We start from the raw sequence: 120,275 nt of genomic DNA, 5'->3' as shown, positions 1-120,275 counted from the left end.
CGGGACTTCACCACTTATTTTTTCCAAATTCATATGTTGTGAGCGGAAGTTGCCTTAAAAAGTCACATTTTAGGGAACATGCATCTTATACAAAAGAACCAGTATTAATTTCAACTCTACAACACATGAAAAAAAAACAAAACAGACAACAGCCCCAAGTTCACCAAGTTTCTCATATAAGCCACATCACATTTCACAGTATCTAAAACAATGGAAATTATTTGCCAGAGAGGTATTTTCTTCCAAGGATTTAAATAACAACAAAAAAAATTCACCTAATCTCAAACTAAGAAAAAGAGAGCCTTAGTTGATATAATTCCCAAACATCTAATGCATATTCGTAGCTAAAGCAGAGATTTTCAGAAGACTGGATCAAAGGTGGGTCTCCAGACCACATGAATGTGAGAAACATTAAGCTGAGGAGATGTGAATTGGTCCAGAACAGAAATCACAGAGTTAGAATTGCACAGTGCAGCTGGCACTGTGGTCAAAAGTTTCCTCAAGGTCTTCTAGTTAGTGACATATTACACCTTCGCTCTTTCAACCTGGAATTATATTACTGGGTCCTGGAACAAGAAGCAGGAACATGGGAACCATGTGCTTTTTTGGTAGCTGCCACTGAACAAGTGAGACTAGTAGAGTCAGTAAAGGAGCTTCCAAAACACCCCAGGTGTATTTCATCTGCAGAAATGGGCCTGTGGTGGAGTTTAAGAGTAACCACTTAGAGATGAGAGAGTTGATTTACCTGGAAGGCAGGAAAAAAGTGGAGAAAGATTAAACAGATTCCAGTTGTCCTCTCCAGTTGTCCTTTGGTCAGCACTGTCCCTGGAATTCCCTGTGCCCCATCCTGGAGACACAGTCACAAAGTAAGGGCAAGCATGCTCTACATCAGCTGTATCTCTAACTACCAAAGATCTTGCTAGCTGCCTTACTTGCAAACAGATTTCTTTGGCACTTTCTCTGTCTCCGAGGAACAAAAGTCCTCATTTTTGCTCCAATTCACTGGCCCTTCAGTGCCATTCTGCCCTGCAAGCAAGAGATGGAACTTGTACTTGAAAAGGAATGGGAGGTAAAGAAGCATTTTCAAATTACTTATGATCTAAAAACTTTTTAGGGTATTAACAAGGAAAATAGGACAGGCTGGAATAACTCTGAATCCCCTTTACTCTTTTCATTGGTTTACTTTCCTATTAATATCAGATATGAGGTCTGTTCAGGAAAAACACATGCGTAAGTGGGACTCAATAAAAATGGTTAGGTCTCATTCCTCCAACAGCTAGGATGAAACACTTGAGAGATCACAAGAGCAGTCAGTCAAAAGACCTGAGAAAAGATAAATAATAAGACTTCAATAGTATTAATTAGAATTCCAGACCAAATGCAGGGTAATAACAGTAAAAAATGAGAACATGGTTTAACAGTATAGGGATTGCAGTTGACAGATTCTCACAGTTTTGATATGTATTACAGAACATCAGTGATTAACCACTGCTTACTCAATAAGAAAAGTTGAAAATATGGCCTAACTGAATTTTTGAACAAGCCTCCACACTTACTGAAAAAGACAACAAGACATCAATAGGCCTATTAAACACCATCTTTTTAAGAACAAAGTTACTCAGTGCATGGTGAAAGTATAGCTACCCTGCAACACCCTGTGAATGACAACCACTGATTTGTATACAGGGATAGTATAAATATACTTTTTATGTTAAACTAAATGGAAAAACACAAAGAAAATTATAGCTCAAGATAAGCCACACAGTAGCAATTCTTAACTGATTGCTAAGGAACAATACTCAAAATATTTGGTTAGAAAATAGCACCTGATTCAGTCAACCTGCAAAACTACTTTGACAAGAAGAGACCAAACTCCTGAATGCATGAGGTCAAAAGGATTACAACAATTAAAAAAACCAACCTCTCTCCTCCTTGGGGGACTTGTTCACAGGAATGAGATATAGGACAGTTCAGTGAGCACAAACTTTGGTAAGGAGGGTGACTGGTTTGAGTAGTCCACCCTTCCCCCTTTACCCACTTTCCCTCAGAGCTGCAGCACAGCCATTCACAGTCCTTTTTGTCCCCTCAGTCAGCAGGCCCCTAGGAGAGCACTGGCCACTGTGCCCACTTCACAGCACAGTCCCACAAGCACACCATAGAGCCACAACTGGCAGTGGGGACACAACACCTCAAACCTGTTCATGCCAGCGTCTCAACAGATTGTACCTTACTAGCCAGAAGGAACAAGATAGCATGCCTGGAGAAACTACCTCCACCTGAGCTATCATGAAGAGAGTATATAATGTTATTTTTATAGTCACTTCACAGAATACAAAATTGTGAGGTAGAAGTTTGCCATCAAAAAATTGCTTGATGGCATGATTTGTACCTTGCAAGACGCTAACTGAATTCCCCCTTCCTCTCAGCATTAATTTTTGCATTCAGAAGTTATTATTGTATAATCCAGTTCCAAAATTTAAGATTTTTCCTAATTAGCATACTTCTAAAGACCTCGGCACAGCAAAGGCTACCTCCTGTTGCTTTACTGTATTGAATACATGGTGATCAGCATTATGAAGTATGAGATCTCAAATTAAAAGCCACATGGAAGTTACTTTTCTAGTAAGAAAAGGAACTTCAAGAAATTTCAGATATGCAACACTTGAGCTTCTAGTGCAGCTGCACAGTACCATAAGCTGAAGAGCATGTTCAAGAAACTGAAACACATTCTTGACTCCTTTTGCCTAAGTTTTCACTGGAACAGTAGTTTGTGAGTTCTAAAAATATGTATGACAACAGCTAAGCAATATACTCACTGTAATTACTGATGTCTTAAAAGGCTTTGGAGGGGTTGTTTATTGCTTTTTTTTTTCTTTAAGATAAATAATTGTGCTAAAGTATCATTGTAAGCCAGAGCCACAAGCTATTAAAAGGAAACAGGAGGTTACACACCACATCCCCTAGTACTAAAACTTCTTTGTTCCTTAAGAATGACTTTAATACTTAGCCTTCTAGGTAAACTGGAGCTATGTCACTTTGTGTCAGACACTTCAAGAGATACTAATGAAAATGCCCTCGGCCCCCATAATCCTCTGTGGCTGATTAGGTACAGTAGAAGAAGTTGTTTCATTAATTTGAAGGCCATTAGCTTGAGCCCTCATATTGACCTGAAAGCAATGTTTTATTCATATTGTAGTGTTGTAGTCAAAACTCCAGAAATAATTGAAAGGACAAGCCTCAAACCTTAGACCTTTGATTTATGAAGCTGGATACGCAGTTAATTATTGCACGATGAAAAAAGTCCTGATATATTACTATTGCCATGTCCATGTGAAAAGCTGATGGGTAATCAAATATATATCAATAAATATGTCTTCAATTCCACAAACATTCCAATTATTTACACAGATCACAGTGAAAAACCTTCCTTCTAAATTAAAAAAAATATATATAGACATTAGGTTAAATTCAGGTTCCATTAGACTTTGGGGGCAAAAGTCCAAAGTTCAGTAGTTTCAGCTAAGATTCATCAGCAGTCAGTGAACAGCTACCCATAGCTATTCAAATGAACCACAAGATGCCTGGATCTACTACAGGAACAAAAAAGAGTATTTTTCAAATAAAACCTATGCCTGACTTTAGAAATTAGGTTTCTAGTTTTTCTAGATATAAGCTGGAACTCATTGTAGTCAACAGTCAGTTCTTTCAGTCAACCTTCCAAATAATCAGTCCCCTGAATTTTTATTAGCTGTTGTTTGAGTGGTGTTCAAGGTTTGATACCTTTTGAGTGTAATGAAATGATTCAACGGGAAGTGCAAAGGCACACACATATCAATGGTGACATTCTCAAAAAAAAGTTGTTAAAAATCTGTCATCATCCAACAGGCAGATAGTGATATTAAGAAATACTGAAGTAAAGATTAGTGAATAGAAAGTCTGCTGATCAATGTTTACCTTTTCCAGCAGAAGTATCTCTCTCTCTCTCTTTATATGCAGCAATCAAAGAAATGTAGTGAAAATTCCAGACAAAGATTTACACCCTCTGTAGTCAAAATGGGCATCCCATACCATCCCTGTAGTATGATTTGGTCATAACTGTTCCTTTATGAACCTCATTGCCAATAGTCACTGTGGATTCCATCTTGCTTGGGCCTTGACGAGTCTCATGAGTGTGACAATACATTATCTTTAGATGAGCTTTTTCATATTTTAAATCAACTCAGATAAGTGAGCTTCAATGAAACTTACAGAATACATTCAAAATATGTGAAACTCTTCTCACGTTTTACTGTCATTCAACTTTTCCATGTCATCAGACTACAACTGCTTCAAATACTGAAGCACTGACTACAATCAGCAGAGATTCAAATAATATACAGTGTTAGTGTCAGCACTCTTCCATTTCTGCACCAAAGTCTTTTTGATAAAAGAGAATATTAAACCCGAATTTTACTCTTAGAGCTACAGCACCAAGAACCATTTACTGTTCTCTTAATGGACGTCATGGTCTTCCCTTTATTTCTGTTGCTATACTTGCACTTACCCCAGTATGGATCACATATTCTTCTACATTGCTGTTTCTTTTTCCTTCCTTCACAGTATATTCTGTTCTTCCTAATATTTCATTGCAGGCATTAATCTGCTTCTTTAAAGATTAAATTACAAGAGACAGCAAAGAGGAATGCAAGCAAAACCAATATAATCAATATATGCAGAAGTCCTTACTACTCCACTTACAAGCAAAACAATTGCTTTTTATGTAAACAGACATATTGATCAAGTTGCAGTAGGAGATACAAGGTCAGATTCACAACTATGAAACTGCTGATTTGAACTAACCTACCAGTATAAGAAAAACCATACAAACTGAATATGGTTTAAGATCACCAGAGCAAATCTTCAGCACACAACTAGAGTACATATCAGAAAGAGATGAAGGTACAACACTATAACCCCTATATTTTCCTACTTCACAGGGATCCCTGGAAATTATGTGTGAGATAGAGCATTTCATTGACTACTTACTATGACTGTAATGTTTAAATCCCCATAAACCAGTATTAGGAAAGGACAAAAGGTACTTTAAAGACACCTGTCATTATCTCACGCTCATCCTGAGTTAAACAGTGAAAGACTACGGACTTGTGGGCAGTTTTCCATTTTAGTTTGACCTTAAGGTTTTACCAGTATAAGGTTATATTAGAAGAAAGCTATTCAAAATATCATTCTCTCTGGGATTCAGCTAAGGGCTAGAATAAAAGAATAAAGGATTTTCCATATTCTGGAATACCAAAGAGAACCATTATTATTTTTGAGAATATAAAAGATGTCACAGATGACTGATTTTCACAGGGACACAATTGCACTCCATGCCCTCAATCCTGTGCTGCAGGAGGTGCCTTTTTTTTCCCCCATAGCAAAAGGTAGTTTCTCCTGGGTCACATTTCCAAAACAATGCTAAGGAATCTATCATCCCTGCTGATGTTTCACTGTTTCTAAATATAGAAGGCATAAGGCTATTTCAAGTAAAGTTTTTCATTAAAACATACCATCTAGGAGCCTAATCATATTTTTACAATGTTCCATCCAATTAACTCTTCATTCTAATTGAATTTTTGTGTGCCACTATCCAGTGAGCATGTAAAGTTATTCTTGTAATTGTTTTTATTACTAAGACCTGAATAATAACTGCACTGGAAGCCAGAAATTCCAGTATTTTTATGTAGTCTAGATATTAATTTAAACTTTGATTTTTATGTATGGACATGCACAGATTCTAAATACAAACTTTAAAAGTTATCTCTCTATGCGGGAAACACAGTAATACATTAACTGATGCTTGCAACCTACTTACACAGATTTATGATAAAACCATTCCACTATCATAGCAATTGCTACCTAGCTAAGTTCCATCTATTGTTTTCAAAATTTCAAAAGCCAGTAATACATTTTAAAGAACTATTAGTGATATCTAAAAACCAGATAAGCATCTGTAGGGTAGGGAAACTCAGTTCACACACTAAGATTTAATTCTGGTACCAAATCACTAATAGAGAACTAGGTTACAAGATACAAGATGACTGGTATGATTTACAGGGACTATGGGAATTGAAAACCCTTCAGCCCTTCCTTCCTCTTGCTACCTCTCTTCCATGGCATTCCCCTCCCAACTACTGAGCAGGGCTCAACTGTAAGCAGCTCTTAAAATGTGCTTTATGGCTACAGACAACCCAGGAACACAACTGTATTTCATGCAGTTTAACTGAAAATATCTTCATTGGGTTTGATTCATTGTGTATTTGTAAAGAACAAGAGCAGACAAGTAAGATGTTGGTTCAGAATACAAGTTCAATTATACCAGTAAATTTTACAGAAAAGAGCATAGAACTAATCCAGTGATTTGGAGAGAAGAGTAAGGAAGAAGAAAAAAATGTGGGTGCATCTTCCAGTGTCTCCAACACAACCTACTCTCCCAGATACGGTCAGTCCGAATGTGCTATATATAGCACAGAGACTCCCATGTCAGATTCCCAAACAGAAGTTTTGCCCTTGATTTAAACACCTACAGGAATAATGCATTTGATAGATTTTTGATACATTGCTGGCACACATGATTGCAGAATCAATCAGTTGACAGTAGGTATTGAGCCTTCTGTACAAAAAATATTTTTAGGGACATGCAACTCATTGCTCATTTTAGAATCCAGTCACAGAACAGAGAGGCCAAAAATAAAGGCAAATTTCTATAAGCAATTTGAATACACTAAATATTGGTTTAGTGGGTTTACCCTAAAAGATAATAAAATATTCCCTCTTAGTTTTAATGCCATTTTGACCTTTATGTCTGCATTCCCCTATCTGCCAAACAAAGCAGAGATCATAACTCCTGTCACTTGTTTTCTTAAACTAAAATAATAAAACACCCCCATCATTAGTGAGGAGGATTAGAGGTAAAGTTTTCCAGAGAACATTATAATTTACATTTTCAGACTACTTAAGTTTGCAAGTCTAATAATCTGTAGAATTCAGTTTAGGTTTATTTAAACTATCTGGAAGAATTCTCTCAGATTCTGGTTTGCAGCTCTTTTAGTATTTGATTTACACAATTTTCCACAGAGGATGGATGACAAAAAGGAATCAACAGTCTTTTCTATCAACTCAAATGCAACATCAAAAAAGAGCTTAGTTTCACACACACATTTGCCAAAATGAGCCCTATTTTCTTTAAATTTGCATTTGTTTTGTGACATGTTAGAAGCAGACTCAAATTCTGCAGCTAGAGTCTGCTCCTTTCCTCAGAAAATTTCTTCAGGTGAAAAAGTGGGAGATGGTTGGAAGGAAGCCTGGTTCTTTTAATCTTATCTAAGCAGTCCTGGAAGGAGTTGCAGCTGAAGATAAGGGACGTCGAGCCACATGCCTTTTTTCCCTTAAGACTTTGTATTGTATATGGGGAATGATCCCATTTCTGTAACACCAATTTTAAGCTACTTCAATTCCAGCACATCTTTACAGGAGATGTTCCTGATATGCACAAATAGGAAGAGAACCAGGCATAGTCATAACATTTAACTGTGACAGTAAAATTAAGGCTACCATCTACTGCCACTGCAACGCCATGTAAAAAAAAAATAAAAGCCATGCTTTCTCTTTGAAGTGACCTTTACTCGTGCTGCCCCTCGTTAAAAGAGTTTAAGGGGAGGAGGTGAAATTTTTCTTCATCTCTGAGGTGACATTTAACAGACCTGGGAAACAGACATTAGCTGTGCTGGACTGCTCAGGAAGGGCTATGGCATGAGTGACTTCTAAAAGCAAATAAAATAGTGATGCATTCAGTACATTTAACATCTCATTCTTTGACAAAGGACTTCTTCCTTCTTGACTTTATCTTCTTCTTGATAGTAACTGTTACTAACAGGGCTGGGACGGACCAACTACTTGACACAGTGAAGACTGTAGCAAAGAAACACAATACTCAAAGAATGCTATTTCAAAATCCTTGTAAACTACAAATTCCTCCTGCTTGCATTTGACAGAGTAACTCTGAACCATGCACAGCATGCTTCATAATATACAACGATCAGAACCAGGAGCAAGCACTTACACTTCAGGCAACATCACTTTTTTTCCCCAAAAATTATTTTAAACTCCTTCCACCAGAACTCCATATATTTAGAGTGGGGTAAGAAGTTCAACTCCAGGCTAGAGTTCTCAAGAGGTTCTCAAGCCAAAAACACAAAAAGGTCTAAGATCCACTGTTTTGCACCACAGCACAAGTAACAGGCAGGTTGTTCATGTAAGTGGTTGCTGCTTTGTCTAGGTCAGGCTCCATGAGCATGCAGAAAAAAAAAGTATTGCTGTTTGCTAACCTTACTGCATCATCCATCATCTCCCATTTCCCAGTTACAGCTTAGAACCATCATCCCAGGACTCAGCAACCTCTACAGGTATGTGGTAGTTGTTATACGACTCATGGAAGTGAGATTTGAACCATATTTTGAGCAGTCCTGTCCCTCAGCCCGCCCAGCATCTCTAATGTCTACAAACCACTGTGAAACAATTAAAGATGCTCCACATAAAAAAATCACTAATAATATAAAATAAATGTCTTCAGTTGACATGTCCACATAAAAAACTGCCTAGAACAAAAAAAAAATGCAATGAAGATGCTTCCGGGTTGTGCTCACAGGTAATAGATGTTTCAATGTTCTCATATTCAGCTAGCATGTATTTGAAGTTCTCAGCTCAACATGCCGTTTCAAGAATATAATAAATACAAAACTAAGAAGTTTCTTAACTTTAACTTTTTGAAATGAAAGAACATTCTTTCCCAGTTATGACACCTTCATCAGCACTACCACCTCACTCTTGAAAAGCAGTTTTATCAGGGAAAAAAAGATTTTCTGAAAATGTGAGCAATAAATGCAGTTAATTAAAGAAGCGGAGAAGGAGGAGTTAAGCTACCTTTGGATCCAGAAAAAGACAGAAAAGATGAGCTTGTGATTTGCTCACGTTGGAAAGCTTCTTAAATGAATTTTGTTTAACTAGTATTCTATCTTTACACATTCCTTTGAATTTGATTATTCTTTTCTGAAGGTCTTTGTACTCTGAAATGATCCAAAACAGAATTCATTTTAACCATGAAAATATTACAGAATATTAATAGTCACTAACAGAGCATAGAAAAACTAATTTACTACTATTTGATGCTCTCTAAGTAATGTTTTTACTTCCCCTTTCCATCAGGTGAAGATATGGTTAACATAATGAAATGCAGTACAGCCTTAGACATTTACTGTGTATGCAGTATCCAAAGTTCAGTTAAAAATACCTTTGTAAAGAGAGTGTAGAAATCTATTGTTCAAAAACCCACTTTATTTTCCACACTGCAGAAAAACTGAAGATTTTCAAGAGGTTTTCAGAAAAGGTCTGTCATATGACAGTAACTCTAAAAAGGTCTAAGATCTTATAAAAAGAAGAAGTACATGCAAAGGGCACCCATATTCTAAGCAGACAAGGACACCTAACAAACTCTCTCTCTCAGTCGTTCCAATAGGCGAGGCTATTCATACAAGAGATCTTTTTCGTTTCCCCTTTTGCTCTACTTCAAGGACACCTCTGGCAGCCCATACCACATTACAGGCCAGGTAGGAGGATAAATCAGCTATTTCCATCTCGACATTTCTGATCCATAGGTAATGCCCAATGCCCAAATAGACCATTCAAAAGAAAAAGAAAACTACAAAAACACCTACCATATTACATGTTTTGGTCTCTTTTTGAACCAAAGTGGCTATAGTGATAGCACTGTTACTCCTACATAACATCAATTTCCTGAGGTTTTAAAAGAAGCTGTTAGCTGTAGTACTGATATTAATAGCCTTGCTCTATCAGTCATCTCTCAGCAAACCTCCGCAGCTCTGCAGCAATGACCGCGCAACCTCCATACTTGAGTCAAGGCTGACACCCCGTGGACATACCTTGTAACTGATTTTTTTTTCCCCAACTGATTTTCTAAGAACTGAGATGCCACACTGAGATTCTACTCCAGACCTCTGCAAGACCCTTCTGAAAAACATCTGAAAAGATTCAATTGTTCAGGAACATATATAAGACAAAAATAAATCAGCTGAAAACTCACATTATGTATAAAATTACTTGTTTTCTTAAAAACCTCTGACAAGTCAGATGTTTTGTAGCACTACACACAAGCATTTAACAAATTAAGAATCCTGGAAGCTTTAAAAAATTTAGACAATCTAGTCCTACCTCTCTAATAGTTACAGTTAATAGATGATAATACCAGAAGTAGAGTAGAAAGACACTTTGATATTAAAGCTCTGTGGTAGGTAAACTACTTCAGAAATGGACATCTATTTTCTGTATTTCCACATAATCCTGTTTACAAGGATTACAAACTGTAAGTATGGTATTAGATTCAAGTATTAGTGATTATTTAGAAACTGAAGTATTAATACACACTTCTAGCCATTAACTTTCAATCTAACACCAAGGGAAATAATTTTTTGTGGAAGTAGAATACACAATACATGTAAAATGACCCCCATACATTTTAAAAATAACACTATGTCTCTTGCTTCATTTATTTCAAAAGCATCAATACTATGACAAGTCGATTTTGATTGGGGGAGTATCACTAAATTTAACCGAGAGATAAGTAAGTCAGGCACATGTTGGTGAAATACTGCAAAACAGAAAAGTTCACATTATTCTTCCTCAAAGACATCAGCTATTATGATTTTGTCCATGCATGGTTCCTAAAGGAACCAATATTTGTCTTCACTACAAAAACATGTTATACTGCACTGAATGTGTCACATCACTGTTGTGAATACTTAAAGACACAGCCTCCTTCCCTCAGCTTCATGCTGCAGACTGTATCCCCTCACTCCTGCAGAGTATTTTATGGCTATGTCAGATGCTTAAGCAATTTTGTAAGTCAGCTGCAGTAGGAACCAAGTCTGTACTTCAGAAAGCCACTAGCCATTTTGTCCTTCACACTATTTATTGTCTCCTGTCCTGGGGAAGTATTCCTCTCAGGTTAAATGGACTTCGGCCTTTCGAGTTCAGGAAACCTTTACAGGAGATGCCAATAAGAACCAAGCTGGTAGCCCTGAGAAGAGGAGTTTACTGGTTGTACGCAGAGGTGCTGCAGCAGTTTCAGCTCTGTGTACCAGCTCAGTAACAACTGGCAATCAAATGCTGCCATTGAAAAGCTGCAGGTGCCAAGCCCTGGCATGGAGCTGGCGAGGCAAGGCCAACACAGCCCGCACTGACAGGGCAAGTACCCCCCTCGGGCCTGCCTGCTCACTTTGCTTGGGAGGTCTACTGCGATTCAGCCGCCACCAAGCGTCATTTTATCACCCACCTATCTTAAAGCACCTTCTTAACCACCTTCTGTAATGCCTCTACTCAAGTCCTGCAAGAGTTGGATACAAAATCTGGTACTAAGCTTAAAGACATTTTTTAAGGCAAAAAAGCAAAATTCAGCAGAGACTTGGTGCTCCACATATTTAAGAATAAAGATGATTAAACACTGCCTACTGCCATCAGTTGTATCTGTGCAATGACATTCAATAATAATTGCATACCTTTAAGCTTTTAACTCACCAAGCCATATTACAGAATCCTGCAGCTAATGTGTGCCTACACATAAAAATGTATGTATGCACTGTGCTACAGGAACACCAAAAGGAAAGAGCTGTTTGAACACCATAAAAATTAATAGATAGAGTTCCTCCTAACATGACTCCACAAAAATGCTGTTCATGTTTGTTACGGGTTCGGGAGGATGCCCACACACAGAAAACTCAAGACAAAGTTAGAATTGCAAAGCAAGTCAATTTTATTAGTTGCATTAGCAATAAATACACACCAACCCCTGGATGTTGGAGAAGCCACCGAGCAGGAGAAGGAGGTAGAGCATGGTTCCTGAGCGGGAGGGGCAGGACAGCAGCAGTCCTTCAGGGTGTCTCCTGGATGAAAATGGCGTGCATCATGTCGTCCTTCCCCTCCACCCCAGGACCACACTTTATATCTCCTCCTCAGGAGTGGCCAGTTTCAACATCATCTCGTGCAGGGCCAACGCACAAGATGAGGTCACATCGGCCCATGATCACACCTCCATGCCAACAGCGGCTCTACTATGTATTGTTTCTCCTTTCCGAGGATGAATCCAGGTGACCGATACATATTTTCATTTCTAGAAGTTAGTCCCACTAACTAACAATAAAGTCCTCTTCTGCATTATCTTGTCAATGTGCACAGCTGTGGACCAAATATGTCAGGCCTCAGACCCGTCTCCTATCCCTGACACGACATTCTACAAGTTTTCATTTAGACATCATAGAATAGTTTGCATTGGAAGGGACCTTTAAAAGTCACCTAGTCCAACCCCCTGCAATGCACAGGGACGTCTTCAACCAGATCAGGTTGCTCAAAGCTTCATCCAACCTGACCTTGAATGTTTCCACAGATGATACATCTACCACCTCTCTGAACAACCTGTTCAAGTGTTTTATCATCCTCATTGTAAAGAACATCTTCCATATATGTAATCTACCCTCTTTCAGTCTAAAACCATTACCCCTTGTCCTATTCCAACAGGCCCTGCTAAAAATTCTGTGCCCATCTTTCTCATAGGCCCTCTTCAAATACTGAAAGGCCATAATGAAATCTCCCTTGAGCCTGCTCTTCTCCAGGCCAAACAACCTCAACTCTCTCAGCCTTTAAACATATGCTTACACATACCTTTTTTAAAACCTCTGAATGAGGTAGAGTTTTACTAGTTTATGAGCATGAAGACCTGCCCCTGACTACACTAGCACAGCATTTAACCACAAGCAAATGCTATGTGATAGGGCTGATATTTCACTGAGGGCTCACCGAGGGGTTTGTGAAGAGCTACAAATACCCACTGACATCGAGATGCCTACCAGCATTCATGCCAAGCTGTAAATAATGGCACCAATTCTGTCAGGAGCAGCTTTGACCAGCTGCATCCCCAGGGCAGGGGGAACAGGGAGTCCCAGATGGGATAGCAGACCTGGGCCTCTCCTCCCATTGCCCACAGCAAGGGAGACAGGCTGGGAGCAGCCCCTTGCCCAGGGTATCAGGCACCAGTACGGGACAGGACAGTATGGGACACCAGTATACCCAGACAGGGCTGTGGTAGAGCCAATGATCTGCTCTTGCACCACTAGGGGTAAGGCTGATGGCCTCAGTTTGAGATGAAACAGAGCCCTCAGGTGCCAGGGGTATGGGTGGGGGTGTCAGCTGAGGCTGGTCAGGATCATTAAAGGTTCAGAGAGCTAGTTTACAAGCACAATTACTGCTCTGAGCTCATGCATATTACAAACAGTTTAAAAATAGGTCAAAAGATAAAATTCTAACATTTATGCAAGTTTAGAGTTACATTGACAACAGTAGCTGTAAGATAAATGCGTGCCTCTTTACAGCACTATAAGTAATTGCCTCTCTGAAAAACAAAATCTATTCCCAGCATGACAAGGATCACAACTTTAGAACTGTATAGAACATGCGTTTTCCTACTAAATCTCTGTCATTTGCTAAATACGGTGTATGTACTACATACAGCAACATGCTTTAACTAGCTGATTATATTTCCAGCAGAGTTATTCCTCTTAAAATTATTAGAAAATATCTTCTCAAAATGTGCTAGGTGAGATTCATGCATTTGCTATTTATTGTACCTTCCTTAAAAATGTATGTGCTTCCACTCATTAAAAACGTAATTACTGTATTTTTAAAAAAGTTTTGTATTGTTAACTACAGTTATCAACATGAAAATCAGGCAGGTGGAAGAAAATAATTATGCAAGGTGTACTGTACAATCAGAACCAACTGACGTTGTGTAACAACAAATTTAAAATAATTACTTGTCAAATACATTTTCATTGGCACCAACATAGCAAATCAAATTAAATCTTCAAGAAATAATTAATTTTAAAAGTATTCTTGATCTAGTTAAATGTTCAATAGCATCAAATGTTAAATCAAATATTTAGTATGTTAAAACTGTAGCTGTACTATTTTATTAGCATGCTTTCATTCTCTTGTTAGGCTAAATGCTACAAATACTTTTGAAAATAACTTACTTATGTATAGATATGTTAACACACTTAGACTGTAAGATGGAAAATATCTCTCGGTGAGGGAAACTGAAAATGAAAAAAGAACTATTAGAATAAAAGTAGAAATAAGCAAATACCTTAAAAACTAAACAAAAGCTTTGATACTGATTGATATTGCATGCAGATTATGAGTATTCGCTTACCACCAAAATGCTCAGAGTGAGTTTTTGGCTGCATTGTCTCGAGATAAAATAGGAAAGTACTGAAGACAGCCTCCTCCCTTTTATGCCTTGTTAGAGTTTTTTCTTGCCGCACCTCCTGAAAAACATTGCAGAAGAGCAGTATTAAAAAAGAGGGAAATGGAGAGCCACACTCATACCAGCTGCAAAAGAAAAAGACGTGTTTACTACTCCAGTCTCAAAGAATCATTAAAATCTGTTGGGAACTACACAAAGAGTAAGTCCTTGCCATCAAAGCCTTAGCTTACAGCATTTTCTGTGACAGTGGGTTTAGATGAAAACAGTTGATTTGCTTTGATCAGCTCTTTCAGACTACATGCTCAAGATTTGTATCAAAAAGCAAAGACAAAATTCTAATTTTGCTGGAATCAATAGTTCTGCAACTACCTTCAGGTACACCAAGGTTCCAATATTATTTTTTATAAGGCTATGCTATTAGACAATAATTTTTCATATAGAACAATCAGGAGATGTTGCAGAACGTAAGTCCATATTAAAAAAAAATTTAAACTGTACCTCAAAAGTTGACAAACAGAAGTCAATTTGTCAAGACTACTTAACCATACTTAACTGACTGCTCAGTTGAATCCTGAGCTGTCAAATTCACTAAACACATTTTGCAGTCACAAGGTGAAATAGTGAAATACAGGTTTTCATTTTTTCTTTCTTGAGATACAATCCTCAGTAAAGTTCTGATTTTTTTGAATTTTCTTGTTCAATTCTTTAATTATTTGAACTTTTGAACTGTTTTTCCCAAAATTCACATATGTGATACAACTTATGGGACTGTGAACCACATTCTTTACATCATATAACATTGCTCTTTAGTATCAGGATTCAAAATATTGTAAATGGTGTGCTTTCATTATTTTACAAGTTCAAGTCAGGTAGGTTTTTGTTTCTTCTGGGCACTTAGGTCATGTACTGACACGTATAGTATAATGAAGTAAATCCTCTCGAAATACCATCACACCATGATGCAGCCAGGTTAAATGGTCAAGACTATCTTGAGGCCATGAAACACCAGAAGTTTGTGTGAAATGAGTGTATTTTTAACAGTCCACAGCAGACTTGATATGTGAATTATTCACACTGAGGTGGTAAAAAATGCAAACATACTTCAGGAGCATCCTGTCAAGCTCTTTGGGACCAAAAAAATTACCATCAGAGCAGAGGAAAATTGAAGGCATGGTCTGTCTGCTTCTTGCTGCTCCCAAAACTGGCTTCCCTGGTGGTTCAGTATTCCTTTAGCATATAGAAATATTCAGATGGTGTTTTGCCAGATATGCTGGCTGATGAATACTCCATATCCAGTGATGTTTCAGGCTTGTAGGACAGCTGAATGGCTAGTCATGACTCTATCACATTCTAGTGACATGATATCATGCTAGAGACATTAGTTACTCCATCTTAAGAGAAATTACTCAAGGCTTCTCAATTAGGTATTGAATTTTGTTAAACAGTGGATGAAGGGATCACAGTTGAGCCAGACCAGGCACAAGAGTTTGTGTAAAGGGGGTACCCATACACAGATGGGAGGGACAGATGAAGAAGAGAGCTCTGGGAAAGAAGTTTGGAACTGTCAGGCTTGCTGCTACTTTTGCCCATTAGGAAGAAATAGTGAGAGCTGTTGCTGACACAAGAGGTCATGCTACACCACAGCAAGTGGCATCTAAGCCCCAGTTCTTCACTCAGTGTCCCTTCAAAGTAGTGCCCTTGCAGCCTCATCTCATGTAGCTCTGAAGCTGTCACCACTTATGCAATGGTAATGCCACCAACAAAGGCGTATAAATATCACTTATTTTTCCTTTCCTAAAAGTGCTTAAATGCACTCAACTGCAAAAAGATCTTGCAGGTCTTTCTTCATGATGCCTTTCCTCATGGTTCTAAAATGATAAGGAATTCCCTTTGATTGAGTATAACCAATTTAGATGTGATTTTAAATAGCTCTCATACACCCCTTTATTCTTTGAAAAAAAGTATTAGACCTCGTTTTAAAGATTTGAAATACTGAGATCAGACAGCTGAGAACTCTTGGATTTCAAACAGTGATGGAAAAAATCCAAAGATCTGAATATGCAGCTCTATCTGTGATCTCAGCTTCAGTTAGTGCAATCATAACATAGCCTTATATTCATGTCGGTCTTTGACTCCTGCAAAGATTATCAGTCGTAGTGTTGGAAGCATATATGAGGTAGGATCGCTGGGCCCAACTTAGTCAACTAAGTACAGAAGTCTGTAGTGTCATCTCCCAGAGATGTAAAAGATAATTAAATATGTTTACATATTAGTGGAATGGAAATGCAATTAACTGTGTGCTGACACATCCAATGTCTAGATTCCTTAAGAAAAATACAATACTTTTTTACTCCTCGACAAAAAAATTGAATTTCAGCAGTAAATTTGTAACACTTAAATGACAACATGAATGTTGCTAGGCATAGGTTTTAAGGCATTTATTTTATTTTAAAAATATATACAGTATAATGCCATTAAAATATTAAATAAGCACTTAGGAAAGCTTTTGGTAAATGAGGCAACAATTGCTGTTAATTTTCATTTTTAAGAGTTATCTCGGATGTATCAGGGCATACATATTTTACATTGGTATCATTCAGGTTTTGATAAGCTGTCACTATCAGAATAGTGCAGGTATTTAGACTATCACAAGTTCAGAAGACTGCAAGTCTAGAAGTGTACTGTGTTATGTCACAAACCTGGAATTCTGGACAGAATAACACCATGCATCCCACGCAAACAGGCATAAAAATGTGGAGGCCTCACTAAGCTTTTAAAGTTGCACCTGGCCAAGAAAAAAAAGCAAAAAATTTGTCCTGAAGGTAAACATTATTCATCAATAAAAGGAAATAGCCTGAAGCTAGGAACTTGCTACTAAATATGCAAGCAGAATAGTTACTTTATTAAGAGAATATTTGCCAGCTATGTTTTGAGGTAGGAATTAGCAGTGAAAACAAAAGAATGGCAATGTTTTGCTTATGGGAGGCATACAATCCCAACCATAAATAACATGTTTTTTCTTGCTAAAATTAGATTTTTTTCTCAGTAAGATTTAGGGGCTATGGGAGATTTATTATACCTATTTCGGTTAAACACCATATTATTTGTGTTCCTAAGTGGCAAGGTATTGCCTTTTCATTCCTTGCCTTAATCAAAATCTGAATATGACAGTCTAAGCACAGAAAAATCAAAGCGGCTGAAGAGAAATAAACATCAATTCTTTCCAGCCCTGAAAGAAGATTCTTTCTTAGCTGTCACTCTGGAACAAATAGTTGTAGCTGAGTTAGTTTCAGCTCAGGTATGGATAAGCAGCCATACAATATGTAGAGTTGCATTCAGCCACTCTAGTTCACCAGTTTTGGACTAATTACTGGCAAATACAGAAAATAGAAAACAGGGTTGGAACCATAGCAAATGGCTTCAGCATCCAGCTGCATTGCCCTACCAGTCTCTCCCACCTATCTAAACTGGAGCCAAAGCTGCATCCTTTCCCTACAATCTCCTCAGCTGCCTTGGCTGTTCCTGTGATAAGTGGGCTGAGCTGGTGGACACTGAAGATGGAAAGGAGAACAGCAGTTAGCATTGGGTCCTCTTTGTGTGCCTGTCAGTGGAAAATGATGAGTCCACAGGAAAAGAAAAAAGGTATTTCTGTGAAAAAGAGCTACTTGTTTAATATGTTAATTTGGAATGCAAAGTTTTCTGAGGATATTTGAAGAATTAGGTGGCAAGCTGCAATCACTGGTAAAAGAGACAGCCTTCAGGATCCTCAGCCACCCACCTTAGATTTTGAAGGCATCATACTGTGTGTCAGTCATTGTTCTCTGTTACAGTCTTTGAAAGGATATGTGTCACAGACAAACCTGCAGAAACTGAAACTGGCTTTTAGAATGGCCTGCCTTTTTTGACCACCTCATGCCAGAGAGTTTCACCAGGAACTGAAATTTCAGTTGGCCATTACAAGTCCATGAGACAGTAAATAGCTCTCGAGTTCAGCAGTTAACAGTAATCCCTCATTATGAGGAGATTCTTTCAGGTTTGAAAGGGATCCTACAGACATCAACTGCTAAGATGATGTTGACAACATGATGCCCAGTACAAAAAGCTTCCTTGTCAAGCATGAGAGATGTGCAAAAGTATGAGGGTAAAGCGAGTGTGGTAGCAATGGGAAAAGAGAGTGAACACAGCTGGGCTGATGTTTAGGGAAGTGTGTTGGGGTAAGAACAGCCCTCTTTCATACATGTCCAGGTTAAGGATGAGGATTTATGTGTGTAAACGGCTGTGGGGGTCTAAACCCAGAATGCCTATGCATAGCCTCGGGGGCAGGAGAGGAGTGGCTGGGTGCGGAGAAGGGGGAGCCAGGATTGCTGTTCTTTGCCCTTCTCCTTTCTGCTGGCCCCTCCTGACATATGACACCGATTCTCACAAGAGCTTGCGGCCCGAATTCTCCCTCCTTTCCCCACAGAGCACCCATCACAGGGAGGGCAACGCAACGGCCAGCGAGTCCAGAGCAGCCTCCTGCATCTCTGCACAGCCTTTTGCTTAGGAGCATTGAGGTAAGGACCCCCTGCTCTCTCCCTGTCTGTGGGCACAGGAATTCCCACCCCAAACTATCAGGAGCCAAGAAACCCTGCAGACAAGGCTGTGTTAGGGAATTTTGTGATCCAGATGGCTTATGCTCAGTCCTGGGAGGTTCATTCTTGCCACCAAACTGTCCTTTTGGTATGCACTGTAGCTACCTGGGGAGAGTTTGCAGGGAGATGGCAATGAAACCGAAGTGCAGCGGGACTGATTTATCAGACCCTGAGCAGCCTGTGAGCTGCTCTGGGTGTGTCTGTGAGCCCAGAACAAATAGTTCTGATCACTTCAGAAAGAAAAAGTCCTATCAGTAGGTAGCTTTTGAGCCTAGGCTCAGCACTCTGAGCCCACTTCCCCAGGACTGCACAGCAGGTACATTCATGCCTTGACAGCACCCTCAGGCCATGACTTCCTCTGTAGGACTGTTGAGGACCGGGGATTCCGATAGCAAGGAGAAATGTGCATGACCGCCAGTTCTTCAGTAAACAGAACAGGGAAAAACTGAGGTTTGCCTCAGTACCTCCTTCTGTCCATGTCAGCTCTGGGAAAAGCAGGTTTAGGAAAAAACACCTCGGTGAATTACTCTTGGGGTTCAGTGCATCCACACAGGTACAGCCACGGCTAAGGTTTCGGAGAGCTACTGGTTGTACAAACACTACCACACAGTGAGAGAGAACTGAAGTGTGGTTGTAAAGCGTCTGTCTCCAGTTTGTCACATGCTAGAACTATATGCACTATGCTTGAAAATCATTCCAGTATGTCTCTGTTTATTATTTATTATGTGGTTTTGAGAATATTTTACCCAAAGAAAGCAAAATCAGCTTGTTTTTAGGGACTATAGTTTAAAGTACAGACTGCTAAGCAACCTGTTGAAGCAAAACTGAATAATGTTTCATTGTCTTCGCACTGCTGTGCTTCTATATTTGTGTTGTTTAGGAAACAAACATAAGATGTTCCTCAGATACTGGTGGCTTTTGTGGATACTTGAACACCATGAGTTTTTAGCAGAAAATCTCAGGGAAGAAAAGAGATATGGATTGAGGAGATCAAAACCTAAACACATTCTGTCAAATACTGTAGAAGAATATCCCAGCCCAAGTGATCAAGGTGAATATTGTAATTTTAAAACAGGTGGGATTTAAAACATCCTGATTTTTTTGGATTCTGGACTATATGGTTAACTTGCCTTCTAAGATGCTTATAATCAGCCAGGTTTACCTCATCATACATTTGCACATGCTTTATTTTTGCACTTTTATCTCTTTACTCCCATCTTTTCCATCCCTTTTTGTGTATTTCAGAAAAGGAAACAGCATCTGTATTTTTTTATGATATGGCTGAGAGCCTCTTATTGTCACAAAAAGAATAGCTCATATAACTGAATTTTCATAGAAGTAATGTCATCAGTAGTTCAGAAAATTAATACTCTACAGATCCTGCTTTTGGAAATCTTTATGCTGCCGGATGTGAGTGGCAGTACTAGGGACAAAATCCAGCTCTGTCAAATCACATTCCAGTGTCTTGTTCAGTAAGCCTCATTTTCTTGTACATGACTTCCACCTGTGCTGGTAGGATATACAGTGAAATACCAGGCAAGATGACAGAGTGAAATTAAAAAAACACGACAACATTTCTCATTTCTTACTACATGACATCAACACACCTTCAGTTTTTTCTTCCTTTGCGCATCTGTTCTGGAGCAAATTCCTCAGCCTCTATCCCTTCTATCTTCAGGAAGGACTCACACTTGTGACCACAGATTTTTTCAAAAGTTTCCATTATTCCAATCCCACTCTTGAATACTAAAATGCATGTAAGGGTAGAATGAGATTTAGGATGAAGTCACTCCACTCACCTACACACCTGTTTATTCTAGATGAAGACTGCATTCTCGAAATTGCTTTTTTACTGGACAGCTCTGAAAGTGCTAAGGACTATAATCATGAACAGCAGAAGAAATTTGTACTGCAAACAGTAGACAGAATGAAAAGTCTGCAGCTTAGTTCTGGACGTACCCTTCGCTGGAGGATGGCCTTACTTCAGTACAGCAGCACTGTTTTCATAGAGCAAACTTTCCACGACTGGAAAGGTCCTGAAGCATTCAAATCCCACATTGCTCCCATCACCCACATAGGTCATGGCACCTACACAACTTATGCTATAACTAATCTTACACAGCTCTACATGACTGAAGGGACTTGGGGTAGTGTAAAAGTAGCCGTGCTTTTCACTGATGGAGTGGATCATCCAAGAAACCCAGATATTTTTGCAGCCACAGCTGATGCTAAACACCAAGGAATTGTATTTTTCACAATGGGAATGACCAGAGTGGCTGAGGAGGTTAGCAATGCTGCCAAGCTCCGGCGCCTGGCCAGTGTCCCAGCATCCAGGTTCGTTTTCAACCTCCAGGAGAAAGAAACTGTGGAGAAGGTTCTCAAGGAAATGGTATGTATGAGAAAGAATTTGAAATATGTAAATCTTTTCTTATTTCAAATATTTTGAAAATATATTTCTTCAACATACCATTGAAGAAAGTTGTACTTTTCATACGCTAAAGTGACCCAATTATTAATGAGATCACTGTGCCAAAATACAGGTTTCCTTTCTCTTCCCCCCATTCAGATCTTGTCATCCAACATATTTGATGCTGCAAACTGAATTAAATATTATTTTTATCTTTGTTTTTCCTCCTAAGAAAGGAATTTCAAATCTCCTTTCTTAAAAAAAATGATTTTTTTTTTTTTAGATCCTAGTGCTTTTTCTGTAGAAAGCAGGAAAGTGAAGTTGCCTTTTGTATCAGAAAAAGATGCAGCTCTTGCCGAAGTGAAAATAAATTTGCAGACCATGGAGATAGCTCAATTTAGATAAAATCTGAACTTGGTGATAGACATCTTTAAATTTCCATGGAAAATATATCACATAATCAAGAGTAGATACATAAATTGAGCTTAAAATTTTGTTTGGATGCCTTTCTTCTCTATTTAAACCTTATCTAGAAAAAACGTTCCCTGCCAAGTATGGAGAAGAGAGCAATACTCTAGCCTATAACCCTGGTGACACAAGCTGTGGATGGAGTCCTTATCTGAGCATGCACAGAGATATAAACTAGAATTATGAATAACAACCAGGAGACTTCTGCAGTGAAATGGACACCAAAGTGATCTCATACAGGCCTGGAACGTGCACCTATGTTGGCTTTCCTGTTTTCCTGTCCTTCACTTTGACAGCCTGCTACTTTGCGTTGGTTTCCCTGAACAGCACCCCTCCCGTCTTCTCTGCTACTATCCTTCTTCCTATGTCACAGTAACCACCTCTCAAGTGACAAAACACACTTTATTTTACCAGTTCCAAACAGGCAGGCATCCTCAGGTGCCTTCTTTTGATAACATGGCTGCTGTTTGGTTTAAATAATGGCTTTGTCATAATTATACATGCATATATGAGAATTTTAGAGATCTGTATTGCATTGCTGCTCATCAACACATTTATGTCCTCTCAAGAGACTACATTCGTTGCGGAAAGAGGGAGGAATGCAGTGTATGTGGGTGTCTCAGCTCCAGAGAACTCTGAAAAATAACAGCTAAATCAAAGATGATAACTTTATGTGATCACTGTCAAAGTCAAATCTTTTCTGAGGTATTCTTACTGTTCTCATTTTGTGTGCTCCTAACAGTACGAATAGGAGAGCTTCTGATTTTCCAAGTGTAGAACACTTATTCTTCACTCCTACTAGAGAGCTGCTGTTATTCAGCAGTTTGTAAACAATGGAGTTTGTGGGTGCATTGTTCCTATATATCTAGCTAACCTGTTTACCATTTAATTTGATTAATGTAATTTTAGCAAATTATGGCTGGACAAGAAGAGTCAGTGATTTCAGTCAACAATCTATAACAAGAATTGTAAATATTTGAATTATTTTTTAGAACAGAGAGATTGCTCAGAAATTAAAATTTAATTAATGTTAGTCAATATATTAACGGTATAATTTAATTAGCTAGTTGTTGAATCTATTTATTTTCACATAATTCAGTGTCATTTTTGTACAGTTGAATTAAGACTTTAAGTTTCTAATGTTGTTTTCAATATCTGTCTTTTACAGAAAGACCTGTCTGAGGAAGAGGTAAATATTTTAAGGGGTTTTTTTCCTGTGCAGAGCTACTGCTTAATATAGATATTTACAATTATATGGAAACATAATTCAGGAAAACTGATAGCTCAGTAAGTTGGTTAAATTCTGAGTCTAGTGGGATTGTGTTTAAGTTAAACATGTTTTTGAATTTGCAGGATAGAGCTTTAATTTGCTATCCTAATGTAATTTACTAATCTATTTACTAATTAGTAATTTATTAATTTACTAACTACTAATGTAATTTGCTAACCTCTGTATTTTCAAAAAATTTCAATAAATAAAAAGAAACAATCTGTGAGTATTCAGGTTAGCAAGAATTTGCTGATACATCTTGACGTGTCCTCTAACAGACTCAGTGGAAAAGAATACATGGTGCAGAGCTGAAGACAGGGCAGTTCTAACCCTTAATCCTCTTCCTGTGTGAGAGGGTTTAAGAAAGGGTAAGAGCTCAAAGCTTCACCACTGTGTTTTTCCAGTTTGTCCACACTGTGTCACCCTGACTGCAGGCATTGATAGGTCTGGCTGGCATTTTGTGGGGAGTAAAGTTAGTTTTCCTTTTAAGGATGTTAGTGCCATTTAAGTACAGTTATCTCAGACAAAATGTTCTCATAAGCAGCTCAAGCACACTGCTAAATATTATGAGTGTTCACAAAACTTTGAAACATTTTGTTTTTCACTCATTCCCAATGACATGTTGATTTTTCTCCATCAATATAGAAGTAGTAAGACATTCAATGTTAGCCCTGGAAAACATATTGTTACTAATAGGGATATTCAGATAAGAATGATATTTAAACCCTTCACTTCTAGACATCTTCAAGATGAGCGGAGGTTTAATAAATAACTAAACCAAAAATAAAAATTACATTCCTTATCCCTCTTTCAAAAATAACTCCAGTATCTGCAATAACTCCGTATTTACATAATGATCTTAAAGTTTCAAAAAGATCTTAAAAATCACATAAATACATACCATAATGATATTTGACTGGGACATTTGAATGGTAGAAATGACGGAAGAGAAAGAAAGATTATGAAGTGTTATAATTAATTGCATTAACTAAATAAAAGTACATATCCACACATATTTTGTTTATAGATCAACCTAGAGCTAAACTGTAATGAAGTTAAGTAGAAAAAGGATGTAAGATGCTTTTTTACCCCATCTTCTTGGCTATCTCTACAGTGCCTAGTAATGAAAACAAATATATAATGACAGACACAGCATACACATAAACTGACCTTGTGAAGAGTTTGGAGGTAAAGCCATTATCAAGATGATTGAAATTTCAGGAGTAGGAATGATATAAATTTTTGGATGGAATGTAGAGGCCATGTTCTGGATGAGTGGTAAATTGATATTTAAAAGATTCCTGTAAAACATGTAAATATAATTTCTGGTCATTACTGGTGTATTCAAACTAGCCATACAGTAGCTTAAAGGAAATGTCTGTGTGTTTTCTATCTCTTCCATTAAAATGTGCTGATTTGTATTATTTTCATTCAAAGTGTCCCCAGGTTGACACATGTAACTGTAAGAAGGGTGAAAGAGGTCTTCCTGGTCCTGCTGTAAGTAGCTGTCATTTCTCAAATAACTGATATACAGTATAACTTAAAATGTAATTCATTGTTGAAATTTTTAAAAGAAATTATTTGAGCCCAAATCCTGAGAAAACAGAAGTTCAAGGTTCAATACATACTCCTCCATAGTTACATTGCATGGAGATGCCACAGCAGCAGGAAGTGCATGGGGAGACCTGACAATGCCATGAGACACTTCCTGTGTGTGAACAGACAGAAGGGAGAACAGCGTGGTGTGGTGAGGCTCTCCTTTTAGCCACAGCAGTATAAAAGGCAGAAAGAAACAACTTTCTTGTTGCAATCAGACAAGGCCAGCTGGATCTAACTAGCCTCAAATCAAACATTAATATCCAAAAAGCTCTCTGAAAGCAAGAGTGAGAGCAAAGCACTGAAGCATTAAGAACAACTGAGACAAGAATAAAATGGACTGGACTTCTTTCAGAATAGTCTTACAAATAGAACCCCTTAGCAAATCTAGGGGGTTGCTTCATACAAGGCTTGGTGATCTGCAGGGCTTACATTTCAAAAAGAATGGAATGATCGGGTATTATATCCCTGACATTGAACTAAAGCACTACAGTACCTTATACCCCTGGATCAAGGTGAAGGGACAGTGTCAGAGTTTGAAAGAGACCCTAGATTTGCCCATCCTCATCCTCTTGATTTTGACCTGAATATCCTACACATACATAAACAGAAAGACACACTGGGTTTATGCTGCACAGTACAATGCACTTTAATTGAAAATGTACCCTCTACTGTACGTTTGTATTGGTTAATATTTGCTGTCTTTACTTGGAAAGTACAGGTATTTCTTACACAGAAGCATACACCCCAAAGAGTTCAGAAGAAAACAAAACACCCACTTAGCAAGCTGAGTAGTTATGAAAACAGCTGATCGCCTCTTTTCTTCAGAGGAGAACTGAACAATTTTTGTTTATAACAAAGACAAAAGAGAAAAATGACCGCCTATTGAGTTGGTTCTGCTGTTCCCAGATATTCAATTTCAATGTTATAGTAAATGCAGAGATTTTGAAAAATAAATGTATAGGAAGCAAATATCCTAAGTATGAGAAAAATACCATATATATTGTAAATATTGTAAAACAAAATTATTTTTACTAACATATATAATAAGAATTGTATTTTGTTGTTTCCAGGGTAAAAAGGGTCGCACTGGGGATGATGGAGCTCCAGGCCTGAAAGGAGCAAAGGTGATTGGTTTTTCAGATTTAGAAGAAAGATCTGTCTTGTCCTTATTTCACTGATCTTGATGTTGAATTATTCATAGGGGGACCCAGGTCTTAATGGAATCCCAGGACGAGACGGAATAGAGGTAAAAAAATAATTTTTTTCCCCCTTCTTCTCCAGTGAGCAGTGTTCCTTTAAGGTAAAAGAGCACCTTTTTTTTTTTTCATTGTTATAAGAGCAACTTTCAGTTCTGGCTTACCATCTAATGATTCAGTAACATAAGAAGAATTGAAAACATTCTCATTGCTTAATGAAAAGGAATAATTCCTTCTTATATGTGTGATCGAGAAAATACTCTCTAAAAATACATAGTACCTCCAAAACATTGAAGTGCTCTGATATGATAATCTTAGAATATTACAGAAATTGACAATCTGCCTGCATCAGTCTGGGTTCATTTAAATTTGACAAATAAAGGACCCAGTTTATAATAGCAGTGAAAAATTTGAATGAAATACGTATAGAAAGTAAGCATAGGACCAGTCTCTTAGTGCTTAATTCTGAATTCATTCACATATGAATCACTCTACTTTATGCTTTCTTATTTATTCAGTACATCCTTTTTAACTAGTGACCTTTTCTTGCTTTCTTATTTTGCATGTTTTTCACTAAGATGGAAATACGAACTCTAATTGATCTGCTTTCACATCATCAAAATCCCAGTCTAAAATGATAGGTTCATAAAATTTATTCACTCATACAACAGCATCTGCCATGACTAGAAGGCAGAGTATTTTGAATCATATTGCCATATTTATCAGAGTCATCTTTTCTATTTGAAATGCTATTTTTCTGAAGAGAGTAGAATGTTAATGAAGGCAACACTCATGTTCCTACTTTTGGGTTATATATTGTCACAACCTGCTTTGCTTTTTTGTTTTCCCAGGGGAAATCTGGATATAAAGGAGAGAAGGTACTTCTTTTAGTCAGAATTGATGCCTACAATTTTGATGTTATTTATTACATATAGCGTCATATTTCTTTTAAATACTAGTAATAAACAGTAACATCAGCTTAGCATCTGCTGCACAAGCTGTAATAGAAGATGTGACTGTTCCTCAATGAACTTGCAGCACAATTGCTATAATATGTCATGAATAGAATAATATTTAGGTTTTCAACTAAAGCACCCAGAAAATAAGGATGATATGCCAATATAACTCATAAATATTTATTCCTATTCCTTACTAGGGTGAAAGAGGTGAATGTGGAATCCCAGGAATAAAAGGAGACAGAGTAAGTAGCCACAAAATTGTCAAGCTTCCAGCAAACACAATTAAAACACAAAAAAGAAACAATTTCCTGAATAACAATGATGATGATAGATTTAAGGCATATATTAGTTCTAAGGCTGAGGGAAATTGACAGCTGACAGTTTTAAAATATGTAGTGAGCAAGGACACCATTTTTACTAAATTTCTGAGCTCTTTCTACATTTTTATATGATTCCTCTTATGGCCAAAGGCTGAGCTTGTTTAAAACAATGGTAAAACTCTACAGAGGCAGAAGGCTTGAAATAGTAAGCAAAGGGAATGAGACAGAAAAATGAAATCAAGGTTTCTAACTCCAGTCTTTAAGATTTGGTGCAAAATTGCTGTAAATATTTCGAATAGAGCAAGTAGAATTTAATCTTGGATTACTGGTCCTTGATAATGAACTCTGTTCATCATTATGCTGTATTTTGATTACCAGTCCATTAAAAAATATTTATGTAATACTTCCTGGCTGCTGAGCTTCTCTTAAATTTAGTTTTTATTTTAATGTAAAGATATCTAAATAAGACACCTTAGTAAAAAGTTCCCTCCAAATGGTTTTGGCAAAATCTAAATATACAGAAACAAATCATTTTTTTCACTTATTTTTCAGGGCCCTGAAGGTCCAGCAGGCCTCAGAGGAGTAAGAGGGATACAGGTAAAAGAAAAAAAAATAGCAAAACCAACTATGAAAACAACAATTTGTGGTTCCCTGTGATTCAAAGATCCGAAATAATATCATACCACAACCAACATGGAGTCTTTGAGTTTCTGAGTTCAAGGCACTCAAAATCTATCTTCTTTAACAGCAAAATTAACAAGAATTTGGAGAAGCAGTCTAGACAAGTCATCTTTATAATTCATTTGGTCTCAAAGACCACAGTAAATACAGTTCCATAAAAACCAAAATCACTCATTTCTCTTTCAGTGTCTTAACTATTTAATTATCTCAAGAAGTACATGGAAATTCTTTAGTCTCTCATCATTCCAATACTCTCAGACTGAAGGCCAAGAAGCTTTGCCCATCATAGATGTTTCAGTTGATCTTGACTGTAGATTACCTTTGATTTTATTCAAATAAAGGAAGAGCCAAATTCTCTCCCCAAATACCAGAACTAGCTCCAACTGAGTTGAATAACTGAATCTATACATGCATCACAAAGCAAAGCTTCAGTTCTGGAATGTTTGAAACTCTTATTTTCATGCAGACTTCAGCAAATTATAGATTGTTTTTCAAGCCACCGTTGTTACAAAAGCTTGAAAAATCTCATGGAAACCACTCCTGTTTTAATAGGGTCCGCAAGGACAATCTGGAGATCAAGGGCCTGAAGGCCTGCAAGGATCAAAGGTAAGAATTACTTTATTTCTTCTCTTTATTAATGTTAAAAGGTATTAATATAGCCAGACAACAATAATGATTTTATCCTTTTTTTCTATACCCTTCTTGTAGTGGATGAAGTTTAATGTGGCACAGATAGCAAATTGTGTACTTTTTGTAATCTACAAGGTTCTTAAGAAAGATGTTACTTTGATCTTTGTACCAAATTTAGGTCCAAATCACACTCCCATCTTTATTAATGAACAGTTAAAATATGGTAGTGTCACAGAATACTACTTAGCATTGCATGTTTTCAGTTTTCAATTTAAAACTTTTTTCCCATAAGTGCCAAACAGGAATTCTGTTTGGCATCTCAAATCAAGTCTTCTCTTGAAACTGAACATTCTCAAGAAGAATTCTATAGCTCAAAAGGAATATTGTCGTGAAGAAGAACTTGAAAATAAGTGTATAAAGGACATTATTTGTTATCTCTCTTGATATCTTCTTTGCACCATATTTAGGGCACCTGCTGGGCAACAGTGGTACACAGAACAGTTGGGTGTCAAAACTTTCATATCCTACATGATATGAAACATTTTTCCTTTTGTTTAATCTGTTATCTTTGTACAAGATAAATAATTATACGGGACTTTTGAAGCATTGAAAGGATGAACAGATGAAGTACTGTGTAAGACAATTCCAGTGGGCTGAAATTCAGGATACACTAAAAATTAATCTACAACATAAATTAAACTGATTTTCCTAGACACCAATTTATAAGCAGAGTTGTTTCCTTTTCATTCTTTGAAAGGGTGAAAGAGGTCTCCCTGGGCCACCTGGCTTGCCTGGAGACACTGGAATAGGACTGCCAGGCCCAAAGGTACAAAAATATCATAATCTGTACTGCATGTATTGTAGGATCAGGACCAAGACAGCTGAGATAATAGACTTGCTGATTCACGAGAAACTTCAAGAGTGTAAATGCTGGTTTTGTGGTGCTGGAAAAGTATTTTGCATGTTTATCAAAACTATTTGCAAACAACTGCAAACAAAAAGTACATTTTAAGTATATACTTAAAAGGATTTTTTTACAGTAGTTGTTATGCTTGGCATAAACTCAATCCAAGCAGAGTATGGCTAAGTAAAAACACATTCATAGTCTTAAACAAAAATTAATCTGTGCAAAACAGGCTTGTTGGTTTAGATGACTGGCATAAAGAGAACAGAAACTCTGTGATAGAAATACTTATTGCCCTTGGGAAAGGGCAATAAGTGATACATGACCGATCATATGAAGGGAATAATTAATCATTTAGACTCAAGATTGTCTTCTCTTAAAAGCAGAATTGAGGCTGTCCACTAAAGCTATGAAACTGCACCAGTTCAATGCCTGTTGGGCCTTGTGTGGTGTAGGACTCTGAGGACAGTCAGATTTTCTTTGCTGTTCCTGTATTCTCCTACATCTAATATTTCAAGCACAGAATGTCTGATGAGTTGTTATATGCTGCACACATAAAAATACCTAAATCAGGCATATTCAAAGTACATCTTTGTTTGAAGGGTGACATCGGTTTGACAGGAAGACCGGGCCCTGTTGGCCCACCTGGAGTTGGTGAGCCAGGACTTACGGTATGTCCGTTCTTTTATTTGGTGAAAGCAGGACAGAAAGGAAAAATTCTCCATGCTTCCCTGTAAAAATGTGTGCTAAATGATACCACCTCTTTTCTTTCTTCTATTTCTCACTCTTATACATATTACGTTGTGTGACTCTCATTTCCCTCAATAAACTGGAAATGTTTCCAATTTCTTAACTTTTCTAATTATCATATCTCCAAAACAGGTATGAAAATATAACATCTGATTCAAAAACCACATAAATATCTAAATAAATCTATCCTCTGACAGATTTGATAGAGTCAAATCCCTATGTGGTGACTTTGAAGTTGACTGCTTTTCAGTATCACTAGAACATTAACATCAGCATGGCTTTGAGGAGGAGACTTTCAGAATTTATAATAGATTTGGCTCTGGAGTCTCTTCCTTCTCTTCCTTCCCTTCCTCTTCCTGGCAGTTCTAAACTCAACCTCTTTGTGGTAATTCAGAAAATCAGCATGTCAATTTTATGGTCCTTTTTATTCTAAATATCAGGCAGCACCTTTTACTGAGCTATTTAAAATAGAGCAGACTTAAATTAATTTCTCTTCACCTGGATGAAAGAGTTTTAGTGCAATCACAAGGGAAATTTTGTTCTGTTTTTTCACAAGTACCTCTTCCCCATTGACAAGGCAAGATTTCTAATAAACATTTCATGAGAGGTGCTCCCATGAAAAAGAGAAAGATCGTTTGGTTGGGGAACTGACTGATTTCAAACCTGCTTGAAAATACACTACTGGAGAGGAGTGAGTTCTTGCTGAAGTGCCCAAAGAAAAGAGCATTGCAAATAAGGCTGGTCATGACAGTCAGTCCAAGTGGGGCAGTAATGTTTCCGAAGTCTTCAATAACACTATAGAGCAAAGACCCTCTTTGTGGGGGAAAAGGTGCATGGGATGTGAATCTTTGCTAGCCACAAAAGTACTGCTATAACAAGAGATTCTAATTTTTTAAAAATATACTAAATATGTTTCTTTAGTTTATTTTAAACTTTATTTGCTTCAAAAGAGGTTCCTTTTAATGGCTTCATAGAGTGTTAATATCTTTACCTAAGAACTAGGAATAATTCTAAAGCTCTGCAGAAGGAGAAGCATATTTAGGCTATGCAGAGCCAAATCTACCAGCATTCTGTAACGTATGTGTAACCTCAAGCAATAAATCAGAGAAAAAACCCCAAGAAACAGATGTGAGAAAACACTGTGAAGCAGGTTCAATATGCACAGGTTTTGAACATGCATTTTTTATATTATTTGCCCCTTGTGCTTGTATTAGATCTGCTTTCAAAAAGAGAAGGGCATGCTATTACTCTGCCAATTACAGTCAAATCTCTCTCCGGCTGTGTCTCTTTCAGCATTACTCTGTGTGGGCTTTAATCTGTTTCCCTGTCTCTCGTAATTATACTGATACATTAATAAGGATTAGCAAGAATTTGTAAAACAGAAGTTTAGGGAGTGAAGATTTCAAAAATGTAAGGAACAGAAGTGTCGCTATATAATCTGTGATTCCTTGGTAACCAGAAGGGTACTGTTACTGCTGCAGGCCAGAATGCTCATCACTTACTCACTGGGATTGCTGTGTTACTGTTTTATTTGCAACTGATTATAACTACAGAAACATCTGAAGACATGCTTATAACAGATGATGACATAGAACACACTGCTGTTTGTCTGAGTGATTAACACATATTCTAGGTTACTTTAAACTCATGTTAACAGGGGCCTCAAGGACCACAAGGCATTCAAGGAGAAAGAGGTTCGCCAGGAGAAGGGCTTCCAGGAGCAAAGGTATGGCAGTCAAAGGGTTCTAAGACCAGAGCAGCACCATTAAATGAGTGCATGCCAAAACAAGTCCATAGAATGCACAGGAATCTGAGAAAGTACCTCGTAAATTAATATGACAATTTGCCATCAAACAATCCAATATATTTCCATGGAATTCATTTGGTCCAAACATGACTTGTAGGCACGGCTAGCCTTTGGGGCCTGTAAAGCCAATATTTAAGACACCTGATGCTTCAATTGTGGGATCTGAGCCTGGAATGAATTTCAGCTATGATTTTAAAACAGCCTCAAGCATTTGACTTTAAATAAAATACTATTAAATGGTTCCTAGATGAAAAATTTAGCATTTTGTTGTTGGGTTTTTTTCTAAATCCTTGTATAGAGAGATCTTTGCTGTCACTAAAGACAGGCTTCTAAGCTTCTTACATACCTCAGCCACTGGCTTATGCATTTTAGCAGAAGACTGAATTCAGTTTGTGGGAAAGGAAAGCTGCTGTTACTAATTTGCAGATCCAGTGGAAATAATGACAGTAGTAGTTGTACCGACACAGCTGGACTCACTAGAAGATTCTATAGCTGTCCACTGGAAACCAGTTCCTAGGCTGAGTTGTCACTTTGGCCTTTGGTTACAATAACAAAGTGACACAGCTTGTACATGAACTAAATAAGCAACTAAACAGTTTGCTCATTTTTATGCAAGCACCAATTCTGCTTGAGAAAACAATAAAAAATTGTTTTGCAGATGCAGAGCCCAACTGCCCCTTTACTAAAAATCTTAGGATTCCTGCTAAACACAGTACTGTTGTCAGCTAGGTTGAAATTTAATTGCTGCTAGCAACATAATATCTTCAAACATCCAGTGTGTATTTTATGATGATGACTTATATAAATTATTTAACCTCATTGTTGATGGATTGTATTTGCTTAGCAGATCTCATGAATGAAAACTAAGAAAAATACAATTTGAAGCAAATGCATTTCAAAATTGCTCCATTGCCACTGAAACACCAATTCATGTGGGAAGAAACACTACAACTAATAACTAAAACACAGCAACAAGGCACAGTGGGAACAAGTACAGATGAATGCATAATCTAACCAAAACTATTAAACAATTGAGATGGATAGACAGAATAAAATAATCGAAGTGAAATACTGTCAGCATTATTGGAACTCTTCATTCTATAAAAAATGTACTACTTTTTACTGCCAAGTCTGACCTGGAGCCAAGAATGTATCAAGAGAGTCCATATGTATCTCTGATCCTGCTTATGGCTGCCAAGCATGTCAGCTCTCTGGTTGTAAACATATTTTAAACAGGCAATTTGTTAATCTAAGCAAATTTTACAGTTGCTTTCTTCACAACTTTTTACTACAAGCTCACAGTTTAGTAAAAAGGATAATGAAGGCAGATGTTCTAAAGCATCAAGAGTAAAGAATGTTATTTTAAACAGATCCTCGTAATGTATTTCTGTCAAAGTTAAAATGATGGAATTGGTTACTAAGGATAGAGAACATCTGTCTGGGGCGTAATTTTATTGTCTTGGGTGATTCTTTGACAATTTATACAAGCTGCCATCTGCCTCTACAGGTTTTATTAAGAGAAGTACAGGAAAGCACAATATTTGTACCTTTATTAGTAACTGGCACTTCCCCCAAGACCACTGTTTTGTAAATGAACATTTAGAAAGACAATGACATTTACAAATAAACTTCTACACCAATACAGTCAACCTGGTCTTCACTCTGGTGAAATTCTTAGTGGGACCTAGATCCTCATTACCACTCTTCAATGAGATTAACCCACACTTTTATGAGATTAACCCATGAGAAAAATAAGCAGAATTCCGTTTTTAGTTAGTCTCAATACTCAGCCCTGCAGCCATTTAAATCAGTTGTGGTTTTGCCATTGATTCGAGAAGCAGCAGAATAGGACCATAAGTAATTGAGGTGGGCAGAAAGATAAAAAGAAGCTTGTTCAGCTCTTTCATCAGCAATTTCAAATTGCAGAGCAAACTCTTTTGAAAAGATAATCTTTTTGGTATCCTGGAACACAGATCCAGGAGCTGTTTTCTGGTTCTTCTCATTTTGGTTTTCATGACAGAGCAAACACTGTCTCTAGCTACTTCAGAGAGAACAGCTGTGTGTTTCCACAGCTACCAACTCATTATTTTTCTATGTAGGGAGACCGTGGCTATGATGGACCAAAAGGCCCTCGTGGACTTCCAGGCATCAGCATAAAAGGTGAAAAGGTGAGCAATAAATACACTAGGGGATTAATGGAGTGCAAATAAATCTAACACAGGGAATACAGGGTTGATACTGACTACAGAAGGTGTAATGAGGCAAGGAACCCATAAAAGACCTGAATAATGTGGTATTTAGCTGAGATTTATGCCCAATAAATTCTCCCAACCCATTTTAACATCTCCTCATGTTAAAATAGGAGACGTTAGAAAAAGCATCTGATTCTGTGTGAAGGTTAAGGTTTAGAAAAGGAAAAAGAAACTAGCAGTTGTTTGCAACTGAACCAGTAGGGAATAAATGCATGCGTGAAAGGTAAAAGATCAGATCCCCAGCTTCACTGACTTCAAGAGATGTTAAGTCAACATGTGCTAGCATGGGAGTTGTCCCACATTGTTTCTGTATCTTTATACAACTAAGCAACTGTACTGTGTTTGCCAGGGTGAGTGTGGTCCTCCTGGTTTACCGGGATCAGTTGGATTACCTGGAATTGGAATTCAAGGAGAAAAGGTACAATTTTCACTTCCCCCTCACCCCACACTTCAATGTATAGTAACAGAGACTATTTTATTTTTAATAATTACTTACCTACTCTTCTCAGGGAGTGGAGGGCCCAAAAGGACCACCTGGCTCTAGAGGGCTACCAGGACAGGGGATACCTGGACCAAAGGTCAGGGAATTTTCTGAAGTAAAAGCTACTGTGCTGTTCTTACTCTTACGTTTCATGATCAAGAAGTGCTCTGTCTCTATCCTTATTCATGTTTAAACTGGATTGCTGAACACCAATCTAAGTACCGACAGAGATGCAGGAAAATATTTTCTTTATTAATATTACAAAACTGTACAGCAGATTCTACTCCACTGAAAAGCCTTGGCAAACTAATGCCATGGCTATTTATTTAGTTTTTTGCTTGACTCACACAAAACCTTTCAGGTAGCACATACCAGACAGTGAGCTGCACTTTTTCTGATACACTTCCCCTGAGAGGGTTGCCTGTCTTGAACTTGTGCTTTCATCATATCACGTGGAGGTACAGTAAATCTGTTCCAAAAACTAGTTGCACTTAAAAGACAGGACCATCCAAATTTCAATGTCATCTTTTATTCTCACTGTACTGTTTCCATTCCAAAAAATATATACATAGATACATTAGAGATTGACTGCCTTTCTTGTAACTTCTGCTGCCTATTGTCTCACCTGAACTTGTGTATTTACTGTATCTAGACATTAAAAGTGGTCCAAGGTGTAATGAAGATTACTTTTCTGAAAGAAAACTGTCAGAATAATTTAGCCTTAACTGATTCATAAAATACAGAACTGTTAATGAAATGCATCACCCTAGAGGTGTTTGGAATGGAGATTTTAAGTCATTTCCTAAAAGATGTGACAGAGTTCTGAATGATTGAAGGCTATTAAAGCATGGTATAAAGGAACTACAGGTGTAAGTGGGTCAAGTGTCCATAACAGGTAAAGAATTTTGCAGCATCAGATATCACATCACCCCTTAAGTGATTGAGCAGGGATATGTTAACCACTGATAAAAAGTAAAAAAGAATAATTAATTGTCTGTGGATGTCATATATGCTCCTGAAATATCAGCTCTTTGGCAGGAAGGATTCCCGGGGACATACAAGTATAGATTTACAGCATTAATAATTTCCACTAACAGATCTTTGGTGACAACTCAAAACATGTGACAAATTCCAAATCTTTGTGACCAAGGGTTTGATACATCATACTACAGACAATATCACACTAGTCTTTCTTTAAATTTAAGTAATGAAGCATATGCTTTTATATTTTTCATAATAATGCTGTTAAAAACTAATATCTGCTTAAGGGTGAACAAGGCTTGCCAGGAGAGACTGGAGTGCCAGGAGAAAGAGGTATTGGAGAACCTGGTTCTAAGGTACATTGTTAATAGAGGAATTATTTAATCTATTTATTTATTTGTATTCTAAATTTATGTTTTCTGAGTATCCTTTCTGCAGACACATAAAAACAGGTTTAGAAATAAAATTTAGGTTCTTAGTCTTTTAAATTTTTAACACAGACTTTAAATAACCTCCAGATATGGCAGCATTTTAAATACCCCGTTCTGTAAAAACGTAGTAAGATTTATAGTGACTGGAAATTTCCACCTGCCTGGCTCATGCCAAGTCATTGTTGCATACAGCTCCCCTACAGCTCTGTCAGAAAACCATCCAGGATATTGAACAGCTGCCAGAACTCGCAGTCCCAAGTGTAAGCTACGCTATAGCCAGAGAGGTGAAAAAAAGCACTGAACAGTGGTTATTGTGCTGCTCCTTCCCATTTCACACAGAATATGATGGAAACAGAGCAGCTACATTCTCACACCTTCATATGAGAAACAAGCTGTGCTGGTGGACAGAAAGAACAGTTGAGTTGCTAAGAAGAGAGGAAGCTGTAACCAGATTATTTTAGTGTTGAAGTGCCCAAGATAGTAACCAGTCCCTATGTAATTAACTGCCAGATTAACATAGAATATGGGAATAGATGAAAAAGTACTTTTGTGACAGCGGAAAGGCACAAGGCTGTCCTGGTTTTGCTCTTGTTTGTTAGGGATTTGGGATGGGGGTTGGAAAAGAAAATAAATTATTCAATTTCTTTCTTTAATTTCACAAAATACAGTAATGCTGATTGAATCCATTTGACCCCAAATGATCCCATTTCATCTAAAACCAGGCCAGGCTCTTGAATCTTACATAAATAGGGCCAAGACAATTCCACTGACATTAATAGATTTACATTGATATTCATCAGCAAGATGTCAATCATCCTGCCACAGTCAGCTCTGATATCTACTTCAAATGCTGCCACTTAAGGAAAAGATGGCATTATTTTTCAAGAATGAACTGAATCATTAGTAGCTAATAATTTTAACTGCACAGCTAAAATGCACAGTTCAAACAATCAGACGGTAGGATAGTACCAAGTAATGAGAGCTGTCTTTATAAAAAAAGTCAAGACTTGGGCTTATATGCATAAATCTTTTCTACAAATATATTCAAAGTTTAGGAAAAAAAACCTAAATATATTTCCTTAATTCAGGGAAGGAATAGTACCAAGTCTGCATTTAATAGAAGAACTTACTTTTTACTGATGTCAGGGTGATCCAGGGCCTTCAGGACTCGCAGGTCTGCCTGGTCTTCCAGGAGAAGATGGGGCCCCTGGACAAAAGGTTGGTTCATTTCTCTCTGCAGTCTACCTGCTTCACTCCAAGCATTCCTACTGTTCTCCCTGTACTGACACCCAAAACTAGAAGAGAGAGTGTTCATGGACAAGGGGAAAAGTATCACATTTTTTTCAGCAAAAAAAATTCTCTTTCAAATATACTTTTTTAGGAAAAGCTCCACTTTTTCTAATTTTTTGGGGTGGGGCATTGTCTTATCTTGTTTACTATTATGTGCTTTTTGGAATTCATTAAATGCCCTGCAACTCAGAAGGGAAACCACTAAAATGGCTATGGGCAACCTTTCATGGCCTTCTGACCATGTTTTTTTCTAGAATCAGAAACCCCATTATTTAAGGTTATATACTCAGAGTGTTCAGCCGTCACTAAGGAAACGTGCTACTTCACACATTCCATGCGGAGTTTTACAACGCTTGCTTCTGAATATGGGAAAAAAACCCCAGACACACCTGAGATCAGTGGAAGTTTTGTCACTGATTCTAAATGGTCTATGGTTTTAATGAACTTATTCAAGGGAATACAAAGTTGGTCTTGCACCATGTCCATGTAGTGCACTGAAATGCTCCTTTGATTTTTCTATTCCAGGGTGAACCAGGGTTACCTGGTCTTAGAGGTCCTGAAGGTGCTCCAGGGATTGGAATACAGGGGGAAAAGGTGAGGATTTCTTACTAAAGGTGTCACTCAAAATTGTAATGTTCCAGGAACAGGTTTGTCAAAGACTTCTCTTTTTTTTTTTGTCTAATATAAGTAACAAAAAAATACTACTCTGGACTCGTAGATTCATTTTTGCTGTAATTACTACAGCCTAGTAATCTGCTTGAACAGCAGTTTTCCCTTTACAAATTTACCCTATTCTTAGCTTTTTCTGGTCAATCAGACAGGGCATTGTGATGAATTGATTGGCCCTATTTGTCTTCAAATTAAAAACAAAAGTACTAGCAAGTGAATTATATTTTTCTGTTTTGATTATTTTTCTTAGATAGTATCTTTTTAATGTAATAACTTACTTTTCAGCTGCAATTATTCAATCTTTAAATTCCTTTTGGCTTTTATTTTTGTCACAGTATTCTGTGGTAAACTGGTTTACTTAATTTCAGATGAAATCCATGTCGTTTTAATTGTACAAATCCAAAACTGGACAAGTACTGACCAGAATTAACTGACTTGCCAATGAAGGCAATAGGAACAGCTCACATGCACTACCTACAAGCAGAAGTTTGCTGTCTTTCACTAACATTTACAGTTGATTTCAGTTAACACATTCTTAAATTATTTGGCATGTGTGATGTCTTCTCCATTTTTGTAGGGAGATCAAGGACAGAGAGGAATACGTGGATTAACAGGACCAGCAGGAGTGCCTGGACCTGTTGGAGCTAAAGTGAGTTTATTACCACGTTACATGTGTAAAATAGCTTCCCAAAGCTGTACATTGTTCCGGAACTCAGAAACAACTGCTCCAGAATGACCTCACTTCACAAAAAAGTAATTTCAAAAAAGATCAGCAAAGGCTTCTCTTAGCAAGACTGACCATGATCCCTATAAACATCTAGAAGTGTTTTCTAAAAACCTTTGCATTTACCATATTGTTTCCTGTTGGTTTGGAAAAAGTCAGGGTATATACTGGTATTTTATACTTAAATATTTGGGAAGATAGTATAGTGTATGGCATATAAATATATGACAGGACTTCATTTTCCCTTACACTGACTCATGGCTGATACTCTTTGATTGATTCGGAGTTTTTTAAAATACTCAGTAGTTACTGAAAGTAAGAGAAGAGCTACTCCAGGTTTCTCCCCCAGTTTCTTATTCTTTCACTATTAATACACACAAGAGTATTTCCACAAAAGAAGGAAAAAGAGGTAAAGAAGTGAAAGAAACATTAAAAAAAAAAAAACATTCTAACAGAAATGTATACCTATACAGCTGAGCAGGAAGTCTTGAGCACTGTATATGCTGGACCAAGTCTTGAATACACTAAGAAAGCGACTTCTAAAGATATGTTTTTTCAGTGACTGAGAAGAATCTCATTTCCATGGAGAAAACAGAAGTATGGTTGTTATCGGTGCTCCAAATAGCTAGATTTCACTTTGCATAGAATAGCTTATAAGAAATTCTAATAGAATTTTGATGGAATTAAACATAAATCATTGCATAAATGTTTTCTCTATGAGATGGTCATGCTCAATTTCAGCAAAATCCATTGTTTTTTCTCTCCTACCTTCACTGCAGGGAGAGCCTGGTGCACCAGGACGTCTTGGAATGCCAGGCCCTCCTGGAAGATCTGTGCCTGGACCAAAGGTACCATCCACACTCCATCTCCTAGTGCTTAGAAAACTGGGTGAAAACTGAAGTAGGCTATGTTAATATTTGTGTAAATAATTTCAGCCTTATGTGGTCAACTAAAACTTCTTCTTTTCTATGAACAGCATTGTGGATTGTATCCAGTCTAGTTACTACTGTGCCCTGGTATTAACTGTATGGCAGCTTGAGGTGTGGCCTACCCTTGCTCATTTCTTTATTTTGAATAACCTTGGATATCAAAACAATTTTGCTTATTCTTTGTATATTTTCTATTTATTCTTTCATTTTAATTTATGCTTTTGGTGTTTAATGCTTGCAACTGCAATAAATAAAATCAGCTATTATGTTCATTATATATAAATTGATATAAAAGAAACCCACAGCCTGTGCTGTTTAATAAGATATGTAATCAGAGGATTTATTTTCTTCATTGCAGGGTGACATTGGGTTACCTGGTCTTGCTGGACCAATTGGAGAACCAGGTTTTGGGCTTCCTGGGGCAAAGGTAGCTGCTAAATTGTTAACCTAATTTCTGATAGAACTGTAAAATGAGGCAGGAGGATTTCAGTGAAGCAATAAAAAATCTCCTAGGATGGCCAAATGTTCCACAGGAATACAACTAAAGTAATTTCTTCTTATATATAGGCCACAAAAGACAACAGACAGAGCCCTCAAAAAATATTAAAATTAGTGACTTAGAAGCAAAAGGTCCTGTAAATCATGAGCACTATTAAATGTCACTGGTTTAGTCCAGGATTAAATAAACCTAAAAAAATTCACACAGTAAAATACATTAGCAGACAAACAGATAAAATCAAATTACAGTATATTTGCCACGTAACTTTCACGGAAAATTTCCTGCTAGCAATTGTCTTGGCATTTACTCAGCTGTTTTTCCTGCCTGCATCAGGGTGACCGAGGCCTTCCAGGACCCCCTGGGCCCTTTGGGCAAAAAGGAGATGGTTATCCTGGCCCACCTGTAAGTTTATCGATTTTTTTTTTTTTATGTACATTGGGAAGAAGTAAGTGCTACACCTAAGGGATTAGCCTCCATGTCTGACATGCTAGGAAAGATTTGCTGATCTAAAAGCCTAGAAAGCCTAAAACTCCTCAACTGTTGAAATGTACTTCAGCACAAAAGAAAAAGAAATCTCCCCCTGAAATAGCACAAGATCATCCGTTCCCCCACTTCTCTTGATTACACACTGTAACATATTCCAAGTGGGTTCTTTTTCCCCAAAGTATCACTGATCTTTCAATCAGTTCCCTCAAAATCTTCATGTAGGGTCCTGTCTTCTGCCCAACTGTACAAAACTTATTCCCAAACAGGAAAATACACTGTAGCTAAGCAGCTGGGCCCATATACATCCCAGAACCACTGAAAAAGCAATTACTGTGCAAAGAGCCAGAACTACCCTTCAAAGAGGCCTTTATTGGTAGATATAACCAATCCCTTCAAAAAGTATGCAAAGAGAAAAGGCTCCATCCTCTCCCTTCCCTGCACACGTATGCAATGCTGGCGTCACATATCCAGTCTGCTCATCAGTGTGCTCCACCAGCCCTGGCAGTTACCTGCCTGTGCAGTGAGGAAGTCTCAGAAAGACTGCTGGCTGCAGTCCAGGACTTTGGATCATACATGCTTGCATTTGCCTATGCTAAAGACAACAGGAAAAGTGAGGAACAAAAAATTAACAAATACCAACATGGAAATTGGAAATTGATTTGTACTGCTTTCTGATATTTTTGTGCAACCCAATGAAGAACTGCTTCTGCAACTGCCTCTCCAGATTAGACTCCTCTATCTTCAAACACATTCAAGCCCCTGGATGACATGCACTACACATGCAAATGCTACTGACACAACTTCTGGCATATCAGAGTAAAGTCTAACCAGTTGTAGACCACAGTGACCCCATTAAGAGATAAATATAGTCAAGATACTACCATATAAATATTAACAAATGCACGAAGTCAAGCTAGCTGTAAATTAAATTTATATCCTGTCTGTGTATATAATTTCAGGGCTTGCCAGGTCTCCCTGGGATTCCTGGTGAACAAGGCCCAGATGGAGTTGGACTACCAGGACCTAAGGTATAGACCTTAACTTCTAGAAAAGCAAATGCTTGTGTGTACTCTACTTCATGGAGATACAATTCCTACCTATAGGTCATAGTCAGAATACTTGTTTAATCCAGCTTTAAATTTGTTCTCGGTATATAAAAGGCAGATCTTTTTTGGCTTAGGTTTGTTCAGGTTTTTTTGGTTTGGGGAATCTGGAGTTCATTTTATAATATGGGACTTTTAATTCCTCTGTAACTGTGCATAATCGACTGCGCCTGTCTTGAGTATGTTCAGACAACTAGCCGCTGTTTATCCCCAATAACTTGCTTGTCCTGCCACCAATACTCTTGGGTTAGCATTATTTGGACTTGCACAGTGTGGTTCAATAGTTCTCTTCTCATTGTCTCATTTGAGTATAACAGACACTGGGAATTCCAGAGATTAATTAAACTTTGGTATTCACTACTTACTTCTTAAAGTATCGGTTTTCAGGGTGATCCTGGTAGTAGAGGACCAGCTGGCCCCCCCGGTTCCCCAGGAAAAGGCCTGCCAGGACCAAAAGTAAGATATTTAAACAATTACATCTCTCTTTGTCTAATTTCTAAAATAGGGGGGGAAAGTATACTATAAAAATGTGTGTCATGTATAGACATCTACATGTTTTCTGTCTTCACTGAAAACAACTAATCCAACAAATAGTCTTTATTTTGTAGAAAATCAAAAATATTTCTGGTGACTAGCCCTAAACCATAGCCTCCTTGTGGCTGCATATGATAAATGATAAAGTGATAACCTTGCAGTGAAGATCAGTGACAAGACATTTAGCTCCTGCAGGCATTAGCTGCAACTGAGTGGCAAAAATGTCTTCAGACCTAGCATTGGTCAGAATTAATGGCTGAGCAAGGACTTAGTAAGTCTTGCCTATACTATTGTTACAGCTATAGGCATTACTGTTAAGTTCTTCTGGGGTTAATTCCTCTTTTTTACTGTATAAATACAATAATCATCTAATAACCAGTATGAGGATCAATCCCTGCAAAAAGGATTATTTTTGTAATTATTTTGTAGCCATGACAAAGGCCCGAAAATAATTGTAACTATAAAAAGCCTCCATAATTGGAAACTCTTATGCTCCTACAGCTCAGTTTTAGAAATCCAGTGAATACAAAAGAACTGGTTTAGAATGTAAATATAAAGGAACCCAACAACGTCAAATGCAAAGATTATGCAACATAATAATGTGTTACCTGCACACTGTGGCTTATTGGTCCCTGAGATTCAGTTCCCATTGGCAGGAAGGCTGGGTCCAGAGAAAAGCAGTGGTGAAGCACCTCCTCAGGCCGTATTAGTCCCAAGGACTGGCATGTGCACAAGATCCTTACAAATGAGGAGACTGAGAATTTCATGCACAGTTACTAGAATAGCAGTATAGGCATAAAATTAATATGTACTATGTGGCTTTTGATTGCTTCCTGTGAATAACATGGAATGGGAACATCTTCTCTAGCATTCTTTTGAAAACTAGCTTATAAATTAGCAACAAATGTTTATTTGCAATGCCAGATTAGTATGTATGCCTATAGGTCTTACTGTGTAATGACAGCAAAAGATAAAAAACCAATAATAATCTTCTCTTAAATTTTAATTCAGTCCCCAATGTCCCACCAATACAATCCATCCTTCAATGCAGCACATATCTCTATCAGCAAGGTGATTCATGTTCTCTAAGTATTAAGCCAAGTGACTCCTTTGAAGGATAATCTGGATTTTAATAATATGATAAAGACCAAAAAGAGTCTTTTTCAGCTAAAGCAATCTTATTCTCACTACTTATAAAAAGACATGTTTGGTAGAGCAAGGACAAGAAATTACATGGCAGTATAACAATTTATTGTGTATTTTTATTATGAACATTCTCTAGGGAACCATAGGACGCCCAGGGCCACCTGGCTCTCTGGGACCTCCTGGAGAAGGTATTCAAGGAGCTAAGGTAAAAAGACTCAGTGTCTTCAGTATCTAACCTGAGCTGAGTGGTCAATCTGACCACCACAGTGTTAAGGAGATTTCACATTGTTTCTTACATGAACAGAGCCTTAGGCTAGAAAATGAGAAGGATAATGTGAGCACCTGTAAAGTATGTTTTGTCTACTGCTGCAAACTAGTCCAAGCATGTGTGCGCTGAGGAAAGAAGAATGAACTTTCATCAGTTAAAAATACCTTTACAAAATTAAAAATACCACTCCCTCAATTCTCATGCCTAAGGAGACAGTCTGAATTAGTTATGTCTACTACCACTCTATTCAGTAGAGAAAAAGCCTCCATCCTGAATCTGTGTGTACTATTAATTTTCCCTTGTAATATGCACAGTCAGATGAGACAGACTCAAAAGATAGTAATAAGAAAGGCAGAATGAGAAGGAATAAAATGGGATGGAAAGAGGAAAAAAATTAAAATTACAAGCAAATTAAAATTAAATCCAATAATGATCATGCACTTTTTCAATATTGTTTATCTTTATACTGAAGAAGTATTTGAGACATATAAGTTAGCTACTAAATTGTCTCAAGTGCCTCAAAATCCTTGTTAAAATGCAGTTTGAGAAACTTTCTCTTTGAACATTTTAAATTGCTGTGTGATGAATGATTACAAAGGGTTAATTTCACTACCTGGATTATCATTAGGGGGAACAAGGTATTCAAGGAATGCCAGGACCACGAGGTCCCCCTGGAGATGGGCTTCTGGGAGAGAAGGTATGATATCTAAATCAGAGATAATAGTGAGATAATGCCCTAGATGGAAGCCAACACACTCAAAATGCTCTTTTACAGTCAGTTCTCATTGAAGGCATGTGAATTCTGTGTAAAGAGAACCCCAGACACTAGAAGATTATATTATTATTAGAAGTTATATTGTTGTTAGAGGTTATACTATTATTTTATTATTAGCATAAATATAGATATTAGATGTTATAGAAGTTTTATTATTAGAATAAATATAATTATTAAATTTAATATCACTGCCTTTCACCCATGTGCTATGCAAAATTTTGGGACTACATCAGTGTTAAGAAAAAGAGAACTGTAGGTTGGAATCAATTTTTAGATGTGATCACAATGGCTCAGAAAGCCTGTACAAAGTCCCACAGTCTACTAAAAATCAAACCAAGAAGCACTAATACATATGTTTGCTAGGCCAAACACCTTTTCTGGGCCAAAAGGTTCTCAAAGTGATATTCCCATTATTCATTCCAATGACACCCTGGGATTTCTTTTCTATTTCGCTACTGTTATCTTATTTTTCTAAGACACAGATAATAATTTCCATCATGCAATATCCCATTAAACCCCTCAGTCTGCATGTAGTTGTTTGAGATGCTGCATTGTTCAAACCGCTTCAGGTATTTTTTCCCATAAAAAATGCTTAGCCAATACTACAAGTTATTAACAAAATTTACAAAACACCAATTTATTTAAATGATCTCTAACAAAGATTTCTAACTCATGTCAGAAGCTTAATGTGCATTTAACAAAGGCTACTACAGAGAAATTTGAAAAGTGTAACAAAAACTGACATATACTTTCTGTCTGCTTGCCACTGTGGTTTTAAAGGGAGATCGAGGAGCTACAGGTGACAAGGGGAAAAAAGGAGAAAAAGGTCATGTGGGTGACCCTGGTTTATCTGGAGAACCTGTGAGTAACTCAGGTTTATCACAGATGTTTTCTTAAACCACTTAAAAACAAAGTTGGGTTGTGTGTTCTTCTTTCTATTTAATTACATATAATCCGAAAAACTTAAGAAACTGAAACTATTAACCACTTTAAAAGCACAAAGACATTTACTTGATTTACTTGACATTACTTCCCACATGGATGTGGTTTCTTCCTTAAGGCAGTTGTCATGGTTTAATTTAGCCAGCAACTAAATAAATACTACAGAGCCACTCAATCATCTACCCCCACAGCGCTGGTGTGATGGGAAGGAGAATCAGAAAAAAAAGTGAAAAAACCCTAAACAAGCACAAGACTCATGGGCGTATATAAACCAGTCTAATAACTGAACCAAGGATAACCATAATCATAAAAAAGCCAGGTGATGCCCAATAAGATTGCTCACCACCTGCTGATCAATGCCCAGCCCATCCCTGAGCAGTGATCGGCCCCTCCCGGCCAACTCCCCCCAGTTTCTGCACTGAGTGTCACCTCCCACGCTATGGAATATCCCTTTGGCCGGTCCGGGTCAGCTGTCCTGGCCATGCTCCCCCCAGCTCCTTGTGCAGCTTCTCACTGATGGAGCATGGGAAACCGAAAAGTCCTTGGCTATGGGTAAGCACCACTTAGCAACAACCAAAACATCAGTGTGTTGTCAACATGATTCCCATAGCAAATCCTAAACACAGCACTGAACCAGCTACTAAGAAGGAAATTAACTCTATCCCAGCCAAAAGCAGGACAGCAGTGAAAGACAACTGACAATCAGTGATCCAGTGGGAGACTTGAGGTCATTCAATTCCCATAAACCACCTTAGGAGATTGCAGATACTACATGGACAAGGTGTTACCACAAGCACACTTTTTCTAGCTTAAGTTCCTATTGGCCAAATACTATTCTAATGATTGAATTGATGAAGTTGTATTCTGAATTACAATGTTACTATCTAATTGCAATAGCTTAATTAGCAATCACTGTTACAGGGCAAAACTGGACCAAAGGGAGACCAAGGCCTAACAGTAAGCAAATTCAATTATTTAAATCCCATTTCAGCAAAATACAAACAATACTAGATACTATCAGATAAAATGCAGCCAGTTAATTATTTTGGAAAGAGTTTTCTGATTAGAAGTGGTCTCAGTAACAATATAGAAAGAAACCAACTCAAAGATTTCTGACTTTTTCTCATCTTGTTTATGCTGAAATAGAATTAAAAGTCCCTGATGATTTTAGGTACTTTTCTGCTACATGTTCTTTTATAGCTAGTGTTAGATCACCCATGTGTGTACTTGCTGCAGGAAGGTTTCTTTGCAAGTATTTAAGAGAATAAAGAGCAAAGATCTTCAAACTTATCATGGTCTATCATGCTATGAACTTAATTATATTTCTGCTAAGCCTGAACCACATTTGACCCAAATTCAGTAAAGTATGTCAGCAAGTATATAAATACTAGTACAGTTTATGATGGAAGCTGAGCAGCAGTAGCAAAAGATTTTATTTGAAAGACTGACTCAATGCCAGATGAGTCCTGTCATGCACTTCAAAAAATATAACAAATTATTGCTCTAATATTAAAAACACTCTGTTCACATGTCACAGAAGCTATCATTTTTCTGAACAGACAGCTCTGAAGACAGCAGTTTTGGGGTATTTTGCTGATGAAGGCTGGGTAATAGAGAGGGCCAGGTACATCAAGGCTGACAACTCCCAATTCCATTCTGTATTGGTGCTGTGGCATATGTCAGCTCACTACAAGCAGTCCTACGCTTCCTAAGGTTGGGTCTATTTGTCTGCTCCCAGTGCATTTAAAAGGTATATCATATTATTCAGATGCTAAAATATTTGTGCCTTTCAGTTTTAAATAGAACAAATTTACCACAAAACATTTTTTAAAATAACAGTAGTTAATTGTTTCAGATAGAGATGTTAACGTGTCATCAAGTTATTGATTCTTGTATGCATATGAAATAGTTCATTGTAAAATGTGGAACTCATTCCCAGTTTTGAAGGAAAGGTTTGGAAGTTAAACAGTAAGATATTTCTAAGTCACTGTAGGACACAAATATTAATTATAAACAAAATCTTGTTAGTGTCAATATTATACCTCATTTGAAAGAGGCAAGTCATAAAATATTTTAATATTTAATGTTTTTCATATCCAGAGAGAAGACATAATTAAATTAATTAAAGAGATATGTGGTAAGTACTCAGGAAATCTTTATGTTCAGATTCTATATTTCGTTCATTACATTTGCATTCTTCTCTTTTCCAAAAGGACGCCAAATCAAGTCATTGTGACCTGTTTTTTTTTTTTTTTACTTTTCCTTTGTAGGTTGCAGTGTTAAATGTAAGGAAATTCCTATGGAGCTTGTATTTGTGATTGACAGTTCTGAGAGTGTGGGACCAGAAAATTTTGAGATTATCAAAGACTTTGTAATTGCTTTAGTAGACAGAGTAACTGTAGGCAGAAATGCTACCAGAATTGGCCTTGTGTTATACAGTTTAGAAGTTCGGCTAGAATTCGGTCTCAACAAGTATCCAACCCAGCAGGATGTTAAACGAGCAATCAGAAAAATGCAATACATGGGAGAAGGCACTTACACAGGAACTGCTATCCACAAAGCAACCCAGGAAGGATTTTCTGGTGCTCGAGCAGGGGTGCGGAAAGTAGCTATTGTGCTAACAGATGGCCAAACAGACAGGAGAGAAGCTGTAAAACTAGATCTTGTTGTTCGAGAGGCTCATGCAGCAAACATCGAAATGTATGCAATAGGAATCGTAAATACTTCAGATCCAACACAGGTTGAGTTTGTGCATGAGCTAAATCTGATTGCTTCAGACCCAGACAGAGAACACATGTATCTCATTGATGACTTTAACACCCTCTCAGGTGCGTTCATTCGAGTTTTATTCAGTCTTGTATCTGATGCTTCTCACAAAGGGGCAGGGTGGGGGAGAAGTATTATCTTTGTGAATATGTTTTGATGCTGATCAGGATTAGTTACAAGGTACAGAGTAATAGGAATCTAGAGATACAGATCCCCTTCTTTTACAGTGTCACATTATGGGGCAACATGCCAGCGGGGGGGATGTCACCCAGTCTAGGAAAACAGCTGCTTAAACAAGCTTTCTAAGATGAGTAAGTGCTCACGCACTGAAAATCTGCTGGACTGTAAATCAGAATGAAACCCATTGTCATAAATTCTACTTGCTCACTTCCCCTGGGAAATAACCCATTTTCACTTGGTTATTCACGTCAGCAAGAGAAGCAGTTATTTTCCCATTATCAGCTAGTAGTTGTTACTAAGCTTAAATGAACACCCTTACATAAGTTCATTGTATTTTCTACCACACAGAGGACATACTTGCTGGCAAATTTGTGACCAAAATAATCGATAGTCCAAAGAGTCTGGAATAATCTTCTTAGATGCATGTAAACAATGATAACATGTGTATTACAGACATATATAAGTAATCAAAATTCTAAAAATACATTGAATTCCTCAGTATGATAAGTTTTCTACTTTTTTTTTTTTTTTTTTAACAGCTCTGGAGTCCAAATTAGTCAATCAATTTTGTGAAGATGAGCATGGCACCTTAATATACAATCATAATGAAAACAGTGCAACTATAAATGGAGGATCCTTCCATTCAGTATCTCCAAGTTCTTTACATTACAACAATGTTAACAGACAATCACTTTCAGCACAGACACCTGGAGTATCTACAGTAGAAAGTCCTCTGAGTCTTGGCCATCTTCCTCAACCATTAGCTCCGGTATGAAAATTCAGCAGGCTTTAATGAGCAGAACTTTAAAATATGTATCTTTCTGTGCCACCTAATGTAATATATACCATTTCCCTTAATTTTCTACAGGACAGGTACTTGAACTTGGCATGCATAGAGCTGATTGTTCTGAGTAAGAGCTCTGATGTTGCATGCAGGCCATTAACTAATAGCTATAACTTATTCCTGATACTGTTACAAGGATTCCTTCATTTAACACAGTAATATTTGTGCCACAATGTGAATCATAACAATATTAAAAACAATTACACTGTTATAATTAAGTCTAAGAATAGCAATTGAACTCAATTTTAGATTATAATTTTAACTTTATTTATAAAGTTCTGTAAAGCTCAACTAAAAAAAAAAACATATATATCCCACATTTAGATATGACAACTTTCCTGGTAAACCAACCAGGTGAAGTAAAAATTCTGGTTCTTAACACTGAAGTCACGCTAAACAGAAAGAAAAAACATTAGAAAATCTGTAAGTCATGGAGGGCTTGTTCATTTTGAAACACTTCACAGTATCCGGAAAGAAAAAAAAATCAAATTCTTATTTCAGAGCAAAGTACCTCCTGTAGTATATGAAGCCTATGAAGAGGAACAAGATGAAGAAAAACAGCCAACCTTCCTAACAGTAGACACTAGAGGTATTTTTATTGTCATTGATTTCTTCATTTTAATTTTTGGTGATGAAAAATCAACATCTCATTCTGTTTATTTTCACCTGCAGCTGTGGTACCATTACTGTCATCTAAACAACCATTATCTGATAAAGTGATGACATCATCTCTTTCAACTATAGGCCCCACACCAAGACCCGGTGGGTTAAAGACCATAACCAGTTTTTCATTTTTTTCCCTCTTCTCCTGGTACGAACTTTTAATAAGGCTTTAAATCAGAGTACCTTTGTTCCATTCTCTGCAGATTTTGTGAATCTGTGATGTAGAAGAAAAGTCATTTCAGGATTTTATAGTTGCAGTTCTTGTCTTCCCAAGTTCCGGATCCCACCGCTCCCCTTAAAGCAAAAGCAAGGTTATCTATAACCTGAGAGGGAGCTTATAAGGGGCATCTAAAAACAGAATAATGCTCATTGAAGGTGGGCCAGTCAGCAGGTCATTCATCAGCCAAGGAGGGGCAGTCTGCAGAGGTGGGAGACTTCATTAAAGACACAGATAGTGAGTTCAGAATTGGACTGAAAGAATATATTTCTGTTTCAGAGGAGCAATAGGAAAAAACAGTGTTTAGTCATTTGAAGTATAATAATTAGCTGACTGCTTAAAGTGTTGGTTCTTTTCATGTGAAATGTTCAAATGTATTTTGGTCATCATTTGGGGGTTTTCAGTTCCAGTAATAGTGTATTATGATGGGAGCAACAGAAGACAGCAATAGAAACATGTTCTCATATTTCCTGGGAACAGTGGCATAACTTATTTGGTCTCTGGCACTAACTTTTTTTCAAAAAAGTAACAAGATACCAGTTGCAAAAGACAAAATATTAGTCACAACATTAAACTTCACAAAAAACTGTTTTCTATCTCATGGTATTATTAAAGTGAGACTAGATTAGTATCTCACAGTCCTCTAATCCATATCTGTAGCAGTCACCAGACCAACAAGCTTTACATTCAAACTTACATACATAATTACTATCATTTTATTAGATTAGTAGCACAAATATCTCACAAAAGCAAGGCAAAAGTTTTATATTCTTCTCAGTATTTTAACCTCTCTTCTTCCATACCACAAGAACTGATATACAGCAGAAGGATGCAGCAGATGCAAAAACAGCAGATGCACCTAGCTTACAGGTCTTTGGCTTACAATTTCAGGTTGCTCACAAGACTGGCTGCACTTAATCAGATTTCAAAATAATGTATTTCAAAATTATCATATTCACATTGTTTGCTCTTTTTGTATGTGGAGCTATAATACTATTATTTCTGGAATTACTAGAATCATGCCAGTAAAGGGGAACAGTTTATTGACTACTAAGATGCACTTATAACTTGCCTTCAATACTAACATCTTTAGAACTAAAAGAGAATCTTAAACTATCATATAAGATTAGCAGAAAAAAATAAAACAAAATCAGAGTTTTAAAGGTAAAGTCTATGGAATACAATTGACTTTTACAAACTGAATTGTTTCTATTCCTCTTTTTTCTTTTTATTTTAGAAAGTGTTGTGGACCTCCAGTGCAAGCTAAGGTTAGATCAAGGGCCATGCCGCGTTTATACAATAAGATGGTATTATGATAAAAAAGCCAATGCCTGCGCTCAGTTTTGGTATGGTGGCTGCGGTGGAAATGCAAACCGTTTTGAGACTGAAGAGGAATGTAGACAGGCTTGTGTATTTTTTTCTGGAGGTAGGAATTAGTCTCTACATTAAAAATGAGCAGGTTGAAGCTATTGATTATTTGGCTTTTTTATCAAGTATCTAGCACGATATCTAAAATCAAACCAATTAATTTATGGAATGCTAACTTTATGAAGGCATATGCCCACTAACTAAAACAAGTCTACCTATGCAAGCATACTTTAATACTTTTAGCATTTATTATATGACATTGTGATTATAACAAAATAGCAAATTTTCAGCAGTATCAAGAGTACAACATTTCCTTTTTTGCTCAGTTAGAGTACAACATTTCCTTTTTTACTCAGTTATAGTAAGACCAGTGTAGCATTTGCCATAGCAGTTGCCCTTCCTTCACCTAAATCTTAAAATACTACCATTGTACAGTCACTAACTAGACCTTATTTTAAACTACTTATATGGCTTTGGAAACCAATCCTTAGTCATTAGGTAATTTCTTCTCCCTTTGTTACAGAAATCTGATATTTGGCATGGATTCTGCAATGAAAACTTCACATCTTATAAGTGAAACTGTTCTCACAAATAGTATTTCACTATTTAAAGCATAAGATATCCATTTCCAAATTACATGCAGAGTACTACTGAGTACAGATAAATACAACAAATGCATCAAATTTTGGCCTATGTGCTCACTGGGTCACAGGACAGGAAGGTGGTTCAGTTCCTTCCCCACCTTTCCTAAACATATCACAGATACATTTAGTCCTTTTTTTTCCTGTAAACTCGCCTCAGTTTTTATTAACTAGCCAAGATCCATGACAATTACAGTTAAAACACATCCACAGATTTCTGTGAATGAATATACCAATAACTGGCACCACTGCATTGGGTTAGTTCATGTCTAAAGTAGTCCTTGTTATGTGTTCCTCTTCTGAAAGCCAAGCCTAATTTTTAAATGTATTTTAATATTTTCATCTTCCTTAGTTAACTATTTAAACTTACGTTCAAAACATTAAACACTGTCTGCCACTGTGATACTGCTTTTTACGTTTATGTCTGCCTGTATATGTTGCATTTTCTATAATATACCTTAAAGCTTGTTTATAATAAAACATTTCTGGTTTTACTGCCAGGACAGAAAATGGATAATGGTACCTTTACTGGACTAAAAACTTACCTCACAGCTAAATCACACTTACTGCGTCATATGTTTCAGATAATGTAACTGGATTTCTGCCACAGCCCTTAACAAGGCCAAACATCTCAGATTACCCACTCCTGTACATGAAACTCGATGCTCATTTTTGGTTGGATTTGGGCGGTTTGGGTTTTTTTCCTGAGCAAATGGTAACATCAAGCACATCAACAAAAAACAGAGTTTAGCCTCAACCAAAACACCCTCCACCCTTTCTGCTTGCAGAACCCTCAGCCCCTCTCCTGACACGTCCAGAGAGGACGAGGCACTTCCCACCTGCTGCTTTCTGATTTCGTACAGTTTGTGTCAGTTTCCAGATGGGTGCAACGGGGTCCTCTCCAACCCAGGGACAAGCTTTAGGGAAAGAACTATCAAAGGACAAGTTTCTTCTTAGGATTCTTTTTCGGAGTATTATTTTTTAAATTTGAAAGTGGTACGGCACTGCAATTAAAATTTAGATACAGTTTTCAAGTAATTTCAAATTAAAAATGACACATCCCATCTATTTTAAAATAAACCCAAAACCACCAAACAAACACCCACCCCGGAAATCGCCAGGGCTGAAGGCTGCATTAGCGAGAACGCGAGCCTCTCTCAGGTTTTGGGTTTCAGCGCCTCAGATGAGCCGGGGGAGGAGCCAGGGCGGGCGGGAGTGCGCGTGCGCTCCCCACGTGCAGCACCGCAGCCAATCCCGGCCGCCGCGGGAGCGCGAGACCGCCCCTCCTCCCACAGCCCGTTGCCAGGGCGGCGCGCGGACTCGTCGTGGCGGGTGGCGGCTATGAGCGGGGTACTGGACGTGCTGTGGGAGGACCGGGATGTCCGCTTCGACATCTCCCCGCAGTGAGTGTCCGTGTCCCGGCCCTGCCCTCACAGCGGCGCTCTCGGGCCCGCCCGGCGCCGACAGGCTGCGGGCTGAACACTCCCTCTGCAGGTGGAGGCCGACCGCCATTATCGGCGCGGTGCATGCCGGGAGCGCCGCGCTGTGGCGGCGCGGGAAGAGCGAGTTCACCTGGCGGAGCGGGGCGCGGGAGGGCGGGCACGGCTTCATGGGTGGGGCCCACTCACCGTTTCCAATCTATAAAAAGAAAACAAAATAAAAGATTGGACACTGGAAGAGTGAGGGAAGGGTATATATTTTTTCCAGCTCAGCTTTTCTTGCACTGAGAAGTATAGCCAAACTGAAGGCGTGTGTCTGCGGGGACGGTGGCACTCATGGTTACCAGGACTTGGCGTCCCTGCCGTGGAGTTAGCATCCTCCTCAGGGAACAGGGCGGTGGCTGTGCAGTATTTCACGAAACTCTGTCTTTATAATACATTTTGTTTCTGTCATGCCATGCATGAAGAGCTTTGGCTGCTTTTGACAATACGATTAAAATACAGCAAAAATTCCTACTACATTTGTTGTTATGTAATTAAGCGGTTAGAACAGTTAAATGAAGCAAAATAATAATATAAACAAATAAATAGAAGACCTCACAAAAAAACCAAACCAAAGAGCAAACCACACCCTTTGTGGAAAATTTAGCTGAGCGTTTCATATGTCCTTATACATAAGATATTTCTTTTGCTGGCATTTCTTCTTTCCTGAGCCTACTTCCACTCCTTGTGACCTGAAAGTACAAGAGGCAATAAATTCTATCCTCTAAAAATTATGTGAATGCAAGTGGTTTTTTTCTTTTCCCTCCAATTTCCATACACTTTCTCCTTATTTTGGAGTATAGTTTTCTTGGCCACACTTGCTACATATTTATTTATTGTTATGATTTAATGATAATGATATTAATATTTTTAATCTCTGAGATGTAGTGCTAATTTCAGGTATGTAAAGTTGATTTGTATGTATGTATGCATATGTGGATTTTTCACTGCATGACGTACTGAGCAGAAAACAGAGGAAAGTGAAGTAGGGAAATAGAAATGGCCTTATTTTTGCAAGATAAATCAGATTATTTTTCCTTTTTTTTTTTAGACAAATGAAAATGAGACCTGGAGAGGTCCTTATAGACTGCTTAGAGTCTGTTGAAGATACCAAAGGAAACAATGGAGACAGAGGTAACTGCATACTCAGGGAAATTGTAAATTTTCTACTGTTTAACCTGTGTAGGTTCATGAAAGCCTGGTCAGGTTTCCATTGAACTCAGTATCAGTGCTCTGTTGCACAGAAGAGATCCTGCTTGTTTCATAGATCTGCCTCAGAGTGTTTTCAGACAGGATCTCCTAAAGTTGTAGGAAAGTGATTCTTGTCTCAGAATTTGTTTAGAATTGAAAGCCTTGCAAGAATAATCCATTTATAAACAGTGTGATGCTGTTCTGCCGTAATCCTCTTTAATGCTCAATTTTTCCCAGGCTGTTTTTAACTGAATTAGTAAGGAATATGTAGTGGCAGGGGCTAAAGCTGCCAGCATGCTGAGATGACCCTTCTGGGGCTTGGATGTGCTGCTCTACAGGGTACAGAATGGAATAAATTTGCATATGACAAAGGGGTGAGGTTATTCCTGAAGACAGCTGTGATAGTTAACTCACTGCCTTCCCCTTCTCCCCAGAGCAGTTCTGCACTGATTGTGTCTACATTTTTACTATAAGCATCTGGATTGAAATCAATAACTGTTCTTGGTTTGATTTTGAGGAATGCTGGTATATATTAGAGGTTGTTTCATTTGTTCCTTGTTGGATTTTCTCTCCCAGCATTTAAGAAAAAAATGTGTTTAGTGGTTTAGTGATTTTTCTGGTGGGGTGTCCTGTGCTTTTTGTCTTTTTCCTGTCAAGGGGAAGGAATATTCTGTTGTTTCAAAACTAAAGGTAAATATATGTAACAGAACAGAACATTCCAATTAATGGAATTTATTTAGATTTAAAATATCTATACTCTTCATCTCCAGGCCGACTGCTTGTGACAAATTTGCGGATCATTTGGCGCTCACTGTCGTTGCCCAGAGTCAATCTCTGTAAGTATTACCTTTTGTTTTCTTTTATGGTGGCGTGCTATTCCTTCACAAAGTATTGATTTCAGTACAGAATACTGAAGTATAATTGTGTTGCTCTGTTACTAATGAATCTATTTATAATATAGGAACTGAGGTGATAATTCATAGAAAAATAGTAATATTCAATATTCGATGTTAATGTCTTGGAAAATAAGCTGAAGAGTTCTTCAGATGTATTTTTCATTTGGCTGATGTGGGATTCATTTTATTTTTTAGAAAGAAACAGAAGTTTCAGCTTCATCATACATTGCTTTAATTGTACCTCTTGTTGCCACCTGTTTATTCGCCTTCTGCATTTTTCTATTTACTCTCCACAAGTACCTGCCTTTCCAATTTTAGTGTTGTAAACTCTGAATAAGTGTCTCACTTTAACTGTATGAGTAGCTAGCGGTCTGCTCGTATTTAATTTAATGTGCTGAAACAGGGGCAGGATGCAGTTACTTTGTACCCCAGTTATTTCCAGTACTCAGTGGGGAATCCCCTTCTGTGGAAATATTTATTGGATTGGACTGTACACTGAGCAGACAGACAGGGTTGGTCCAGGTTTGAGAGCAGCACTTGACCAAACCACCTCCCAAGATCCTTTCCAGCTTAAATTAGTCTTCAGTGTTGTGATAAGAACCCAGAGGATTAACCACAAGGTGTAATTCTCACAAATAGCATCCACAGCTGTGCTATAAAATTCAGTAATGTCCTTTGTAATTTTGACTCTTATTTTTCTTGTTTTCAAAACAATGTTTTTTTTCTCCCCTGACTTTTAAGCTGTCGGTTACAACTGTGTTATAAATATAACTACAAGAACTGCCAACTCAGTAAGTTCCAAAAAATACTTTTAAAAATAATAAAATAAGTTGTAATTAGTTGTTTATACTTACTGCACTATATCAACAATAATCTGAAAGTTTACTTGCAAGATCAGTAATAGAATAGTAACAAAAGTTTAATCTTAAAAGTGTAGAGCTCTCAAATACATAGCTTGAATGGAATTACATGCAACTGTGAAGCTATTTGTTTGACTTGCTGCAAAGAACTAGCAGGAAGATGCTGTAGATTTCCTGGGCAACCACATGATAACAAAACCAAAAATACTGGTTCAGTCATGATATTGCAAATGTATAGCAGGCAGGCTTCATTAGTTTTACTGTTGGTGGAACTGCTAGTTTATCGAAAAGAAAAATAAGTTCAGTTGAAGACAGCAGTAGATCAGTGGTAGAATCAGGATTACACCTCCATATACTCTATTTAAAACAATAACTTAGACAATATCTGAAGAATATTTATTATTTGTACAATCAAGCTACTATACTGACAAAATGTAAAATTTCATTTTTCCCTTACAGAAATTACGAGGGCAGACAGAAGCTCTGTATATATTGACTAAATGTAACAATACTCGGTTTGAGTTCATATTTACCAATGTTGTTCCTGGAAGTCCCAGACTCTTCACTTCAGTTATTGCTGTGCACAGGTAGTGTACTTAAAACAGTGTTTGATCAATGACTCAAATATGGGGGGTTACAACTGCTGATAGACACAGTATATGACTGTCCATATTCAACATTCAGAAAACTTTCCCAAAAGAGAACAATGTCTGGAAGGAGAGGGGAGAATGATCACAAATTTTAGTAGACAACTGCACATAATGACAACTAATCTGTATTTATACTAGTTATTGAACACAATTCATACACCTTGTGTGTATAAACTATCTGAACAAATAAAAGCACAGAGGAGCTAATTTCAGTGTGCATTTTCAAGATACGATTTCTGTCAGTAATAATTCCCTGTAATTTCAGACCATGTAAAGGAAATGAAGAGTTAAATCCTGGTCAGAACTCTTAGTCAACTATAAAACAGTGTATGCTTCCCACCTAAGGACAAGTCATCTGAATGAATGTGTGCATAATACATTACCATAGGTGTCTAAGAGCTATGGAATACTGACATATATACTGGATGTTTGTGACTTAACTGGCACTGAGAAATAAAGGATTGTTAATGTCCATGCTATGTAGAGCATGGGACCCAGGAAACTCCAGGAAACTTAGGCTTTGCAACAGAGGCTGGGTGATGGCTGTCTTAAGGAAAAGGAAGAAATAGTATAGACATGAACAATACAAGAGATCAAAAAGTTGTTAAAAACCCCTTTTAAGTTTAAAGATAATTTCATTAAGGAAAACTAGAATATAATTTAGTATGTTGAAAAAGTTTTGGTAGTACTCTCACTTTTGGGCAATGTGGTGATAAGAAAAGCTGAAAATATACATTTCGTATCTGCATTAAAACAAAAAGTAAAGATAATAGAAAAACTGAACTATGTATGAACTAGTGTGTATCTTTTATTTTTTGCAGAGCTTATGAAACTTCCAAAATGTATCGTGATCTGAAGCTGAGAAGTGCATTGATTCAAAACAAGCAACTGAGATTGTTACCACAGGAACAAATATATGATAAAGTCAATGGAGTTTGGAATTTATCAAGTGACCAGGTATAGTGAAGAATCAGAGTGCATTTACTACAGAAAAGTTAAAATGTTTCAGCTTCCATGTAGCAATTGTACTAACATAGTTTTGTAACCTCCAAGGGATTACCCTTAGTGCTGTTCATCAGCTGATGCATGCAGAGAAACTGATGCCATTTGCTACTCGATACAACAAAATCTCCTTTTGCAACCTGAAGTCTACATGACCTGGCTAATATGCAAGGAACTAAATATACAGTTTCTGTTAAAAAGATATATTTATGAGTCTAAAGCTTTGTATGATTCTGAAGGAAAATCACCTTTCTGAAGTGCTCTGCTGAATGTTTGTATGTTTACATACAGCTTTGACTAAGCAGTATTAAGATTATATTGTCTTTTGTTTAGTGGAAATCGAAAATATTGGAAAGGAATCTGTGTCTTAAAACAAGAAAAGATAAAAGACTTTAAGATAAAAATAGAAAACATTTATTATTTTACAGGGCATTAGTTGCAAGCATATCCCGGAGCAGTGAAACAAAACAGGAGCTGATATTTCTGTCTGTGCAATTTTAGTCCAGAATAGAAATATGATCCACCCTCACAAGCTAAAAAGTTCTTTCCTCTACATCCCTTGGCACACATCTCCTCAATTACCTAAGTTTAACCCACATGCCATTATACTTACAGTTTATGCCAATTCCAGATCTGTACAGTTAATAACGCTCAGATGGCTTCATGTATTCCCATGAGGTTGGCTGGGCTGTGACTTGATCCAGCCTTGCTGCAGTAGTAGGAACTCCCAGCTATTTTCATTACTCAGGTTCTGTAGCCTTTAAAGATTGGATCCTGCTTCCTTGCAATCAATAGAAACATTTCGACTGGGTTTGGTAGGGAAGAATCAGGCTTTTAGTGAATTAAATATGAAGCTGTACCTTGCTTATGTGTAAATGGATAGCAATAATCATCGCATTTGGGAAAAAAACTCTGTACTTAAAAGCAATGCTAACATGCCTTTTCTTTAATAGGGAAATTTGGGAACATTTTTTATTACTAATGTGAGAATAGTTTGGCATGCAAATATGAACGACAGCTTTAATGTCAGCATACCATATCTACAAATTGTAAGTATCTTACAACCACCATTTTCAAAATTAAACAGCATATGCTCAGGTCTTTAGTTAAAACTCCCAGCTCACCAAAATTTTATTTCATATCCCACATTCAGGGAGGAATTTAGCCTTACCAGCATCAACCGCAGGGTACATTTTCTTTTCTGTCCAGATTAGTTGGGGAATTTCATGGACAGGTACAGGTGTTGAAAATGGCTTGTATTTCAAATTTTTTAAGTATTTATTCTGATGCTTCATGCCACCTACATACACTGGGAATAATGATCTGTGAACCTGATGTTCAGAAATTTACTGTTACCACTTCTAATAAAACACTTCTTCTTGAGTTTTCAGGGGTTCCGATTTGTAATGGTAAATGGGAGGGAATGCTGGTAGCCAAGCTTCCAGAGCCAGTAACTGTAATTATTACAGTGTAAAAAACCAAACTGCAACAAAGAGATTTTCATCCAGTACTTACAAAATTTTTAACAGTGTTATACCTCTTCATCATTAGCGTTCAATAAAAATGAGAGACTCCAAGTTTGGTTTGGCACTTGTGATAGAGAGTTCTCAGCAGGTAAGAAGCTTTAGTAGCCTTTTTATATTGATTACATTTTTATATACAATATTTCTCTAATTTTGAAATGTTATGGGTATATTTTTAAGGTACATAAGAGCATTCCTTCTGTGTGGCCTTTTGAAAACTTTAGAAAAATTCTCTTTGCACTTCTTCAAGTGTATGTTAGGGTCAATATGGCTATTGGGAGTTACAGTTTCTCTAAGCAAAGCAACAATAGGCCAGCATGACTAGCTTATAACTGTCAAATACACTGTCTTCTGACAGATTATCTTTGGGATCTAACTAATTATCTTTGGGATCTGTACTTAATTAAGACCACTCTTTTAAATCTTCATTATTTCTGTGTATCTGAAAGCTGCTTTAGTAACAACATCAAGACCTAACAGACTAAACATTTGCTGGGAATCAATTGTTAATATCACTTCTGAATTTATCCTGCTCTTGTTTGCTTGTGGTTTTTTGTAAAAGGAGTTTGTTCCCCGTGTATATAATGGGCTAACAGTTAAAAGCTTATCTACCTCATAGAGAAGCATTGTCATTGTTTTTATTTCACCCATGATTCAAGTGGCAGAATGAAAAAAGATAATATCAAAGATAATGTTTTCTCAGCAAGCTGAAAATTGCTATCATTAAACTGGAAATCACTATCAAGGAGAAAAAAACTGTTTAAAAATAAGACTAATAAACGGATGTTGTCTTTTTTCTGTTATATAGAGTGGAGGATATGTACTTGGTTTTAAAATAGACCCTGTAGAGAAACTACAGGAGGCAGTGAAAGAGATTAATTCACTTCACAAAGTTTATTCAGCTAATCCTATATTTGGAGTGGATTATGAAATGGAAGAAAAGGTACTCCATTTATTTATTTTAAATTAGATACAATACTGTTAGCAGTAATAAAAATATATTAAACATATTAGATATGTGAATTTACTTACTAGAGTGTTTTAATTTACAGCCTCAACCCCTTGAAGACCTAACAGTGGAGCAGGTTCCAGATGATGTGGAAATAGAATCTGATGAACATACAGATGCTTTTGTGGTAAGTGGCTCCACAAAAACCAGAAAAATAGAATCATTCTTGTTTGATTATTCAGATTTAAGCAACATACAGCTGTAATCCTCTATTAAAGATAAGCTGCAACTGTACTTTCTATATTTAAAACACATCTACATGCCTTTTATTAAACATCCTGATTATTACAGGAATTTATTCTGTGTATGAATTTTTAATTTAAGAGCAAACTATTATTCAAAATGAATAGTAGTAGATATTTAGAATAATAGTGGCATGTAATTTCTCAATACATTAAAATTAGGAATAGCTTGAAAATCAGCAGTATAATATAATCAGATATAATATATTAAAGCAAGTCTTCCTTCTCTTGGAAGAGACAAATAGATGGTGAGATCTATATGCTCAACGTTTATCTAAGATTCAAACTTGAAAGTTTTTTAGAAAGGCAGCAATAATTTTGTATTACTATGTCTCCCAGTATTTCAGGAAAGCTTACTTTAAAATGCCTTAGGTTGCTTGATGACCCTCTTTCCACGAATTTCCAAACTTAGCGTGCAGCTCAGTAACACCTGGCTCCATTATTCACTGCAAGGGTAGATGGCACGTGTTTTCAAATGTTAGCCATGGTGCATTGACAATTGACATATTTTCTTACCAGTCTCTGAAATTTGGTAAATTAGCAGGGCTAACACCAGTGTTATTTCCACTCCTTTTAATTTTGCAGTCTTTTACTAACACAGATAAACTCTTGTTTTCTCCTTTCCCTCTTTCCTAGCATTTTGCCTTTTTTCTTTTCATTTTTGCACATTTTTATTCAATCTGCAGCATATTTGAAGACATACCTTTTCCTTAAATGGAGATCTGTTTGCTCTGTTGGTGCCTTTTTCACCTGAATTAAATAACTGAGCTTTTTATATTCTCAAACTAAAACTGGAAGCTGAATATGGTTAGAAGGTTGCTGTAAGAGACAGAGGTTGCCCAGGAAGGAGTGGCTACACACCAGTATTCCACAACACTTGACACTGCAGGAAAGCGCTTTCTTTGCTGCCTCTCACCAGTCCACACTGGCAGCTGAAGCAAGATTGGGCTCTTTTTGGTAAATAAGATCTAGAATCTGCTGGTCCAGAGATTTCCAGAGCTGTGAATATTTTCTGATATCTGATGAGTTTGAGCCTTCATTACCGCACACACAGAATGGGAAAGATGATATCTCTTCCCACGTCTCTTACTTGTTGAGGTGTTCTATTACTCCATGTTCATTTCTTAGACTGAATATGATGTTAACTGAATTTTTATATTACACATTTTAAGCAAGTTTTTGATGTTGAGTAGTAAATGCTGCTGCATATAAGGCAAAAAAATATCAGGATGCTGTCGGTTTGTCTTCATACTAACATTCCCTGTAAAGTGTTTGTCGGTGTAACAAATGTAATATGAAAATGTTACCATTTAAAAAATCTTTATTATGATGGAAAATTCTAAGATTGGTATTTAATGAAAAATACCATAATCCAGTGGTATGTAATCTGTAATCCAAAGCAGAAACTCCTGTTAGAACTCTTTTGTAAATTATTTTAACATAGAAGTAAAACCCTTATAGACTGGATTGTTGTGGAAGACCTACCCAATACAGTTTTGACCCCAAGGAATTATGAGCAGATGTGAATTTTAGACTTCTTTTTTCAAGGTTCTTTTTTGTTTTCCTTTGCAGGCTTACTTTGCTGATGAAAACAAGGTAAGGAGATTTTTTTCATACTATCACATTCAGGTTGTTAAAATGGGATAATGAAATTAAAAAGTGCTTTCTGCTTTATTTTCTCTCGTATCTCATGCATTCAAAAAAGCAACACGATCGGGAGCCTGTTTTTTCAGAAGAACTGGGACTTGCAATAGAGAAGCTAAAGGACGGATTCACACTCCAGGGACTCTGGGAAGTAATGACCTGATTTAGATTGGCACATGTTTGTTTCCTAAGCAAGGAGAAACTCTTGGTTCTTGCTGGATTTAGATCTGTAGAAGATAATTTAGAAATATCGGAATAGCAGAGAAAGAACATGCCAAAGCTAAAGAGCAGGCAAATATTATATAATAAGCCCCAGGCTATGTCATAAAAGAAAGATTATTCAAAAACCTTGTATGCTTAAAGGCTTTGCATTTCTTCTGCTGCCTCTAAGCAGTGGGAGGACAGCCACTCTGTAAGGCAGGCAGGGCGGGGTGCAGCTGCTGGGGGAAGCGCTGCCCCCTGCAGGCCCCCCTCGGTCACGGCTGTAAGGACCTGTGAATTCCCTCTGCCTGTCAGACTGGGAGCACCTTGGAGTCCCTCTGCACAACGGCATGGCAGTGCCATTTGACACACTTGTAACCTCCGCTGTTTTCAAGATTGTCCTTTTTCTCCCTCCCCTGACAACACGAGAGTTGGTCGTGGTGTTTCAGACCCCATTTTATACAACTTCATGGCTCCTGTGTTTATGTATTGCGCTTTGGCTGCCAGGACCAGGCACTGATTGCCATTTTACATAGCACTATGTCAGAAAAGGAAGCCTCCTCTTTTTCTGCACATGGAGACCACTGTTTGAGACAGGGCAGTGTGAGGTATGCAGTTTGACACTCAATTTCAAGTATTCATGTATTTATACAGAGTGATGTACTTTCCCATAATGATTATGTTTGAATTAAATTTCCATAACTTGTTTAATGATTTGCAACACAGAAACATTTTGTACGTAGGCATATTGGCTGTGTTATTGATAGCTTTAAGAAAAAGCAGTTCTGTTCCAAATAATAGCTTTCATGTCTCATAATTTTGCTAAATATTCAGCACTTATCATTCCTAGTATTTAATTATAATCCAGATATGCTCATACAGTTGTTGTTTGTTCGTTTGTTTTTGCTAGAGCACTTTTTTAAGCAATGATCTAGAAAAAAATGCACATGCAAATAGCTTCTGTGTGTGAGTCATTAGACCTTTTATGATGTTATGTGTTATAGAGGAATGAGTCATTTATTGTTTAAAGGAAGACACAGCTGTTACGTTTTCTAGTGAGATAAAACCTCTGTGCTGTTTTCTATAAATGGAAAAAGTCAAATGAGCTCTCCTCTCAGCTGTTATTTCAGCAGCTGACTGTTAAAGTAACTGTGGTGTGAATGTAATACTGGTGTTTGTAGAAAACCTTTCAAGGTATATGTTTTAATGAAATACTACCTATATTGAAAAGCAGTCGTTATTTCAATAAACTTTGATAATACTATATATTGTTGTAGATCTTGCATTCAAGTAGTTGTATTTTGATCCTGTTTCCATTACATTCAAAGAACTTTTTACCATATGAGTGGAGACTTCAATTTGAATTATTTTGTAAAGCAAAACTTTACCTGAAATAACATATATTTTATGTCTAAACAGCATAGTTTGGTTTATAACAAAATGGATATTAAGAAGCAGCCCAAAATTTCAAGGTCTTAATATCTGAAGAAATTGTGTATGTGATATAGTTACGTATAAAAATAATCTTGGAACAAAGGAAATTGATGCAAATTTCTGGAGTTTTTTAGTATCTTTATGACTGTAGCAATGAATGTATTAAGCAATGAAAAAGTGAACAGTAGCTACAAATGACAACTTGATCAATAATATTTCTATTTCAGAATATTTAGTAACATGTATCTGTGAAATCTTGCTCATAGCTGTCTCACTGAGGGTCAGATTCTGCTGTCCTTACTCATGTCAATTTATTACATTGCATGTAATCTTACTGATTCAATGTGGAGAATGATGGCAAAACATGACCATAGTGACTAAGAGCAACAGTTGCTTCTTTCAGTCTTTGACAGCTGCAAGAGCAGCTCTGTTTTTCCAAATTCCGACCTGTAAGAGTATGTACCTATATTTAGCTAGCGAGATTAAGTTGCAGAGGCTTCACACAGGGCAAAAAGCACATTGGTCTGCCTTTTTTACAGACAAACCTTTGGGCAGACAACAGCTAAAGGTTTCTACTCCCTCCCCTTTCCCAAGTGTTTGCGAAATGGATTCCCAAAGGGAACTCACTGAAGAGCTCAGACTTTACCAATCCACCCTCCTTCAGGATGGCCTCAAGGAACTCCTTGAAGAGAAAAAGTTTGTAGATTGCTCTCTAAAAGCTGGTGACAGAAGCCTGCCTTGCCACAGATTGATTCTGTCGGCATGTAGCCCTTATTTTCGTGAGTATTTCTTATCTGAGCAAAATGAAGAGAAAAAGAAGGAGGTAGTTCTAGATAATGTTGACCCCAACATCCTGGATATGATTGTCAAATACCTTTATTCAGCAAGTATTGATCTCAATGATTCTAACGTGCAAGATATTTTTGCTTTGGCCAGCCGCTTTCAGATCCCTTCTGTATTCACTGTGTGCGTCTCCTATCTTCAGAAGAGGCTTGCTGTTGGTAACTGTCTGGCCATCCTTCGATTAGGTGTCCTGCTTGATTGCCCAAGACTTGCATTTTCTGCCCGTGATTTTGTTTCAGATCATTTTGTGCAGATCTGCAAAGAAGAGGACTTCATGCAGCTTGCCCCGCATGAACTTATCTCAGTTATTTCACCTGACAGTTTAAATGTAGAGAAGGAAGAACTGGTATTCGAAGCAGTAATGAGATGGGTCCGAACAGACAAGGAGAACAGAGTAAAGAGCCTGGGGGAAATTTTTGACTGCATACGTTTTCGTCTTATGCCAGAAAAATATTTCAAAGAACAGGTTGAGAAGGATGATATAATTAAAAGCAACTCTGACCTTCAGAAAAAAGTAAAGATTATTAAGGATGCTTTTGCTGGGAAACTGCCTGACTCTAGCAAAAGCACAGAAAAGTCAGCCAAAGGGGAGGTGAATGGCGATGTAGGAGATGAAGATTTATTGCCTGGCTACCTAAATGACCTTCCCAGGCATGGCATGTTCGTCAAAGACCTGATTCTTCTGGTTAATGACACTGCTGCAGTAGCCTATGATCCTCTTGAAAATGAATGCTACTTAGCAGCCCTCGCAGAACAGATTCCCAGAAATCATTCCAGTATAGTCACCAAACAAAATCAGGTCTATGTTGTTGGAGGACTGTATGTGGAAGAGGAGAACAAGGATCAGCCTTTCCAGTCATACTTCTTCCAGGTACAAGCTTTATAATTGTTGGTATAATAATAGGTGCTTATAAGGGTTATCGAAAAGTGTTCTGGGTCTCTGCAAGTGGGTTGTCTAGTCTCTTTGTATGGTGATGGAGAGAAGTATCTAGAGAGAGTTATTTTTGTCTCAGAGAGAGAAATGAAACTTGAGGGACTTGCATCTTCTTTTTCAAGATTAACCCCTGGTGAGATCTCAGAAAATATTAAAAGGATTAATATATTCAGTGTAGGCACTGGCTTTCATTAAGGCCCAAATTTTTCATGGTACAGATGTCTAAGTCTAATAATTTTTGTAAAATACTTTTCATGTATTTCTGTTAACTTCGATGAAAGTTGGGAGTGCGTTAGCTGGTTTAGAGCTAATGAGATGTCTTCTTTTGCATCTGAAATACTTTCATGACAGCAGTAATGTGTGTATTGTGTGATTTCTGTCACTAAAATTGCAGAAGTCCTTCTTGTCATATCTACATTTGAAAGCCTAAGGGCCATACAATAGAGGCAGAAGGTTTTTTTCTCGGCAAACTGTCAGCGTCAGTACACTACACGTTTCAACTGAGTATAATTTTATATCTTTGTAAATCTGTATAAGGCTGATTAATACTAACTGTAACTCCACAATATATTTCAGGAAGATTAGCAAAAATGGAGCTTGGCATGCTTATACCATGAACTAAATCTGTTGTGTTTTTAGCTATGTGCTTTGGTGTATATTTAAACTATTTTGTGATGAATTATGCAATATGCTGCTGGCCATGTCCTCTCTTTAGACACACTGGCCTGAAAGAGTAAAAGTTAAGTCCTGTTTCAATATGAAATAAAGCACAGTAATAAGCAGTGATAGAATTTTTAGGCCTTCAGATATTTAAAAATGCAAATATTGTTTATAGGAGTATGGCTCACTGATTTCACACACAAGAAAAGACTTGGTTTCAGACATTGGTAACATCTGTTGAGAGGGAAGTCTTAGTTTGTAGAGGAGGGATTAACACTTTCATTTCCTTATGTAGGTGTAAAACACTAATCACTGAAGTGAAAGACTGGTTACAGAAATATTCTTCCAATAGAAATAACATGTTGATGTCGTAATGTGTATTTAGTCCAGAACTAAGTAAGTGTCAGGCTACTAGAAAGAGGCCTCTGAGAAACTAAACCTCAAGACTAAGAATTGATGAAGTTTTCAGAATTCTACTTTATATGTCAACATCCGTTTCCTGAAATCATTTTGTTTGCTTGTCGTCTTTAAGCTTGCTTGCTGCTGCTATTCCCTATAGTTAAAATACTTGTCTGCATTACCCATGTGACTGTTGTTTCCTCTAAAATATTAATGTGGTACCAAACCAGTATTCACTTGCTGATCTTCCTTTCCCCACCAGTGAAGCATTGTATTTGGTAGCTTGCAACCTGGGAGGAAACAAGGCTGCCACTGGCTCGAAAATGCATGACAAGTTGATGCCCTGTCTGCATGTCATCGTGAAGACTGATAGTACTAAGTGAGCTGTGATCTCGGAGGGGCACATCCTCTCATTACCCCACCCAGATCCAGCTACTGGGGAGATCCATGCCCAGGAACTACATTTCACTGTTGAAATAAAACTTTCTGTCCAACAGGGGTGGTCTGTCAAGTTTGGGAGATGCATTTAGCAAGGAAACCTTGACTGTGGAATGTACTTCTGGAAGAAGAACGTCACCAAGCTAAACCCTGAACTTTATTTTGACTGAACTTTCTTTTGCTTTCTGTCAAATGCCTTTGTACCCACACAAACTCTTACCTTGCCCTCCCTTCCTGTACCAATGTCAAGCAAATCTATATGCAGTAGGTGTGAGAAAATAATTCATTTTGAACATCAGAGATAATTCAGGTTCAATTGTACATGCTCAGATCAAAATAAAAAATAAGCACCAGAGTTCTAGGAAAATATTTTTTTTTTTCTTCTGTCCTCCTGCTGCTGCTTTTCCTTAGGTGTTTTCAGCATACTGAATGTGAATTGAGACAGCCCTGAGAGTCCTGCAGTAGAAATTACATCAATATTATTGCCAAGAGAGCTGCAGTGATTACCTATTTTGCATAAGAGTGAAGTCTTTTATTCATTGTGTCTTCAGAGACCTCACAAACTTTTGAGGGTATTTGTGATGAAACACATATCTGTTGCTCTAGGGATTGCAAAAGAAACATCTGTGCCATTTGCCATGTGATGGTTCCTGATCAGTAAGAACAACTGTGTAAGCATGTCTGGCATGTCACTGTAGTGATGAGCACAACCAGGTAAACATACAAGTGTGGAAGTGCAGGCGTGTCTGCTCCCTTGGGCAGGAAGAAGAACCACTTGTTCTTTCCTACATGATAGGGAACCAAGAGTGAGGGACCTTTATATAAGGAAGAAGAGCTTAATAAAGAGGCAAGGAAACAGTGAGGGTGAGCAGACACAAAGAGTTTTATGGCATTGACTCTGCTACATCTCAGCACTATGAAACATGGGTGGGTAGAAGACATCATTCATTAGCTGCACTGAAGGAAGGGTGGGTTGTTCAAGCAAGGAGATTTGCTGTTGAGAGGTACTGAGTGCCAATAGATAAATTCTGTGGAACAATATTCATTGTGTGGATTTTTACTCTTTGCCTTTCCTAATCCTTTCTGTTCTGATGCTCTTTCAGCTGGATAGCATTGCTGGTGAGTGGGTTGCCCTTCCTCCACTGCCATCAGCCAGGTGTCTCTTCGGTCTGGGAGAGTCAGACAACAAGATCTATGTGATAGCAGGCAAGGACCTTCGCACTGAGGAGTCGCTAGATTCAGTATTGTGCTATGACCCTGTGTATGTTTCAAATTTAATTATGCCCACTGAGGACATGTAGATGGCCCATTGTTAGGTTTTGTCAACTAACGGTGATCTTTTTGTTCCAGGGCAATGAAATGGGGTGAGATCAAAAAACTACCCATCAAAGTATATGGCCATGCAACTATCTCAAACAATGGACTGATATATTGTCTTGGTGGAAAAACTGATGATAAGTGAGTTTCTATCTTTTCATGCCAATTAATAACATTATCTTCTTGGTCCTTAACAGATAATATGTCCTCACACTCAGAAATGAGTGTTTCCTGCATCTTTTCTGTATCTCTGGATTAAGGTTGGTAAGAGTCTGGCACAGGGGAACACATTATGGTGTGTAGGATATATTTTTTTGTGATAAGGTAAATTACATATAAATTGTAATCCAACTTGTTATTTTAATAACCATACTTACTTCCAAGGCAAATTTTACTTACACTGCAGACAAATTAGTAATACATAGCTATGAGGACCTTCACTGAAAGTATTCTTTCCTTTCAGGTAGAAATACCTAGGTGCCCTGGAATTACTGTCTCAGTTTTTCCAATTTTCTGACCTGTGATACCTGTTATACCTTAATGGGTATAACATTAGGAAAATAAAAGTTTTCACTCACACTGAACACGTGGTGGTAATTTTTAAGTGTTTGTTTAGGGGATATTTAAGATAAAAGTTTGTCATATCAGCCAAAACACCATCATAATCTTACCTTTACATAACCTTTGCTCTGTATTCCTCCACAAATCCATCTGAATACAGTATGCTGGGAAAGGATGTTGTCTTTCTCCTCAAAGGTACAGTGAAATTGCTGGTGTAATATAAACTGCATTTAGCATGTGATTTAGTCCTATGGATGTGATTAGTGCTTTGTAGACATTGCAAGGATTCTCAGATTAGATACAAGAAAGGATCTCCAGGAGAGGAGAGAGGCGGTATAGATAAACCCATACAGTCTACCCCAATTAGAACAAGTCAAAAGTTCATTAGTTTTCACTGGTTTTCTTTTTCCTCCCCAGGAAATGCACTAATAGACTATTTGTGTACAATCCCAAGAAAGGAGACTGGAGAGACCTGGCTCCAATGAAAGTGCCTCGCTCGATGTTTGGAACAGCCATCCATAAGGGCAAGATTGTCATTGCAGGTGGTGTCACTGAGGAAGGCCTTACTGCATCTGTTGAAGCTTTTGATCTGACCACTAATAAGTGAGTGCAATATTCAAGCTATTTTAAGCAAGTGTTTTATCATCTAGGGTTTTAGGAACTCTGAGGTAAGAGTCACAAAGCTGTTTAGGTACCTACACTCCCACTGAGACATTTGCAACAAGAGCAGCAGTTTACAGAGCCTGTCTCTAGACATTTTTCCTGCACCCGCACACACTCACATTGTTGTGCCAATGCCACTTGAAATAAATACGTGTTTTGGAAGCTATAGGGAAAAATGAGAATAACTGGGGAACAATATGTCCGTATGAAGCATATTACTGAAGAATCAGGGAATCTGTAAGAAGTAGTCCCTGTGAAGAGATGTCATAACAGTGTAGTAGTGTCACTTAAGAGTTGCAGAAGTCCCTGAGGGGATAGAGACACTGGAACTTACTGCTGATAAATCTCAGAATTTTTTTCTTTTACTAAACCATCGTCTTGGTACCTGAATTTGTTGCCCAGACAAGTATTTTAGTGCATTTAGTTTACAATATTTCTCATGTGTTCAACTTGACTTTTTCTTTTCATCCTTAGATGGGAGATTATGTCTGAATTTCCCCAAGAGAGAAGTTCCATCAGTTTAGTCACTTTAAGTGGAGCTTTGTATGCTATTGGAGGCTTTGCAATGATTCAACTTGAATCTAAAGAATTTGCACCTAGTGAAGTCACTGACATATGGAAGTAAGTTTAATTTTAGTCACTCTTTCCTGGTCAAAAGCCTTATATAAAACTGATGTTTGTAGACACTGGAGGCTAACACTATTTTTCTGTTTAACTCTGAAAATGATCCATAGCACAAGTTTTAAAGCACTTGTTGACAGATAAAAAAGTTTGTCAGAAAGTAACAAATGAACATGAGACTTGGATCTAATGACTACTTCCACCTACTAATTATTTGACCAGTCCGAGTCACAATCTTCAGCTTCTTTAGAAGAGTAAATTGCCATCTCTTGGCAGGTTTAGCCTTGCCAATAAAAACATTCTCTTGTGACACTGTGATGCAGAAAAGCATGTATACACAGAGGCCTGTACATACTGATGTGTCGATAGTCAAATGAGTAACTGTTCCAAGAGAATCACAAGTCCCTGTCTCTTAGATTTTTTTGAGCTAATCACAGCAGCAGTGATGAGACATCATATCTCTGCTGTGACTCTTGGTTGCTAGTGTAAATTCAGAAGTTTCAGTTGTCAGTAGGAACGAGAACCCTCCAATTTTATATGCAAGAATCTGAAGAAATTCAGAAGGGATGCTTAAGGAGGAAGTTTTTAGATGGTAATTAAAGCATGACACAGGCCAACAACAAGCTTTAGGGACCAGGAAAAGAATAACTTGCATGCAAAAACATCTTTCTGTTCTGGAGTAGAGGACAAAAGCAGCCTTTCACAGCACCCTTCAGCACATGGTTGCTACAAGCCTTTACAACAGGTGGACTGTCCTCCTTTTCATGTATGTGTGCTGAAGCATCAAACTCAAATTTAAAGAAGCTATTTTCTAACACTTTTTTAAATGCAGGTATGATGATGAGAAGAAGGAATGGGTTGGCATACTGAAAGAGATCCGATATGCTACTGGAGCCTCCTGCCTGGCCACACGCTTAAACCTCTTCAAGTTATCAAAACTGTAAACAAAATGCTGGAAGATGTGATATGGTGAGGGAGTTTTGATAGGCTCTTCTGGTTTTGTTGCATGAAAATGTCCCCAAATTGTACAGTTTTGTAGCAGCATACTAGTCATACTGGTAACTGTTAAATAGTTCATTTGTCTGGCCACTTCTTAAGATACTTCCTAGCTAACCAGCAACTACTGGATTTTTGCCAGCATTTAAATTTCTGAAGAACTATAAATTAATGTTGAATAGATTAAGATTTTGGCAAGAACTCAATTTTTCGCTCTGTGAAATTACAAACAACACTAGTTAAACTTCCTTGCACTCAATACAATCCAGGTATTGGTGGCTTATCCTCCAAACAATGCCTATGAATTAATTGTTAAGTTAAATACAACTAATAGGTAGCAAATTTTATTCTAACTACTGTTTGTATGGCTGGATTTCCCCTCTTAGTAATGTATGTAAATCCTGCAGTCTTCAGCGAAATCTTGGAAATATTTTCATCACAGATCTCAAAAAATAATTTAGCTTGGACTTGAAATGAATGTTGAAAACAAAAGTGGCTTAATAGTATGTGACCTAATAAATGCCAGTCTCAGCCAAAGCTCTACTAGTAGACAGAGAGAGGAAAGAGAGAGAAGTTCACAAGGTTAGTAGCTCTACTGTTTCACCTACTATGTTTAGACTTCTGATAACAAGGATTTTCCACTTTTTGTATGCTTTTATATTTATTTCCAAAGCAAATATTTTATGGAAGTTTTTCTCAGAGATCTGAGGCCAATAACAAGCATTCATGAAAAAGTGCTAGAACAATTATCATCAGCAAATACCTGTGACAGAGAGGACTTTTTCATTTACTATATAGTTGATGCATTTTGACGTTGAAACTTTTAACAATTAAACTTTGTTTTTAAAACTATAAAAATATCACTTGATGGTGTCTTTTTTTAGTGATTAGCTCATCTTCACTATCATATTGACAGGACACAGATCTCTTAGTACAGCCTTTGGCCAAAACAGAGCACTCAGTTTTCTTCAGAGCATGCTTACCTTTTTTTTGTAGCGTATCTCTTCAAAGGATTTCTCCATTGCATAAAGAGGGTGTCAGAAATCTAAAAGATTTCATAAATCTAAATCTAATTGCATCTGATGTAGCAGGATAACTGGAAAAGAAGCCCACCACACCTGACTGAATAGCAATGCCAACTATCAAATGATCTCTTGCATTGCCCTCCTATGAGGCAAAGGTAAACAATAGGCAAAGGCAAAGCCATCATAGTTCATTTCAGTATGTTATTGTCCACTAGTACTTCACCTGCAGAACATTTTTTCTGTTTTTCCCTTTTAGTACCCAGATCCGCAGCTGTGTTTAGCACCTTTTTATTGGCTCCAGTTAGGTCACTGGTTTACACTACCCATCTGCCATAGCACTTGCTGATTTAATATAGAAAGAATGAGTGCAAAGAATCAAGGAAAATGCATTTTACTGAATTGCTTTTTTTTTTTTTGCTTTTCTTCAATGCCCTTTCTGGACCATTCATAACAAGTTTTAATCCTCTTCTCATTGTGCATACTCATAACTTTATCCATACATAATTTGAAGAAAACTGGCTTGGTACAGTGACCACCCTGAAAATCAGCGTTAAACACATGACCACCCTGACTCATGACTTCAGCCACTGCCACCTTTCTTAACACTCCAAGGCTGCTGCTTGAGGGTGATCTGTACAGCAGCAGAGTCATGCAATATCTCTTCAACATGTAGCCCACCTTCTGAAATACTAAATTATATTTATGATTGTCTTCTCCATTTTATACCAAATGTAATGCACACAGAATCTTTCTCTGCGCTGTGCCTTCAATGACATTTCCTCAAAGCAGTCATTACATCTTGGAGCCCTTGTCCATTTGATAACCCTAAGTGTCTAGACTGCCATCTATTAGTTTTGGCAGTCATCCCACAAAAATGAGGGCTGCCCCAGGAGGAGAGTACCTTGCAGCTTAGATCAGTTCTGTTGGTTTTTCCTGACTTTCCATTCCTGTCCTGATTTGTATTCAGTTAATAAAAAATTTTTCCTCTGCTACTGAATAGTAAAAAAAAATGTGACAGCCAGATGCATAATGGCCAATTCAGATATGCAGTGGCTTCTCTCTGCCAGGTTTCAAGTAAAGTGGTAAAAGGTGTCCTGCTTCTACTAAATAAGCCAGAACACATATCCTCCTTGCACATGTGAGAAAACAGGCACAGCTCACAGTCGTCCTAAGGTGATGGCAGCTGTAGGCACAACATGGCTGCCTCTGAAAATGGGATGATTTGCCAAGCATGACCACCCTACAGTTACTGCTCTACAATGAACATTCTCCTGGCTATTCCACTTCTTCCGTCTACATCTCAGTGTCTTATGCCTCCTGCACAAACCCTGGCAGGGTTTTTAAGTGTGTGAAGGTGTTCCAGAAGGCTCAGCCACTCTTCTGCACACAGCACATCACAGGGTAGGAGAAGCAGCTGGAGGTTCCTCACCACGCAACACTCTCCCCCAGCACAGTCCCCCACAGTCCCTCTGTTCTGAGAATGGAAACTGAATGGCTCTAAAAGCAGCCCTATTCATAGCAAATCTGCATTTCAGTTTCTTGGGTTCAGTGTACAGATACTGTTTGATTCCTAACTGCTCATTCTGTCACATGCTGGAGGACAGACATAGTTTCCAGTAGATTGCTTACTCCAGTCTCCTAGTCAATAGTATTTCCAACTTTTTCTGTGGAGAGTTTTATGTCTGGCTAAGTCTCTGTGTTATTTATTTAGGAGATAATAACATAACTTTATGGCAAAACTGCCAGATTCATGTGCTCATAATAACTTCCAGATAATGGGAAATTTTAAGCATCCCTATCACATCTTCACGGCCCACTGTGACCTGCCTTTTGCAATTCCTAACAAATTGAGGATCAAATCTCTTTACATCTGATGACCTTGGCAAGCCTTGGTCCAGCTGATAAACAGATTTTTGAAACTTAAGTATTCCAGGATTACGAGACAGTTGATGGTATGTAAACTGTTTTTATAAAAGTACTTCAGACTGCATGTCTCACATCACTGTATTCCGTATACAGCTGTTTTCTCAGGTATTCCAGCTGTTCACCTTTTGTTGACAGAACCATAGAATTCCATTCGAAGTGAGGAATCTGTGGAACAGAATGGTACAAACAGACTTTTAACATTGGTATAAGCCATATACCAACTAAGAGCAAAGAAAAGGCTCTCTGATTCCTGTTGCTCTTCACTTGAAGATATTTACCTTCCAAAAGCCTGCTTACTCTAACACTGAAAGTTCCATTTCTTATTGTAAGATTCTCCTCTACGTAAGTACAGTCAGTCTGCTTCCAAAAAGCAGCATAGTTGCAGAGATATAAAACAGATGCCCACACAATACAGGCTGTGACAATTCCGTTACACCCTCCCATCTTTTAAAACCCAAATTGACAGAAAAATGCCAGGTCACTGTAGTTTGTAATGTTACTGTATCAGACTGCAATGGTGTATCAGTAGTATAACATCAGAAAGGATGATTATTCTGTTTAAAAAACCCCAACCAACAAAATTTAAGCTTAAAGAAGGATTCTAGCTAAAATTAGGGTGGTGAGTAAATATACAGGAGCCTCTGCATTCACAAGTCTCCATTTCCCAAATGTTTCAGTGCTGGTGGTGAATTATTTCTGGCCTCTAGTGTTCCCTGTCACAGCACTATCATTGCAACAGACAAACAGCATCCATATCCCATCTGGCAGCTGCCAAAACTGTCTTATCACTCAAGAAGGGTACGTTCAATCTTTTTCTACCATAGAAATCTTAATGAATTGAACTAAAACTCTGATTTCACTTTTTCTCCTTTATGCAGGCTATATTGAGATTGCTAGTTTGCCTGCAGTAAGGTCAGACCAGGACCTTTTGACTTCAGTTTTGCTTCACCCTCTTTCAGAGAAGGTGTGAGTTCTATGAAGTCCTTACACCATTTTGAGAACAGCTTGGAATTTCCCCCCTAAATACAAAAATTGCTCTCTCCCAGTAGGTGCTTTTAACAATAGAAGTGTCTCTAAATCTGTTGCAAGGAAAATGGATCATTTTGCACTGCTGATACAATGCAGAAAGGACCCAAAGCATTGTGGACTGCTCACCTGAACTACCCGGTACCCCAGCATTTCCAGGTGTCGCTTTTTCACTGCAGGTTCTCCTTTCAGATGACGTGAATAATCTTTGCTAAAGGCTTTTGAGTCAAGAAATTCCAAAGCAATTCTGCAAACAGTAAAAATGTGCACTTACTTTCAGGTCCTACCTGAATAGCAAGAAGTGCTATTTCTAGTTCAGTATTGATAGTTGCAGCAAGACTAGATAAACCTGACAATTCTCAGAAAACGAAAATTAAACAACTCCCTGAAATTAGAAAAAAAACCATTTTTCTCCTCTTTATCTAGAGATACTTGAATTCAGAAGAAGCATTTTCACCCTGCATCTGTTTTTGTTCAAATGGTAAAAACAGCTAACCAGCATTTTCAAGGCTGACATTTGAAGAGGTGGGAGGAAAACAGTATTCCAATCTCAGGAAACACATTTCAAGAACCTGTGTTGGGTTTGGTTGGGATGGAGGTACTTTTCTTTATACCAGTTCTCTCCCCCATCACACTGCCCGGGAATAAGCCATGCCATGCAAATGAGTGGGAGCAGCTGCAGCTAACCCACCACACCTCAGAAGGCTAAACCTCATTAGACTTTGAAAAAGGAACGAAACATTAGGACATGAGCATCAAAAACTGGGTCTAAACTGGATGTAAACCTGGAAGAGCTAATGTGCAAGAATTCAGCATACTAACCTTTGAGCTCCTGGTGGCAGAGCCTTTCTCCCTTCATCCTTGATGTCATGTCTCAAGTGTATTGCCCCCACACCATCCAAAAGTATATTCTGAACCATATAGGAAAGAGGCTTTTTATTTACATCCAGGACACACTCAAAATCTGCCAGAAAACACAACAAACCTGTTTACTGACAAAATAAAAGTGAAAGAATTTGATCTGTACAATGTTTACTTCTACCAAAACTAAGTGATAGCCATAATTAGAGATACCCAACATTATTTATATTATGAAGACATTTTTAGAAACTGTATTTTATACAAAAATTTCTTCTTTGCAATACCTTGTGTTATCTTGTGGCCATATGACCAGGAGCTTCTTAATCTGAGTGATAACAGTAATATGAGAAGACTCTATTTTAGAGTATTAACTTCTCACCTATTTCATAGTAGTATGGTGTGAGAACAGATATTCTTGAGTAATTGCTCCCTCCTAAGATCTCTATCAGCATTCTGTGAATATGCTGTCGCTGTGGATTTATTTGGCTCGTGCCTGCAAAGACAAAAGAATTCATACATCAAAACTTCCACAGCCAAAATTTTGAAAATACTGCTTTGAGAAATTGCATTTTTGACAGCCAGGTTACTGAATTAAATCTTTTCCACAGATCCCGAGTGGTATTCCATCATAATTCGGAGACAAAGTGATCATATTTTAGATACAAAGTGGCAGGTGCATGCTATTAAGTAAATTTCAAATCCAGACTTTAGATCCCAGGATTTTTATATTCACATACTATAAAACTTCAGTTTTAGGTTTCACCTGTTGGATTTTGTTTGCTTTTAATCATGTTTAGACACATATTTACTCATCTTGTGTTTATTACAGGCACACCTATCTGCCACTTCTTTGTCCATTGCATATTAACACCTTGCTCCATTAAACATCTTTAGTCTAAGAGACGAAGTAGCTGAGTTCTATGGATAGCACAGCAGATCTCCCCATGAGAATTAGTGGAGGAGATAATGTGTTTGCATTAGATGGATTTTCTGAATTGATCACTATTCTGAAAGATCTCAGCTGCTACACTTGATCCCTAGCCTACTTCTCGATCTCTCATCCCTGATGGGTCTCGATTCTTGTGAGGAAGAAGGGAGGATGAAGCTCAAAAGCAGGCAGTAAAAATGTTTAACTTGAAAAATTTAAGTCAAATGTTCAGTCTTGTAAGTGAAGCAGGGAGCAAAATGTCCCATCTCCTCCAGTACAGAATGATCCTCTTCCTGCCTTTCTATCCTTCACATCATATACGCAGTTTCTGTGTATTTAATTTTTCATTCTTATGAAGAAATACACCATCTCTCTTACATTAATTCTCACAAGGAAAACTAGTTTGCTCCCAGTTGCACTACTAAGCGCTTGCACTTTTCAAGAATGCATGCTCAGCAGAGAGGGGTGTGCCTTCTATTGTGTGCTACTGTCGGCATGACGGTTTTAGAAGGATCTAGTATATTGTTACAAAAATAGACTATTACTAGTAATGAAGGCAGTTTTCCCTCTCCTAAATTACTTACTGTTATGAAAGACACGTTGGCAGTATGGCTCATGAAACCAAGGGATGTGAAACTCTGGGCATTCCAGACAGACTGCTCTGTTCAATTTCATGAGGCTTGAGTGGACCCTCTGCTTCACCGTATCAGGCAGGACTGATTTAAAAAAAATAACAACATAGAAATGTGTGAACTGAAATGTGAAAAAATCCAACAAATTGAACTAAATGGTAACCTCTGAATTTTTTACTAGAAATGCAAATATCTGTGTACTATGGCATTTATAAAATTCATGCTGCAGAATCAAAATCTCAAATTCTCAAAATCCCTGAGAAAATAAATGTACAAAGCCCAGTTCTGCTCAGTATTAAGAACAACAGCAAGACAGAAGATAGAAATTGCTTCTATCGTGTAAATTTAATGAAGTAGTTGAGGGCAAAATGGCAAGAGTACATTGATAATGAAAAACTTACAGGTAGAGAGGAATGAAACAGTCAGTCAGTCTTTTTTAGAGAAGAGACAGGTAGGATACATTTCTTGCAGACAAGAAATTCCTTCAGCTTTGTGACTACTTCTAGTAATAAACACCACAGTCAGGTAATTTTATTCCTAATAAAATTGAAGAATTACTAATACTGAGTGCAATATTGTTTTCTATTATTTTCTCTCATCTGCAATACAGGTCTGTACTTTTAAAACAAAGAACAGATTTTTGTTCATTACTTCCCTTTTAGCACTCAAATTATGACTGTATTATATACAGGGTGTCTTTCCTGAAAAGAGAATCATTTAAAGAGTAATTCTACATCTCAAGTCATATGTAAGCCCACAATTGCATTTTGTGCCAAATGTTACACAATCAAATTTGTCAAAGAGCTAGATAGCTACCTTCAAGTTGAGCATCCAATTTGCTTAGGAAAGAAACATTAAATATCGTCGTTATCAGAAGTGGAGGAAAATACCCAGCCATTGCCAAAACATGACCTAGCAGCACCAAGTGATAAGTTTCAAGATGACCTTGAAAAACCAGAGAGAAACCTGTATTAACATAGGACAAAGCTGAAAGGATTTGCAATGCCCTTTCCCTGGCCTCCCAAATCGTCTGATTTTCTCTCTTAATGTACTACACAAATCTCTACACACTTCCTCTACAATTTTAACTCTTTCTTTGTGATGAATCACAAAATGTATCCTGTTCCCAAATGATGATTCCTTGGGGAACACCATGACAATTCTATCCAGTAACAGCACAGTGAATTAATCAAAATTTTCACTTACATTTTACTGTGCCAAAAATCCTTTGCTAGTCCCTTATCAACAGTCATTTTTAACAGGTGAAACAAAACCCAAAATTGAATATTTGTCACGGTTTAACCCCAGTAGGCAGAGTATTAGTAGTAAAATACTCACTTTTTCTTTGCTTAACAAAAGTGCCATTCTATTCCCATTTTCATTCAGTAATAATCTTTGTCTATTGCACTTACTCAAGTTAGAAGTAAGATGATGGATACAACTCTTAAAGAATTCTTCATCGTCAGGAGGGTCATAATTCAAAGAAGAGAAAAGGAAGAGAATAAAATAGATTTCAGATGGGGGAACCTGAAAAAAAAAGACATCCTAAATCAAGTCACTGCAAAATATCCTAATATTGCTTTAAAATAAAGAAAATTTTTACAATTAATTCAGAATTTGGAGATTTAAGACTAGATGAACTATTTTCTGATTTTTTTCTTTGGTCAGCTTTTCCTGGAGAAATAATAAAAAAATAAAATGCAGTAATAGGTGAAATTGCAGCCACAGCTAAAACTTAGAATTTATTTCATGTAGGTGATCCAAGTGTTTCTATACACTTAAAGAACCTTTTAAGAAGGTTTTGCATTAAATGTTCTTAAAGAAACTAGACTGCAGCAGAATAAAATTGAAGATTTATATGAACACCAGATTGAGAATGGGAAAAAAGATAGTAAGAAAAAAAAAGTAATTTTGACCAAATAGACAGGCTATTGGGGAAATCCCCACAATGAGTAATGTTAAAATATCCATCATATGGATATTGATGTGACTATTTATAAACAAGTTTAAAAAAAAATTAAGATGGTCAAATGTAAAGTTGAATGTAAAGGATTATGGCTGCCCTAACACTGAGTGAACAATAAAAAAGAAATGAAAATTAATGAGAAGTGCAAATTTATATACATAGAAGTAAAACAGCTTTAAGTGAGCACAAAAAAGATGATCTCCAAATCAGGTACACTGAAGAAAACTCTTAAAAGCATGTGTGAATTGTGCTCTGAAACACATCAACTACTAACCTGTCCTTTCTTACTGAATAACTCATAGTAGATAGAAAGAAGAAGTGTGATACCTTGTCTATATTTGCAACAGTCACAGAAGCTATTCTGTCAAATAATGCAGGACAACGGTGGTCTGATTTTATGAGAAAAAAAGACAAGGGTAATACATTTGCCCATGTTATTTGATCTATCAAGTGTTTACACGTGGCCATAGTTTCCTCATTCAGGACTTCTTCAAACCACTCTCCATTCACATGTGTAAGTTCTTCCAACAGAAGATTTAAGTTGTTGGCTTTCTGAAGCCTCTGAAATCCACAGTCATTTAGTTTCTGCAGAAGCTTGGCACATAGCTCAGAACTGTTTTGCCAGTGCAGCTGGCCATGATGATTCCATTTGACAAGAGCTGTAGCAATGCAATTCAAATGATGGAGCCTGCATTGAGGCAGAACTGCTGCTGCTTTGTTTATAATAATTTCCTCCACATGAAAAGAAGGAAGCATGGCCAGAACACGAATTATGGCTGCAGTATCAGCAGGTATCACTGTAGATTTTAAACAACTGGAAGAGAGATAGAAATAAATAGTCCATCAGTAGTGACAAAGTGCAAATGTTCAAGCAAAACAAAAAAACTACATGCTTGAAAATTCTAATTTAGAAGTCAAAAGCTGCACAAATATAAAATGAGCAGAATATTAAATGACTTGGCAGAAATCCACACATCTTTTTTTCAGTGAGATTAACTTCTTCCTTTTAATTTATTCAAAACTGAAGAAAGGGAAGAAGACAATGAGCAGCTCAGTCAGCTGGTGGGACTCCCAACTGTTACTGATAAACACAGAAGTTCTTAGTAAGGTCAGAAGGTCCACATTTGTCAAGGGTATCTGTGGGTTTATGGGCCTCGTTAATTTCTGTGATTTCTGTCCTAGGGAGCAGCAGGTTTTGAGGTGCCTGAGGAACATGAAGACATCATTCACAAAAAAAAACGTACAGCCAAAGCACTACATTCCTATAGAGGCCGAGCAAGGGAAGCAAGATCTCTTCTCTGGCAACTTTCTGTTGCAACAGTACAAGCTTAAGAACTAACTGGACAGTTCTTCAATCAAAAGAGTACTTCTGTGTCACACTTTTGCTTGTCCCAACCAAGGCATTCTTACTGTCTCTTTTTCATTACTTCTTCTGTCAAACATCAAATACAATATTAATACCTATCCATCCTATCAAATACCAATCAAAATTTATTGTCATTTCAACATCATTATAGTACAGTGGTCTAAGGAAAAAGGGGCAAAAAATACCTTTAAAAGATATCATATCTATTAGCAGATACTGTTGGGTCTATAGTCAAGACAACATCTACTTGCTGTCCTCTGATTTACATGTTTAATAGACAAATAATTGTAACAGTTTGGTACTTCTTCATATTTATGGAAACAAAACACTAACAGCTTGCTAATTAATATCTTAAGTAGAGAACTGTTTAAAACCTAAATAGCTACATTTCCAAGAATACACACTTACCCTAATAGTAACGTTTTTAATTTGGCAAACAGCTCCAGATCCTGGCAGCACAACACCACCAAGTACTGTGTTAACTTTACCAACTGTAATACATGATAGCTATCCAAGTGTTTGTGCAGAACAGAAGCCATTCTGAATACAAAGAGGAAAAGATTACATGGTATTAAGCTAATACAAAGGATAATGCAAACCCCAACATCCCGCATGAAAAGGGGGGTCCTGTGGTGCACAGTACCTATGTGAAGGGTTTCACACACATGCACTCCTCTCCACACCGATTTTGACACTATTCCACTTAAGACAGAGCAGCCTCTCTCCACTTACTGACCAAATTACAAAATTAAAGCCCTCATCACAACAAATCAGCTAATTCACACTACTAACTTCGGTTGCAGATTTCACAATCAGTTAAATTTAGAGTGGACCAAGAACACAATAAACTAGAACAGCATCACCAGCTTCCGCACCACCACACTCACTTACGAAACAATGGTTGCTACAGCTATGTTGGTCTAAAGCTGCAAAGAGGGGGATAGATCTGTAGGGAAAGATAACACCTTAAGACCTTCTTAAGGTCTTAGGACAGAGACACTTATGACAGTGACTCTTCTTGAGACTCAAGAAGAAAAGACATTAATTCACCTGATCTTCCTTTTAGTATCCCTTTGCTCCACAGGAAACCAGTATGTCCTTTTTCTTTCAAGGATCTATTTGATTCATACAACTACCTTCAATCCAGTAATTGCTCACGACCTGCACTTAACTCTGCTGCATCTCTGACATATCTAATGCTACATCTTCTGTGCCCAAAACATCAACTTCTTTTCCATTCACTGTATGACAGGTACTACCTCTCCCTACAAACAGTGTTCAGTTCAAAACTGCAGAAAATGTGGCCCAGGTTCTTAAAAACACAAGCTTTAGTAGTCCAAAATAGGACACAATGACTTTTGAACAAACAATTCACCAAAGTAACAGGATGTCCAAGACAGGACATGTTCTCTGCAACTTACTACATTTCATTTGCAGTCTCATGAGTTTACAGTAATTGCTAAAGGCTAAGTTTACTGCAATAGGATCACATATTTGTAAATTAGACAGATACTCTCTGACAGTAACTTGGTAAGGGTGAAATGCCTTTCTTTGAAATTCCTAAATTGCCTCAATTACTTCTGGGTCAAGCTGCAATATTCTAAAATCTGTAATAGCCAATTATTTATGGTGTATAGCATTTGTGTACAAGAGATGCACCTGCCACCCCTAACTTACTGGATATGTCATAGTTTTCCACACTAAATGGAAGTTTACCTAGAGAATACAACTTCTTAGTAGTATAAAAAGAATTACTTTTTGAGTAGATGAGAATTTCTGCATTTCATTTTCTGCATCGTCCTCAGTATCATCAGTACTTGGTGACTGCTAAATTCCTCTGCCATGTGTGCTGCAATTCCTAGCAACCTAAAGAGGAAAAGACATTTTCCAATGAAAAACAATTGAAAATCTCTGGCAAAGATTGCAGCCATTTTCTTTATATATGAGGAAAAGAACCAAAGACTACATCTGGACAAAAAAGTTCTCCCAAACTAGAGACTTTCATTCTGTGGACTTTTCTTCTGAACAGTTGGTGTGTATAGCACAGATGAAGGGGTGTGAGTGTGTTGGATCAGTGCATATTGTTCTGATGTTAGAAACCAGCGAGTCCAACAATTCTAAAAGTAGACAAGAAACAGAGAAGGTAATCTAAGACACTAAACAATTAATGATCAATCAACAAGCTACAGATAACAGAATCAAACTTGAACTGAACTGGTTCTGCGGTAATTAAAGCCAATGTTTATCACAAACAAAGTATTTTTTTTTTTAAATCTAGGAAAAGCTTTTGTAACTAAATCAGCTATGGCAAAACCAACACAGGCTTGCAGCATATCCAAATATCTGAATAAAGGAAATGTTCATGAAGAGAAGTATGAAAATAAGACTCGTTGTAATTAATACAGAAAATTCTGCCTAAAATTGCAGGCTTTGAGAGACCCATGAGTAATACCACCCCCAAACAGGATTTTGTGGCACAAGAAAAACAAGCAGAGAAAAAAAAATCTGTCACACAATACTATGCTCTAAATAAATGCTGAAGTGTTCCCTGATGATGATCTTTCATAAAAAATAGGATGTCATCAATCTGGTATAGGACAAGACTCAGGCTTTTACAGCTACTGACAGTCTTAAAAAGGAAAAAGCAACAAATATCACTGCATATATTTCTCAGGAGAAAGACAGAAAGGTTTTTACCTACCATCCAGTGTGAAAGGAAGGCTGTAGTCTAACAGACCTGAGCTACAGGATGGCCTTGCATAACAGCATTCACACAGCCCTTGATTGATGGATCTGATTCAGCTTTATAAAAAAACAAACTGCTTTGACACTGTTTCCATTATGAAATGATCCACTGCTACAACATTACAACCAGGAAACCTAAGGCTCAGCTCACAGATGGACTCAGAAATTCCTCCAAACACCAGTAAATTTTTAATTTCTGTGCAAGAATACATATGTCATAAATAAGACAAAATCATGAATAAACTTACCTTTCTCTAACCTTGGATCCTGCCATAGGCCCAAGAGCAAAAAACAATTTTGCAAAGGTTTCAGGATCATAATAATCATCTATAGTTTCGGACAGCAGCTGTTTAGCAATCAAGCGGAATTCAGCATTGTCAAAACCCAGCTGCTCATACAGTCCAAAAATATGACTAATACTGTGTATATCAAGATGGGAGGCACTTTCAAGGAAAATCCTGTTGCATTTTTCTAGCAAGGGATGATATCTCAGTCTAACATTTTGGAGAAACTGTAGTATTCTTCTGGCATAGTTGAAGTGGACTTCATTCTTTTCTTCTAAGAGCTGTTGAGCCTTGTGTAGTAATCGATCTCGAAAACTCTCAGTGATAACATCAGATATGCTGATCATCAAAACTGACAAAATCCTAAGAAATTCAAAAGATTTTACACTGACACATTGAACACAGTAAGCAATACATTTTAGATTTCTTAAATGAAGTGCACAAAGAAAGGAATGGTAGTCGAGGTGTTGTTTCTCTGCAAAAAAGAATTTTAAATCTAATGCAGAAAAAATGGATGAGCAAAAACTGTTTAGCCTACTAAAGTAAAAACTCTGCTTTCAGTGAACTTCCAAAATGATTCGGATTTTTCAGCCATCCCTTACAAAGTTATGCACGATAAAAGCATTTGCCTACGGTGAGACCCTGATTTGCCTGATTTGTATTTGCAAAAATATCTTTTATGTTCAACAGACACTAAAGAAACCCAAACAATTCACCAGTGACATAAGGGGGAGAAGAGTCATTGTTACTCCTAAAGAAAGAATCCCTTCCTAAGGGAATAAAACTTATGATCCCAGAGAAAGTGATTTCAGTAAAGAAATGCAGTCCTATTCAAGGAGTTTCATAAGCAAGCTCCTCACATCTGCAAAAATAAGTGTTGGGACTGCTGGTGCTATATAAAAAAGAAAAAAGAAAGAGAAGCTTTTGCTGTAACAGCCCCAGGGCAACAGAAGAAAGAAAAAAGGAGCTTGGTCTTCTTTCGACTAGGGCTATGTCTTAAGTAGTTTAAACATGAGGGTAATGTGCTAGACATGCTAGCAAGAGAATTTATTAATTCAATTTGACCAGAAAAACAATGCTCTGAAGATAAATACACACAACATTGCTTTAAAACCCCTTATTGCTGCTAACAAAGCCATGTCATAGTAGAGAAACTATCAATGTCAAGAGAGAAAAAAGGGAGAAAAGCATCTTCTGGTGAGTCAACAGCCTCTTAATTATCAAAATGTCCATGTTCAGAATCAGGATAAAGCTGATGCTAAATATTTGCTTTACTCTAAGTAGAACAGTGGAAATTAATTAAATTTTTATAACCCATCTAAGCAATCAAGCAGTAGTTTTAATTATTTAGATTGGTTATAAGGAAATTCTTCATAAAGTCATTGGGAAAATGCATTCACTTGTCAATCAATGCACAAATACAAAACATTTCTTTCCCACAACCCCCCAACTGAAGAAAGCAACATCCAGTTGAGAAAAAGGGAAAATATTCAGCAAAGACAGACCAGTTATTGCAACATATTGCTTCTTCTGCTTCTTAGCTGCACTCTGACACTTACCTTATATCCTGTATAGAATCCAGTTTCAAGTCCACAATATGAGCTACTTGGCCAATTATGGGACTGAAGTGCCTGTGTTGCTTGTATAAGCACAGAGCAAATTTAGACAGAGCTGGCAAACTAAGCCTGTCAAGACATTAAAGGCAGTCAGTTTATTTTAATTACATAAAAAACAAGGTTATAGCCAAATTAAAAAACAAGGAAACAAAGTATCTAAGCAAAACACCTAGGTGTTCAGTATTAAAGCATGTTGTGTATATGAGTTCTGCAACAATTAGTTGTCCTTCACTTAACCAAATCAGCCTAAGAAATCTATATTATAAGAGTATATTCTCAAGCAATGATGTCAAATAGATAAAATGATGGTGAGTGATTTATTACTTCCTTTTTTTTTTCAAGATACACTGTATTTATTTATTTGTCAAGATACTCCACATAAGAAGAGGCAAATCTGTGCTGGTGCCAAGACTGACACTAGGTTCTGCCATTATCCCAAGATTAAAGAATGAAAACTACAATATCCCAAAAAAAAAAAAAAAATCAAAAGAAGACCACAAAACACAATAACAAAATACACAAAGGGAAAATGTTGCTGTTTAAATACAAAATGTTTTTACTAACATTGAGATAAGCATGGTTCTAATAACCATTTAAGACCTGGACAGCAAGCACTGAGATAAAATTATAAATATGAAAACCTACAATTTCCTTCAAATAAAAATCTACACAGACAACGTATTTCAAAATCTCAAATGTTGGACCCTGTTGCAGTATCTGAATCTCTCAAGCATTTGTGTACCAAAGTCTGTATATATAATTTTCAAAACCTTCAAATCTAAAACATTTAAAATACTCATATTGTGTTTTAAACATAACTACTCTTTGAGAACTCTTGCATAACCTCTCATGAAGCAAACAATGTTTGCAACTTATACCTTTCACAAAGCACAGCATTACAATACTTGCCTTTCTAATCTTTTCCATGCTTCTGTAACAAGCACTTTTGCTAGAGAAATGTGGTCTTCAACATTAAGCCTTCAAAAGAAAGACAATACTTTGAAGTTTGCTTCAAAAGTTACAAAGAAATGAGACATATGTCCTTTCATTATTTATCATAATGTTTTACTTTTCTATCACTCCCTCCATTCAAACAGATTATAAACATTTGTGAGTGAATAATCAAAATTCATAATAATCATAAAACATATTTACTGGGACTGCAAAACAGATCCATTCTGCCTGCATCTCCAAAACTGAGCCACAGGACATTATGCCATATCTGTCACATAGTCAAGAGTACAGAAGCTGTGGCAGGGCAGTCTCATCACAGTCTCCTTACAGGATAGCTCTAAATTCCTAGTCAAAAGTAGTCAAAATTCCTTCTCTTTTTATTACGAAACAGAAAATGTATTTAATGCTCTTTACCTCAGGATACTATATAAGGTGTCCACTATGACCTCATCTTCCATGCGTTCCACCTTGCTTTCTGCCAAAATGCAAAGGGTAAGAAACTGGGAGTGATTTCTTACATAGTCACTAGTCCTTAAGAGAAAAGGCCTCTTCTTTTGCAATTGCCACAGCATGTTCAATGCAACTCCCACATGCTTTTCAGAAAGTCTGGCCTTGTTCCTTCCAACAAGGCTGAACACTTCATCTTCATGGGTGCAGCCATTTATCTGGCTCAGAAGCAGATCACTACACAGAGTCCGAGCTTGGTAACATCTCAGTGTAAACAAGCAAACCTGCCTCAAACAAAGCATTTTGCTATGCCTACCAGCTATCTTTAAAGTGTCCAGAAAGATTCTTCTCTCTCTTTTCACAGTAAACCATGCTGTTACAAACAAGAAACAAAAATATTTGAAAAACAGAAGATCATTTTTCTTTGATCCTGTATGGTCACTGTATTAAGAAGTCGATTCTGAGGTACCTGTAATGAGACAGTATCAAAGCACTTAATTTCAGTCACAACAACTAGGTAAAAATCAGTGTTTCTACATTATGATGTTCTAAGTAAGGTAAACTTAAGAAGAATCTACAGCCTGGACTCTTCTCACAGAAAAGCTCCTGACAACAAACACTGACATGGTATTAGGAAGTACTATGAAGTTAGTCCACTTGGTAAGTTTCCAGATTTAGAAAACTGCCTTTAAAGAGCACATGTACTATCATGCTACTACTGAGAAGGAAAAGCTGAACTTTTTAACATGCCAGCACTGCATGACTAAGTGAGGCTTACTCTCACTAGGCCATAATCCCAAACTGGGGTCCAGGAACTGCCAGAAAATACAACTATTGGTGGTAAAATGAAGTGAGATGGCTTCTAGTTGAGAAGGTTTATCACCTTTGTATTACAGGATATTAATCAGTCACATGACATCAGCTGAAATTGCCATTGCACTAAACAAAAGCAACCTAAATCCCAAATTATAATGGAAGCCAGAGCCTGATCTAATGAAATTTATTAAGTATTCATTTGTTTTCTTAGAATATGCCCCAATTTGTACACAGTGCTAACAACTATGTATTATACGACCTACACAATTGGTTCCAAGCTAGAGAACACAAACCACTAGTGATACAGGTCATAGTACACCAAAAAAGCCTCATCAAATTCCCTCAACTCAGAGATCATGGAAAAGTCTAGAAGTCTTGCTTTAGAAGAGATAATCATCAGCTAAAATTATCAATATGTTCAGCAAACTTGAATGCTCTTCAACTGTACACGATTCCAACATTATCAAGGTGATGGCAGCAGATCTGTTGAGGAAGAAAAAAACCTTATTTGTGCAGACTGTGCAAGGTACTGAAATCATTCCAGAAAGCTGGATATAGGTGGATTTCTTCTGATGTCTATACAATCCTCTTCAGAGAATAAAAAGCCATATAGTATATTGTACTACACTGCTGTCACTAACACTGGGGCAGCTAAACAAGGAAAGCTAACAAGGAAAGCTAACAAGGAAATCATTTTAATTTATAATCTGCTAGAATAAGAAATGTTTTCTTTCCTATGAAAAATGAAAGAATACAAAAAAAGGCACAAATTTTTCACATATGTTAAGTAACTTTTTATAATAATGATTTGCTTTATACTACCTTTTCAGATACTGCTTTTATTTGTTCTATGTGGTAGTTGTCTTTAGAAAGAATTTACTTCCCACAGTAACGGCAAGCTAAGCTGCAAGAAGTCAGGATAAAGTAGATACTTGAAGAAAATATAAAAACCTTCAGGCTCAAGCAATTTCCTGTAAATCCAGGTGACACATCCTTTCCCCTTCTCATGCTGCAATGGACCTTGTACCCCCTATCCTACTGATGAGGAACCAGGATCTCTACCTGAAACAGCTTGTGGAAAGCTTTCAAATATTTCTCTATTCCATTGAGCAGATTTACCACAAACTTTTATGCAATTTTAAATCATAGTTAATTCCAACATCTTTCAAAAAGTTAAGCAATAGAAAACATTCGATATTTTCAAGCATCCAAATACATAAAGCCAGGGAATTTGGATCAACTTAAAGAACTGTTTCTAAGGTGTTCTACTTGCCATGCAAAATACACACTAGAAGGACAAGAAAAGTCTTTAAAATTATTTTCTATCGATTGGAACACATAAGCACTTTCAAGGCTGTATTAAAAAACACAGTGAGCCAGGAAGTCTCCCAAAAAGGAGAAAATGTGGACACTCACTACTCCCCAAGTACAAGAACTATTAGAGATTTAAGTAACTAAGCCTTAAGAGAGCTGCTTATGCAGTACAGGGTGTTTCTGCCCTGCCTGCCAGAGTCGCCTCGGCTCCCGTAAGCACAGCCGCGGACCTGTCCCCAGGTATGCTGGTACCTGTCCCCGGGTACCAGAGCTGGCCGCGCTGCGGTCGTGCGCCCCGCACCGCCGGCAGCGCGCCTGCTCCGTCACCGCGGGGGGCTCTGACCCAGAAGTGCCCCAGAAAAAGCGTGGGAAAGGGCGGAGCCTCCGCAGGAGGGGCGAGACCCGCGCCGCCACAGACTCGATTCCCGCCTCCGGGGGGCCGCGGGCACCGCTGAGGGGCGCTCCCTGCGCGCCTGCGGCACCGAGCGGGCGGGAGGCACCGAGCGGGCGGGAGGCACCGAGCGGGCGGGCGGCACCGAGCGGCCGAAAGGCACCGAGCGGGCGGGAGGCACCGAGCGGGCGGGAGGCACCGAGCGGCCGAAAGGCACCGAGCGGCCGGGAGGCACCGAGCGGCCGGGAGGCACCGAGCGGGCGGGAGGCACCGAGCGGGCGGGAGGCACCGAGCGGCCGAAAGGCACCGAGCGGGCGGGAGGCACCGAGCGGGCGGGAGGCACCGAGCGGGCGGGAGGCACCGAGCGGCCGGGAGGCACCGAGCGGGCGGGAGGCACCGAGCGGCCGAAAGGCACCGAGCGGGCGGACACGGCCCAGCTGCTGGCCGGGCGCGGGGCGGCAGCGGCTGCGAGGGCTGGCTTCAGGGAGGGCTCGTCACACGGCAAACTCCACCACCCGGCGGGGTTAAACAAGAAAGCAAAGGAGCCCGTGTCAGCTCCGGAGAACACAATCCGAGAAGCTCTCAGTTTACCTTTGCACAGGACCCTTCCTGCATTCGAGCCACGGACGGAGACTGCTCACTCCAAACGCGCCCGGCTGCAACCGCAGCGCTCCACGTGCCTCTGCACTGTCGTTCGCGGTGCGCATGCCCCGAGGCAGAGCATTTCCCATGAGCTGAGGCGTCAGGAAGCGTAGGGAGAAGGGGGAAAGTCTAGCCAGTTAAGACTTTCCAAAGGAAATAAAAATAATAATTAAAAAGGTCCAAAGTCATACTGATTATTGCACATTAAATAAAGCAACGTTTTTATAATTTATTCTGAGGGAAGGGAAAAGTCTTCCCTGCCTAGGAAAAGCACAAGGGGACTGAAGTCGGAAGGGTGAAGTTGAAGAGTTAGGCTTTGTTGTACTGGAATTCATGTTATTTTATTTTACAATTTTTTTTATGCTTTGCAACAAAAATAAATTTTAAATGAATGAGTTTTGGGAGACTAGTAGATGTTGCAACAAGCACGTTGCTTATGTTGAATATGCATAGCTCCAAGTCATCTTTCTGGACCTTTTCTCACCACCACTGATAGCAGCAAAGACATTTAGAAAGAATGATAACAATCTCAGATTGCTCTACATTCTATCCGAAAGCCAGAACCAGGACTATTACCGTGACCAATTCTGACCAACTGTGTTGCAGTTATCTATCAAATGTTTGGGGTTTTTACTTTTTGTCTGTCACCTCCTAATATACTGGATGCCTATGCATACGGAACTCACTCAAACTAATAGAACAGACCCTATGTTATTTATTGCAGGTCTGTGATGTTTTAGGAAAAGAGCATGTATTTTTTTTAACTGGATTAGTTACAATTTTTGTAATTGGAACAGGTTCTATATCCTCCTGATAACAAATTCCAGATCACCCCAGTTACAGTTTACACAGGCATGCAAGTACCAGAGCAAGACCCAAACCCCAAAAGGGTGACACTTAAGTACCTCTTTCAAGAATGTTAAGCCTTGTGCAAATTCACATAACAATTCCAAGGCATCTGAGAGGAAAACTGTAGACAAAAAGAATTCCATATTTATATGAAGGAGACTTCTGTAAATCATACAGATTTTTCATTTACAAGATGCTGAACTTTTCACTTTTGACTTTGAAGTACATTTGGATAAAATAAAACAATGCCTAAACCAAATTTAAATGCTAGATAAAATCATGTTAAATTTTAAATTGGACACATGGGGGGGAAAAGCAAGACTTAACAAAGCATGCTGTGCTGAAGCCAGTGCTGATTTACTGAACAGATGTTCACTCACCAGCTTCTTCAAGATTTCAGAACTCACAGGTGTCAGTTTCACATTCTAAAATTTTTTTCCAGAAAACCCTAAGGAGATCATTGGGTTTTCTGCTTCTAACAAAATTCTCAAGAGCCGGTCATGGAACTTCCATTATTTCCATTATGTATGTGATTACTGACCCAAATGCCTACTGGTTTGAATTAAAACCCATCAGAGGAGGTACATACTTCAGTGCCAGTCTTAGTTAATTTTGAAGGTGCTCACAACTTTATGCATTGTCATAAACTTTCATGTCTTAGTTTTAAGACAAATTAACTTTGAATTGCAATACACACATATGGGATACTATTATGAGATACTTTTTTTTGCACAGTTGGCCTAAATTCCCGTTTTAATTCTTTCCAAGCCCTAGCGAGGTGTACTGCTGGAGGAACCCTGAGCGCTTCCAGCACCGTGCAGGACGGTTTATTTACAGACCCTTGGCCATTTGGCGAGCCCGTCGTTAATGCACTCGCCGCTGTCGCGCCGGCGGGGAAGACCAGCACTATCCTCGAGCACGCTTGGCTAGAAAGGGCCCGTGTACCTGCCGCACTTGAGCCACACCGGCCTCTTCCCGCGCCGCACCCGCCCGGGCCCGGGGCAGCGCGAGGGGCGGAGCGCCGCTGACGAGCTCGAGGAGGCGGACGCCCCTCCCCCAGTCGCTCGGGCTCCTCGCGAGCGGCCCGCGCTGCCGCGCTGGGCTGTGTCGCTGCCCGCGACCCCTCGCACCCTGCCCGGGCTGGGGCGACGCTGCTCCCACCGCCACACTCCCCCGCCTGCCCCCGGCGCGCCGCCCCCGGGTCGCCGCTCCCGCCCTGTCCGCCACTGACGCAGTCCGTGCCGCACCAGCTCCAACATGGCGGCGGCGCGGCGCTGAGCAGCGCGGGGCGACGAGGGCCGCCAGCGGGTGAGTGGCGGCCACGCCGCCGGGCAGCGCCGGGCGCCGGCGTGGCCGAGTGAGGGCCATCGCCCGGGCCGCGCCGGGGGCTGGGCGGACGGTGGAGGAGGAGGTCGCAGCACCGCGGCGCCTGAGCCTCGGTCACGGCGCGGGTAGGAGCTCCGGCCCCTCCCGGCCGGCCCGGCCGCCGCTTCGGAGCGGGCCTGGGGCGGCCGCCCCGCACTGCCCCCGCGCACATGCCCCTCGCAAGGCCCGGTGGCCCGTGTGCGGCGGGCGGGCGGGCTGCGGCTCTCGGCGCATCCCGGGTGAGGGCGGCCCCTGGGAGGGAAGGGGTGTGAGGAGCTGCGAGCGCGGCCCGAGGCAGGCGGGAGCAGCAGGGGTGGGTGAAGCAGCGCAGGGGCCTGGCGCACATCGCGCCGGGGGTCGGGTCTGCCAGGCCGGCTGTATCTCTCCGCAACCTGGCGAGACGCGGGTCTGTGCCCGCAGCGAGCGCTCTGGTCGGGCTTGGGTGCTGCTGGGGAGTTTGAATGAGTCTTCCCTCCTCCCCTAGACGGGGAAGGAACAGGGCTGTCTGCGTGCCACATGTTCTCCCCTTGCAGGCCTCTCCTAGGGAAGTGGAGCCTGCAGGAGCTACCGTGTGTGGTAGGAAACTCCTCTGCCTCTCCCTTTTAGGGGTTTCCTAAGGCGTTCCTACGACTTTTATGAGTATTTGAATTTTGTTTGCAGCCATGATGAAACTATAAGTACTTCGTATATATGGCTGTACTTTGAGGCCCTGAAGAGGCTTTGAAAGAGAGAGACTTAAGAGAAAAAGTAGTTTACTGAAACGGTGGACAGAATATCTGTTGTAGTGCTAAACATTGCCTTTCAGTTCAGTCACAATTAGAAAATTTATCAGTAATTATAAAGTCACTTTCGCCAGTAGTTTCCTAATGTTTGTCTGGTTAAGTTAATTATATTTAGCAATCATCTGAGACCTGTTTTAAGAGAAGCATCAGACCGTTATCTTACATATAGTCTATTTTCTAAGATGCATATTTTTTGAGAGAGTGTTTTGGGGGTTTCATGGTTTTTTTCTATATTGCCTGCAGAAGAGACTGGTTTTTGGGCAAGGATAAATATTCCTAGGTTTTTTTTAGGTTGGTGTGGTTTTATGTTGGTTTTTTTTCTTCTTTTATCTTTTTCCCGCCGTTTGTTTCCCATTGCATTGGGGTCCAGTGTGGCTCAAATTTTTGGGTGCTACCATGATAAAAATATGGTAAGAATTTGGAAGTTAGACATGATTTATGAAGTATTAGTTTGTCTAAACTCACAGAGCTTGCTTTATCAGTTTGTAAAAGTTATTTATAAATATTTCAGAAATAATGTAGTTTTCTGTATGTGAAGTAGATCTGAAAGGGAGTATAAAAAGGATAGCAGCATCAGTACTCTGAGAGCACCCTTTGGGACTGTATTTCTTATTAAGATTTCCCATTCTTTCCATCCTCTTCTGTGAAACAAACGTAATTTTTTTAATTAGCTAGAAGTCATCAAGCTGTTATCAAGAGAAGATTTGGGTTTTTTCCCCTCATAGGATCTCAGAAAATCTGGGGATTATGAGGGAATTTAGAGTGAAGAATATGTAATGGAGTGGACGATTTTCCATGTGATGGTAATTTAGGGGCCATCTTCCATTTGGAAGCAGAGTCAGTGGGTGCCAGGGGAAAAATCTGGCCATCTTCTAATGCAGTGAGGTTTAGGTCAGAGGCTGGGATGAGGCATAGAAAGGATCTAGAGGAGTAGAGAAAGGAGTAGAACATGAGAATAAAAGATGCTACAACAACGTTTTTTTGGTTATGGTTGACAAATACAGGTCAGCATTCAGAGCTGTCTCCTACTGCTGCAAGGTTGTCTTGCATTGCTTACGCTTGTCTCTCATAACAGGTAGGAGAGGATTCCACTACTGAAATTCAGTTTGGGATTTACATGACTTGGAGATTACACCCCATAAAAGGTTTTTTTCCCCTTTCATACAAAGCATAAACTTGTCTTTTCTTAGCACTTTTTAAGCTTTAAAATAAAAGTTCATGGGTTCAGGCCTATGCAAATTCACACCAACAAGTGCACTTATTTGAGCACAGACCTGACAGAAAAAACACCTGTATTTTTTCACAAACTGTAACACAGGAAAAAAAGTACTTTCTGCATAAATCAGATAATGGAAAATCATGACTAAGACTTGACAACAAAGATTTTTACTTGCAAGTGACAAGAATGTGGTTAGATATTTTAACATTTTTCATTGTAAGTATCCCTTTTCTAGAAAAATAATGAGGATGAGCCAGTAGGAACATGTATTTCTGTTTAAACAGTTTCAGAATACTGCTGTCTTCTCAGCTGAATCTTATGCTCTCCCAGCTGAGGGGTTATAAGTGGGTGTGCATTCCTTATACTGTAGTACAAGAAGACTAAATTCATGTTCATAATTTCAAAAAATCGTACTGAAAGTGATGTAAGTGAACTACCGGAGTGGTAGGGTTAGGTGTATGTCCTGCATATTTAGTCAGGACCTATCTAAGGGTGATATTTGTTTAAGTCTCCCTTGCCTCATGTCCATGGAAGACAACAGTTGATATTGCCAGGTGTCTGATTCCCTTTTTTAGATGGAAACAAATCCTATGTCAGTAGTCCAGTAAAGACTTCTGACATTACTGTAGAGGAGGAGGTCTGGTGGAAAGTGGTGTCAATCCCTTTTTGCCTGCAAAAATGTTGAAAGTTTTATTTTATGGTTGGCTTTTTTTTTGGAAAGGGCAGTCAGATTGAAAGCTTTTAATGCGTGATTTTTAATGATGGCTAGAAAGTCTTCCTGCATAAATTTTATAGACCTGTGTAGAAAGCAAACATTTTCTTCTTTTCTTATAGGTGTGTTAAATTCATGTGATTGCAAAGACATCATCCTAAATCTGAAATGTATTCTAGTGTAGTACCTTATTCCTGAATCTGACAACAAAAGTCCTGTGTTGCTGATTAGTGAAATGAAAAAAAATTCATTTCCTTAGATGTCACTGCTGCTAATTCAGAGTTTTCAGATCGTGAAGTACAGAGGAAAAGATGGTGGCGTTTGGGAAAAAATGCTGAGGAAATTATGGGGATTGAGGGTTGGTCTGTTTAGGTTTTTGTTGTTCACATCTTTGGTATCATGCTAACACAGCTGCAAGCTCCGTCACAGGAATGGAAGTATGAACAAATTTCCATGTCTCCTATTTCACAGTCATAAATTCACTTCTAGTTTAATCCATACTGGAATGAACATGTAACATTTTTAGTCTGTGTTTCTGCCTTCACTTTAAGCTGATATATGCTGCTGCTGTATCTTTCCTTGGGGGAAGGAGGAAGGGGTTGCTTTTATGCAGCCAGGTATCCACTTGTATGCGTGCTAAACATGTGGGTGTGGGAACCCTCAGTTGTAGTGTCAGCCCACATTTATATTGTCTTCAAGTGACGGCAGCCACAGCCTTAAAGAATATATGTTCAGTATTCACTTTGTGCATTTGCATTTTCTGAATGCAAAGTTTTGCTTTAAAATGCATTCCTGGAGATTCTAGATGCCTGTCTTTGAAATATGTATCAATGTAGTTTAGTCTTCCTGCATTTGTAGATGGTGTGAAACAAAATGGTAGGAATGTGAATTTATGTACTTTATTGTTCACGTCATTTGGACATTGAATGAAGATCAGTGCAGATAATTGTAAGTTGATGCAAGGAAGCCCATACAAAGGCCAGACAAAGGAGAAATTCAAAATCTGGAAGAATTGGTGATGACAGGGGAAGAAGTGAACGAAACTATATCTTTTTCCTACTAAATATGTCTTTGCATACTATTCTGTCCTGTACTGGGACTGAAACAAATCAGTAGTCCCATGACCTGTTCAGCGCAGTTTTAAATAAAGTTGTTTTTTCCCTCCTATAAAACTAGGAAATACTAGTGGAAATACTACAGCTGCTTGCTGTCAGCTTCTTTGGGATGCATGACACACTGATCCTTCAGTTGATGTGCATCTGTGAGTGCTTTCTAGCCTGTTCAATCAAAAGGTTCTAGTATGTGTTAAAAAGTATTATTACCAGATCCCTGATAGCACAGGTGATTTTGGAAACGAAATTCCCCAATATGTGTTTTTTAAGCATATCAACAAATATCAGTGAATAACCCCTGGCAGAAAGACACTTGTGAACAGTTTGGGATAGTTATCATTTTCCATTGGCACAGATCATTTTGAAGGAGAAGAGCTGCTGGCAGCCTGGCCTTGAGCTGGCCAGCTTTATCCTGCAAATATTTAAACAAAATAATGAGGCTGATGGAGTTGTGAAGTAAGGTGCACCCTGAGGGGCACAGTTGGTGAAATGTTGGTTGTGGATGCAGCTGTTCTGACAAGACTAAGTACTTTCGGTGTATTTGTCAACAAATACCAATATGCTGTAAGCTGAACTGTAATTCTACTTTCAGACATAAAAGAAACAAGCCCCTTTTTTTTTAGATATGGTGAAGTGATGTTCTAGGTGCTTGGTTGGCTTTGGGGTTTTCTTGGTCATAGATTCTACTTAGACTTAGTAAGAGCTTCTTCAAACAGAAGGTGGTTGAGAATGATGAATGGCTTGAAAATGTCAGGATAGTACTTGGGCTGTTATTTTGTCCTTTCTTAGAGTATTGGGAGGAAAAAGTGAGCTGACTTACCGAGATTGTCCTCCTGCATAGCACATTTTTTTAATGTATGTATAGTGAGCATCTTGTGGGTTGACATCAAATTCATATTCCTTTCAATAATGAAATTCGATCAAGGTCACAATTTAAAAATGCAAGGTATTGAGGGTTAAGAATATCCACATTCTTACTGAAAATAAATTTTGAGAGAGAAGTAGCACAAGAGATTTAAGCCCTATTGTTATCAGACATGTAGTGCCTACTGAGCTTTACTTGTAATTTTCTGACTTCATTCTTGGTATTTTCTGACTTTGTTCTTGGCATATTTATGGTGTTTTTCTTTGTTGGTTCTGTATTTAGCATTCAGACCCCTTGTACTTGCTTTTAATACAGACAGGTTTTAAGTGATCAGTATGTAGAAGCTTGTGTTTGGTGTTACATACTACATCAATAGAAATTATTACTTTAAGGCTCAAATATTTGTAACTTTGTAGTTTTCCCTGTAGTGCATCAGGAAAAGGTCTGGCTAAAATAACAGTGCAAAGGATACTTAAGTGTATTGGAGAAGAAACACTCACTTGACTTGTGAGGTAGGTAGGATAAATGTCACTGATATCTTGGCCTGCTTTTCTAGGCACCATGAGCTCGAGAGTGAGATACATTTGCTTGGCTTGGTTTTTGTCTGTTCAGGGGGTTTATACCCACCCATTGCCATACCTGTCATTTAGAATCAAATGCAGCTGGTGTTTAGGGGATATTATTGGAGGATTTAGGGAAAGTGCAAGGTGCGTTGGAGGTAATGGTTAGAATATGGACTAACTTTGTTTGTTCATGAAACAATGTAGAGGTAGAAGAACATCAAATTGAGAAAACTTGGTGGGAATATGGAGTCGGGTTAATTCTTTATTCCCACTTTCTCTTTCCCATCCTCTGCAAAACAGCTAAAAATTGATTGACACAGGTATATTTATGTTTATTTCACAATTCAGTTTTAGTCATCATCAGTGTTTGAAATAAAAATTGTGTCACAAATTTAGATAGTTGTAATTTAATTTGGCAAAAATACTGTATATGAATGTTAAGGCATACCTCTACATCTCAAGCAAATTGCTTGTAAAGCAGGAAATTCCTTCTCACTTAAGCACTAGAATTAAATGCTTAAAGTTTGGGTACAAGCAGTCAATCAGTTGTGGTACTGATGCTCCTTAGAGGTCTCAGTTCAGTTAAAACTGTCAGTTCTAGCACCAAACAATATTTATTATAACATTTATTGTGAAAGGTTTCCTTGAAAAAAGTACCCCCGTGCAGCTGTGTAGTCTGTTCTGCTGCTGACAGTGAGCTGCTGGCTGTCCTTTGCCTGGTCTCAGTTCTGAAAGCAGTCTGTCCACTCCCACCTATCTCATCCCCTCCCTTGGCCACGCCACCGCCTTCCTTGCACTGCTCAAAGTCTGGGCAGCAGTGTGGTGACCTGGGCAGCCTCCTGCTAACCTGATGGCATTGACGTTTTCAGCTATGGACGTTTTCTCTATTTGTTTCTGTGCAAAATTGGTTGTACTAATAGGAGAGAAATGCTAATTCAATTCAAGCAGACTGAGATAAGCCTGCTGCTTTTGACCAGTGTCTGGCTTGTGTGTATGAATATATTTGTTACACACCTGGAGAATATCTGATGAGATTCTGCATTTTTTAAAGTCTTCACATGCTAAAAATTACATGAATAATTAACTACCGGGTGGTGTTTAATTTAAACCAGTCCTGCATTGATCTTGTGATTTTTGCTGTGTAATCTTACCAAGATGTTAGGAGTGACAGCACAAGTAGAGAAGATATAGGCTCACATGATTACACTGCTGTCTTGATTTCTTACTGCCTCTTGTTCATATGCTGAGGGTGACAGATGGTGACAATTGAATTTTTCAAGGATGTTCTGTGGTACAGCTATAAGTGAAGCTTTAGGAGAGATGTGTGCAGTATGTCAGCTACATTTGAGCTATGTTTTCTGGCAATAAATAATTAGGACTGAAAATGTATGGATTATATTCCGAATTCTGGAAAAGGAACTCCTATCTTACAGATCCTTTTTCTGTCACTGTTTGTTTTTTTTATTTCCTCAGTCTGAAGTAACTCCAAGAGGATAGGGATTTAGAAGACAAAAGAATATGGTTGTACATAAAGTTGGAGATGCAAATGGAATTAAGACATAGCTTGTTACACAAAAATAAAAGGATTTGTATAATCTAAGGGAAAATTTGCATTAAAATTCTCTATAAGGAATCACAGAATCATTTAGGTTTGAAAAACCTCTTAAGACCACTGAGTCAAATAGTAAATATAACAGTACCAAGTCCACCACTAAACCATGTCCTTAAGCAGCACTATGCATCTATACATTTTTAAATGTTACCAGTGATGGTGTCTCAAGAGATAGACAATGACATAAAAGGAAAAGAAACAATAAAGAGCCAAAATAATTTAATTTAGCAGAAGAGTTGTGGAACAGCTACACCGTTGTATTTTTTTTGTCCAGAATGGTTTAGATTCTAATTGATGCAATGCGTGGTAACTGCCATGACAGGAATCCAGGAAATACTGAATTTTGAAATTGGAAAATTGGATGCTAAAGTCTTGCCCATACCTTACAGTATCTTTTCCTTTTGTATTTCCCCACCTGAAATATGGCACTCAAGTTTAATGTTATTTCAGCAAACATGAGGAAAATCACTCATTTGGGACTACAATGCATGAAAATTACCTAAAGTACTTCTGAACTTCTAAAGTTGTCTCAACTTCTTTAGCATGCTTACGTTTGCTGTCTGGGGTTTTTTGTTTGCTTTTTTGCAGTTTTTATTGACTTTCGTATTGACTTACACATTATTTCAGTACACAGAAGAAAAATAAATTTTTTTTTTATTACTTACAGTATTTAGACTTCTGAAGCCATGGGAGTAAAGGTCCAGAGACCTCGTTGCTTTTTTGACATAGCCATCAACAATGTACCCGGTAAGAAAATGAAAATATTGATTCAGTAGCATGATACTCATATGAGATATGTATAAGAATAATACAAACGCCGTTTAACTTCACAATAAATATGGTGCTTTTTTCTCCTAGCTGGAAGAGTGGTCTTTGAATTGTTTTCAGATGTGTGTCCAAAGACATGTGAGAATTTTCGCTGCCTTTGCACAGGTTCGTAGATTTTACTGTTTAATCTATAATTTTTATTGTAATACCATGTTAACTAGTTTGATGTCTGTTATTTTTCCTGACATTTTCTTAAATATGAAAATAAGTTCAACATTGGTTCTTGACACCTCCGAAGATTTGGCTGATTTTACATACGATCATACACGTGATGTAGAGTCAAAGCAGTTGTAGTTTTGCCTCAGTATGTTGCTGGGACTATATACTAACCAACTTTAAATACAGGCACAGTAAGCTGATTTTCTGTTACTAGCAGATAGTACTGTTCACATTATATAACTTCATCCAGTCTTGAAAGATAACCAGCAAGAGGTCAACCATGCAGACTTACTTTTCAGTCTTATGATACTTTGAGGAACTTGAAAGGTAGTGCTAGTATTCATCAGTTGTTTTTTCTGTTATTTTAATTTCTTGATGGAGACTGGTGTTTTCTACTCCTACTGAAAGTTTATTTCTTGAGGAAAATACTCAGAAGGTTCTCTCTTGGAAACATTTACAAAACAGAATTATTTTCCTGTGGACTGCAGACTTTTGTTGCACACGCTGACAGCTTAGTAAAACTTGAGTTTATTGTCAGAAGAATAATTTCGTGAATGCATAAATAGTATACATACTTTCTGTCTTCAGCTTTTTCTGTGTCCTTTTCTTCCAGCTTGGTTGTGTTTCAGGTCAAGGGTCTGTGGCTGTTAATAGCGAATCCCTCAGCAGTACTAATACGATCTGATTCAGGTGTGGATACATAATTACATTAATGTTAACTAGAACATGTAGTACACCATTCAGGATGTCTGCAGGAATGTAGATTTTACCTGATCTGACATTAGGTTTACTGGCACAAAATCAGATTATCAAAATTTATTAACAAATTTGAACTTTAATGATTTTTAAAGGCTGTGACTATGTTAATACATGACCATGGCATTCTTGATCTGCTGTCAGCTGCCCAGAAGTCAGATTATTGAATAAAGATGTTACTCCCTGCTACTGCCTTAAATTTGTGAATTGAAGTCTTTGAACAGCATTTCAGGTCAGCAACAAGTATGACTAAGTTCATCCTTTGTTGCTGACATCCATAATCAAATTCAGATCCTGAGCTATTTTGCTGCCTTAACACATATAAGAATAGTGAGAAAAATATGCAGGAAGTTTATGATATTGGTCATCAGCAAACAAATTCAAACTTTTAATTTTTATTTGTTTTCCTTACTCATCTTTTTTTCTGGCAGTTTTGAAAAGTGTGTGCTGTCTCTGTGAAACAGGGATCAGCTGCATGTTTTCCTGGTATACGCCAAGTTAGTGGAACATATGCAGCTTCACATTTATCAGAGTTCCTATCAAAAGTGGGGGTTTTTTCTAGCTATTCAAATCCTTATGGAGACCAGTCTGTTACAGATTAAGTTCACAGGCAACTGCCCTTGACAAAAGATGCCAGTTTAATGGCTCAGGATAAGATTATAGGAAGATACTGGCTAACAGTTTGCCAGCACAGAGAGGAAGTGATCTTCCCTGAGAAGTCCCACTGATTACCTGACTGTTACCTTGAGGCTGTCTCTGCTGTTCACAGGACCCACCATGAGCCATTCATCTTGCTAACTCAGCAGAAAACTTATCTCTTTTGAGGGTAGCAGGGAAAGGCCATTATGTTGTAGCTGAAGCATAATCTCGTGTAAGGGAGAAAGATGGCAGTTGTCATCATGAGCAGGGAACGGAATGAGAGTCCTTCTCCTTCCCCCTGCCTCTTTGGCTTTCTTACAAGCTTTAATGATACCTTAACCTTGCTGTGTTTTAACTACAGATCTGAGTGTTTCTTGCATGTTTCTGAGCAATACCAGTTATAAATGTAAACTGAATGTTTAATTTCAGTCAAACTGCATGGAAGAGACCAGAGTTGTATACTAATGTCAGTAAGGAGTTCTTCTGGTATAACTGTAGAGACAGTGTAGTTTCTGCAGTGCTTTCTTAAATGGCAGTTTCTTACTGGTATTACAGGTAGGTGTCCGCCTCACAAGCCAGTTTTTCAGAGCATAGTAGATGATTTTGGTTAAGTGCTTATATAGCACTTTTTTTGTAATGAGGATTCTACAGATGCAGAGAGTAATTTTTGGTTTTGTTCATTCTTTTCTTTAGGTGAAAAGGGTACAGGAAAGTCCACCCAAAAGCCATTGCATTACAAAAGTTGTCTGTTTCACAGGGTTGTGAAAGATTTTATGATCCAAGGAGGTGACTTCAGTGAAGGTATGATGTGAACCTTTAAAGAAAACTTTAATGCTTATGCAATAAAACATAGCAGAAGTTCTGTATAGAGCCATTTACTTATATTTCTATTGTCTGACAGATATCCCTGTTTTTTCCCTTTCTTCTGAGAACCTTTCCATGAAAACTTGTATCATAAACTTCTATACATGCATGCACACACATGCACTTTTGCTCTGTTATCTCAAGTATTCATAAAACTAAATACCTCCTATTGTACCTGCTGCTGGGAAATAAAGAAACAATGAAGACTGTTGCTGAATACATGGGAGAATACTTTCTTTTTTTCCAAGTGTTTTGCTTTTAGATTACAAAGATGCATCTTGATTGTGTTGCATATCTTGAAGAATAATGTCAGTGACTTGGATGCAGGTATATCAGTATTATGAAGCACCTTTCACGTAATGTGACTCTTTTAATCATTACTTTAAACTGTTACTTTTCTTCTTTTAAGGAAATGGCAGAGGAGGAGAATCCATTTATGGCGGCTTTTTTGAAGGTAAGAGTTTTATCAGTCTGCTCTATTTTGGTGTTAAAATAAATCACCTTTACATTCTGTAGTCTCTGTTCTGTAAACCTGAATGCCATTTTTTTAAAGATTTTGTCTGGTCTTGGAGGCCTTTGTCCTGTTTAAGTTATTTTACTTTTAAGATACAAACCATTTTAATGAATGGAAAACTAAAACTGAACTCCTTTGTATTTGTCCCTTTTACCAGATTGACATTTTTATTGCTGATTTTAGACATTTACTTTTGGCTTGATCAGCTAGCTAAAAGTTGGCCAGTCTTCTCTTTGAGGGAAGAGGAGAAAGGTGTGATGGGGTTGGGTTTCCTTGCAAATTTTTATTTAAAAGAATGCATAAAGCCGTGCTTTCCTGAACCCAAGATGAGTTAATGAGCTTTCAGTTTCCTCGCCGTCGTGGTTCTTTCTCAGCCGGTGTTGCAGAAGAAGTTATAGTTGCTGCATTTCTCAGCCTGTGTTTGTCCAGGATGTAGCGAAGCATCTCTGTTTCTTGGAGTGGTTGTTGTATTACACCCAAGCCCATGTGATGGGTAGCTACCACCAGCAGGCGAGGTCAAGCGCCTTTCCCCTCCCAGACACTTTCTTTACCATTGATCGTTGTCCAAGCTTGCAGCACACAATCAAAAGAATTATTCACTGCTGTAGTAGGGCCAGGCTGCAATTTTATATCAGACCTTGAGCGGAACCAACAGTTTGCAACTGCCAAAAGAAAGAGGAAGCCTTACCTTGCACTGAGTCTCTGATCAAGCTTTAATCTGATCCAGCTTGCTAGAATGCCTAAAGGTTATTGCAGCAAAAAAATTACATACTTCCATTTTAGTGAGTGGATCCAATTAAATAATTTGGCAAGCATCAGAACCAGCACAAATGCGTAGCTAGGTTTGAGGAAATATATGGCTGGGAGAGATGGAAAGATGAGCACAACCTCCACTTATCTTCTGGCAGTTGCAAGCTGGCTGTTCAATTTGGCTGGCCACAGTATGAAACTGAACTTGTGGAAAGTTTTGCTTTTGTGGATCAATTAGCCCACTCACCATAGGATTAGATTGACATTTGATGCTATTGTACAAGTGATTGGAGAGTGACTGGGATCGTCCCTTTCATAGCTAGTGAAAGTAGCATTACAGTTAATTGTACATTTTTCTTTGTTAATGCTTGTTCCTGCCACCTGTATCTGAACAGTATTGAACAAATGTCCTCGTCTGAAGAATTTCCTTCCCCCAAAAGCCTTTTTGCTGCTTTGGAAAAGAAGGGAGAGGATTATCTCTTACAGGTGTCTTAAATGAACAATAGTGATTACATTTTACACTTTTTTCATTTCATAGTTTCATTGGGATTTAGTTTGAACTATTATCAATTATTTCCTCATAAGAAGTAGGATTCATTAAACTAATTTTCTTAATGGGCAACTTGATAAATTCGTTGTTTGGGGTTGCTATCAAACTGGATATCCATGTGTACTAAAAAATAAAAAACAACAAAATGCCTGAAAATTAGAGATTTATTAATAGTTAATACACAGCTTCTGTTCCAAAGAAAAATAGAAAGAGCAACAACTTAAACATCTCTGCTAATGTTGGTAGGAGACAAATCTTTTGTGCAAGAATACTAAATTTTAATTTTTTTCCCCTCAGGCTATAAACCATTGATTCATATTTCTCCTTGTTATATAGAATGAACAGAGTAACATGTTTTTTAAATAGCTGTTATTTTTAGTCTATTTTTAATACAACTTCTCATTCAAGTGCCTAGTACATTTATTTAATTAGGATGAATTTACTTAGACGATAGCATTTACCTAAGCATGTATGGTATGCTTAAAGTAACTGAAAACACTTTCTTTAGATGAAAGTTTTGCTGTAAAGCACAACAAAGAATTTCTTCTTTCAATGGCCAACCGAGGGAAAGATACAAATGGTTCACAGTTCTTTATGTAAGTATTGAAATGTCTTGAAATGTGTATATGGTTTGCTATTTGTAAGCTGTAAAGGGACTCCTTTTAAATATTGAAGACTAGCTCCTGTGCAAAGCCAAAATTGGTGGTTTTTTACAAAGTTGCCTGGAAGTCGCCGTTTTCCTAATGTGCTTATTTTTACCCTGTCTGTGTTTAGTGTTAATTTTCTGTGCAAAAGGGCTTTTGGTAGTTTTCAGTAGCTGTGTTCTAACTTGGGCAATAAAGCAAAACTGTTAGTTCCTTGTAGAATTCTTAGTACTCTAATGAAGTGTTTTCTGGAAGGAAGCAAAACAGCTCTGTGGGCTCTAAAAAGTAGTAGAGAGCTTTTTTTAATCACAAAATAGCTTTCCAATACAGTCTTATTTATAGCTAAAACTTAAAACACATTGCAGTAGACTCTTTTAAAATCTAAATTATCTACAGAAAACATTCTCAAAATACTTCACTCTTAGCCATGTTTCATGGCCTTAGTTAACAAGTTGTGGATGTCAGCACTAAAACCTTATTTTGGGGTTTCTAAATGATCATTGCTCCAATCATCCTAGTTTTCTACTCTGCCATAACTGACGTGTATGCCTTAGTAATGCTAGTACAGGGGAAAGCTGAGAGAGAGTCAGTTCTCTTCTGTGTCAAATAATCTGTACATGCAGATACTTTTTCTTCCAGTGTTTTCTGGTTATTTTCTAATGTACAGAAGATTATTTGCATTTTTCCTGCAGATTTTTGTATCTGTTCGTGGTAGTATTTGTATAATTTAACAAGTAGAAACTGATGATTATATTTTACTGAAAAAACCCCGAAATAGCACATAAATTTTTAGCCAGAATCCTCATATAGGATATAATGAAAGTGTTTCATTGAATAGGTAGTTTAACATGTAAAACATTAAATATTTTTAACTGCACACAAACTTAGAATGATACATACTGGTTTTGTTCAGTTTTTTTAGTGCACTCAAAATAATGTTCACCTTCCTATGTGTAGATGACATGCTTCAAATGCTGGCTGCTTTTCACTAATACTGATTCTGTTTTTCTCTTTAAATTAAAATCTGGAAACAACAGAACAACTAAACCTACACCTCATTTAGATGGGTAAGTATCTCTTTCTTTTCCTTACATTTGTTTGGGGACCGCCTCGAGAAGATGAAGTGCCAAGAATACTTACTTTTATTTGCATTCTTCAGGCATCATGTTGTTTTTGGACAAGTCATCTCAGGTCAGGAAGTTGTGAGAGAAATAGAAAACCAGAAAACAGATGCATCTAGTAAACCGTATGCTGAAGTACGCATACTGAGTTGTGGAGAGTTAATTCCAAAATCCAAAGGTAAAGTTGAACTGTACATGAGGTAATTTTGCTTGTTTTCTTCCATGTTGGTTGCTTATAAAAATATTTAGGAACTTACTTGTGATAGATGATGGCACAATTGGTGAAAAGGTGAATAACGTTGCAGAGCAATTTGTCTTCTAAAGAACTTAAGAGTTGTTGATGCAAAAGACATTAAATAACAGTCATACATGCTTTTTTTCAAAGCTCGTCCTGTCTTGAATTTTCTTATACTAGCTAAGTTTTAGTACAAAGCTGGCAAGCACTTGACACATCAAGTAGAGTGCTATGTTAAGAAGATTGGTGGCAGTATGACTTCATTTACTAACTTCTACTTCTTGGAAGGTATTGAACTTGTTTCAAGTTGCTTTAAGGCAATGCTTCAAAAGAGGCACTTAGATTAGAAAAGCCTGGAATTGGCCCTTTAGCTCATACACTTTATAAGTTACTGTGAGCTATTCTTAAAGAGGAATATGACAGAACCTGTCTCCCTTTCTGGAAGGGATGTCCTGCTCTGCCATTTCAGAACTGAACATAGTATGAGAGCTTGGATGAAGCCTTATTTTCTAAGAGAAGCAGAATCTAAGATCTTCCTGTCACCATGGAGAATCTCGCTGGTGGAAGCATCATTCAGGATGCTTGTTTTGTAGTAACTATGATAGAGGATCATCCTGCTATTTCATTTGTAGCATGTTCTGTTGATATGTACTGTGAAGGATTGCACCAAGGATATTGAAGCACAACACAAGAATAATGGTTTGTTTGGACAAAGGAAAATACAGGCATTTGAACTTCAGCTTCTTGGTTTTTCACCTCCTTTTTGTTCACATGTTGGGATATTTGGCAGAATGACTTTGGCATCTGAAGTGATCTTTCCAGTATCACAGAATTCCAACCAAAGTTGTCTTTTGGCTTCTGACTTCTGAAAGGTTCTAAGTTGTGCTGTTTGTTAAGATACAATTACGTTTTTTTTCAACAGTACTTAGGAGCATGGCATCTCTTAGGAAAGGCACAGGTGGTGTAACTAGAAAGTAAAACAGTACAGATGCAGGATGGGTGAAGCTAGGGGATGAGATACCCACTTCCATAGATGTCTTCATCAGATTGCCACATTCCCTTTGAAGTCCACTCTAGAACACTTGAATGACTAAATGAAATTTTTGGCACTGAGCAGTCTGATGAGTTACAGCCTCTAGGTGGGGCTTTAAAGTGTTTGTCATCCAAAGAGTGAAAGAAATAAATACAAAATAATTGGTTTTCTCTCTAACTTCTCTTGAAAGAGAACAGGCTTCTGGAAGGATTTGACTTGCCTTGCCTTGCCTTACGCATTTGTCTGTGTCCTTGTACCTCTGACTCAGTACTACTGTATTCCTGGCAGCTCTGATTCCTGTAGCTGGCCTGGTGTGCCATGGAGGGAAATTGATGCCAGGGTGATGGGATAGCCCACTCTATAAAGGTATAAAGCTCAGTTCTAGATAGCAATGGGCAGTAGGAATGTTTGGAGAACAAGAAGCCTTATGCACCAGGATCAAGCACGTGAAGGGCAGAGCTGAGTGTGGGTGAAGACGATGGCTCTGATGGTTACTAATGCACAGCCAGCCTGATAAAGATGCTGCATGACAGACCACGGTGGAAGTTCTCATGTGTGGAGAATCCTGCTTTGGAAAGGGGAAGGCTCTGTGTGGGACCTCCAGTGGGAAATGGGCCGCTACTGTGAGATGGCAGCATGGCTGGAACTGTTTGCTAAATGCCCAGCATGGAACCACTGATGAGCTGTGCCGGCCTGAAGCAGTGGAAATAGGAGGAACAGTGTGACAACACATCAGCTGAAGTAAATTTGCCAAGCTGCTGTCCAAAGGTCACAACTGGAGCAGGAGAGGCCCTTGGACTTGTCAGTTAATGGAAGGGGAATCCAGATAGAAGGAGCAGTTTTTGGGACACAAGATCATCAACAGAGAGTCATCTAACAGGAGAACTATTTGTAGTACAGTACTATGAAAGGCAAAATGGAACTGGTTTTGTGAATTATGAGGCAATTACCAGAAGATTGCTTCTAAGAACTTGATTTTAAGACAAAGGAATAAGGATATTGCCTGTGAGGGAACTACAGTGATGAATTTCTGTGGGAGGGTACATTAGGATAGCAAGGGAGTCTTAAATATTTATTGTATGCGTTTGTCTGGTAGGCAACACAAAGAAAGGGATTAGGTCTTTATGGGATGAAAATAGAACTCATACTTGGGTTTAACAGGGAAGCTAAGATGGCACTAGCAGAAGGACTCACAGTAAAAGCAAGGTGCTTGGTGTGAATACTTTTATCGTAGGTTAAAGTTGAGGAAAGATGATCTGATTTTTGGGTATCACGATGAATAGCCAGATGAAGTGCTTTATGAACTATGTAAATTATCTCCTTATGTAGAAGAATTGGATTTATTTAGGGATGAGTGGATGATGACTGGGCTATGTTGCTGGATGCTATAAATTGAATGATAAAATGATCACAATCACAGTATTGCAGAGGCCTAGATAAGAAGCTTTTAATGTGGGATCTGGGAGGATGATCACCTAGGAAAGTGGAGTGTTTGTCACATTTTCCTTTGTTTTTCTTTTTTTTTAGCTCCTTAAAGTTGGAGGAATAAGTGAAAATGGGAAGATTAAAAAAATTATAAAAAATAATTTCTCTGGCCAAGTGGTATAATTTTTAGAAGATCTTAAAGTTCTAGGGAAAATCTTAAGATCTGGGGAAGGAAAAAAAAAGGAAAAAAGCAAAGTATTAACCGAGTATTTAGAAAGGTTATTACTGACTAGCTAAGCTAATATAGTTCACAAGAAAAACTGTGGAACAAAAACTGTAATGTTAATTTTCTTAAGGACAGGTGGAAGTTTGGTACCAGTTTTGTAGAAGAGGTCCTAATCAACAAGCCTGGCTGCACTGTGTGTGGTCATACACCTTTGCTGAAACAAAGTCATCTGGGTCACATATCAAGACTGTAAAACACTGACATTCTAATTCAAAACCAAAAAAAATTAAATGGCTTTGGGCAGTGGGCAGTTTTTAATGAGAACCTCTAGTGAAGATTCCTCATGAAAAGTGAGATTCTAGGGAATTCTGCACAGAGCAGTGCTAGGCTTGATTCATGACCTTCATTGATGTTACAGATGTCCCTGTGGAATCACTGCTTGTATAAGTGTGCTTTCTGCAATTAATGTAGATTATGGCTGCATTCATAATTTATCAGGTTATTTGATTTGCTGTAAAGTAACTATTTGCTTGTCACTGCTGTGAATTAAAAGATGATACAATTTGTTCTAAATTTTATGCCTAATCCCAAATGTTTTCTGGCCAGGTCGTTTCTTAATTTTGCACTATGGGGCTAATGTAAGACTTGCTACAGTCCCTAACCTGCTGAGACACAAAGAGTACTTGTCTGTGTCATGCAGCATGGTCAGGTAGTTCACAAAGTCTGGCAAATACTGTAGGTCACCGTGAATGGAGTAGGAAGTGATGTATCTATTTCAGATGTGTCATAAGTTGAAAGCTGATCCTGAAGGTAATGAGCTGGAACATTTGGACTGTACATGTCTGTTTCTTGATGACCTTCATGTCCCAGGATTGGTCTCATTTGTTGTAATCTGTAGTTGGACGGTACCAGGTTGGTTCAGTATTCAAAATAACATTTGCTGCTGGATAAGAGATAGTTAGATGTCACCAGAAAGTATATCCAAACCCTCTTGTCAGATACTCTGTCTTTGTTGTGTAACTAGTTCTGGCCTTTTTCGTTTTGTTTGTTGTTTGGGGTTTTTTTTCCCCATGTCATTTCACTCCCTACCTGCTGTGTGATTTCCCAAATACATCTGCCCTTGCCTGCTTGCTGCGTGGTAAGAGTCACATCATATTTGTTGAGGTAGTTGCTCACTAACTTGCCTCCAGTTCTATCTATTACTTACTCACTTTAAAGTAATAACTTTAACATACCTGAACTAGTTACAAGAATGCAGATAAAACTGTCGCACATATTGGCACACTTAAAACATATGCAGGAGGAAGAAAATACAGGAAATCACTGCATTTATTAATGCCTTGTTCAGGCATTTCTGAAATTGAGCTTGGAGATACCTTGTTTTGCCTGAAGGCATGTAGGAAACACTGTAGTGCAATGTAAGGATTTTTTTCCTTTGAATGGACCAAAACTGAGGGTGTAATAGATCAGAAACATTTATCTTTTTGTATTCTTAGTATTTAGCGGTGAGGTGAGATTCTTCTTTTTGTTTCATTGTCACTTGGCCTACACCAGGCTACTTCAATTAAAACTATAGAAAAATGTTCCGTTTCCTTTTATAAATATGTACTTGTTATGTTCTGTAAATATATATGTATTTAGACTATCTAAAACTGATACAAAATATTACAGAGACATTTTTTAAATATAGTGCTAAAAGAAGGATGTTGAGCAAAAGCTGGAGAGAACAGAGAGCAGGTCTCTTGGTCTGGACCTACAAGAAAAGTCAGAAATATAGTGAGATGCATCTTTTGGAAGCATTTTGCAAGAAGTCCTTAAAACATCTGATGAGAACAAGCTGATTTCAATCAGCAGGCTGCCCTAAGCTGGTAAGACTACTTGCTAGTTTATACTGCACCTGGAAATGACTGGAAGACCAATATGCTCTGTGAAGGATGGAAGTTTTTTAGTTGGTTGTCAGTCTTTTGTTAGTCTGTATCAAGTGAGGCTTGTGAATAAACACATCGAAAGCACCATGTATAAGTTGCAGAACTACAGAATATTTTGAGTTGGAAGGGGCCCACAAGGATCAAGTCCAGCTCTTAAGTGAATGGCCCATTTGGGGGTCAAACCCATGACCTTGGTGTTAACACTGCGCTCTGACCAACTGAGCTCATCTCAGTTGTCACGCAGCTGTGACTTGTGACGGTGGTGCTAAGCTGAAAAATGAATGAGATTTACTGCAATGAGATTGAATTTCATCCACTGTAACAGTGTGGGGATTTGGTAACGATGTAAGGTGGAAGAAAGTATCCATAAAGAGTATAACCATAAAGACAGAGGCAAAGATTGTTTCTGTTGGGATGTGCACCATGTATCTGATACAGTTCCGTGAATTAAGCTCCACCTAGCTTGTTGTCACCCAGAAGTGCTATCTCAGCCTGTTTGATTGGAAGCGAGTGTGCTGCATCACTGTGAAGAGGAAATCTTTCACCACTCTGTATCACTGCTTTCTGAATGTAAGACCTGACAGAATAGGATAGTGAACTAAGTTCAGTGAGTACTTGGTTTAGTCTGTGCCTCTTATTTTCTGTTTCAAAATTTCTCTTGTTAGTGATTTGATGAAGTCAGGTGAAACCTGAAGCTAAAGAAATTTTTTTATAAACACTCTGTAAATAAATTTTAAATAGTTCTTTGTATGTAGCTTATGTTGTATAAAACATCATCTGAAAACTTATATGGTTCTACAAGTTCTTATCAGTATAAATTTTAGACTTAAAGTTTCATCAATCCAAATTCTGAAAATGTCTTCTTTTTCCAGACGTATCCTTTATTGCGCTGTGGAGAAGCAGTGTTTTCGCCAAAATTTCAGTTTGTTCTTGAGGATTTTGATGAGTAATCTCATGAGTCAATTTTAAGAATCTGAGGCAGATACTGCATGAGATGATTTTTCTGAGATTGGTTTAAAAGTGTTTGATATTAAAATGTGTCTTTGCTATTCTGATTTAAAGCCAAGAAAGAAGAAAAGAAGAGACACAAGTCATCTTCCTCATCCAGTGACTCGGAAAGTTCAAGCGATTCAGAATCATCTTCTGATTCATCATCGGATTCTGAGAGTGCTTCAGAAGAGAAATCTAAAAAACGAAAAAAGAAACACAAAAAAAATTCCAAGAAACATAAGAAAGAAAAGAAAAAGAGAAAGAAAAGCAAGAAAAGGTCAGTTTTGTGATTTGTTTTCTGTTACATGTACACCATACCATTCTCTTGTCTTTCAACTACAGACTGCATTTCTGTAAATTAGCAAAGCAGGTTTCACAGTCTGGGAGATAGTTGGTTTCCATACACAAGAATGAATTTTCTGATATGAAAGGGTAGTGTTTGTGTGCATATGTAGTGCATCTTGTAAGGGAGTAAAGGAATGGACTAAGACTTCAGTTGGCTTGGGAAGTTGAAGCAGTGGTAGGTTTGAAATGGGTAGGGATGACTTGTCACTGTAACTTCTGTACAATTCAGTTTGAATCATATGCAGTGGAACTTACAAAAATGTAGTATGCAGGGATACAGCAAAATTAAACATAAAATTAATAAATTAACATACTTAACAATTTTTTTGTCTGATATGCCAAAACTCTTGCCGTTTCACTGGGAGATAATAAAATTTAGAAAGCACTCTTGCTCTTGTGAATGTTATTTTGGCTCTAATAGTTTTGTTACAGTTCAATGTGAATAGAAGTTGTCAGTGCAAGTCACATTTTTCTAAGCTAGCAGTGAAATTTAAGAAACGTTCACTTAGGGCAGTGCTGCCTAAACACTGTTTCTGTGCACCTAAGCCCATTTCACAGAAGTTTGTAAATTGCTTGGAATTATTGTAGTCTGTGGACAGTTATATATGCTAGTGTAAAATCTGAATTTTAGTCTCCTCATAGTGTTTTGAAAAGAAAATAAATGAACAAAAAGTTGTATCTAAATGGAGAGCATGTGTGTGTTCAGTGTTGCACCATTGGAATTAGTAGATTAAAAATGTTGGTCAGAAATCTACTGCAGTTGTATATTTTGGATCAAAGATATCATGAGGGGAAAAAAATTGCATCTGAAATAGCTCTGTTTTCTGAGATTCTTGCAGTATCATGGTATATTGAATTAAAAGAATTTCTGAATTATTTAAATAGAACGAAAGGTCTTCCCTCATCCAAATAACTCATTATGCATGTTTTCTACACAAAAATAAAGCTCATCCAGTGAAAGTGAAGATGAAAACACTGAAGCACAGCCATTATCTACTGTCCGTCCTGAAGAAATTCCTCCTGTACCTGAAAACCGGTTCCTGATGAGGAAAAGTCCTCCTAAAGTAGATGAGAAAGAAAAAGAGAGAAAAAGCAGAGAGAAGGAAAGAGAAAGGTAGTATATCTGGTTTAAGTCTGGCTATGTGCTGGCAATGGTATGGTCACATTACTGTTTTAGAACTCTAATATTGAATCTTTTTTCATATTAAACAGTTCCATGTTGTAAGCACTGCTGGATGAAAAATAGATTTCTCCCTTTATTGGAAACTATTGTCTTGGTCCTAGAACAAAGGCTTAGTCTTTGAAAATGGTTTTAGTGAATAAAAAATGTGTAATGACTGGCTCAGTTTCATTTAGAGTGCATTGAAACTGTCCAAGCTGAATCTATAATTTATTCTGTTTTCATGGAAAAGCCTGGGAATCTTGTAAATTATTGCAGTCATAGATCTGAAGTGTAGATGTTACTATCTGCAGTAAAATAAAATTGTGTGTTTTCATTTACTTTCTGAAAAGGTTTTAATATTGATTTTCCTTCTTTTTTAATTGTACAAACAATATCACTCTTCTAAAATTATTTTTAGTAATCTATCGAATTCACAGTCAACGTACCAGAGGAGGCTGTTGGTCACCAGATCTGGAAGGAAAATAAAAGGAAGAGGACCAAGGGTAAATGTTTATAATCTGTTCTTCAAAATAAACAAGGTGGTAGCACAGTCTCACTGCTGGTGTTACTAACTGTATTCATTGGGACAGTTGATTTTAAAAAGAAAAGTGCATCATAATTGATTTGGATACTGAGGCTTGAAGGAGGACAGAAAAGAAAATTAAATTATCTGTTTGAATTCTGGGTCTGTTTGAAGAAGGGGGTGAGAAAAAAACATAAAAATGCTTTATTTAAGTTAATGTGGTAATATTTAAATTAGTGAATGAAATTAGCTCTAAAAGGGTTCTAGTGAACACAGAATCAGTAAGAAATCAGTTCCAGGAATGTGGGGAAGACTTCTCCCCTTTTTTGCCGGGGGAGCTGTCAAATTGACACTTTTAATACTGTGAAGCCGTAAGCTATGTGCTGCATGTAGCAAATATTTTTAATAACTGAACTGTCTATCCCTCAAATTTTCAGTAAAATCCTTAACAAGTGTGAAGTATTGTTTTTGCATTGCCTGTCAAAGATAAGAATTTTCATTGTTAGTAAACAGCATTAGCATTTGTTCTAATTAAAAGTGGCAGAAAACTTCTCATCAGACAACAAAAATCCTGAAGTAGAAGTTACCTTAAAATCAGTTATTTGATCAAACACTTTGTATTCCTATTTTAGTTGAGTGTGTCTGATACATTTTTCAGTAAGTTATTAACTTGTCACTGGAAACTTGGTATATACATGTGAAATGTCATGTTAGGTGCTGTGTAGAACTGACTGCCAGGGGTGAAAATCTTTCTTAAGTATCACAACACATCAAATTCAAGCTTAGGCACAATTTTCTCTTTTTGCCTCCTAGCGTTACCGGACGCCTTCCAGATCCAGGTCAAGAGATCGATTCCGGCGCAGTGAAACTCCTCCACATTGGAGGCAAGAAATGCAAAGAGCTCAAAGAATGAGAGTGTCTAGTGGAGAAAGATGGATAAAAGGAGACAAGTAAGATTATTTCTTTCTGGAACATCTGCATATGTATTGATTTGTTTTGTTTTGCTTTCTGTTGTTTTTTAATTTCTTTTTGTTTGGTTGTTTATTTAGAAGTAATACCTGTCAACTGGGATTTTCAATTACAATTTGCTTTCAAAAAAACAGGGGGCTGACTTGGTTATTCCGTTATTAAATTGTGTCTGACTTTACCCATACTACTGTAAATAGATAATTATTAATATAAATTACCTGATGTGAAGTTTTAGTTGTGAAGCTGTCTTACTTCTGGCTTAATTTTCAGCATAGAGGCAATTGAAAACATTTAAAAGATTGTATCTTTTTCTCTCCAAGGAGTGAAATAAATGAAACCAAGAAAGATAATCAAAAGAGCCCAGGAAGAGGAAGAGAGAGAAAAATATCAGACCACAGGCAAGTTTCTGAAAGTCCAAGCCGAAGAGGGGAAAAAGAGAAGAAAAAAGATCACAAATCCAGCAGTAAAGACAGGGAGACAAGAAGAAATTCAGAAAAAGATGACAAGCATAACAAAAGCAAGGCCAAGAAGAGAGCTAAATCTAGAAGCCATAGTAAAAGCAGAGAGAAATCAAAAAGTAAAGAAAGAGACTCCAGGCACAGCAGACATGATGAAAAGAGACTAAGATCAAGAAGCAAAGAGAGAGACCATGAGAAAGGTAGAGAAAAAGAAAAGCGCTATGATTCTAGGGGGAGAGAGAAAGAAAGAAGCAGGAGCAAGGAGAGAACTAAAAGAGCAGGCTCAAGAAGTAATGAACAAGAGCATAGGAAGAGCAAAGACAGGGAGAAACGCAAGTCAAGAAGCAAAGAGCGTGAGCATGCTAGAGGAAAACACAGTTCCAGCAGCAGAACACGGGATCGAAGCAAAAGCAGAGATAGGGGTAGGAGAGGAAGATCAAGAAGCAGGGACAGGGATCGCAGTAGAAGTAAAGACTATTCAAGGAATAGAGATAGAGAAACAAGAAGAAGGGGAAGATCAAGAAGCAGAGAAAGGAGAGGTACACCAGATAAATACAGAGGAAGAGAAAATAGGAGGAGGAGAGAATCGAGGAGTTCAGAGAGGGATGAAAGTCAAAGCAGAAACAGAGAGAGATATTCAAATAGGGAAAGTAGAAGCTCATATAAGAGGAATGATAGTGAAAGCCAAAGGAAGAGGCGTTCAAAAAGCCATGAAAGTAGTAGTCCTGAATCTAGCAGAGATAAGAAGTCTAGCAGAGATCAGGATAGAAGTCCAGACTCAAAAAAGAGACCAAGTAGCAAAGAGAGAGAATCAAAAAAATCATATTCACGCAGCAGTAAAGAAAAGGAAAAGACCAGATCCTCAGCAGAAAAAGAAATAAACCAAAAATCAAAGAGTCAGGAAAGAGATCATGCCCCCAGTAAGGATAAAAAGTCTGATCGTGAAACAAGTCCTGGAACAGATGATGACAGGCATGGATGAGTTTGTGGACTTAATGTTTCCATTGTCTCAAAGTTTTAGAGACATTTTGGGGAACGCCTTTTTTAAAGATGCGGACTTCAGTTTGGTCTTTTGATAATCTAAAACCTGGATCATTTGTACTGCTAAAGTTTTAATAAACTTGAAATGAAAAACAAATTGTGTGTAATACAGTGTGCTGTGTTTTAAATATTTCATTGGATTATGTATCCTTCTTGTGTGTTGTCAGCTAGAAAGGGAACTTCCATGCCACTTTTATTTTTTACCTGATGAACATAGTTCAGTGCAAGCAATGGCTGCCTGCGAAGAGGCTTGTTCCATATATGAAGAAGAAAGCTGCAGATATACTACATGTCATCTTAAAGCTAGGAGAATATTGCGAGGTGTCCATTACTCCAGTCTTGCTACATCTGTATTTCAGTAGGTATAAATCCTAAGGAAATTTATTTATAGAGGTAAATTATGTTAGTTTTTATTGTAATCACAAAGTGAATTAATTTAAGTAAGTCTTTATTGTTTGTGCTTCTGTCTCTGCCAGCAGTAGAATTCTTTCATGTTGTAAGGCAGTCATCTGTGTCTGGGAGTTACTCCTTGTCCTAAAAAAAATTTTTAAGTGCTCATCAGTGTAACATTTTTCCCCTGTAACCTTTTTCCATTCCATGCTTTCATGTTTGTCTGCTGCAGAAATGGACGCTTCAGACTACCCTGCCTCAGTCGCTTAATTAGTGGATGCACAGAGATGAAACAGATTACCAGAATTTACAGTGGGGTCGGAATAAGGAACCAGGAAATCCTTTCGACTCTTGGTTTTTAACAAGTCCGTGAGAAAACTCTTGCGGTGCTCCAGTACTGGTTTTTGGAATAGTTGAAACAATTTCAAGTCATGCTTTAAGACATGCTCTTAAATATTTTTTTTTAACTTAAATTTGCTTTCTTCCCTGTTTCCCCTCATTCTGAAGACCGTACTGTGAATTCCTTCTCATTCTCTACTATGCGTGTCCCTCAAACCAATTCCCTCCCTTTTCTGCTTTCCTCTCCTGCCTCTAGGTCCCATCCCAGTTTGTATTTCACCACCACGCCCTCATGTGAAAGAGGAGGAGGTTGGCTTGTGTTGCTGCAGCAGTGCCCCCGTATGTGCAATCCCCAAAGAGCAGCCGGTTCGTGGTAACTCAGTGCAGTGATCCGATAGAGGATAGATTTGGTACAAACCCCAACACTCCTTCCAGTCCTTGAGAAACTATTCACACCTAAGACTGGCAAATCTTGAAGGTCCTGAGGGGAAGTGACAAGCATTAATCTTACGCTGTGTCAAAGCAAAACAATATTGTAATAGTTGAATTTTTTTGCCAAATCTTTCACTGGATGACACAACTTGCTTTGACTGTCTTTGTAATGAGCTTGTCAACGTCTTCACTTTATAATCCACTTTGTGATCAGTGTGTGTTTACAGCAGATTAGGAGAAATGCTGAAACTTGCTTGACATTGTAATCCAGACAGTTGTTATTCTAAAGAAAAATAGCTGTGTCTTGAAAGCAAAACAAAACCAAGGATTGTGAACAACATAAGCAATGTTTTTAAAGGAAGAAAACTAGAACTTTGTAGAGTTACTTTTTAGCAGAATAATAAGTGGAGCTGCTTTGGCTGTCAAGTGCTTTTTTACTTGTGTTTTAGAAACTTCTGTGGATTTTGCATTTCAGTGGTCATTTTATGCAGAATGTTTAAAAATGTTCCCAGGTCCACATGTGGGTGGATGACACAGTTGTTATTTAAGAGAACTTAGAGGAGTGAACCAAAGACCTGTATAGTGGATCTCTTCTGTCTGAACTCTGTAGGACTTTGGAGAAGTTGTAGTCCTATTTTGGGGGACTGTAGTAAGATAAAGGTAGGAAGTTAGGCTTCAGAAAATTGTGTTGCAGCTTAACCGTGCATTTATGCTATGCATGCCATGTGCTTCGGAGTCTCATTTAAAAACTGTTTGCAATGTTGTTTCATTATTTTTAATGGGGCTGACACACGAGCAAGCTATTGCTGAAGAAGTTTATTTGCACTACTGGGAATATTCTTGCCAGTATCACTGAAGCTTGTATAAGCATGCAAACAAAACAATCCACAACTATAGTGACTCTGCTGTAGAAGAAGGGGAGAAAATGCAGGCAGTCCAGCAATACAGCAATCCATAGAATTTTTTTTTAATTGTCTTTATTTAAAATCTCAAGATGGAGATTATATCCACTTGTAATTTGCAGTTGCAACTACTTATTTCAAAAGATGCACTTGCATACCCTTTTGTATGGACTTTGTTACAGTTCAGAAAATCATTTGTACAAGTTAAATGAACTTTAATTCTTTCATAGCACATTAAAAATTCATCTGAGTTGGTGGCACAAAGCCCATTTTCTTGGTTTTAATGTACTTTGGTTTTGTTTAAAAGCTGGTTACACTAAATTGCAGGTGGTGGGATACAGTTGCCTGTATTTATATTTGGTGGTAAATTGGTTTAGTGCAGAGCACTTTGTTTAGACAGAAACACAATTGCAGTCTTGTACAAGGGAGGGTTTACCAGATTTGTGCTTTTCTTTATCAAACTGGAAATTGAGAATGTTGATTAAGACCTTGGTTGGACTAAAGCACAATCCCAGGGACAGCAAGATGTCGCCAAGCACTACTCAGTTCTTGCTGCCTTTGTGAGGAGGCACTGACTACTGCTCTTGCAGTCCTGGAACTGTTTCTTCGCTCAATAACAGAGCTTTCCTGTTTCCAGCCTCACCAGCCACCTTGTGCTATAGTCACAGTATAGCTCAGTGTCACAGGTCGTTCATTGGCTTTTGCTCAGAGGACTGATCTGGAAGAATTTAAGTATGCCAGCGGTAGTAAAAACAATGCTCATGGTCTTTCCTTGTGAATGCGAAAAAAAGTAGTAGAGTACAGCTTTTTCTGCTGCTACCCCAGAACTGATCTTACTCCAGGGAATTAATGAACCCCAAGACACAATGTAAAATGAGGGCAGGGATTACTGGACTAGCTTTGTCAGCGTATGTTTAAGTGTCCATACAGGCTTGAAATAACTTCCAAAGGTTAGACATGCATTCTCTGTTGTATTGACAATAGATGCTGACATTTTACTAGTACTGTGCAGCATATAAATACCTGGAATGCTGAATTTATAACTGGCAGTGGCTTTCCAAACTTTATTAGAGACTATTACTTTATGCTGGATTTTCTGGGTACTGCCATCAACTCAGAAGCAGAAATTCTTGCTGAGTATGGGTAGATAGAATGTAAAGTTATGTAGACACTATGACCTGTAAAAAATGTGTTGCTGTCTGCTAGTTCTTTAACACAGCCATAGTGTTTCAGTTGTTGTTCTGTTTGTTTCAGTTGGTTGTTTTTAAGAAAGAAAAAAGCAATCGTTAC

The 120,275-nt window shown here is 37.9% G+C and overlaps 5 protein-coding genes across 7 annotated transcripts; 4 read left to right on the top strand and 1 right to left on the bottom strand.

Annotated features, from left to right (window-relative positions):
• The first annotated feature begins 19,892 nt into the window (after positions 1 to 19,892).
• Positions 19,893 to 52,772, top strand: LOC116446597 (collagen alpha-1(XXVIII) chain-like). Its single transcript, XM_032114709.1, has 36 exons — positions 19,893 to 20,050; positions 20,820 to 21,388; positions 23,043 to 23,063; positions 24,582 to 24,641; positions 25,814 to 25,867; positions 25,945 to 25,989; positions 26,791 to 26,817; positions 27,096 to 27,140; positions 27,771 to 27,815; positions 28,452 to 28,505; positions 29,287 to 29,355; positions 30,036 to 30,104; positions 31,841 to 31,909; positions 34,090 to 34,158; positions 34,592 to 34,660; positions 34,752 to 34,820; positions 35,992 to 36,060; positions 37,282 to 37,353; positions 37,951 to 38,019; positions 38,672 to 38,743; positions 39,598 to 39,666; positions 40,106 to 40,174; positions 40,580 to 40,648; positions 41,692 to 41,760; positions 42,223 to 42,291; positions 43,652 to 43,720; positions 44,412 to 44,480; positions 45,339 to 45,419; positions 46,422 to 46,457; positions 47,601 to 47,637; positions 47,771 to 48,328; positions 48,986 to 49,215; positions 49,792 to 49,879; positions 49,963 to 50,052; positions 51,408 to 51,596; positions 52,681 to 52,772. Exons 1-36 carry the CDS (start codon positions 19,894 to 19,896, stop codon positions 52,770 to 52,772), a joined length of 3,657 nt encoding a protein of 1,218 aa, XP_031970600.1. The 5' UTR covers position 19,893.
• Positions 52,773 to 53,455: 683 nt separating this feature from the next.
• BBS5 (Bardet-Biedl syndrome 5) lies at positions 53,456 to 64,144 on the top strand. 2 transcript variants are annotated; one of them, XM_032115142.1, is made up of 12 exons: positions 53,456 to 53,582; positions 54,712 to 54,794; positions 55,622 to 55,687; positions 56,489 to 56,538; positions 57,067 to 57,194; positions 58,079 to 58,214; positions 59,213 to 59,308; positions 59,811 to 59,873; positions 60,591 to 60,725; positions 60,835 to 60,918; positions 62,606 to 62,629; positions 62,739 to 64,144. In XM_032115142.1, exons 1-12 carry the CDS (start codon positions 53,521 to 53,523, stop codon positions 62,838 to 62,840), a joined length of 1,029 nt encoding a protein of 342 aa, XP_031971033.1. In that variant the 5' UTR covers positions 53,456 to 53,520; the 3' UTR covers positions 62,841 to 64,144. The 2 variants fall into 2 exon arrangements, with proteins under 2 accessions (XP_031971033.1, XP_031971034.1); XM_032115143.1 differs by lacking the exon at positions 60,591 to 60,725.
• A 100-nt stretch (positions 64,145 to 64,244) lies between these two features.
• Positions 64,245 to 72,607, top strand: KLHL41 (kelch like family member 41). The gene is made up of 6 exons (XM_032115137.1): positions 64,245 to 66,026; positions 68,690 to 68,847; positions 68,937 to 69,044; positions 69,882 to 70,067; positions 70,602 to 70,748; positions 71,581 to 72,607. Exons 1-6 carry the CDS (start codon positions 64,677 to 64,679, stop codon positions 71,690 to 71,692), a joined length of 2,061 nt encoding a protein of 686 aa, XP_031971028.1. The 5' UTR covers positions 64,245 to 64,676; the 3' UTR covers positions 71,693 to 72,607.
• A 537-nt stretch (positions 72,608 to 73,144) lies between these two features.
• FASTKD1 (FAST kinase domains 1) lies at positions 73,145 to 90,831 on the bottom strand. Its single transcript, XM_032115134.1, has 15 exons — positions 90,633 to 90,831; positions 87,488 to 87,989; positions 87,029 to 87,097; positions 86,063 to 86,188; positions 84,468 to 84,866; positions 83,230 to 83,340; positions 81,883 to 82,014; positions 80,436 to 80,922; positions 79,555 to 79,669; positions 78,959 to 79,087; positions 78,095 to 78,226; positions 76,962 to 77,075; positions 76,544 to 76,685; positions 75,851 to 75,968; positions 73,145 to 74,860 (listed from the first exon to the last, which is right to left on the bottom strand). Exons 2-15 carry the CDS (start codon positions 87,820 to 87,822, stop codon positions 74,750 to 74,752), a joined length of 2,520 nt encoding a protein of 839 aa, XP_031971025.1. The 5' UTR covers positions 87,823 to 87,989; positions 90,633 to 90,831; the 3' UTR covers positions 73,145 to 74,749.
• Positions 90,832 to 92,592: 1,761 nt separating this feature from the next.
• On the top strand, positions 92,593 to 117,029 carry PPIG (peptidylprolyl isomerase G). 2 transcript variants are annotated; one of them, XM_032115135.1, is made up of 13 exons: positions 92,593 to 92,840; positions 100,430 to 100,509; positions 100,621 to 100,695; positions 102,838 to 102,945; positions 103,418 to 103,462; positions 105,331 to 105,418; positions 106,504 to 106,533; positions 106,626 to 106,765; positions 112,497 to 112,701; positions 113,716 to 113,883; positions 114,350 to 114,434; positions 115,268 to 115,404; positions 115,744 to 117,029. In XM_032115135.1, exons 2-13 carry the CDS (start codon positions 100,449 to 100,451, stop codon positions 116,861 to 116,863), a joined length of 2,262 nt encoding a protein of 753 aa, XP_031971026.1. In that variant the 5' UTR covers positions 92,593 to 92,840; positions 100,430 to 100,448; the 3' UTR covers positions 116,864 to 117,029. The 2 variants fall into 2 exon arrangements, with proteins under 2 accessions (XP_031971026.1, XP_031971027.1); XM_032115136.1 differs by lacking the exon at positions 92,593 to 92,840 and adding an exon at positions 93,116 to 93,136.
• Positions 117,030 to 120,275: the final 3,246 nt, after the last annotated feature.

This window comes from Corvus moneduloides, chromosome 7 (assembly GCF_009650955.1).
Source record: "Corvus moneduloides isolate bCorMon1 chromosome 7, bCorMon1.pri, whole genome shotgun sequence".
NCBI classification, from domain to species: Eukaryota; Metazoa; Chordata; class Aves; order Passeriformes; family Corvidae; genus Corvus; species Corvus moneduloides.
Note: the sequence above shows the minus strand (reverse complement) of the source record. Positions and strands in the feature narration are given on the sequence as shown.

Coding starts and splice junctions, on each gene's coding strand:
- LOC116446597 (XM_032114709.1), top strand. CDS start 19,894: ATGTTCCTCAGATACTGGTGGCTTTTGTGGATACTTGAACACCATGAG. Junction 20,051..20,819: donor TCCCAGCCCAAGTGATCAAG/GTGAATATTGTA, acceptor TGTTTATTCTAG/ATGAAGACTGCATTCTCGAA. Junction 29,356..30,035: donor TAGGACTGCCAGGCCCAAAG/GTACAAAAATAT, acceptor CTTTGTTTGAAG/GGTGACATCGGTTTGACAGG.
- BBS5 (XM_032115142.1), top strand. CDS start 53,521: ATGAGCGGGGTACTGGACGTGCTGTGGGAGGACCGGGATGTCCGCTTC. Junction 57,195..58,078: donor TCAGTTATTGCTGTGCACAG/GTAGTGTACTTA, acceptor TATTTTTTGCAG/AGCTTATGAAACTTCCAAAA. Junction 59,309..59,810: donor GCATACCATATCTACAAATT/GTAAGTATCTTA, acceptor CTTCATCATTAG/CGTTCAATAAAAATGAGAGA.
- KLHL41 (XM_032115137.1), top strand. CDS start 64,677: ATGACCATAGTGACTAAGAGCAACAGTTGCTTCTTTCAGTCTTTGACA. Junction 69,045..69,881: donor GGTGGAAAAACTGATGATAA/GTGAGTTTCTAT, acceptor TTTCCTCCCCAG/GAAATGCACTAATAGACTAT. Junction 70,068..70,601: donor TTTGATCTGACCACTAATAA/GTGAGTGCAATA, acceptor TTTCATCCTTAG/ATGGGAGATTATGTCTGAAT.
- FASTKD1 (XM_032115134.1), bottom strand. CDS start 87,822: ATGCTTTGTTTGAGGCAGGTTTGCTTGTTTACACTGAGATGTTACCAA. Junction 87,098..87,487: donor ACCTTATATAGTATCCTGAG/GTAAAGAGCATT, acceptor TTTCTTTTGAAG/GCTTAATGTTGAAGACCACA. Junction 74,861..75,850: donor TGGGGTACCGGGTAGTTCAG/GTGAGCAGTCCA, acceptor TCTGTTCCACAG/ATTCCTCACTTCGAATGGAA.
- PPIG (XM_032115135.1), top strand. CDS start 100,449: ATGGGAGTAAAGGTCCAGAGACCTCGTTGCTTTTTTGACATAGCCATC. Junction 100,696..102,837: donor TTTTCGCTGCCTTTGCACAG/GTTCGTAGATTT, acceptor TCTTTTCTTTAG/GTGAAAAGGGTACAGGAAAG. Junction 115,405..115,743: donor AGATGGATAAAAGGAGACAA/GTAAGATTATTT, acceptor TTTCTCTCCAAG/GAGTGAAATAAATGAAACCA.